The sequence below is a fragment of the Mobula birostris genome, chromosome 7 (assembly GCF_030028105.1).
Source record: "Mobula birostris isolate sMobBir1 chromosome 7, sMobBir1.hap1, whole genome shotgun sequence".
NCBI lineage: Eukaryota > Metazoa > Chordata > Chondrichthyes > Myliobatiformes > Myliobatidae > Mobula > Mobula birostris.
The window spans coordinates 154641913-154786091 of NC_092376.1; the positions used below are offsets into that span (position 1 = coordinate 154641913).

Below are 144179 nucleotides of genomic sequence, written 5' to 3' on the forward strand. Positions count from 1 at the left end.
ATTCAGATCATTTAATTACAATAGTGCATCGATGGAAAATAGCAGAGTGCAAAATAAAGCGTTACAGTTACAGAGAAAGAGCAGTGCAGATAGACAGTAAGAGCAAGTTCACAGCGAGATAGATTGTGAGATCAAGAGTTTATCTTATTTTACCAGCGAACTGTTGAACAGTTTTATAACAGTGGAATAGAAGCGGCTCTTGAGCCTGGTAATAAGTGTTTTAAGGCTTCTGTATCTTCCGCAGGATGGGAGGGGGAAGAAGAGAGAGTGCCTGTGGTGGGTGGGGTCTTTGATGATGTTGAGTGCTTTAGTGGGAAGTGTACTCAATTAATAACTTACTCACTGAAAAGTAATATTTATAAATATCTGGAATGTAAGCTGCATGTCGAATGGAGAGCATTTATAGCAACTCACACAGAATGCTGGAGGAACTCAGCAGGTCAGGCGACTTTGCTTCTCAAGTCTGCTCTGTGAACTAAGCTGTCCTCAGGTTCTGAGGAATATCAGGCTACATAGTCTAAGTCTTGAAACTATGGTGTTTATGGAGAACAAGCTTGAAGTGAGGTTCCATACTAAGTGTGATACAAATACCAAAGAGGCAACAGTGACATGGAGGACACGGCAAAGAAATTGTATCTGCTATGAATCCAGATTAGGATTGCAACAAAGCGGGTCTCTTTTGATAGTTTTATTGGCATTGCTTAAGAGGATAAAGTCATGTGCATTGAGAATTCATTGCCAGAATTGAGGATGACGCAGCTCTCTTAATGGGCCTCCAACTAAGTCATCAAAAAAAAAGTTTGTGAAGCAAACAATTTAATGATGCAACACTAAATAAACATACTCCTCATGGCCTGGTTTTACAACTGTTATAACCAAACAGTGTCAAGTATAATACTTCTTTGCCATACTTTCACAATAGGTCTGTGACATGTGCATCCGTACATTTACGTGAGCTGGACTTTGGCTCTGTAGTGCAGCAGAGAGATAAAACTGGTAACAGGTTCAAATTACCCCAAGCCACAAACTGTAAATTTAAGGGACTCATGCCTGTTTACCAGCTTAATAAGAATCTTATTAACTCTTGAGTGGAAGCTTGCCAGTCTATATATATGGCATATGGTAAAAGTGGAACTGCTCAAAGTTGATATAGCACACAAAGCAATGGAAGCACGTGCATCACATAGATATTGAAGCACGGCACAACAAAAGGCTTATATTTTTAGCTTTTGTGTATACGTACTGCAGAGTGGGGATAGTGAAAAGTAGATAAGAAATGTCAGGACTTACACATGAGTTTGATTAAAGTGGGGGGTGAGTTGTGCAGGATGTCAACCCCACTCTCTCGTCCTGCTCCATCTGGATCCAGTGGCAAGACGAGAGTCAAGACAACTGGAGATAGGTCAGGATGCAGTTGATGACCAGGGTGATCTATATGTCTTGCCGTGCTCTTTGCGCTCCACAATGTGTGCTGCAAAATGCCTTCCTGCCCATTGAACCAGCTAGTTGTTTCTTCCACACAGTCTGCCAAATCCAGACTTCACCTGCTTTAGGTAGACAAGCTCGAATTCACTGAGGATTCAAAAAAACCCTGACGGCTACTCTCACCTGGCCTGTTGAAGCCTTTGCCCGGGGTGTGGCCACTGTCACGTGCTAACAGCTTACTTGGAACCACAGCTGAGAGCTGAGTGCAAGGTGAGGACCAAAGGGGAAGGACCTACCTCGGAAGGTGCAACAAGTCTTCACACCAGAGGTGCTACCCCTCCCTGACACCCCATACACCCCAGATAAGAAATTATATAAATATAATGAAAACTCTGGATTGGAGAGCTTTGGTTTCAGTATGAGTGATTCCACTGTTTAAGTTGACTTGTAATATAATAATGTTTGTTCTGAAAGTAAACTCCAGACTCTAGATTCCATGTCAATTCTTTCAATAGGCAGTGTAAGCAGTTTAACACATGCAGAATGCTGGAGGAACTCAACAGGTCAGGCAGCATCTATAGAAAGGAATAAACAGTTGACATTTAGGGGTGAGACCCTACTTCAGGATATCCTGATCAACCAAAAGACAAATAGTACTGAGGGAGAGGGGGAGGGGGAGGGATAGGGAGAGGAAGAGATGTGTGTTTATTAAATCTGTAAGACCACTTATCTTTTACAAAATGGTATCCCTTTAAGAAGTTCTGTGAACTGTTGGGAAATTCATTGTTTATTCTGTTTTGAAAGTCTATACATGGACTTTGTTTTATTTTACCTTTGCTTTAAGCTTGTGTTCTTTTATTCATTTCCTTTGGAATCAACTTGGGAAAGAGAGAAAGATCTAGATTCCACATTATCCATGTGGAATCCAGGTTGAGGGATAAAAAATGTGACTGTCTCTGTTTTGGGTATGATGTTCTTACTTTTCACAGAGAAGCCATAATTTGGGTAAGCAACACACACTAAAGGCTGGAGGAACTCAGCAGGCCCGGCAGCATCTATGAAAAAGAGTAAACATTAGATGTTTGGTATGAAACCCTTCATCAGAACAATCATCCATCCTGATGAAGGGTCTCAGCATGAAATGTTGACTGTTTACTCTTTTCCATAGCTGCTGCCTGGCCTGCTGTGTTCCTCCAGCATTTCATGTATGCTGCTTTGGATTTCCAGTAGATTTTATTGTATTTGTAATTTGGGGAAGTTGTCATTAATATATATACATACATGTACTTAAATTGGGAATTTGAAAACTGGCATTTTGATAGGAAGATTAAAACAATTGTTGCTTTTCATAACAAGAAAGTTTTTTCCCGAAGATTAAGAGCCTTTTGACACATGGATTTGAAGTTTTAGACTTCTTTTGAAAGAGTTGTTTTTATCTGCTGTAACCACAATGTATCTCATAAAATGCAAATGAGTTCAGTTTAAATCATGGTTTGGCCAATGATAGTATAGTATTTACATATATCATTAGCCTTAATCCTCACACCATCCCAACGGAGTGCACAGTTATGCAGTTTCTTTTGGATACTTGAATTTAAGTGATTTGGTCAGTCAGCCCCATCTCTAGGACACTCATGGTTAGAATATTACCTTGAAAAAGGTTTACTAGAACTAGGGGACATAGCCTCAAGATTTCGGGGAGTAGATTTAGGGTGGAGATGAGGAGGAACTGCTTTTCCCAGAGAGTGGTGAATCTATGGAATTCTCTGCCCAATGAAGCAGTGGAGGCTACCTCAGTAAATATATTTAAGTCAAGGTTAGATAGATTTTTGCGTAATAGGGCAATTAAGGGTTATGGGGAAAAGGCAGGTGGGTGGAGGTGAGTCCATGGCCAGATCAGCCATAATCTTATTGAATGGCGGAGCAGGCTCAATGGGCCGGATGGCCAACTTCTGCTCCTATTTCTTATGTTCTTTTGTTCTTCTGAAATGTATTAAAGTCTTTACCTTCCTCACTGGATTATATTGGAGAAGCACATGAATGTACAGATCAGATAGAGTTAGAGAACTAAAGGTGAGTCCCAGAACAATTTATATATTGCGGTGCTGTTCTATGTCCTGAGAGCACAGTAAACCCAGAGATCAAGAAGTACCTGCATAGGCCAAGTGGATATTATATTTCCAAGACAGGGTGAGTAGTAATCAATGGGAAAGGCTGTAATCCTAGACATGGGAGCATTACACAGGATTGATTCTACAGATGACTGAGTTTGTAGTCCTTATATGAGCTTAGGAAATGGGACCAGACTAAGGAGTCAGTACTTACACAGACAGTCATTTTGATTTAGGGGTAGTACATGTAAATATGCTGGTGGGGATTCACGACTATTAGTGGGGCAGAGGTGAAGAACAGAGATAACATACAATACCTTGGATGGCATGGTAGTGCAGTGGTTAGCACAAGGCTTTACAGTACCAGCGACCCAGGCTCAATTCCCGCCACCGTCTGTAAGGAGTTTGTACTTTCTCCCTGTGGCCATATGGGTTTCCTCAGGATGCTCCAGTTTCCTCTCACAGTCCAAAGACATACCGGCTGGTGGATTGATTGCTCATTGTAAATTTCCCGGTAGTTAGGCTAGGGTTATACTGGGGGTTGCTGAGCAGTGCAGCTCAAAGGCCCAGAATGTCCTACTCCATGCTCAATCAATCAATCAATAAATGAATAAATAATTTGTCCAAGTTAGTAAGACACCCTGGAAAGTGGCTAAACCACATGACAAGAGAAAGAATAAGACAGAGCAGGAGGAAGCACGACCATTGGGGAATAGCTATGCAAATCAGTCTCCAAAGGAGGCAGCTATAGATCTATCATTAATTATTGCAGATACAGAAGTACTAGGAATCTTAGAAGTTCAGGAGATGAATCAGGGTACTAAGGAAGGAATATGGAAAAATTGCACATGGGCTGTGATGACAATTTAAGACATCATCTTCTAAAACTGTATCATTGGATTACCCATATAGGCCAAGACTAAATGTGTTATCTACTAAAGTGACATGGGTTATGGCCAGGTATGGGGGTGAGATGTGGCCAAGTATTGCCAGATATATATATTGCCTATGCAAAGAACACAAAGGTGAATGAGTGTAACATTCTGATTTTTAATACAGACAAGTGTGAGGTGTTGCACTTTGGGAGGATAAATGTGGGTAAGAATTATATAGGGAATGGTAGGGGTCTGGGGTGTGCAGTAGAACAAAGGGGTCTGGAAATGCAGATATATAAATCTGTGGAAGTGGCATCACTGGAAGAAAGGGTCATAAAAAGTTTTTAGCATATTGGCTTTCATATATCATGGCACTCTACAAGAATTGGGATGTTACGTTATAGTTGTATTATACATTTGTGAGGCCAAATCCAGAGTATTGTATGCAGTTCTGGTCACCTGTATATGAGAAAAATATCAATAAATTGAGGACTGAGTTATAGATAGAGGTTGAATAGACAATAGACAATACACAATAGGTGCAGGAGTAGGCCATTCGGCCCTTCGAGCCAGCACCGCCATTCACTGTGATCATGGCTGATCATCCACAATCAGTATCCAGTTCCTGCCTTATCCCCATAACTTTTGATTCCGCTATCTTTAAGAGCTCTATCCATCTCTTTTTTGAAAGCATCCAGACACTTGGCCTCCACTGCCTTCTGTGCCAGATCATTCCACATATCCACCACACTCTGGGTGAAAAAGTTTTTCCTCAACTCCGTTCTAAATGGCCCACCCTTTATTCCTAAACTGTGGCCTCTGGTTCTGGACTCACCCATCAGCGGGAACATGCTTCCTGCCTCCGGTGTGTCCAATCCCTTAATAACCTTATATGTTTCTATCAGATCCCCTCTCATCCTTCTAAATTCCAGTGTATACAAGCCCAGTCGCTCCAATCTTTCAACATATAACAGTTCCGCCATCCCGGGAATTAACATTGTGAACCTACACTGCACTCCCTCAATAGCAAGAATGTCTTTCCTCAAGTTTGGACACCAAAACTGCACACAATACTCCAGGTGTGGTCTCACCAGGGTCCTGTACAGCTACAGAAGGACCTCTTTGCTCCTATACTCAATTCCTCTTGTTATGACGGCCAGCATGCCATTAGCTTTCTTCACTGCCTGCTGCACCTGCATGTTTGCTTTCAGTGACTGATGTACAAGAACACCTAGATCTCGTTGTACTTCCCCTTTTCCTAACTTGACTCCATTTAGGTAATGATCTGCCTTCCTGTTCTTACCACCAAAGTGGATAACCTCACAATTTTCCACAATAAACTGCATCTGCCATGCATCCGCCCACTCCCCCAGCCTGTCCATAACATCCTCCTCATACTTCACTTTGCCACCCAGCTTTGTGTCATCTGCAAATTTGCTAATGTTACTTTTAATCCCTTCATCTAAATCATTAATGTATATTGTAAACAGCTGCAGTCCCAGCACAGCACCCTGCAGTACCCCACTGGTCACCGCCTGTTAGGACTTTATTCACTGGAGTACAGGGGAATGAGGGGAGATCTTGTAGAGGTAAACCAAATTAAGAGGGGTATATATGGAGTGAATGCATGTAGGTTTTTCCCCTGGGTTGGGTGAGACTAGAACTGGAGGTGATAGGCTTTGGGTGAAAGATGAAATATTTAAGGGGAATCTGAAGGGAGGTGCAACTGTGAAATGAGCTGCCAGCTGAAGTGGTATGGGAGTTCAGGTGAAACATTTAACTGAAGTTTGGTTAGGTACATGGATGGGGGGGGGATTTGATGGGCTATGGTCTGGGTGCAGATGGATGGACTAGGCAAAAGACCAGGTCTTTGGCTAAGCATGGTTCTGGAATGTAGACTTCATCAGTTGAATAGCTCCCATTAGTTTCTAAGATTAACTCTACTCTTTCTGGATAGTTTGTCAGATGTGAGATGCAATGTTTTAACAATGATAATTGTAAATTCTGTTAGGACAATGACATAGTGTTGTTTTAACACTGGTCTTCACTGGAAATGAATCTATTGTAGACCTATTAATTCACATCAAGGCTTGTCAACGTTCATGAAGCAATCACAAGATGGAGGTGAATTTCTGCAGCAGCCAGATTTGGCAACAGCATTCCACAATCGTTCTAAATTGATAGAATCAGACACTTTGGAAGAGTATATGTAGTAGTTGATTTTCTTTGGAATTGTTGCACATTATGGATGATGTCCATTTGCTTCTGGATTGATGGAATCCACACTAATTTGGGGAACACACCTTCAGCCACTGGGAGGAGGAATTTGAGGAGAATTCTACCGATGACTTTCCCTAGGGTGGACAGCAGTGTGCCTCCTCGATCTGTAAAGTTTCCCTGGGCTATCCTCTTTTTCCTAGATGTGGATGATCATTAACAACACTGATCCTTAACAACCCTGTTCCTGCCATTACCATTTTTTTGCACTGCATGTGAAGTACCTCCAAGCAAGAGAGACTCAGAGGGAATTGTGGCACTCCAAAACAAAAGCAGATAGAATCTGCTTCTTCTGCATTCAATGGCGATGGGTGTAAAGGATAAACTACAAGAGATATTCATAGTCACAGTCATAGTCATACTTTATTGATCCCAGGGGAAATTGGTTTTCGTTACAGTTGCACCATAAATAATAAATAGTAATAGAACCATAAATAGTTAAATAGTAATATGTAAATTATGCCAGTAAATTATGAAACTCTCTCCACCAGCATGTTAGAGAGGGTGCAGCTTCAACGTGTTACCATGAGAAAAAAAATACAACAAATAACTAAGTTAAAAAGTTTAAAAGTAAGAAACTACAGAGCAACTGTAACCGGCTGCATGCACGACCGGTGCATGCGCAGACAGCAAGTTTTTTAAGATTGTTTTAAGATTGGATATCGGACCACTGGTAGTATTGGGAGACAAGCAAATGGAGTAAGTATTTTTCTCTGTAGAAGACACTAGCAGTCTAGTGTATGTTCCAGCTGACAGGGGTCATGAACTGCATCAAGTTACCATTACTAGAGATAGGGTTCTTGGGAAACTGAAAGGGCTGAAGGTAGATCGCAACTGTACCAAATGACTGAAGAAATTGTGATGTCATTAGTAATGATCTTTCATGAATCACTAGATTCTGGAATGGTTCTAGAAGACTGGAAAATTGCAAATATCACACCACTCTTCAAGAAGAGAGGGAGGCAGAAAAAAGAAATTTATACTCCAGTTAGTCTGACGTCAGTGGTTGGGAAGATGTTGGGAGTTGATTGTTATGGAAATGGTTTCAGGACATTTGGAGGGATATGTTAAAACAGGACAAAGTCTGCGTGGTTTCCTCAAGAGAAAAATCTTGCCTGACAAATCTGTTGTAATTTTTTGAAGAAATAACAAGCAGGATAGACGAAGGAGAATTGGTTGACGTTGTGTACTTGGATTATCAAAAGGCCTTTGACTAGGTTCCACAGATAAGGTTGCTTAACAAGCTGCAAGCCCCTGGTATTACAGGAAAGATTCTAGCATGGATAAAGCAGTGGCTGATTGGCAGGAGGCAAAGAGAAGGAATAAAGGGAACCTTTTTTGTTTGGCTGTCGGTGACTAGTGGTGTTCCACAGGGGTCTGTGTTAGGACTGATTCTTTTTATATTATATGTCAGTGACTTGGATGATGGAATTGATGGCTTTGTTGCAAAATTTTCAGACGATACAAAGACAGGTGGAGGGGCAGGAAGCTTTGAGGAAGTAGAGAGGCTACAGAAGGACTTAGACAGAGTAAGAGAATGGGCAAAGAAGTGGTTGATGGAATACAGTGTCAGCAAGTGTATGGTCGTGCACTTCGGTTGAATTATTTTCAAAATGGAGAGAAAATACAGAAACCTAAGGTGCAAAGGGACTTGGGAGTCTCTAACTTCCGCTAATGCCCCACCTCCCCCTCGTACCCCATCTGTTACTTATTTTTATACACACATTCTTTCTCTCACTCTCCTTTTTCTCCCTCTGTCCTTCTGAATATACCCCTTGCCCATCCTCTGGGTCCCCCCCGCCTCTTGTCTTTCTTCCCGGACCTCCTGTCCCATGATCCTCTCGTATCCCTTTTGCCTATCACCTGTCCAGCTCTTGGCTCCATCCCTCCCCCTCCTGTCTTCTCCTATCATTTTGGATCTCCCCCTCCAACTTTCAAATCCCGTACTCACTCTTCCTTCAGTTAGTCCTGACGAAGGGTCTCGGCCTGAAACGTCGACTGCACCTCTTCCTAGAGATGCTGCCTGGCTTGCTGCGTTCACCAGCAACTTTTATGTGTGTTGTTGGGAGTCCTTGTGCAGGATTCCCTAATAGGTAATTTGCAGTTTGAGATCGTGTTGAGGAAGGCAAATATGATATTAGCATTCATTTCAAGATAACCTGAATATAAAAGCAAGTTAAGATTTTTTAAAGCACAGGTGAGACCTCACTTGGAGTATTGTGAGCAGTTTTGGGCCCCTCGTCTTTTCAAAGGATTTGCTGAAACTAGAGAGGTTTTAAAGGAGGTTCACAAAAATGATTCTAGGATTGAATGGATTGTCTTTTGAAGAGCATTTGATGGCTCTAAGGGTATATTCCCTGGAATTTCGAAGAATGAGGGGTGACTTCAATGAAACCTATTGAATAGTGAAAGGTGTTGATAGTGTGGATGTGGAGAGGATGCTTCCTTTGGTGGGAGAATCTAAGACCAGAGGACAGAACCTCAGAATAGATGGGCATCCTTTCAGAATGGAGATGAGGAGGAATTTCTTTAGCTAGAGAGTGGGAATCTGTGGTATTTGTTGCCATAGGCAACTGTGGAGGCCTGTGCTGGACAAAGTAATCCACACAGGTAGTCTGCAACTGTGGAGACCATGTATTACAGGAATGATACTAGTATGGATAAAGTAGTGGTTGATTGGCAGGAGGAAAAGAGTGGGAATAATGGGAGCCTTTTCTGGTTGGCTGCCGGTGACTAGCAGTGTTCCACAGGGCCTGTGTTGGGACCATTTCTTTTTATGTTATATGTTAATGATTTGGATGATGGAATTGATAACCTTGAGGCCAAGTTTGCAGTCAATATGAAGATAGATGGAGGGGCAGATAGTGTTGGGAAAGCAGAGAGACTATAGAAGGACTTAAACAGATTAGGAGAATGGGCAAAGAATTGGCAAATGAAATATGGTGTCAGGAAGCATATGGTCATACATTTTGCCCGAAGAAATAAAAGCGTAGACTATTTTCTAACTAGAGAGAATATTCAAAATCTGAGTTGCAAAGGGACATGGAAGTCCTTTTGCCAGTTTCCCTATAGGTTAATTTGCAGGTTACGTTAGTGGCGACTGTGGCAAATGTGATGTTAGCATTCATTTTGAGAGGAGAAGGATATAGAAGCAAGGATGTAAAGCTGAGTCTTTATAAAGTACTGGTGAGGCCCCGCTTGGAGTATTGTTAGCAGTTTTGGGCCCCTTATCTAAGAAAGGATGTGCTGATACTGGACTCTCTTCAAAGGAGTTTCATGAAAATGTTTCCAAGATTGAACAGCCTGTTTAATGGCTCTGGGCTTGCACTCACTGGAATTCAAAAGAATGAGGTGTGACCTCATTGAAACCTATCAAATGTTGAATGACCCCCAACAGAGTGGATGTGGAGAGGATGTTTCCTATGGCATTGCAGAGACCTATCTTGGAAAATATGATTGACCCCTGAAGCTGTTTAAATGCAGAGGCAAACAGGGGAAGAGGGTACTGTTTAGGGGCCGATAATCAATGCAGGGATGGAGCTTGCCATCGTTTTTTCTCACAACAATGAAACATGCCCTTGCTGGTGATGTTGACAGATGGATAAAGCCAAGGTCTATGTCTTCTTAATGTACTCTTCCATGGCTATCATTTCTGGATGAGAGGGAAACGAACTGGCCCCGGGGAGGACTAGTACTGGGTAAGAGGTCAATGGCGCAGTCGTACAGCCAGTGTGGAGTCAGGGGGGTGTCCTTTTTTTGACTGAAGACCTCAAGATCACCAAAATTGCCTTAATGCCAGATAGGTCCACATTAGTAGTTGATACAAGGGATTTTGCAGACCAATGCTTGAGCTGGCCCAGACAGGTATGCCGTTCCCACTCTTGGAGTGCTTTAAGGGACCAATCAGTTACGTTGGGTAACCAGGGTAGACCAAGCACCAGTGGCAGTTTAGACAAATCTACCAGATAGAAGAAGAGTTATTCCATATTGTTGCTTTCCAGAACAAATTGAAGGGGTTCCGTGGAAAGATGAATCTGGATGGTACCAGATCATGCAGGGCCTTAACTTTGATCTTTTCTCTCAATTTCCAAGTCAGAACACTCTATTGTTGAACCAGAGAAATGTCCAGGAGAATCCTAACTGCTCCGGATTCGATAAATGCCGAAAGTTCATGGGTCCAAGACCCCACGACAAGGAAGCTGGGATATCACACAGTTAGGGGAAACCAGTTTCAGGGAGAACTCACCCATCAGGAATCTCTTCCCTGCTGAAGGGTATCTTCTTTTACTGGATGCTTGGGCTAAGACACCCGGAAAGATCCTAGTTCACCACAATAGAGACAGAAACTTGTTCTCCTGCGTCAATCTTGTTTCTCCTGAGATGGGCACATGCACCCGACTTGCACAGGCTCTTCTGTGGACTGGGTACTGAGTAATGAGGGAGAGAGTGAAGACAGACAGTGATCCAAAGAATAGGAATCTTGAAGCAGTCTTCCCCTGCACCACTCCGCGCCCTGTCCTCTATTCGAATAGCCAGATTAATCAGGTCATCCAGACGGTTCTGCTCGTCATGGACAGTGATCTCATGCCGGACCTCTGCGTTCAGTCCGTGCTGACGTCAGCTATGAGGGATCTCTCGTTCCATCCTGTCTCTATCACAAGTGCTTGTATCTTAACTGCTAAGTTCCTCACTGACCGTCTACCTTGGCGCAGGTGGAGACATCGGTGGGAGCCTCCTGACCCCGTAAAGAAAGGTCAAAAGCTCTCCTTAAATTAGGATCAAAATGTCGAAACAACTGGTCTGCAGGGGATCTTGCTCCCGTATAGTGTTGAACAGGGTGAGTAGAGACTAGTTAACATGCATCATCACCAAACTGACCAATTTGGGCTTAGAATGTGAGCAATGAAATTCCTGCAGCTGTCAGGGTCATCAGAGTATCTGCCTGGTGGAGGAATACTTGATTCTGGGATGGACACGGGAGTTGGTTCTAGTCTGTCCACGGAGTTGGGGAATTAGTTGCCAAGATTGTTGGAATAGCAGAAAAGGAGGGTATGTGAGAGGCTGGGAGTGGGACTAACGTGATTAAAGGCTGTTGAAATGTGTTTGCAAGAATGCTAATGGATGGCAACTGACACTAGCTGTTGGCTGTAATTTAATGAACTGCAGCTGTTATAGCAGAGATAGCTGCCCCCTGATTCTGATTGTCTGCAGTGAGCAGCTGAACTGTTGTTGTGAGGGATGACTCCAGCTGAGATTGAAATTGTTGAACTGAGATTATCCATTGCATTGGTAAGGACACTTTCCCCAACACACATTCGATCACTTGTAACTTCTGCCCTACCTGGCGAAAGGATCTCAGGGCCAAAGTCATCCGTTATCACTCTGCTGGGTCCATTTTTGTGGTTGAGACTGTACTAATCTTTTTCATTGTAATTGAGAACTCTTATATATTCTGTTTTGCAACCTTGCCAGTTTTGTGGCAGTGGCTAAACCTAGTTCCTAGTTTCAAGTCTTGGTTTTTGAAGAGAAGAATCTAAACTAGTCCTTTGGTAATGCAATAGGGTGTCAAAAGTTGGTGACTAGATTGTTTCCTGTTGGATAAGGTCATTGTTTGGCACCTGTGTGTTGTGTAACTTGTACTGATTCATAATCTGAGCCAAGTCCAGACAGAGAGAGAGAGAGAGAGATATTGAAGTAGGAAACAGTTCACTGACTTAACTAAATTTGCAGAATTTAAAGGAAAAGAAAAACAATAATGCTAGGCCAACATGACTGTTAACTAAAACTCTCAAACTGAAAGTTAAGTGGCAACACTGTGTTTGGAAGTCATGACTAGATACTAAATAAATACCACTCCTTTACAGCATCTGTCAAAATGGTAGTCTTCTTTCCCAGACAAGGACGAGGGTAAGCAGGGAACATAAATGTTGCTGTGCTTTTGGTCAAGTCTTGACAAGACTAGATTGAAAAGAATTGAGTTAAATACTACCATAATGAGACAGTAATCAGCTGGAATGTGCTTACTTACGAGGGCGCTTCCAAAACCTGTTCCACAGACTGCACGTAAACCCTGCAGCAGAGTCTGTGGTTGTGACACAAGGGGAACACTTTAGAGAAAAGTAACAGGTTGCAGTTATGGCTTTGCACTCTTACCTCAGTTTGAAGGAAATGCAATGACAGTTTTTTTTTTGAGGATTGTCCAAACTGCATTCATTGAACTGAAGAATCCAAGTCATCCAAATGAATGAGTACCAACAGAATCTTTTATTTCCATAATCTTGGTTGGGAGTCTCTTACTGCAAAGGGCTTAGATGGGGAAGAATTTGTAAAGTGTATCCAGGAAGAACATCTTGACAAGGACTTGAGTTGCCAAGGCATAGAAGACCAAGGATCTAATGTGGGTAAATGGGATTACTGTAGGTAATCAAAGGGAAGCATAGCTATGTTAGACCAAAGGACCTCTTCCTGTGTTGTTCAACTCTATGGCTCCATGACTTAAATCTATATAAAAGAATTAGAAGATACAAATAGGCAAAAGCTCTTGCATTTTATTATGTCATTTAGGTATTATATGTGGCCTACTTATGAACTATTTAACAGTATTAGCTTCATAGTAAGTCCCTGCAATCTTTCACAAATTCTATTTTAATTGCATGTTATTGATGATGGATTAAGATAATAAATAACTTTTAAAGGTTTGTTCTTACAAAATAATTCACAATTATTGTTATTTAAAGTATTCATCTGTACCTCTTAATTATAGCCTCATGATTACACATAAAAATATTAGTTATTCTACCAAGAAATATTAAACTGAAATACAGAATGAAATGTAGAATTGTTAAAGTTAATAAACCCAAATATTGCCAATAGCTACAGAAATTAAATTAACCAATATCAAATTGTGAGTTTGGATTCATTTCAATTTCCCTCTTCAATGAAATATGAATTCAATGGTCATATTGGATGTCAAGGAAAATAAGTGTTGCAAATTGAATGGAAGCAATTTTCAGAAGCATAACACATGATATTAGATAACACATGAGTTAGATATGGCCCTTGTGGCTACAGGGGTCAGGGGGTATGGAGGGAAGGCTGAGGCGGGGTTCTGAGTTGGATGATCAGCCATGATCATAATAAATGGCGGTGCAGGCTCGAAGGGCTGAATGGCCTACTCCTGCACCTATTTTCTATGTTTCTATGATGCAGCTGCCACTATATTGTTTATTTGAAGTCTTGTAACTGGACAGAATGTGCTAATCTTTTTCATTGTAAATGAGAACTCTTATATCTTCTGTTATGCAACCTTGCCAGTTTCGTGGCAGTGGCTAAACCTAGTTCTTAGTTTCAAGTCTTGGTTTTTGAAGAGAAGAATCTAAACTAGTCCTTTGGTAATGCAATAGGGTGTCAAAGGTTGGTGACTAGATTGTTTCCTGTTGGATAAGGTCATTGTTTGGCACTTGTGTGTTGTGTAACTTGTACTGATTCATAATCTGAGTAGCTGCAAATGGCACTGAAGCTAGAGAAATTATTATTAAGTATCTCCACTTTGAACCATTCTGATGGAATAAGGATCATTCATGAAGCAGTTGAGAATAGTTAAGCCAAGAGCCTGTGTCTGTGATTCTCTTGTAAGCAAATTCTTTTTATTGTACCTGTACTTCACATACTTGTGCATACTATGGGATATTTAGAAGGGAGAAGAGGAAGAATGTCTTTAGCTGGAGGGTAGTGAATCTGTGGAATTCATTCCCATAGATGACTGTGGAGACCATGTCACTGGGTATATTTAAATTGGGGGTTGACAGTTTCTTGATTAGTCAGGACATCAAAGGTTACGGGCAGAAAGCAAGACAATGGATTTGAGAGGGATAATAAATCAGTCATGATTGAATGGCAGAACAGACACAATGGGCTGAATGTCCCAGTTCTGCTCCTATGTCTTATAATGAGTCTTATTGGTCATATACAACATTAGGCTTGATCTGACTGCATTCAGGAAGTATTTCAGTGACTTCCATTAGTCTGACCCGACTGACTGTCAACGAACATAATCAACTTTACTGTGTCACTCTCCTGCCTTACCTTCAAAAACTCTACAACTCATGTTCTCATTATTTTTTTCCATTTGCACATTTGTTGTTAGTACACCTGTATTTGTGTGTAGTTTTTCTTTGATCCCATTGTATTTCTTTGTATCTACTATGAATAACCACAAGAAAATGAATCTTGGTAATATATAGTGACATTTTAGCTCAGTTAAGGTTAAAAAGAAATCACTTAGTAAAACATCGCCACAGTTAAATAATTCTGTTCCTGAACTCAAGAGATGGTGCAGAGTAGCTGAGAGAAAATGAACGAAAACTGGGCTAGATGTCCAGTGTAATATTTTCAAGGAAAAGCTACCCTCCTTTAAAGCTGCTACATGCTCTGTAAGCAGAGCCACTTCTCCAAGACTATTACAGAAAATAGCAGCAATTCAAGAATATTATTTTCAACTATCAACCGACTGTAGAACCCTACCCCAATCTATAATGCCCTCAGTAAAGCAAGTGCCACAAAATATGAGGAATTCACAATATTTTTTATCAATAAAATTACTTCCATTAGGGAGAAAACAGCTGTAGTTACTGGTAACCTGTATAGCCAACCTTGTGAAAAGATGGCAACCATGTCAAAATTTAAATGTATTTCTGATTTGGAAGATTGTAACAAAGAATAAACCAACTATTTGCCATCTCAACACTGCCCCATTTTTTATGAACCCCTTTGTTTTAGGAAAATTATTAACATGCCACTTGAAACTAGAGTTTTTCCAGATGCCTTCAAAACTGTGGCTGTCCAGCCCCTATTTGAAAAGCCGAACTTTGATAGTGAAATACAAGCTAAATAAGACCTATATCAAATCTTCCCTTCCTGGGCAAGATTCTTGAGAAAGTCGTTTTCAACCAACTCAACAACATCCTGAATGGGAACAATATTCCAGTAAAGTTTCAGTCAGGTGTTAAAGCAAACCACAGCATGAAGTCAACCCTTACCCAAATTATCAATGACCTTAGAGTCAGCACTGATACCAGAAGGTCTCAGTTCTAATTCTCCTACATCTAGCTGCTGCCTTTGACACAAATTACCACAACCTTCTCCTAGATTGCCTTGAGAACTGGATTAGCCTGTCTGGTAGTGTCCTTAATTGGTGTTGCTCATATATCTTAGAGAGAAATGCTTTTGTCTGTCTGGAGACCAATTTTCTAAAAGATATGATGCACCTTTTGGTATTGCTCAAGGAAGTTATCTGGATCCCTTACTCTCCTGATACATGCTTCCATTAGGAGACATCAGCAGAGACCATGAACCTAATTTCCACAGTTATGCCAATAACATACAATCATATATATCGGTTGAGCCTGATGATGATAACACCCATCTTCTTTGATTTCTGGAATGGCTGCAATAAACTAGTGGATGAACAAGAATTTCCTAAAAATAAATGAAGATAAAACTGAAGTACTTTTGGTTGGTCCCTAAGCCAAACTAGATAAACTTTTTGATAAACTTGGGAACTTGGCTCTCCTTGTAAAATCAGAAGTAACAAGCCTAGGTGTTATCCTTGATTCAGATTTGAATTTTAAATCCCATATAAAAGAAAAATGACTAAAGCAGCATTTCTACAATTAAATATTGCAAAGGTATGTTTGTTTCTGTCATGTAATGATGCTGACAAACAAATTCATGACTTTATATCGAATAGACTAGATTACTGCAATGCACTATTTACTGGCATTCCAAAGCAATCTATTGACAAACTTAAACTCATTCGGAGCACCACTGCTTAACCAGGATGAGGGAGCACAATACACCCATCCTAAGTACTCTTCATTGGCTTCCCACATCTTTTAGAATTGATTTTAAAGATCACTTACTTGTTTTTCAAGCTCTCAATGGTCTGAGACTGGAGTACATCACAGAATCTCTTTTGTTTTATAATCCTATTTGAGCTCTCTGGTTTTCTTGCACCAGTCTCTTAAACTTAAACATTCTCCCTCAAAAGATAATTGGCAGGACAGCTGTTTTGAATTACACTCCTAAACTCTGGTATTCAATACCTAAAGCTATAAAGGATGCAGACTCATTTGACACATTTAAATGGCAGCTCAAAACCTACTTACTTAATTTTGCTTTTAACTAACATCTTTTGTCTTTTGTTTTCATTTTTACTCTTTATCCCATTATAAAGCACTTTGAACTACATCATTTGCATGAAAAGTGCTCTATAAATAAGTTAATATTATATAGGGTATGTACTTTGATAATAGATTAACTTTAAGTTTTGACGCCAAAGGAATGTTTACCCTTGATGTCCATTGACTTTATTTTTACCAGAGCACTTTTATTTCTTACTCAGTCAAATGTTGGTGATTTTAAGGGTTGGCACTTTTACCTTGCCTCTGTAGTTCAGCTTTTTTTGTCCATGTTTAAGAAGAAAATAAACTTTCCACTCCTGTTAAGGAGTTCAAAATGATACCTTAAAATCAAGCAGTCAGTCATCTGGATACTAATCCAATAAATTAATCAAGATACCACCATACCATTATCGCTCCTTTCAAATCTTAGTTTTAATATTACATCTGTGGAGGAAAGGAATAAAAGAAATAGTTGAAAGCAACAGCTGAAATGAATGCACTGTTTGGATTCTGTAACTTACAGTCATCTATTTAAAAAAAGCTGTTGAGACACAGTCCAGAACGATTGATCATACCCAACATCAAACTCAATATAAGGTTTTGTCTTGATCTATAAAAAAAACAAAATTGGATCCTGTCAAAGGTGAAAATCTATCCCTGGATAAACAGAAGATGATATATTAGAAGGCTAAATTTTAATGTGTTCAAGATCTGCGTAAATAGAGAAAGTTTGCTTTCTAAAATGAATAAATGCAACTTCCTTCTCACTCTAGCTTTTACAATGGTCCCTGAGTACTATAGTTGTATCACTAAACATACTTTGACTTCGATAATGTTGTACACTGTAGCCCCAATAATAAAGATGTGTCCAGTTTCTCAATGTTGTGGAATCCTGGCAAGAGCTAGGTCAAATCTTTTGCTTCATAATGACCATCACATTTTTCAGCGGTTTCATTTTTATCCGAACTGTCTTGATTGGTGCAATGACTTCTACATTTGATGCTGAAGACAAAAGGATGAGAACACCACCATTAGACAGTAAATATTAACAAAAGTTTCCTGACATGTTTCACTGTTACCCCAATAGTTGAAAATCTGTTTGTTCTTATTTAAGAGATTGAAGATCTCTAACCTTAACCCTAAATTTTGTCCGTTCTTTTGTTTAAACTATATTTTAGAAGGTATATAAGAATAAACCAATAGCAACTGCAGGCCAGTCTTCTTGGATCTCAGCAGTGGGAAAATGTTGGAAATAAAAAACATTTCTAGCATTAGCAGTGGTTTAGGGAAGATGATTAGGGAAAGCTATCATAAATTTCCTTAATGTGGATTATATTGAAGTGACAGAGTTTTTGATGAAGTAATGCAAAATATCAACGAAGGAAGCATAGATGATGTAATCCAAATGGACTTCAAAAATGTACTCTATTTAATGAGATGCAACATTAAAGGCTTGTCATCATGACAGAAAAATTAGAGGACTAATGGATAGAAGACTGGTTAAGTAACAGAGAGTGTACTGTTATAGTGAATCTCTATTTATTGCACCAAAGGATATGGTAGAGTGGGCTCAGTACCAGGGCCATATCTTTTTTAATATGTTGGACTTGGGTGTGAAAGGTAGAATTTCCAGAAATACAGATGACACAAAGCATGAATTACAAGAAGGTTAGCAATGGACATTAAGAGGTTCTGAATAGGAATGGGTGGATGAATTTGACAAAAAAAAACGGTAAATGTGAAAAGAACTAGTGGAAGCATTCTGTAGATTATGGATCTGTCTTTGCCCTATCAGAGGCTTTCCCTTTAACCAATGAATTCCATAACCAGCCTCCCTGCACATTAAAAGTAACTTGTTGCCTCACATTTCCAATTTTGGTAAATAGTCTTCAACATAAAATGTTAATCGATTTTCCTTTCCACATGTGCTGCCTGACTTGCTGAGCATTTTCAGCAATTTGATTGTAAGCTTCCAGCATCTGCAGCTTTTACTTTCCATTTAGTTAGAATTCTTCATTCACTGCCACAAAGAAATAGCTTAGTTCCCTTCAAAGGGGAAATATACTAGAGAAAGGAAAATACAAAAATGCCTGAAAGACTAAAATAAATTAGTTGGAAGTTGAAGCAATTCATTAAGTGCATTAACTAGCATGGATTATATTGATGGTATGTCCTGTTTCTGTGCTGTATGTTCCATAGGATTCTTAAATTACATATCTATTGAAGTTTTAATCGCAGAATATGTCCGAAAAAGCCTTCCTTTTTGGCCACATAAAGTATCTTGAGTTACCTTAAAATAATAGGTAAATAGTGGTTCCTAGGGAGAGAAAAACATGAGAATAACTAGAAAATCAATTATGTATTTACCACTTGATAGTCTGCATCTGGTCAATGGTTTCCAGAAGGGGTTTATTGATTGTTTCAGGCAGAAACAAGACTAGAACTGCTGACAGGATTGTTAAACTTCCCATTAACATGAAGGGCAGAAGTTCATTATAAGCACCTGTGAAAATATATGCCAAAAAATTTGTTATTTTGTTAGTAGTACATTTCGACTCACAACTTCATCACCATGAATGATAAAGGGTTCAGGGGTTGGGAACATCACCTACTGCAAGCTTCTCTCCATATCTTTCTGATTTGAAATATATCATCTTGACTCACACTTGCAGGACCTTAAATCTAAACCCTGCAACTCCCCATCAACACTATGAAATTAGCTTTATCAGAAGGACTGCAGTTCAAGACGATAGTACATCATACTTGCTCAAAAGCAATTAGCAGTAGGCATAAATATTGACTTTACTAGAAATGTCCAGAGCTGAAAAAAATGAATAAATTAAAATAAATAATCTCCAAGAAGACCACAATCTTATCATGTTTTGGAGGCTTGCGTGCATCAAAGACCCAGAAAGAGCTAGGCTGGCTGGTGTCAGGGTAACACACACGAAAGATGCTGGTGGAACGCAGCATCTCTAGGAAGAGGTACAGTCGACATTTCGGGCCAAGACCCTTTGTCAGGACTAACTGAAAGAAGAGATAGTAAGAGATTGGAAGTGGGAGGGGGAGGGGGAGATCTAAAATGATAGGAGAAGACAGGAGGGAGAGGGATGGAGCTAAGAGCTGGAAAGTTGATTGACAAAAGGGATATGAGAGGATCATGGGACAGGAAGCCGAGGGAGAAAGAAAGGGGGAGGGGGTCTAGAGGATGGAGTCAGGGCCTTGTGCCTTGACTGTTTGACTTTGACCATGGAATGATTGTTGCTGCCAGATAGGGTAGTTCTAGTATCTCAGAATTGGCTTATTTCCCAGGATTTTCATGCACAACAGTCTCTAGAGTTCAAGGGGAATAGTGCAAAAAACAAAAACGCCCAATGGGTAGCAGTTCTATGGGAGAAAACTCCTTGTTAATGAGAGAAGTCAGAAGAGAATGACCAGACTGGTTCAAGCTAACAGAAAAGTATAGGAGATACCTAATAAAGTCACCACTGCATGTATATGCCATGTTAAAGAATGCCAGCACCAAGTTTATAGACTAAACCTGGAAGTTTCCAAATAAATAGTGAAATTTTAATCCCAGTATCTTACCAAGATAAACAAAGTATGGTGAGATGATACTGCCTGTCCTGGAGGCCATTGTGCTCACTCCAACACCCATATTTCTTACCACAGTTGGGTAGAGCTCGGCAGTATAGACATAAACCATTGAGAAGGAAGAAGTAATAACAAATTTTCCAACCATAACAAGTGTTGTGGTAAGTACTGAAAGGTCTAGAAAAAAACATAGGTAAGGTTAAACTTGTTGGAAAATACATTGATCCACAAGAATTAGCTTCTATAATCAACAGGTATTCATTGTTTTTATCTGAGCAAGCACTGCAGAAAACTATGGGCACAGCTCAGCACATCATGGAAACCAGACTCTCCTCCAGGGACTCTGTCTATACTACTTGTTACCTCAGTAAAGCAGTAAGTATTATCAAAGACCCCACCCATCTGGACATACTGTATTTCTTCTCCACTCTCCCATTGGGCAGAAGATACAGAAGTATTAAAGCATGTACTGCCATGCTCAAAGACAACTTCTACCCACTGTTATAAGACTATTGAATGGTTCGATGAGATTGACCCTTGACCTCACAATCTATCCCATTATGACTTTGCACCTTATTGCTTACCTTCGCTGTACTTTCTCTGTAGCTGTTACACTTCATTCCAGCACTCTGTTATTGTTTTACCTTTTACTGCTGTGTTAGGAATTAATCTATATGAACAGCATGTGAGACGTTGGTACATGTGACAATAATAATCCAATTCCAATTCTAATTATGCTGAGAGTGCATTGTAAAATTACTGACAAAAAGCCTGTTCTTTTGTTTTATTGAACAGAAAATCCCAAGAGCGTATCCTATAATGTCCAATATGACCTCCAAATAAGATTTGCCAGATATTTAACCAGAAAATCACCCTATAGTTACGTCACTACTATAAATGAGTTAAATAAAACACTAAAGAAAAGCATATCATTTACGCTGGTCAGATGACTATCCCCTGTAAAACTTGGTGTGTTCTTATATTCATAGAATTATCTCTTTGTCACACATGGAGGTCCCCACACAGATGCATTGGCACTTGAGCCTTTGGAACAAACAGAATACATAACTCTCATATCATTTCATCTGAAATTCTTATCTCAACATCCCCAGCTTTCCCAAACTATATAGTTTTCCTTCTTTCTCAAATGTGCAGTAATGTAGTTGTGTTGATTTTGCAGGTATGAATTATAAGAACATACAATCATAAGATATAGGAGCAGAATTTGGCCCATTGAGTCTGCTCTGCCATTTCATCATGGCTGATCCAATTTTCCTCTCAGCCCCAATCTCCTGCTTTCTCCCCATATCCCTTCATGCCCTGACCAATCAATAATCTATCAACCTCTGCCTTAAAAATACATAAAGATTTGGTCTGCACAGCTGCCTGTGGCAAAGAATTCCATAGATCCACTATTCTCTGGCTAAAGGAATTCCTCTTCATCTCAGTACTCAAATGATGCCCCTCTATTCTGTGGCTGTGTCCTTTGGTTCTAGACTATACTACCAAAGGAAGTATCCTCTCCATATCCAGTCTATCAAGGCCTTTCACCATTCAATAGGTTTCAAGGAGATCACTCCTCATTCTTCTGAATTCCAGTGAATACAGGACCAGAGCCTTCAGATGCTCTTCATATGTCAAGCCATTTAATCCTAGAATCATTTTTGTGAACCTCCTTTGAACCCTCTCCAGTTTCACCAATCCGTTCGAAGATAAGGGGCCCAAACCTGCTCGCAATACTCCATGAGGTCTCACCAGTGCTTTACAAGGATTTATCTTTCCTTTTATATTCGAGTCCTCTAGAAAGGAATGCTAACATTGTATTTGCCTTCCTCACCACAGACTCCACCTGTAAATTAACCTTTAGTGAATCCTGCACAAGGACTCCCAAGTCCATTTGCATCTCAGAATTTTGTATTTTCTCTCCACTTAGAAAATAGTCAACCCTTTTATTTCCTCTACCAAAGCATATGACCATACATTTCCCAAAACTGTATTCCATCTACCATTTCTTTGCCCATTCTCCTAATTTGTCAAAGTCCTTCTGTGGTCTTTTTACTTCATCAAAACTACCTACCTTCATATAATCTGAAAACTTTGCAACAAAACTATCAATTCCATCATCCAAAACATTAACATATAATGTAAAAAGAATCGGCCCCAACACAGACCCCTGTGGAACACCATAGCCGCCAACAGCCAATCAGAAAAGGCTCCTCTTATTCCCACTCTTTGCCTCCTGACAATCAGCCGCCGCTTTGTTCATTCTAGAATCTTTCCTGTAATACCAAAGGCTTATAGCTTGTTAAACAGCCCCACATGTGGCACCTTTTCAAAGGCATTTTGAAAATCCAAGTATACAACATCCAAGTACACATCAATCAATACTCCTTTGTTCATTCTGCTTATTATTTCCTTAAAGAATTCCAACAGATTCATCAGGCAAGATTTTCCCTTGAGGAAACCATGCTAACTAAAGTCTATCTTATCATATGCCTCCAAGTATCCCGAAACCACATACTTAAAAATCAACTCCAACATCTTCCCAACCACTGAGCTTGGACTAACTGACCTGTAGTTCCTTTCTTCTGATTCTCTCCCTTCTTGAAGCGTGGAGTGACCTTTGTAACTTCCCAGTCTTCCAGAACCATTCCAGAATCTAGTGATTCTTGAAAGATCATTATTAATGCCCCCATGATCTCTTCTGCCACCTCTTTCTGAACTCTAGGGTGTACACAATCTGGTCCAGGTGATTTATCTAACATCAAACCTTCCAGTTTCCCACAAACCTTCTCTCTAGTTATGGTAACTTCACACACTTTGTGTCCCTGACACCTGGAACTTCCACCATGCCGCTAGTATCTTCCACAATGAAGACTGATGCAAACTACTCAATCAGGTTATCCGCTATTTTGTTGTCCCCCATTACTACCTCTCCAGCATAATTTTCCAGCGGTCCAATATCCACTCTCACCTCTCTTTTACAGTTTATGAATCTGAAGAAACTTTAGGTATCCTCTTTAATATTATTGGCTAGCTTACTTTCATATTCCATCTTTTCCTTCTTAATGTCTATTTTAGTTGCCTTCTGTTGGTTTTGAAAAGCTTTGCAATCCTCTAACTTCCCACTAATCTTTGCTCTATTATATGCCCTCACTTTGGCCTTTATGTTCACTTTGACTTCTCTTGTTAGCCATGATTGTGTCATCTTTCCATTAGAATGCTTCTTCCTCTTTGGGATGTATATATATCCTGTGCTTTCCAAATTGTATCCAGAAATTATACATAATGTATATATTAATTTCAGTTTTCATTAACTTAGGCCTGACTTATCTTGTAATATATTGTTCAGCAGCTGCAAAATGTAATTTCTATGCTATTTAACTTCTATGTATATACAATATACCTCTGACAACAATAGATTTGAACTTGAACTCATGCTTCAATCTCTATATTCTAGTTAAAAATCAACTTCACCAAGAATAGAACTAATTAAAGAAATAATCAGTGAATTCTGTGATTGTATTATTAATGTCCCTGACTCAGATTTCCATCTGTTTGATCCCATCATCCCTCCCTAACACTTCCATCCAGTTCCGTAGAAAAATGCCTATGGTATTTTGTCCCCCTCTGTCTAAGTACAGACATTGCATCTCCTATGATGATTTTAATTTTTCTCCCTTCCCCACTTCCATATAAAGAAGTTCTTCCCAAGTATTTGTATGTTGCCATTAGTGATATCATACTAATTTCAGACAAATGCTGATAATGTCTTGAATACCCTTTTGAACAAACGTCTCCCAACCCCTCATCTATTCCCAGCCCTAAAACTGTTTTTCTAATATCCAGTTTGTTATGTTCCATCCAGCGCAGTAATAAAACCACTTAGTCCATTGTTCTTGCCTCTCCCCATTTCCTTGCTTCCGATACTTCCCTTCCCATGGTTCCTATCATATTGAACTAGATAGTTCACAGTCTTGCCCCCCCCTTTTAGTTCAATAGAAAATAAATTAAGTCCATTCCACTTTGATCATCAGCACCACTTTCTTTCACCTTTAATTGCTTACTCTCAGTACGCTAAGCCCTCATGGTATTCCTTATGCTTATCGCTATCATACACTTCCAAGAAGCTTAACTCGTGCCCAATTCTGCTACCGATTTATGCTCGCCGTGTAGTCTTGATGATCCTTGATGGTCAATATTGCTTTCATATTCTCCAATTGTGGGCACGTGGCCAAGTGTTTAAGGCATTGGTTTTGCGATCTGAAGGTCGTGAGTTCGAGCCCCAGCCAAGGCAGCGTGTTTTGTCCTTGAGCAAGGCACTTAACCACACAGTGCTCTGCGACGACACTGGTGCCAAGCTGTATCGGCCCTTGCCCTTCCCTTGGACAACATTGGTGCCATGGAGAGGGGAGACTTGCAGTATGGGCAACTGCCGGTCTTCCATACAACCTTGCCCAGGCCTGCGCCCTGGAGAGCGAAGACTTTCCAGGCGCAGATCCATGGTCTCGCAAGACTAATGGATGCCAAAAAAAAATTCTCCAATATATTATATTTTAAATGATCATAATCATCTTTAAATCTACCTAATCTGATCATCACTCTCACCAGAATTTTTTTTAAAATTTTCAATCCAGCCACATTTACCTTGATGCACCAGCGCTCACACAAACCTTCATCTGCTCAGACCCTATGCTCTTGAATTTCCTCCCAAAGAATCTTGTTTTTCATATTCTCTTTCAAAGTCCCCTCAACAGTTATTTTGATTTTAGTATTAATTTGCTCATTCCTCCACTCTCCCTTTCTTAATATGTGCTCTGTTTTAAACTATAAAATGTCTTGAAGCATTCCTCCATGCTCCTTGCAAATGGAAAACTGTTGTATGGGATGCAGGATGCAGTTCTTACGAGTACAGAAAGCGTAAGGCATTTGTACCACTCTCAGTAAGCTATTTAGTAGATTTGGAGACAACAATTCAAGTGATCCAGACTAATTTTCAGGCAAATCTTGCTTCCAATTCTCACAACCCCCTTCCGTATTCATTATTCTCTCTATGATATATGAAGATATAAATGAACAGAATGTAGAAAACAGTCTTCAAAATTTATGGTTATAAAACCATTACCTTATCACACAGTTGCAAATTTAAACTTACCACAAAATATTACATGAATTCATGTTCATTGAAATGATAAATAGTATTCGAAAAATTTACCTGATGGTACAAGATGGATGAAGAGAAGAACACCGCCTCCAAGAAAAAGTGCGCCTGAAAGGCAGAATCTGCGGGTAAATCTCTGGAGAAGAAGCCAAGTTACTGTGTAGGCTGGAACTTCAATGGCAGCAGAGAAGAAGCAGTTCAAATAGGCATCGCCATTGAGATTTGGTGTGTTCAAAGATAGACCATAGTATTCAATTGATAGGATCATCCTGTAACAAAATGGTACACTCATGTAAAACCTTTTCCAAAACTTATTTCTCCCTCCCCTTTCAATTTTTGAGTTTCTAGAGCATTTCCCTACCTTGCTTGTGCTTCAGTAGACCAGTATACAGACCCAGTCTTAGTGCTCTGTTAATACCAAAGTAGAGACAAGAGGGAACACATATTTTAGGGGGGAAAGACTTGGAAGACAAGACAAACATCATTTAATGCTGCAAGAGTGCAGCAAAGAGTAATAATACAGACAGATGTTGGTTTTTATCCCTAGAAGAATTGGAATATTTATGGACTATTGCTTGGGGTGGTTGGAATATGTGGAGGAAAGGGGGTAGTTGAGTAGATCAAAGGTTAAATGAATTTGATAGGGCAAATTAAACTATTTCTCTGACGGCAAAATGAAGAGCAAGTTGACATAATCGTAGAATGAATGCCATGTCATATAAATGGAAATCAGGAAATATATTTTCCATCGAAAGTGAATAGAACTCTATAATTTCTCCACTAAAAGGCTGGCACTTTGAGCTTTCAAGACTGAGATTGATAAAATTGTTTTATTGGGTAAGTTTTCTCGTAATGTTAATTAAAACAGACATAATGATGAGTTTTCAGTTAAGTGATTGGTGAACAATGCACCCATTCTTATGAGACTCAACCAGTGAGTACCAATTATTTAGAGTAAATGCATAATCAACTTAAAAATAATTGGCTGAAACCCTGACACACGTCTCCATGAATTATTGTTAAAAGAAAGGAATGCACCCGAAGAGATGGAGTTAAAACAAAAGCTTCAAAATTAACAAAATGGTTTGTTTCTTGCTAGAATTCAAAAGGAATTCCTTTAAAGATAGTCAAGCATGCTCTGGAGGATACTGGGATCACCCATCTAAACTCTGGTTTAGAAATTCTATTCATTGCCTGTATTTTTTTTTGGAAAGCTTCCAAACCATCAAGATATGGCCTCACGGCCACTGAGACAGCATTTAACCCACAATTTCTGGATCCTTCATACCACTCCCATGCCATGGGACATCAGAAAAGAAACCAGCAAGAGGCATATTCTTGTGCCCTTGCAAACTACATCACAGTTCTAATAGCTTGGAAAATAGAAAATTGTTGACATCCAACTGAGGATACTTCATCTAATAGTGGAGCATTATGTAAAGCAGCTTTGAACCTTGACAATTTTACTATAGATGTTAGCATCCCTGCCTGAATTAGACATGTACTGACTGTCCCAACTATCTGTTTTGCACTGTGTGTAGAGGCAGAGTAGTTTGTACAACACATATAATGAATACATGACAGAGAGAAGACATCACATCCTTCTCCCACACAGTGAAGCTCATCTTCTTTGTGTTGTATCACAGAACTCTGTGTAAGAATACTGTGTAGAGTGGTTTGCCTTTCTGGAACTCCTTGTCTGTAAAATGCCCAAAATAAGATAGCAGATGAGCTTCCGTGGCAATTATGTGAGCATATTCCCAAGATCAAAAAGTTAACAACTCTAGGTTTAGAGAGCTGTTGTTACGTTCTTCATACAGTCCTAACTCAATCCAAGGTTAGCTTCTTACATTCCTGTTCACTACCTTAATGGCAGGCTCCCCAGTGATTCTAAGGTTAGCAGTTTTATGCCCATTATCCCAGTATGTGTTAATATCTAGAATCTGAAGAGCTAACATGTGATCTTGCCTTGTAGTGCACTGATGCTATCCTATCAAGGTTCCTGTAATAATGAACTTGAAAACTTGAAATGCATACAAGATAATTTTCTAGATAGAGCTATTTAGGGAAGCTTCAGAAAGTTGTCATTGGTAATAGCCTCTGTAGCATCCAAGATGTCTTCAAGGAGCAGTCAATTATTAAGGACCAACTTCACCCTGGACATGCTCTCTTCTCATTACTACCATCAGGAAGGAGATACAGAAGCCTGAAGGCACACACTCAGTGATTCAGAAACAGCTTCTTCCCCTCATCCATCTGATTCCTAAATGGACATTGAACCCTTGAACAGTACTTCACTTTTTTTCCCTGTTTTTGCACTATTTTTAATTTAACTGTTTAATATACATATATATATACTTACTGTAATTGGTTTATCTATATTGTCATTTATTGTATTGTACTGCTGCGGCTAAGTTAACAAATTTCACAACATATGCCAGTGAAATTAAATCTGATTCTGATTTTGTTCTGTGTGATCACACCTTGTGTTTTAGGAATCTTTGTACAAAGGTAACCATAATATGACAGACTTTTACACAGACTATGAAAATGATGTACCTTAGGTCAAAACAAGGATCTTAGATATGAACAATCGTGAAAAATATCCGAGGAGAGTTTGCGACACATATTGAAAGGTATGATGATGTACAGGCAGTAGCCAGCATTTAAATTAATAGTGCATTACTTTCAAAGGAAATATATTCCTTTAAGGCACAAAACCTGTAACAGAAAAGTGATCCATTTATGGCTGACAAGAGAAATTAGAAACCGTGTAAAGTAAGAGACTTTTAAAACTGTGAGAAATAGCAATAGGCCTGAGGATCGGGACACTTTAGAACTCAGGAAGGACAAAAATTGAAAAAGAAAAGCAAGACTGAGTATGATATTAAACTGGCAAGAAACATAAAACAGAAGAGCTTTATTGATGTAAAAAGTAAGAGACCAGTGAGGGCCAATATGGGCAACTTGCAAACAGTGACAAGAGAATTTATCATAGGAAAGAAGGAACTGGCATAGAAATTATATCATAACTTTGCATTGGTCTGCATAGAAGAAGACATGCAGAACTCACCAGATTTATTTCAAAAACAAGGATCTTACAAGAATGTGGAACTAGGCGAACTAACTATTGGTTAAAGCAAAAATACTGGAGAAAGTGGTAAATTTGAGGGTGAATAAATTTCATGGTGTACAAGATGATGAGAGGCATTGATCGTGTGGATAGTCAGAGGCTTTTTCCCAGGGTGGAAATGGCTAGCACGAGAGGGCATAGTTTTAAGGTGCTTGGAAGTAGGTACAGAGGAGATGTCAGGGGTAAGTTTTTTATTCAGAGAGTGGTGAGTGCGTGGAATGCGCTACCAGCGGCGGTGATGGAGGCGGAAACGATAGGGTCTTTTAAGAGACTCCTGGATAGGTACACAGAGCTTAGAAAAATAGAGGGTTATGGGTAAGCCTAGGTAGTTCTAAGGTAAGGATATGTTCGGCACAGCTTTGTGGACTGAAAGACCTGTATTGTGCTGTAGGTTTTCTATGTTCTATGTTTCTATGGACCTGCTCCATACCCTAGAATTTTGAGAAGATACTTGAGACAAAACCAGCATGTAGGATTTAATGATCTCAATTAATGGCATAAAATGTTCAAGGGGCTAGAATATGCACACACATGTCCTTGTGTTCCACATGTTGAGACCATGGCAGGAACTGAAGAGGGTAAATTATGAAGTTTGTTGTGAGTAGTTTTGCTCGTGATGCAGGTGTGAGAAGAATGTAATACAGATAAAAATCTTACCTTAGCCAGTCTTAAGGATTCACTAAGCTTTTTTTTGGTATTGCAAACACAACCTTTGTACCAAGTACTCCCAAGTACTTTCTCCCATTGAAATTTTGTTTGGAGAGCTTTCTGTCACTTGAGGGTAATATGGCCTCAACACTTTAACCACATCTTAGTCACACTCTCTTAAGACATATGTAAATCTCTCTCTCTCTCTCTCTCTCTCTCTCCCCCTCCCCCTCTTCCTCTCCCTTTCTCTCTCTCCCCTTCCCCCTCTCTCTCTTTCCCTGGAATTTACTTACCATTCCAGTTGCATGAGAGAGAAGGGAGGGAGAGGGAAAGCAAAAGGGACAGACTTGTCTTTAAGTGGCAATGGAAACAATTAATTTACTGTCCCACAAACAAGTAAATAGCTAAGTAAAACATGCTTGAATATTCTGAAGAGGTTTCAGGACCAAATTATGCATGGTTCTTGCACATAAAGCAGTACTTTTTAGGATGAACAATCACACTTCAAAAGAATGAACTAAGCTTTAAATGCCACACTTTTCATATATAAGATACTGTAGATGTGTCCCAATTTATTTGATCAAAATTTGGAAATGATTCTTGACTTGAATACTCACCATACAAGAAAGTTTATAATCGTGATGGCTCGGATATTACTTGTTTTCACCAAGTGAATAATTGTATGAGATATCACACTTTTAACCTTCATTTCTTCAAGCTGAAATAAAATGGGATTCAGTCTTAATGTTAATTGTTTTGAGATTGTACCAATCATGAAATGGTAGAAATTGTACTCAGTTTTCCATACATGAGTGACTTGTTCCCATTTCCCAAAACAATAATCATCATTTTTTTTGCAGAATACCATGGATTTCAAAATTTTGCAGGTGGCGTAACTCTCTCATGGCTCATTTATATTCAAAATCTGTTCTGAGTTGTTCCAGATTCTGCCCTCAGCATAAGCCCTGAATTACAAGTGACTTGTACAGTGTGATTTAAACCATTATTACATTCTGTTACCTTTCATGACACTGTGGATTCACTTGCAGCTTAGAATTATTTAGTTGCAGAACACCCAGTTACAGCTAATAATATGATTGCACTTTAAGCATCTATCCTGATCTGAACTAACTTTAATTTGAAGCTTTAAAGTTGTGTAAATAGCCAATTTGTTTATTCATTGATTTGCACACTAAACTTGGATTCCAACAGTGGTTCTCAGAATAAGTGCTGTAAAATTTCCGGTTTATGACAGTGTGCCAGGACATAGTTCAGACTGCTGACACAATCCACAATGAAGATTGTTTTTGAAACCGCATCTCATCTCTCCTAATCCCTATTTAGTTCAGAAAACTGCCATAACAGGTTGGAGGGAGATTAAGCACTTCAAGGTAACAAATTTAATGTAATCATATTCTAAATTCCAAAGTAAATTTATTATCTAAGTACATATATGTTACCATATAAAACCCTTAGATTCATTTTCTTGTGGGCATTCTCAATAAATCCAATTACCATATTAGGATCAATGAAAGTCTAGCTGGGCGTACGACCCATGTGCAGGTGACAATAAACTGCAAATAAAAAAAGAAAGAAGAAATGATAATAATAATAGAGAAGCGATATATATTGAAAACCTGAGGTGAAGAGTGCTTGAAAGTGAGTCCATAGATTGAAACCCCATTTCAGGGATGGGGCAAGTGAAATTGAATGAAATTATCTCTTTTGGTTCAAGACGCTGATGGTTGAAGATTAATAACTGTTCCTGAGCCTGATGGTGTGATTCCTGAGGCTGCTGTACCTTCTTCCTAATGGTAGTGGGGAGAAGAGAACATTACCTGGGTGGTGTCTGTCCCTGACAATGGATGTTGCTTTCCTGTGACAACATTTTGTGCAGATATGCTCAATGATGGAGAGGGCTTTACCTGTGATGGACTGGGCCATATCAACTACATTTTGTAGGACTTTCCATTCAAGGGCATTGGTGTTTCCATACCAGACAGTGATACAGCCAGTCAGTATACTCTCTACCACACATCTATAGAAGTCTGTCAAAGTTTTAGATGTCACGCCGAATCTTCTAAAACTCTTAAGGAAGTAGGGGCAAGATTTCTTTGTAATTGCACGTACGTGCTGGGCCCAGGACAGATCCTCTGAAATGATAACACCGAGGAATTTAAAGTTGCTGACCCTCTCCACCTCTGATTCCCCAATGTGGACTGGCTCATGGATCTCTGGTTTCTTCCTCCTGAAATCAATAACTTGCTCCTTGGTCTTGCTGACATTGAGTAAGTGGTTGTTGTTATGGCACCACTCTGCCAGATTTTCAGTCTCCCTCCTATATGCTGATACATCAGCACCTTTGAATCAGCTGATGACAGTGGTGTCATCAGCAAACTAGAATACAGCACTAGTCCTGTGCTTAGCCACACAGTCGTAAGTGTAAGGTGAGTAGAGCAGGGAGCTAAGCACCCAACCTTGTCGTGCACCTGTGATGATAGAGATTGTGGAGGCAATGCTGCTGCCAATCTGAACTGACTGTGTCCTGCAAGTGAGGAAATCGAATATCTAATTGTACGAGGAGGTATGGGGCCAAGCTCTTGACGCATATTGATTAGTTTTGAGGGATGATTGTATTGACTACCTAGTTCTAGTCATAAAGAGCATCTTTTCTGTCCAGATGCTGCAGGATTGAGCAGATCCAAGTCACTTGATATGTTTCATCACCAACCTCTCAAAACACTTAATCACTGGATAATAGTCATTGAGGCAGGCTACCGCATTCTTCTTAGGCATTGGTATAACTAAAGCCTGCTTGAAGCAGGTGGGTACCTCAGACTGCCAAAGCGAGGGGTTAAAGATGTAAGTGAACACTCCAGCCATTGATCAGCACAGGTGTTTAGTACCTAGCCAGGTACCCCATCTGGGCCAGATACTTTCCGTGGGTTCACCCTCCTGAAAGATGCTCAGCCTCAGAGACTGAGATCACAGAATCATCGGGGATGTTGGGGGATTTGGGAGTTTCTGATGGTTCTTCCATGTTTTGATAGTCAAATCAAGCAAAGAAGACAAATAAAATGAGTTATGCAAGAATTATTAAGAGCTTAGATTTAAAATGCATGCAGTATGTGATCTGAACTATTATACTGGGATCAGGATGATGTCAGTAATGGCCACATAACATGGTGAAATCAGATGTACCTAAGTCACAGCAAAGGACCTGGAGCTGGAATCTCCTGACTTAGAGATTACCACTATGCCCTCTAACATAAGAGGAATAATGACGATGGACAGAGGCAAAGTCCTAGAAAAACCTTTGTGGAATATTTGGGTGAAATATGGATGCAATTCTCACCTGGTTTACAGCTATTCTAGCTGATTCTTGCAGAATGCAATATTGTCATCAAATATAAGCATTATGGTATGGTCTCATTGATATAGAAAATATGTCAGGTAATATTCAAGTTGAGTTCAAATTGAGTTTATTGTCATGTGCACAAGTACATACATGCATTGCTGCCTATCTGCAGCAGTGTCTAGGGTAGTAGCTGTATCGATACAGTATTCACAAGGTAAACATAAATATAAAATATACAAGGTACAATAGAATTAGAACAAAAGAATCTCATTGTAGTGTAAATTTGTCATGCTATAATGAGGCAGTGATTTGGATTGTAAAGGTTGGTTCAAAAAACAAATGGTTGAAGGGAAGTAGCTGTTTTTGAACCTGTTGGTGTGGGACTTCCTGCTTCTGTATCTCCTGCCTGATAGTACCCGTCAGAAAATGGTATGGTGCATTTCCATAACTGATCAAGAACCCTGCTATTAATTATAAACTGCTTCACTATCAACAAGAAACTTGAATTTGGTATCTTCATCAAACTTGTTAATCATGCCATGTTATTTACATAAATAATGAATTACAGAGGTCCGAACACTAACCTCTGGGACACCCCACTTATGGGTCTCTAGGCAGAGGATTGACCTTCAGCCATAACCCTCTGCTTCCTATCACCAAGCCAATTCTGAATCCACCTCGCTGGCTCCCCCTGAATCTGGGTGACTTCTTTGAATTTGCTCAGATAAACTGGTGAACAAAACAACATGATTTTTTTTTTTGGATTATTCCTGGATGCAGAGCATTACCCTCAGGCCAACTGGTGTAGTTGCAGGGTTTGTGAGACACAAAGTATTTCCAAAAGAATAATTTGCATTGGATGGGAGGCTGAGTAAGAAGAGTTAAGAGCCCTGAGTATGTGACAAGTTAAATAAAGACATGAAATGACTGCAGCAGAGAAAAGAGAACTTAATTTTACAGAAGAATTGGAAAGAGAGTGGATGAGGTCATCTCACCTGACTCACAAATGCAAGAAAGAGAGATGAAAAAGGAGTTTAATTACTTAAATAAGTTATATAAAATGGAAGCTGGAACATGGGACTATTGGACAAGTGACCCAATTCCATAACCAAATTTTGATTTGAAGTGTGTATGATTGTGTTTTAAGCTACATTTCCTGTTCCATCTTTGGCAATGTCTTATTTTCTGGTGTGTGTGTGTGTGTGTGTGTGTGTGTTCATAAAAGAGAGATTAACACACTAAAACTGTTGATTTTGATAAATCTGTGGTGGAAAGAAATTTGAAATAATCCTACTTTCTCTTCCTAGACAGGTGTTTGTAAAGTGGGATGTAGTGTCTCTTTAAGAAATTATAAATCTAAGCGGTCATGTTGATTCTGAAAGCTGTTAACACTTTGTTGCAAATGTTATCCTTAGTAAGGGAGTTTGCAAATTACATTCTTTCCTGTTCCGATTCCAATTCTGATTGCAATTTAATGTTATCAGTAAAATAAACAGAGCAACAAATTGTAATTTACTGGTGAAGAAGGAACATCTAGATATTATATAAAAAAATTGAGAAAGATGGTAATATGGCCTACTTAAGTGTCATGCCAATTCGACATGCCAAAGGCTCTCTCTCTCACTCTTTGTCCCTTGTTGGTGAGAGAGAAAGCCTGTGGCATGTCGAATTGTCCGGAGAATAATAGATTTTTGCTTTACCACAGACCATTTGTGGTTTTTGGGGCTTTGATATCCCTTGCTTGGTGGGTGGTGGGCGGTGGATGCTGATGATTCCTGCTGAATAAGTGGGGGAAGGGGAGGGGAAGGGTTAATGCTTTACTGCCACTTGTGTGTGGGAGGGGGAGTGGGGCATTGGGGATCTAACATTTTGCTGTTATTCATTCTTTAGGGTTATCTTCTGTTTTTGTGGTTGTCTATGAAGAACAAGAATTTCAGGTTGTATACTGTATATATTATATAATATTAAATGTAACCACTGAACCAGTATATTAGGAGATGATGGGAGAAAAATCTAATATTGGTGGGGTCTTAAAAGGCACCTAGTAGAAACAGGGTGGTACTTAGATCAGGAACTGGTTTAGATACGGGACAGAGAGAGCAGGAGCGAAGTTATAGAAATGGAAATTGTGAGATAAGACTAATTGCAGGAAAACTGATCGTTAGACAGGCAGAGTTAAAACATCAAAGGTTCTCATCACCCAGGCCATTCTCTTTTCTCGCTGCTGCCATGAGGTAGAAGCGCCATCAGGTACAAGTGCCTCAGGACTCACACCACCAGGTTTAAGAACAGTCACTACCCCACAACTATCCAGGATCTTGATCAGAAGGGAATAGCTGCACTCATTCTATTTCTGTTGTTCCCACAACTGATGGTCTCACTTTAAGGACTCTGTATCTTGTTATTTCATGTTCTCGTTATTTGTCTCTATTTATTTATATTTACATTTGCACAGATTGCTGTTCATAGTTTATAGTTACTGTTCTATAGATCTGCTAAGTATGCCTGCAGGGAAAAGAATCTCAGAGATGTATGTGGAGACAAGTATGTATGCTGATAATAAATTTTACTTCAAAATTTTTTTACTTTTTTGAACAGAAGGACTGCAAGTCAGAGGTCCCATTTGCTTGTGGAATGGGGACAGTTGCTGTCTGCAAAGGAGACAACCCTTGCAGAGATAAAACAAAAATCACATACTAAAATGTGAGGCAGGTTACAGAAGAAATAGTGAAATCCACATGGTACTATTGTAACATCAATACTATAAATTTCTGGAACATTTTAACATCATTGGACTACCTTTGAGGTCTCACTCAAAGTGCTCCCTATGTCTAAGAAAGGATGTGCTGACATTGGAGAGAGTTCAAAGGAGGTTCACAAAAACAATTCTGGGATTGAAAGGCTTGTCATGTGAGGAGCACTTGATGGCTCTGGGCCTCCACTCACTGGAATTCAGAAGAATGAAGGGTGACCTCATTGAATGATGAGTGGATATGGAGAGGATGTTTCCTACGGAGGGGGAGTCTAAGACTAGAGGGCACAACCTCAGAATAGAGAGGTGTCCTTTTAGAACAGAGATGAGAAGGAATTTCATTGGCCAGAGAATAGGGAATCTGTGGGATTTGTTGCTACAGGCTACTGTGAAGGCCACGCCATTGGATATATTTAAGGCACAGGTTTATAGATTCCTGATTAGTCAAGACATGAAGGGATAAGACAGGAGAATGGTGCTGCGAGAAAAAATGATCGGCCATGAAGAAGTGGTGAAACAGACTTGATGGGCCAAATAGCCTAATTCTGCTTCTATATCTTATGGTATAGGGTGTTATGTACACTGTAACGGGCCAGAATAAACTGACTTATTTGAGAAACTCATCAGTGCTGTATGAGGATATTCTTTGTGTGCTGTTCCAATCGGAATCATTATGAGGATGGTCGCTAGGCCCCATGTGAAAGCAAGATCCAAGGTATTGGTTTAACATACAAATTTCTCAAACTGGCATCAATATGATCTCAATGTCATAGTCATGATCCAACACCACATATCCTTGAAATTTCTATCACCTACCACTTCAGTCTTCCACTCCACTCCAACTCTGACCCATCTACTGCACCGTTTAATGAGGCACAACACGAGCTTGAGAAACAGCATATTATCTTCCATCTGGGAGCATTGCAGCTTTTTGCATTTAATATCAAATTCTACAACTTTAGGTAAATTACTTTCTTTCGGTATCCTTTCTGTGATATTGACATAGGGTCAGAAGGTGTTGAATTATTGTGGATAGAAATAAGGAACTGCAAGGGTAAAGACGCTAAAGGGAGTTGTATACAGACCCCCAAAAAGTAGTCGTGATGTGGCCTACAAATTACAATGGGAGATAGAAAATACATGGCAAAAGGTCAATGTTACAATAGTCATGGGGAACTTCAACGTGCATGTAGATTGGGAAAATCAGGTTGGTGCTGGGTTCTAGGAGGGGGAATTTCTAGAGTGCCTGCGAGATGGCGTTTTTGAGCAGCTCATGGTTGAGACCACTAGGGGATAAACTATGCTGGATTGGGTGTTGTGCAATGAACCAGAATTGATTAGAGAGCATAAAGTAAAAGAACCCTCGGAGGCAAGTAATCATAATATGATCGAATTCACCCTGAAATTTGAGAAAGAGAAACTAAAGTCAGATGTATCAGTATTGTAGTGGGGTAAGGGGAATTACAGAGGCATGAGAGAGGAGTTGGCCAGAATTGATTGGAAAAGAACACTGGCAGGGATGACATCAGAGCAGCACTCACAATGTGCTGGAGGAACTCAGCAGGTCAGTCAGCATCAGTTGAAAAGCAAACAACAGGAATTCTGCAGATGCTGGAAATTCAAGCAATGCGCATCAAAGTTGCTGGTGAACGCAGCAGGCCAGGCAGCATCTGTAGGAAGAGGTGCAGTCGACGTTTCAGGCCGAGACCCTTCGTCAGGACTAATAGTTCCTCATAGTTCCACCTCCTTCTACTACTGTGCATTGTTCTCCTGCCAATCACCTCCCTGCTTCCCCTCCCCCACCCCTTTGTCTTTCAAATTACTGTTTTTTTCAACTACCAGCGTTCTTCAAACCCTCCCCAAAGTTCTTCCTTCAGTCCTGACGAAGGGTTTTGGCCCGAAACGTCGACTGATCTTTTCAACTGATGCTGACTGATCTGCTGAGTTCCTCCAGCGCATTGTGAGGGTTCCTTTGACAACAGCATCTGCAGATTATTTTGTGTTTACATCAGAGCAGCAATGGCTGGAATTTATGGAAGCAATTCAGAAAGCACAGAATATATACACCCCAAAGAGGAAGACATATTTTAAAGGAAAGAAGATGCGGAGGGATCGATCCCTACGGAAAGCGGAGAGGGGTAGAGAGGGAAAGATGTGCTTAGTTGTGGGGTCCTGTGGAAGGTGGCGGAAGTTGCGGAGGATAATGTGCTGGATCCAGAGCTGGTGGGGTGGTAGGTGAGGACAAGGGGAACTCTGTCCCTGTTGTGGTGGCGGGAGGATGGGGTGAGGGCGGAAGTGTGGGAAATGGAGGAGATGCGGGTGAGGGCATCATTGATCACCGTAAAGGAAAGATGTCCCACTGTGACTAACAGGGTAAGTCAAATCCAACATAAAGGCCAAAGAGAGGGCATATAATAGAGCACAGATCAGTGGGAACTTAGAGGATTAGGAAGTTGTTAAAATCCAACAGAAGGCAACTAAAGAAGTAATTTAGAAGGTAAAGATGGGATACCAAAGTAAGGCAGCCAATAGTATTAAAGATGATACCAAAAGTTTCTTCAGATACATGAAATGTGAAAGAGGTGAGAGTGGATATTGGACCACTGGAAAATGATGCTGGAGAGGTAGTAATGGGGAAGAATGAAATGGCGGACAAACAGAGTAAGTATTTTGTGTCAGTCTTCACTGTAGAAGTCACTAGCAGTATGGTAGGAGTTCCAGGTGTTAGAGGCCATGAAGTGTGTGAAGTTACCACAGCTAGAGAGAAAATTCTTGGGAAACTGAAAGGTCTGAAGGTAGATAAGTCACCTGTACCAGATGGTGCACACCCCAGGGTTCTAAAAGAGGTGGCTGGAAAGATTGTGACGGCATTAGTATCGATCTTTCAAGAATCTTTCTCCAGTTTCTGGAATGGTTCCAGAAGACTGGAAAACTACAAAGGTTACTCCACTCTTCAAGAAGGGAGACAGGCAGAAGAAAACAAACTATAGGTCAATTAGTCTGACCTCAATGGTTGGGAAGACGCTGCAGTTGATTAATAAAGATGATGTCTCAAGGTATTTGGAGGCACATGATAAAATAGCATGGTTTCTCAAGGGAAAATTTTGCCTAACATATCTGTTGGAATTATTTGAAGAAATAACAAATATGGTAGACAAGGAAGAACTGGTTGAAGGGAGAAGTACTTGGATTTTGAGAAGGCCTTCGACAAGGTGCCACAGATGATGCTGCTTAATAAGGTATTACAGGAAAGATTCTAGTATGGATAAGGCAGTGGCTGATTGGTAGGAGGCAAGGAGTGGGAATAAAGGGAGCCTTTTCTGGTTGGCTGCCGATGATTAGTGACGTTCCATAGTCGTCTGTGTTGGGACCAATTCTGTTTACATTATATGTCAATGATTTGGATGAATGAACTGATGGCTTTGTTGCAAAGTTTGTAGATGATATGAAGATAGATGGAGGGGCAGGTAGTTTTGAGGAAGGAAGAAAGACTACAGGACTTAGACAGATTAGCAGAGTGGGCAAAGAAATGGCAGATGGAAGACAGTGTTGGGAAGTGTATGGTAATGCGCTTTGGTAGGAGATATGAAAGGTTGACTATTTTTTATATGGAGAGAAAATACAAATAACAGAGGGGCAAGTGTACTCGGGCATCCTATTTCAGGATTGGGAAAGCTGTTGGAAAAGATTTTTAGAGATAGGATCTATGGGCATTTAGAGAATCATGGTCTGATCAGGGACAGTCAGCATGGCTTTGTGAAGGGCAGATCATGTCTAACAAGCCTGATAGAGTTCTCTGAGGAGGTGACCAGGCATATAGATGAGGGTAGTGCAGTGGATGTGATCTACGTGGATTTTAGTAAGGCATTTGACAAGGTTCCACACGGTAGGCTTATTCAGAAAGTCAGAAGGCATGGAATCCAGGGAAGTTTGGTCAGGTGGATTCAGAATTGGCTTGTCTGCAGAATGCAGAGGGTCATAGTGGAGGGAGTACATTCAGACTGGAGGGTTGTGATTAGTGGTGTCCCACAAGGATCGGTTCTGGGACCTATAATTTTTGTGATTTTTATTAATGACCTGGATATGGGGGTAGAATGGTGGGTTGGCAAGTTTGCAGATGACACAAAGGTTGGTGGTGTTGTAGATAGTGTACAGGATTGTCGAAGGTTGTAAAGAAACATTGATAGGACGCAGAAGTGGGCTGAGAAGTGGCAGATGGAGTTCAACCCGGAGAAGTGTGAGGTGGTACACTTTGGAAGGACAAACTCCAAGGCAGAGTACAAAGTAAATGGCAGAATACTTGGTAGTGTGGAGGAGCAGAGGGATCTGGGGGTACATGTCCACAGATCCCTGAAAGTTGCCTTACAGGTAGATGGGGTAGTTAAGAAAGCTTATGGAGTGTTGGCTTTCATAAGTCGAGGGATAGAGTTTAATAGTCGAGAGTTAATGATGCAGCTTTATAAAACTCTGGTTAGGCCACACTTGGAGTATTCTGTCCAGTTCTGGTCGTCTCACTATAGGAAGGACGTGGAAACATTGGAAAGGGTACAGAGTAGATATACCAGGATGCTGCCTGGTTTAGAGTGTACGGATTATGATCAGAGATTGAGGGAACTAGGGCTTTACTTTTTGGAGAGAAGGAGAATGAGAGGAGACATGATAGAGGTATACAAGATATTAAGAGGAATAGATAGAGTGGAAAACCAGCGCCTCTTCACCAGGGCACCATTACTCAATACAGGAGGACATGGCTTTAAGGTAAGGGGTGGAAAGTTCAAGGGGGATATCAGAGGAAGGTTTTTTAACTCAGAGAGTGGTTGGTGCGTGGAATGTACTGCCTGAGTCAGTGGTGGAGGCAGATACACTAGTGAAGTTTAAGACACTACGAGACAGGTATATGGAGGAATTTAAAGTGGGGGGTTATATGGGAGGCAGGGTTTGAGGGTTGGCACAACATTGTGGGCCGAAGGGCCTGTACTGTGCTGTACTATTCTATGTTCTATATTCCCTAAAGGTTAATTTGCAGGTTGGCTCTGTGGTGAGGAAGGCAAATGTAATGTTAGTAGACTTTTCAAGGACTTATTTTGAGACTTTGTAAAGCACCGGGGAGGCCTCACTTCGAGAATTATGAGCCCCTTATCTTAGAAAGGATGTGCTGAAACGAGAGGGGATTCAAAGAAGGTTCACAAGAATGATTCCAGGATTGAATGGCTTGACATATGAAGAGCATTTGATGGTTCTAGGCCTGCATTCACAAGAATTCAGAAGAATGAGGCGTGGCCATATAGAAAACTATTGAATGATGGAACGTCTTGATAGCATGCGTGGATGTGGACAGTATATTTCCTCTGATGGGAGAGTCTAAGACCAGAGGACATAGGCTCAGAATAAAGTTGAATCATCTTAGAATGAAGATGAGGAGGAACTTCTTTAGCCAGAGAGTGGTGAATTTGTGTAATTCTTTGCCATTGGCTTCTCTGGAGGCCAAGTCTTCATGTATATTTAAGGCACAGTTCAATAGATTGGTCAGGACATGAAGGGATACTGGGAGAATGCGGGAGATTGGGGCTGAGAGGAAAATTGATCAGCCATGATGAAATGGCGGAGCAGACTTGCTGGGTCAAATGGCCTACTTCTGTTCCTATTTCTTATGATCTTATATTGGCTCAACTTCTATTTTAGTGTTTTTTTTCTTCCTTTTTTTTAATTCCTTTGGAAGTGTAGGATACATCCAGCCTGATTTTCCTGGCAGGTCCTCCTGCTTTGCACTTTGGAACTCCTTCATTTTTTTTACCTAACTGCTCCCACTTGCTCATTAATTTGATAACCTTCCTCTCATTGCCACTTTCGTTCATTCCCCTTTTAACCCTCCCTGCAGTTTAATAGCTTCTTTATCTCCATCTGTCTTTTTCCACTTTCTCCCTTCTCCTATCCATTTTCTACATACTTAATCTAATAACATCAGTTCTGACTGTTCAACACAGACTAAATGCTGAAGGAACTCAGGAAGTCTGGAGCATTAACAGAAAGGAATAAAGAGTCAACATTTTGGACCAAGACTCTTCATCAGCACTGTTTCCAACTTGGTTTCTTGGGCTTTTCCTTGTGTTTACAGAAGTACAAAGTATCACCTCCTCCCTCACTGTGTCAGTTTTGACTTTGATACAGTGTGGAAGCAAGCCTTTGTAAAACTGGACTCCATACAGGTTATTCCACAAGTGTGCAAATGCCCCCTTAATTGATATTTGCAACAAATTCCAAAGACCTGATTCAATCTCTGGTGTTAGTGATGATCAGGGTCTCACTTCTAGTTGGCTTCCTTAAAACATAACTAAATTTTATTAAGAGATTTCTCCCTAAAATTCCTTCAGTTACCAAATAAGTAAGGTACTTTGGTAAGTGCATTTTAATGGACTAAATGACCAAGTAGAAAACACAAGTACCTCAAGGTCACTGAAGACTACAGCTGGTGGAGTTATGCCATTTTTCTTAGCAATGTGTTGGATTATTGCTTCAGCCTCCTGTATCCGTCCTTTGAATAATAGCCAGCGGGGAGATTCAGGCACAAACCTAAAGCAAGATATTTGAAGAAAGTACTTGATAAATCATCATTAACATAGACAATACTTAATGTATATGGGTATCAAACATAGGACAGAACAGTACAACTCAGGAGCAAGCCCTTCAGCCCACAATGTTGTGTTTACCTAATTATACATCTAACTGAACTATATACATCTAACTGAACTAATCCCTTACAAAATACCACATTGCCTGCAAAATGTCCATATGCCTGCATTCGCAGCTCATTTATGTGCCTACCTAAGAACCTTTTCAATGCTTCTTTTGTATTTGCTTCTCTACCAGTGCATTCCTGGCGCCCACTAATCTCTGTGTAAATTTGAACTTGCACTACACACCTAAAATGCATTCCCTCTAGTATTGGACCTTTGAACGTAGGAAAAAGTGGCTGCCTACTTTGTCAATATATCTCAGAATCTTATACACTTCTTTTAGTTCTCCCCTCAGCCCCTGTTGCACCAGGGGAAAAAAAAACAACTTTGTCCAACCTCCCCACAGAGCACATGGCTTCTAATCCAAGCAGCAGCCTGTTGTTTTATCTGTTGCAGCATTAGCTATTATGATTCTACACTCTCATCATATGAATGCTGTACTCGAGATGCAGTCAAATTAGAGTTTTATAAAGCTGCAACTTCTTGACTTATGAACTCAATGCCCCGACTAACAAAGAGAAGCATCTTCTTTACCATCCTGTCACCCAATGCAGCCATTCTCATGGAGCTATGGACGAGGACCTCAAGATTCCTCTGTGCATCAACACTGTTCACGTTCTATCATTGGGTAATATCTCTTTATATTTGGTCTTACAAGTTGCAACACCTCACAACTGGTTGTAATAAACTTCATCTCTCATTGCACTACCCATAACTGCAACTGATCTACATCCTGTGGTACCCTTTGTCAATTTTCTATACTATCCACAATGCCATTAATCTTTGTATCTTCTGAGAACTTGCTAACTCACCACCCAGCAACATTTTCATCCAAGTCATTTATATACAGCAGATTGCAGTTAATTGTGCCATCAGTTAATCAGGACAGCTGCTTACATGGGTGAACTCTCAAAGAGTAACAACCGAAAAAATAGCAGGGATTCCCTTCATTCATTTAGGACAATACGCTATTTAATTGGGGGCGGGCAATTGCTGCCGGACAGTTTCTATCTAACGTGAGTAGTTATTCATCACTTGTGGTGCTGTCAGACACTGCACTATACTTGGAGCGAAGTTTTTAAACACTTCAGTTGCATGTGCTTATGTTCAAAAGGCAGTAATTTTTGTCACCGATAGTTGGTGAGAAATAAACAGTATGACAATTCAGAACTGCTTTGCTCACTTCAGTTTCAAGTATCTGGGCTTGGAATTGCCAGAAGTGGCCAGGACTGAAAGTGAAACAATTTTACTACCTAAACAAGTTAGGAGTTCTGAAGAATCTGAAGGTATGAACAATCATCTTGAATGATATAATGAAAATGAAGATTTGGAAGATGCAATTGTCTATAGCTTTGTATGAAGGCAGTTCATTATCTACACCAGATTTCTGCAATGATTTTGTTCATTTACAGTAAGTCAAAAGATTGCAACAGCACATGTTAAATTCCTCCATCGATAAAACTGGAAAACAAAGTTTTGCTTCCTGAATACTTTTGGGTGTATCTTATCAATTTTGGGTTGCTGATAATGAAAACCATTTTGTTTGTAATCACCTATGTTTGTTATTTCAATTCATAATTCAAATCAGAATAACCAATGTCAAGATTAAGGAAGGCATTTTTATTGGTCTACAAATCAAACAGTTCATCAATGACGGGCAATTCGAATAACTTCTGGTGGGACCAGAAAAATCACATGGAGCCACTCAAGGATGTTGTTGAAAAATTTCTTGGCAATTACAAAGCTATGTGCAGCTGGTTGACAACATGCTTCAAGTATACAAACCATGAAATGCAACATGTCACTAAAGATTTACTCCCTGCATTTCCTTTTATACTTCTTGGCAAATCGTGGCACTATCAGTAATGAAAAGTTTCACCAGGACATTGGGGTCATGTAGAAAGGGTAGCAGGGCAACTGGAATCCATCAACGCTGACTGATTATTGTTGGACACTTAAGCGAGAAGCCTCAGACACTGAGTACAAATTAAGATCATCAGCAAAACATTTTTAGCTTAGTTAAACTATTGCAAAGCATCAGCACTGTTATGCAATTAAATGCATTACATTAAATAAAAGTTATTTTCTTTTTTCTCCCAATTCCTATGTGATAGAAGTAACCTGAAATTATATTTGTGTTCAGCTTCAAGTGGTCTAAAATAAAAAAAAATTCTGAGGAAATAACACTTCTGAAAAAAATTGTTGCCAATGTTTTAGGAACTAATACACAGTTTTACAGTACTGTAGTAGCATTAATAGTGTTCTTATTTGTTCTTTATTTTGGAAGTTTGTCTTTTTTTATACCCTTATAACTATTTCCATGAAACTTCAGCTAATTGGGGCAGCCACTTAATTGGGCCAAAATATATTGGTTCCAATGTGTCCCAATTAATGGGAAACCACTGTACATCAGATTCACAATCAGGTTGATTATTACTATTATTATGTTCTGACATTTGTTATTTTGTGGCAGTAGTGCGGTGCAAGGCAAAAATAATTACTACATTACAATGAACAACTAAATAAAGAGGTAGACAGATAGATAGATACAGTGCCTATGAAAAATATTCACCCCCCCAAAGAAATTTTCATGGGTGCTTTACAACATTGAATCACAGTGGATTTAATTTGATTATTTTTGACATTGATCTACAGAAAAAGACTCCTTCGAGACAAAGCGGAAAACAGATCAATACAAAGTGATCTAACTTAATTACAAATATAAAACACAAAATAATTGATTGCATAAGTGTTCACCCTCTTTAATATGACACACCAAATCATCACTGGTGCAGCCATTTGGTTTTAGAAGTCACATAATTAGTTAAATGCAGATCTGTTTTTTGGAAACCTGTGTGCAGTCGAGGTGTTTCAATTGACTGTACTAAAAATACACCTGTATTTGGAAGGTCCAGCTGCTGGTGAGTCAGTATTCTGGCAAAAACTACACAATGAAGACAAAAGAACACTCCGTGAAAAGGTTATTGAAAAGCAGTGTCCAGATGTGCAAAGCTGATTGAGACCTATCCACACAGACTGAGGGCAAAGGTACTGTGATTCAGTGCTGTAAAACAATAAAATGTGAAAACTTCCACGGAGAGTGAATTCTTTTTATAGACACTGTAGGTAAATAAATACCAGACATGCTGCCTGCTCTCTTTTCCCACTGGGCAGAAGATACAAAAGCCTGAAAGTATACATCACCAGGTTTAAGTATAGCTTGTATCTCAATATCAGAGTCTTTAATGGACCTCTTGTACAATAAGATGGACTCCTGATCTCATAATTTACCACATTACGATCTTGCACTTCATCAGTTATCTGCACTGTATCTTTTCAGAAGCCCTTCCACTTTATTCTGCATTGTTATTGCTTTACCTTATTCTATCTCAGTGTACTGTGTAATGATTTGATCTGTATGAACAGTATGTATGGCAGGCTTTTCACTATATCTTGGTACATGTTACAATAATAAACCAACAGCAAATAAATTTGGGTTCATGGACCATACAGAAAAATGATGGCAGAGGGGAAGAATATGTTCCTAAAACATTGAATGTGGGTCTTTAAACTCTTGGACCTCCTCCCCAAAGATAGTAATGAGAAGAAGGCATGTTCCTGATGGTGAGGGTCATTATACACTAATGACTATATACTATATAACACAAACAGAAAAAACAGGTATGTATGTCCTCCCTCATGCAATACTACATTCGTGAAAAACATAATCAGGTGGTAATAAAAGAACACATGGAAGGTACTACCTAAATTATTTCAGCTACTGTGGTAATTAACTGAAGAATCTAATCTGAACTCTATAATTGAGAATCTTAGCTATAGAACAACAGCGAGAAGGATTGCGGGAGTGGATTTGGAGAAGTCAGTGGCCAGGGTTGTGCTCCACCAATTCTGAACTTCAAGGCTGCCCTAAACATTAGTAACAACCTGTCTGGTCACAAAGGTTCAGTGCTGGTATTATCGTCAGCAGAAACTAAAGTGCATCTGGGGACTGTTCTGATGCCCTTCTGACGTGGTGTCAGAAGGTATAGTCCACAATTTACAAATATGTTTGACAATAGTAGAAATTTAGTAGACGTATTTTCATTAAAAATTAAATAGATCAAAGACATTAAAATTAAAAGGGTGTTATCTCTATTAAAATAATTGAGCTGCTGTTAACCAAGAACATAAATAAACTGTGAAATAAATTGATGTTTCCAAACCCATTCACATCAACAAGGCTATGATAGGTACAAAAGTTATGGCAGACATAAAGCTGAAGGAGCAGACACAAAGTTCAATGAAAAAGGGAAAGATCAGGGTTTAGTTGTACACCAGTCCTCAGTGTGTCCCCAATTCTCATATTGCAAATAGCAGGTGCTTCTCTGTGGCAATGTGCGCCAGCCCAATAGTACTAGATTTTGTCCACTTAAAATAGGTAGAGGTCTTAGAAGCATGAGCACATTGCCATGATCACAAAGAACAGAGATTTAAAACAGAAATTTAGTCTTTGAAGTTCCAAAGCAAAATTGAAGTCTAAAGTGGGCATTTGCTCAAGCGCTCAGATCCCACAGATAGAATACTGACAAAAATGAGGAAGGAAAATAAGATCTCTGATTGAGAAAAGAATCAAGGACATGTTGCACATTCATAAAGAAAACATGAAGGCATTTTAGGGGCATGACTGCTGATAGTAGGAATACCATTATCTATTGTGGTGTAATACTTGTGGCTGATCTGCTCTCACATGACAGGAAAAAGTTACTAGATTGGAAACACTGGATATTTTCTGTAGCCCAGATAACTGAAGGCATATTTCCTGTCTGCTTATTGAATGAGATAAAATCTGTTCACTAAGCGGAAAACAGATTTGAAATTGGAAACAGTAACCTGCAGTGGTTAATGCTTATCATTACATTTCGTGGAACCATATGTCATAATAATGTTTGGAAATCTCTGATTTCTCCTAGTGGGAGTTAATTATAATGTACATAAAGTGCACAAAAAGTGATCTTGTTGGAATCATGCAAACCAGATCTATCATGGGGAGCAGATTTCACAAGGACTGGACCCATATTCTTCTTAAAGCAGTAATTTAGTTGTAAAATAGGTATCTTTCTAGCTTAGTTTTTAATTTATTCATTTTTCATGCTTTAGAAATAGAAGCAAGGCTTTATTGCCTTTCTCTTGAGAAGTTGGTGGTAAACTATCAGGATGAACGTTAACAGTACATTTCAGAACTTGTATCAGAATCTGAATCAAAATCAGAATCAAAATCTGTTTTATTATCACTGACATATGTCATGGAATTAGTTGATTGGGAAGGAGTACACTGAATACATAAACATTATTATAAATTGCAATAACAATATCGAAATAGGGAAGTCAAACAAGAGAAAATCTGCAGATACTGGAAATCTGAACAACACACACAAAGTGCTGGAGGAACTCAACAGGCCAGGCAGCATCCACGGAAAAGAGTACAGTTGACATTTCAGGCTGAAATCCTGCTGAGTTCCTCCAGCATTTTGTGTGTGTTGCTTGGATTTCCAGCATCTGCTGATTTTATCTTTTGGTGGCGGAGCTAGAGATGTTGGTCTAGAGCTAGAGATGTTGGTCTAGAAGTCAGGACCCATTTACAAAAAGAGGAGTTGTGTCATGACAAGGAGAGTTAAACAGCAAACAATAGACATCAACAAATAATGGAATCCTTACTTTCCTTTAGATATAAACATGTTATTTGGGCCTGGAACCTTATTGTTTTCAGTCTTACTTGTTCCATAAAACAATGTGGAACATATTAAGGTCCATGATCAAAATGGTATTCACATTCTAATGGTTTCCTGCATGGCCAATCACCTGAGTAGTCACATTCTCAAGTTCACCGATAACAAGACAGTGGTGGGGCTCATCACCAACAACAATCAGATGGCCTGCAGAGAGGAGGTGGAAGAGCTCGAGCCCTGGTGCCAGGCAAACAACCTCTTCCTCAGTGTCAACAAGACAAAACAGATGGTTATTGACTTCTGGAGAACTCGCACCACTCAAACCCCTTTGCATTGGTGGCATAGCAGTGGAATCTGTGAGCAGTTTCAACCTCCTGAGAGTGCACATCACACACATCCTCTCATGGTCACAAAATAAATGGGAATCCTTGTGCGGGATACCCTAAATGTTAACCTCCAGGTTGAGTCAGTTGTGAAGAAGGCAAATGCAATGTTGGCATTAATTTCTAGAGGTATAGAATATAAGACCGGGGATGTGATATTGAGGCTCTATAAGGCACTCGTGAGACCACACTTGGAGTACTGTGTACAGTTTTGGCTCCTTATTTCTGAAATGATATTCTGACATTGCAGAGGGTTCAGAGAAGATTCACAAGAATGATTCCAGGAATGAAAGGTTTACTGTATGAGAAACATCTGGCAGCTCTTGGGCTGTAATCCCTGGAGTTCAGGAGGATGAGGGGGGATCTCAAAGAAACATTCCGAATGTTAAAAGGCCTCTACAGATTAGATATGGCAAAGTTATTTCCCATGGTAGGGGATTCTTGGACAAGAGGGCACGACTTCAGGATAGAAGCATGTCCATTTAGAACTGAGATGCGGAGAAATTACTTTAGTCAGAGGGTGGTAAATCTGTGGAATTTGTTGCCACAAGCAGCTGTGGAGACCAAGTTGTTGGGCGTATCTAGGGCAGAGATAGATAGGTTCTTGATTAGCCAGGGCATCAAAAGATATGGGGTGAAGGCAGGGGAGTGGGGATGACTGGAATATTTGGATCAGCCCATGATTGAATGGTGGAGCAGGCTTGATGGACCGAATGGCTGACTTCTGCTCCTATATCTTATGGTCATATGGAATTCAGCAGACCAAGCAGCATCTTTGGAACAGAGGACAGTTCACGTTTCAGGCCAAGACCCTTCGGCAGGACTAGCAAAGCATTGTTCATGGTGCACTTTAGAATTTTTTGATGGTGGAGGGAAAGAAGCTGTTCCTAAAACATTGAGTGTGCATCTTCTGAATTGGATGATCAGCCATGATCATACTGAATGGCGGTGCAGGCTCGAAGAGCCAAATGGCCTGCTCCTGCACCTATCTTCTATGTTTCAGCTTCCTTTACCTCTTCATTTAGTAGGATGTATTGTCATAGTGCTGTTGGGAAAGATGTTCCAGGATATAGACTCAATATTCATGAAGGAAAGACGATGTAATGTACAGAAAATTCCAGTTAATTGGGACACATCAGGACCAGTATATTTTGGCCCAATGAAGCAGCTGCCACAATTAGCCAAAGTTTCATGGAAATAGCTAAAAAAGTATAAAAAAGACAAACTACTTAACTGAGTAACAAATTATGTATTTAAATGAAATACAGAACAAATTAGAACACTATCAGTACTAATACAGTACCATAAATCCATGTATTAGTTCCCAATAGTTATTGATGGAGGGATTCATTCAGTATACACTGACATGAATGGGTTATCCAGGGAGGGGTACCACCTCTGGTGAAAGGGCTTGCCTTGCCCATTCTGGGGCAGTACACTCACCTTTGGTCGCCACTGGACACTCAGCTCTCAGCTGTGGCTCCAAGTAACTGTTTGCATGCGACATCGACCACAACCCAGTACATTGATCTGAAAGGCAAGCTAAACCAAATGAGGGTTTCCGGTGGGCCACATACCCCAGTGAAATAAGGACATGCCTGTCCCAGCATGTGAAGTCAGCCCTACTGGACTGGGCAGAGGAGATCGATCAACAGTGAGATCCAATGGGCAAGAAGGCAAGAGCGAAAGATGTGGTAAGGCACAGAAGAAGTCATGATTATCCACCGCAACCAAGAGAGACCCCAGTTTGTGACAACTATTTGTACCATTGGACCAGGAATTCCAAAGTCAACAGTGTGGAATAGTTCCAGTGCAGCAGCTTTTCCATTTTAAAACCACTCCTCCACAGGTTTCTCTTGCCATCATTGGATACAATGAGCAACTAACATGCTGCCTTGTTCTTTTGATTGACTGTAAGTGAACAGAATTAGATTAGACATCTAGTGCAGATAATGAACTGCCTTTGTATAATGCTTTTGACGATCGCATCCTCCAAATTCTCATTTTCGTTGTAACATTCAAGACAATTGTCAATCCCTTCAAATTCTTCATAGTTTTAACTTGTTGAAGTAGTTGTTTCAAGTTCATTCCCAGCCATTTCTAGCATTCCCAAGCCTGAGTGCTTGAAACCGCAGAGAGCAAAACAATTCTGAATTGTTTTACTGCTTTTTTCTTGTCAACCAGCAGTGACAAAATCACTGCTTTTTGAACACAGGTACGCACAGCAAATGCAGTTTTAAAAAAATGTTTGCTCTAAAAAATGATACATTGTCTAAAGGCCACACAAGTCCATGTGACAGGCAGTAGTTAGAAACCATTCAGCAACAGTCTCCTGATCTAAGTGGCATAGGGTCCCAAATAAATGAAGGGGATCCCAGCTATTTTCTTGATCAGTTTTTGTTCTTTATCAGTTGAACCAAATAAGTAACTGCCCTGATTATATGATGGACCAATTGACTGTAATCCACTATATTTGAAAAACAAGAGACCAGACACCAACCCCTGTAGCATACCACTGTTCAGAGGCCTCCCTGTTAGGATGGTATATGACTTGGAGGGTAGTAGTGTGTCTAAAGCTCTCTTGCTTCTTGATGGTTGAGGTTATAGTTTTGAGAAGTGCTGTCGGATAAGTTTAGGTGAATAAATACTTTCTGTTTTATCAGAGAGTAAAACAATTTATTTAAGATTGTAACCTATGGAAGCTTTATATTCCAAAATCCATTTCAAAATTTCCTTAAGTTCTTTACTGGAAATAATAACTGGATATTAACATAAAAGACTCAATCTTGTTAGCCACATGCAGTCTCAAATAGAAGAAATTATTTCAATAAAGACCCACGTCACATTCTATACAATGTTAATCTAATCATCACTTTTCATCTTGTCTGCCCATCCTCCATGTCTCTGCCTTTTGGAGTGAACTTGCCTAGTGCTGTCCCATTTACTGTTGCAATACTGGTTGGTGGCCTCAGTCTTTCAACAGAGACAACTGTTAATGGGCTTGCAGTACAACTTCAATGGATCTTGCTGGGAAGACCTAGCTTCAAATTCCATTATTCTGGCATGGGGAACAATAGCCAGGCTTGACATGTCAATAGGTTACACCAAGAATCAAACACTGGGAGCAGTAAGACCACTGACTGTAGATTAAAATGTTCAAAAGAGGCTGAGAATTTTACTCCAGGGCAATTCTGAGCTTTCTTGAAATTATATCATCCTCACATGATATCATTTTAACCTTCTACAGGCACACAAGTAAGCTACTATGATATGGTGGTACCTTGTCCTGATTGTCTCTTCTTCAAGGATCGTCACCTTGTCATCATGGAGAGGCATGCGAGTTCCTAAGATCCTGACTGCGATACCATCTGGGGTTTAGCCAGCTGGTTGGTTGAGTTTCTCTCCAATCTTGGCAATTCATTTGCAAACATACTGTCACCATACCAGGAGACATCACAGGTGCACTGTTAATTCATGTTTTGTCCTCTGAATGCTTGGCCTTTATAAACGTATCAATCAACTCATCATTATGGGAACTCATTGGTGATCTGGGGAGGGGACTTCATCACTGATTGGTTGCATGGCGAACTTCATACGTTTTGGTCTGGAATTTTGCCCACAAAGGCTCATAAATAGGATTGAGGTCTGCAAGCCTGTTTACAGAACTGTTCTTGGAAAACCATGTTTCTAAGAATTTTCTTGCCTGTCGTACATTTGCTTGTGCCTTGATTTTCACGGATGCCCAGTCAAGTTTGTGCCTCTCTCAATTCTCATGAGTAGAGATTAGGGAGAGTTGGTCATGCCGCTTTACAGCCGGTTAAGTCCATGGATCCTTGTGGAAAGTTTTCTCCCAGTCTGGCTGAAACATATTTGCTGTCCCCATATTGGATCTTGTAGATCACGTTGGTCTTGACCAATAACTTGGTTCATTCTTTTTGTCTGCAGAGTACTCATCTCAATGTGCCTGTTGGCTTCTACACAACAGAAATTCTATGTTCTTGGAGCAGTCGGGCCATTATTTCCAAAACATTTCGAACGTATGGAAGGACAATCCATTTGGTCACTTCTTGGTTGGTCCATTGTCGATTTTGTAGGCATCTTCGTAGGAAGTTACGTGGGTATCTGTTTCATGCGAATACTTTAAAGCTATTGGACAAGCTGATTGATACATATATAAAGGCCAGACTTTCAGAGGACATACCAGAAATTAACAGAGCACAGTTGATTTTTCCGCATATGGTGACGAAACATTTGCAAATGAAGTACCAAGATCGGAGAACAACTTAATCCAACCATCAACAGCACAAGCTATACATTTTCTGAGCTTAGCCATCTGTCCATGCCTCCCCAGGTTACACAAAGTCACACACAGGTGTTCTCCATTAATGGAATCTCCACACTAACATACTAGATTATGTCCTGTGGCGGTCAGCAAGCAGCAAAGAGGGCAGCATTGTGAGGTCTGGTAGACCCTCCGAATATATGGATCTATGATCTGTCTCCAAAGCCACATGAAGACCTACCAATAGACAGCTCTTTATGAGATCATCATACTCAACTTGAGGTGTTGAGTACACAGCTCACACTACCATCTTATTATCTGTCTAATATTGTTATTGTTTTACCTTGTATGGCCCTGATGCACTGTGTAATGATCTGATCTGTAGGAATAGTATTCAAGACAAGCTTTTCACTGTACTTTAGTAAGTGACAATAATAATAAATCAATCAATCCATTCCTTATGTACGAAACAAAACTGCAATATTGGTCATCATAAGGAGAAATTTGTTTAGATGCTCAAGTGTGTGAATGGAGTTGGTCACCATTTTAGATCATGAAGACACGTAGTCCTCTTTTATTGTCATTTAGTAATGCATGCTTTAAGAAATGATACAATATTTCCTCCGATGTGATATCACAAAACACAGGACAGACCAAGACTGAAAAAACTGACAAAACCACATAATTATAACATATAGTTACAACAGTGCAACAATATCATAACTTGATGAAGAAGTCCATGAGCACAGTAAAGTTCAAAGTCTCTCAAATGTCCCACATCTCATGCAGACGGGAGAAGGAAGAAAAACTCCCCCTGCCATGCCGACCACAATCCGACTCTGAGTCATCCGAAAACTTCGAGCTCTGATCAGCTCTCTGACACCGAGTACCGAGCGCCATCTCTGTCCGAACGATTCGACCTCCTTCTCGGTCGCTAAAAGCGGGTAAGACCGGGGATTTTGAGGCCTCCCCTCCAAGAGATTCCCAACCACGCAGTAACGACAGCAGCGAACGAGCGTTTCAGAAATTTCTCCAGATGTTCCTCTGTGGTTTCATGTCCATTCTCCATCAAATCAGAATTGTCCACGGCCCCTATTTAACAGATATGATATCATTTTTCACCGGAGGGCTGCGCACGTGCAGGCACGCCGCCATCTTCTCCTCCCGCCCTTTCCTGCTAAGAAGGCCAAGTAACTAATCCTTTGCAAGTTGATGCTCTTTGACATTGCACATAGACTTTCTGTCAGTGCAGTGAGCATGTTCCTATTCATGGTTATTAGCCTACTTCTCTAAGCTGTCCCATCTAGTCATAGTCATAGTCATAGACATACTTTATTAATCCCGGGGGAAATTGGTTAAACACTAAGTCCACTGTTGCAGAGGGACACATGAACTTATGCTCAGGAAAGTGAATTATAAATCAGTGGCTCTCCAAAGCAACAGAAAATTGCAAATAAGCAAGTGAACTTGAAACATAGGAAGAAAATATTCATTCATTTAGCCTCACTAAATATTACACTTCTTCAAGGTGACTCTTCTACTGACTAAATATTAAATACAAGACAGTAGTTAAAGGTGGAAGTTGAAATGTAGGCCCAACTACTAAGAAGCCAGATAATCACAACAGGGAGAAAGGAACTAAAGCTTTTTGCTGGGGTTGGATAAAGAAATAGGGAATCAAGATCTTTGGGAATATAAACACCCTTCAAGGCCAATATAATCATATTATCTATTTTCTTCCAAACATTCTATCACATTTTATATAATATTTTCCTTATATTCATATAAGCATCATCAATGGAGTTAATATTGTATTTCTATTAGCTGCAAAAGGAGGATATGATTCCATCTTCTCCAACCTTCTACTTCAGCAAAGTGAAAATGTGATGCAGCTACAGATTCATAGAGTACTACAGCACAGAAAAAGACTCTCCAGTCTATGTAGTCTGTGCCGAACTATTAACCTGCATGGTCCCATTGACCTGTTCCCAGACCGTAGCCCTCTATACCCCTCCCATTTATATACCTATCCAAGTTTCTCTTAAATGTTGAAAATGAATCCTCAACCACCACTTCTGCTGGCAGCTCACTCCACACTCTCAACATCCTCTGAGTGAAGGAGTTCCCCCTCATGTTCCCCTTAAACATTTCACCTTTTACCCTTAACCCATGAATTCTAGTTCTAGTTTCACCAAACCTCAGTGGAAAAAGCCTGCTTACATGTACCCTGTCTATAATTTTATTTATTTATTTATTTACTTGGTGATACACCATGCAGTAGGCCATTCTGGATGTTTGAGCCATGCCGCCCCAGCAACCCCACAACCCCAATTAACCCTAAACCATTCATGGGACAATATACAATAACCAATTAAACTACCCACTATGTCTTTGGACTGTGGAAGGAAACCACAGCTCCTGAGGAAAACCCACTCATTCCATGCAGATACAAAGAGATTCCTCACAGGACGGTGCCAGAATTGAACTATGAACTCTGAAATGAGCTGAGCTGTAATAGCCCCAGACTGTCCACTATGCTTTCCTCATTCTCCTACTAAAGTCCCAAGCTATTCAACTTTTCTTCTCTCAGTCTTCAAGTCCTGGCAACGTCCTTGTCAAAAGCCGATCACCAGCTTTTCATCTTGCTACAGAAATTTCTGAAAATATTTATTCGAGAGGAGCATCCAATGCAGACATCCCACCTCCCCCAGAAGTTCCGGAAGTCTCCCGCACATGAATAGTGGCTCCCTGATGCCCGCAAATTATATACAATATCACGGAAATCAATTTTTTGAGAGCGAGCGAGCGAAAGCAAGCAAGAGAGTGCGTGAGCGAGAGAGAGCACGAGAGCAAGCAAGCGAGAGCGCGAGAGCGAAAGCAAGCGAGAGCGTGAGAGAGCACGCGAGCGACCACGAGAGAGAGAGAGAGCGCGAGAGTGCGCCATGGCAGAGTGTTCCAAAAAAAAGAAAATATAAAATGTACGTCACCCCAGACCACACTAAAGTGTACCCCTGCTTAATAGGGGTCAAAAATAATGACCGTGTTGCTCGCTGCACTGTTTGCAACAGTGACTTTTCTATTCCCCATGGTGGATTAAAATGTAAAAGACAAGTTGAGGTGAGTTTAATAAGTGTCATTCGTTCAGTAGCATAGCTAATGTTATTTAAACTAGCTGGCTGGCTGCTAAGGAGCTACTCTATTGCAGACATCCCACCCCTCCCGGGAGTCTCCCGCAAATTGATGGTGCTACCTCCCTGAAATCAGTTTTTGCAGGGTGGGGTGTCTGCCAATGCTATGGAGAAGAAGCAGATATGCATTGTAAGTCACTGAAGCTTCTGGATTTTTTATGTGGAATATTTATCAATTATTTTTCCCTATTGGTCAAGAAATCACATGTTCAGATACCTTTTCAATTTCAGTCTGAATTCTGAACATTGATAGTTTATTTCCTGACTGGCTATCAATACTAGGCTAATTCTTGTCCCTTATTCTCTCTATCCTGTAGGTCCTACACAAAAGTTCCACCACAACTTTAAGTCCTTCTCCAATCCAAGCTACATTCATCACTCTGGATTAAAATTTTAAAAAATAACTCAAAATCTATTTACTCTCCTTCATGCTATTTTCTGTCTTACAATTGATCACCTATCAACACGTGATATTTTCTTTAAAAAATCTACCTATTTCTTACAGGTCATCTGAAATGCATAGATATTTTATTCTCTGACTCTCTGACTTGTCTCCTGGGACTGGAATTTGATGCAGTTGTTCTTATTCTGTTGGTGTTACTATTGCAACTATGTTCTGAAATCATGTTTTTACAACGTTTGTACTTAAAACAAAACTTTCCCCTGCACTTAGAACGAAGTAAAAATACCACCAAGATCTTCCTGAGGAATTTAAAGACCTATGTTAATTTTCTCAAAAAAGATTGCTTTTAAGAAATTCATTCTTACTGCCCTTCATAATTTTATTAAATTGTGATTGTTTTAGTAATTATGTCATTGTTGCCAGTCCTGAATGTGCTCAAATAAGTTTTTTATGAGGAATGGAACAGAGGTGAACTAAGAAACTATAGTCCAGCTAGCCTCACATTATTAAGCTGAACAACATTCCTGAAAGCACTACAAAGCATTATTTGAGTTCATTTGAAGATTTGAGAAGACATAAAAGGCAATTTGAAGCATTAGGTTTCAATTTCTTAATTATAGCCTTCTGAGAGACTCATTATGGTAAAAATGTCAGATGCAATGGAGCTCACACTGAAAGCAAAGCTGTCACAAAATAAAGCAATTTATGATATTAATGTGACCAGCTTAAGTTTGACATTTTCTCAATTTTATTTATTAGATTATAGCAAATTCACAAAGAAACAGTTTGTCTTCCTACCTGTCCTACATTAATAGGTCAGGAACCAACTATAATTATTCTATTTTGTTGAACATAGCTGTAAAATTGTAATTATGAAAGTAATTATATTAAGTTCACTACAATTTATATTCACATATAGTTGTACTACTACTTGTCCAGTTTGCAGTTGTCACTTTACTGATCTTTTAAATGTCTTGCACATTTTTTAAAATCTTGAGCTTGCAAACAGTTGGGTTTTTCACGTCCTAGTTCTTAGGTGAGCTAAAAAGATATTTCTTTGTTACATAAGCAATTTTAGCTATAATGGATTTAGCCCCACCAACTGATCCATCATATCCAACTGATATAACAGGTACCTTCACATTACATAAATCAGTTGGTCATAAAGCTATGGACTACAACAGTTTTTGTTGGCAACATATGTGAGAAAGCTTCTGGTATGTTAATGAGGCAGTTACATGCAGAGTATAACTTGGTTTTAAGCTGGAAAGGAGTTCAGGAGTGTTGCCAGCATTCACCTTTTGTGAGTATAAAGAACAAGAATCTACTCTGTGTATATTAAAGTCATTGCAAGAACTTCAAGTGGGAGACAAAAAGCTGCTTGTAAAAGTAGATGCAAAGACTAGAGCCCAGCTAGATGAATGGAAGGCCAAAGAGAAAGGAGTCCATAGGGCTACAAAACAAAGGATTCATCACATAATGTTGTGGATGAGGAAACCAAGAGCAGAGATCAGATCTAAAGGGAGCAATAGAAGGATTAGTAAGAGAATACTCCATTGAAGTAAATGCATATTCCCAAGTTCAGGATGCACAAACTAGAAGAAGAAAAAGGAAGCAGGAAGGTATCCAGAGCTGTTAGAATCACTACCTGTAGTCGCAGAATCAACTCCACAGAGAAGGCCCCAGAACTTGAGATTGTTTTCACAGCCACAAGCAGAGTGATCCCTCTTGCCAGGAAAGACGATATCCCACAAGAGTAAGAAAGCCTTCAGGAGTGATTAAATCTTTCGGCCTGAATAGGATCATTTAAAATATGCTATGATGCGGATGTCTGCATATAGTATCTGTATATTGTATATATAGTTAAGATGCATTCTCTGTTGAGTTGGAGTTTATAGCTAAGCAAGGAGGAGTGTTGTGCATTTAATATTTCAATAATATTTGAGTAAACTTGTACATATAGATTGATTAAGCATTCTTGCTCATTTAAATAATTCTTTACAGTTATATGTATAAATCTGTGAATTGTATACGTCATATTGTCACGTGTGCACCTTGCTAAAGTAAACATGAAGTTAGACTCACATTTTGGACTCATGTCTTCCATTGAAATAGTTTATTGTTTCAAAGTTACAAAACATAACACACGCACTGAGTAATATGGAATGCCAAGTTATAATAAAATTAGTTGTCTAGTTTCTTAATGTAGATCTGTTATGGTATGAAAAATATTAATATATTCTTCATTCTTCCACATTCATCAAAAAGGAAACACTAATTTTCATGGTTTGAGTTGGATTCTAAGGACAATGTCAAACACATTATTTTTATCCTGTTACTCCAGAGCCCATCAAAAGTGCTGAAGTAAGTTAAGGTTATTTCCTACATACCACCATAGAGGAATGTACAGTAGTCCCGGAAGAGACAAGGTAAACAGTAACATCCGCCAGCTTCGTATGAAGTATGCAATCAAGGGTAGGAACATGTAGCCAATTGCATAAGAAATACAGACTCCTAGTGTAGAGTAAATAACCCGAATAGATTTCCCAAGAACTTCAGATCCTGTAAGGAAAGTAAGCCAGGAAGAGACCAATTATAATTTTGAATGATTCACAAATTTTATTTACAAAAAAGTACTTAAGAGAGGATAAAAAAAGTAATCAGAGCTAGAACAAGGCCCCCTAAAAACCAAAGTAAAGACTGGAGATGGATGAGCTGCTCAATGAACATTTCTCTTCTGTTTTTACCATGGAGAAGACAGAAGACTGAACATGAGGCAATTACTGGGGCTAGAGTACAATAGTGCAAAGGAGGTGCTTGGATTCGTGAAATATTTGAAGGTATATAAATCTCCAGCGACTGATCAGGCTTATCCAAGAACACTGTGGGAAGCTTGAGAAGAAATTGCTGAAGCTCTGGTTAAGATATATACAAATTCACTAGTGATGTTGGTCTGCAGGAAGAAGGAGGGAATCTACTATAGTGCTATTATTTATGGAGTATGGAAAAGAAAAACCTGTGAACTACAGACTTGTAACCCTAAGATCTAGTACATTACTAGAGTAGATTCTAAAGGATAAGATATACATGCATTTGGAAAGACAGGAGTTGATTAGGGATCAATATCATTACCATGGCTCTTTGTGTGGAAGATGATGTCTCATGAATTTGATTGAATCTTTTGAAGAAGCAACCAAGAAGATTGATGAGTGTAGGGCAGTGGATGTGGTCTACATGGACTTCAGAAAAGCCTTTGATAAGGTAGACCGCTATGGAAATTTGGATCATATGGGATCCAGGGTAAGCTAACTAACTAATGGGTGGTGTTATTGACAATAATGATGGTTGTCAGGATTTACAGGGAGATCTTGCTTAGTTGGGTTGATGAATGGCAAATATAGTTTAATCCAGATGAGTCTTCGGTGTTCCATTTTGGGAAGACCAGTGAGGATAGGAATTTCACAAATCTTGTAGAACAGTAAGACTGAGGAGTACAAGTACAAGGTTTTCTAAAAGTGTCATCACAGCTGAACAAGGTGGTGAAGAAGATTTTTTTTTTGCATTCTGGCCTTCAATCAGGACAGTGAGTATAGATGCTGGAATGTTATGTTTCAGTTGTACTAGACAATCACAAGGTCACGTTTGGTTCAGATTTGATCACCTTCCAGAGGAAATATGCCATGAAACTGGAAAGAGTTTGAAGGATGTTGCTGGAACTCGAGGGACTGAGTTCTGGAGAAGGGTTGAGCAGGTTGGGACATCCGTCGCTGTAGAGTAGGAGGATAAAGAATGATCTTACATAGGTGTATAAAATCATGAAGGATGGATAGGGAATGCACTTTGTCTTTTTTCAAGAGCTGAGAATCTATAACTTGAGGACAGGTTTAAGACAAGATGGGATAGACATAATGGGAAGCTGAGAGGCAACCTTTTCACCCAGAGGGTGGTTAGTATACAAAATGAAGCTGCCAGAGGAAATGATTGAAGCAGGTCCATCAACAATATTTTAAATGTAGTTACACTGGTACACAGATAGGAAAAGTTTTGAAGGATATGTCCAAACATGAACAAATGAGGCTAGCTTAGATGGGAATCTTGGTCAGCATGGACCAGCTGGCCTGAAGGATCAGTTTCCAGACTATTACAACTGCTTAATAAAATGAAATTAAAATATAATGTCATACTAAGAAATTAGTTATTAAACATAGCACTGAAGTTGTCTGACAGTAAGGCAGGTACTTACCGATAACAAAGGCAGCTACATAGTTTGAAATCTGTCCAATACCCACAAAAAAATTAAGAAGGCAAAATATTTCCCAGTTTGGAGAGAACACCTGAATCATGGTGAACCCAGTCTGTACAGCCATGGTCCCAAACCAAACAGCCTTCCGCCCAAACCTAAAAATTAGAAAGTAAACTTCAGACCAAAACATTATTTCTGTTAAATCCACTTTTTCTGTTACCACTAATACATTCTCATAAACACAGAGCCGCCATTGCATGTACTTGTACTCAGGCAGTGTGTCAGCACTGAGGGCAACTTATATCCACTCCAGCTTTGTATTGGTTGATGAAGAAGATGTTGGTTTGCAGACTCTGCCATAAGTGCAACAGGAAGTACTGGAAAGGTCCAACAGGATGTAGACTTAGTGAGGTGGGGCACGCTTTCTACTATTTATATCAGTTTCTGTGCTTTTTCTGAACAATCTAAAGGTTCTCACTAGCGTCCTTAATGATTTAACTCTATTTTAAGTTGATCTGGGTCAGGACTGCACAACCATAGAAAGGTCTGCCTGATACCTGCCACAGGGAAGTGTTTAATTACTTTTTCTGAACTATGGACACATCATTGGATCATTTCCTTTGCCCACTGGTAATGCCTTGCCCTGAAAGAGCTCAGAATCCTGAATCAGAATCTGTTTCAGGAGTCTGGTGTTGTAAATGATGTGGCCTGACTGGTAGATCTGATTGAATATAATGAAGTTCTCAGGGCTGAGGATTTTGTCCTAAGATAAAGACATGATATTCATCTGCTTATTCTGCCAATGGATTTGGAAGACTTTACGTAGACAGAGTATTTTCTCTTTTGATTTATGTTACCTGCTAAAAGGAGTCCATAGTTCAAAAATGTACAGAAGTTCAGAGTAGACTAGAGGTCTAGTGCCAGGTTTGAGATATTTATCTTCAATGACTTTCTCATTCTTTCTCTCCCTATTTTTATCTCTCTCTCTTTTGCCAAAAGTGTGCTTGTGTCATGAGGTGATAGGAAATTCATTACTAAAGTTTGCTTTCACTTGAGAAGTGATATCCCAAAGTCTTTCACATACATGTTGTTGTTAAAAGGCAGAGTTATATAGTGGAGGCTCATTTGTAGACAGCATTTCACAGAAACCGACTTTCTCTCTGTTACTCCATCTATGCTTCCCACTGCCTCAGGATGAATATCCCATCTGGCTCATGATGGATGGAATCAGTATTGAGATTTGGGAGCAGCTCTTCATCGGTGAGAGTGCTGAGGCTAACCCTGTTGATGATAGAAGAGAGGCCCTTCTGTATTTATCATAGATGGATTTCTCTCCTTTCTTGGACATTTTGATAGCACATCTGAGGTCTCCTGACAAGCCTCTATCTTCCTAGAGATAGAAAATAATTTTATAAGTTTGTGATGGAAATTCCTCTCGGCCAATGTTCAGAATTTCAGCAGGGATATTGTATGCTCATAGCACATTGTTGTGTTCAGGTGGTGTATGGGCTTTTTAACTTGGATGTATGGTTATGTGTTGATGTATATTTTTAGTAGCTGCATCCATTCATTAATATATTATTGTGTACATATTATAAAATGCGTATATACTTACACCAGAATCCAATATACTCAATTACTCATGGGTGAATCCACACACACACACACACACAATATATTCATATGAAGCTCACCAGTGTATATAAATCCAAACACCCTGACATTTTTTTGTGATTGTTGATTAATTATTTTATTTCTAAATAAAGTTTGTTTTGTAAAATTAGAGATAAGGGAAAGGAAGTAACAGTACGAATCATAGTAACAATAATTGACATTTATTTCAGGTGTTCGAATAGATAAAAATAGTTTGATTCTATTATTACCAATAGAGTGATTTCACTTTATGGAATACTCTAACAATAAAATATAAAATTTTTCACAAGCTTCCAAATGTTGAAAACATCCTCATTTTTTTTAATACACTGAAATCTCTTAAGTCATTATATATATATATATATATATATATATATTTTACAATACAGAAGTTGGAAATCAGTCTGTAATGAGCAAGCAGTTCATCAATTACTTATAATTAAATACCTAGTGCAACTGAGGATAGAATAACTCACCTGTCTGACAACTGGCCAGCGATAAAGGTGCCAACCAGCACTCCCAGGAAGAACACTGACATAGAAAAAGGTCCTTTCCAGTCATTGTTACACACCAAGTCCCACTGAAATGCAAGTACATTTTATTGCATGCTACCTGGGGACAATTGCTAATTTATACAACATCTCTCATCTCCGAAATAAATGACAGGCATGAATTTATTTCTGAAATATAGTCAAATGTTGTTATATACTAACTTGTTATATATCTCTGACAATTTTTGGAATAGTGTTATGGATATTTTTTCATTGACTGAAATGTGGAGGAAGATCCTGACCTGATATCTCATTTAAAAGACCATAAGCTATAGGAGCAGAATTAGACCATTTGGCCCATCGAGTCTGCCCTGCCTTTTTATCGTGGCTGATCCATTTTCCCACTCAGCGCCAGTCTCCTGCATTCTCCCTGTATCCTTCATGCTCTGACTAATCAAGAATCTATCAACCTCTGCCTTAAACATACCTAATGACTTGGCCTCCATGGCCACCTGTGACAATGAATTCCTCAGATTTTCCGCTCTCTGGTACAGAAATTCCTGCTCATCTCGTTTCTAAAGGAGGTATGTCATCTTAATATTAGAGCTTTAGAGTACTGCAACACTGAAGCAGTCTACCTAGTCCATGCCAAACTGCTACTCTGCCTCATCCCAAAACTCACATATGGACCCTCCACACCCCTCCTATCCATGTACTTATCCAGATTTCTCTCAAACGTTGAAATCAAGTCTGCATCAACAACTTCTGTCAGCTCATTCCATGCTCACACCACTCTCTGAATGAAGAAGCTCCCCCTCGGGTTCCCCTTAAACATTTCAACTTTCATTCTTAACCTATGACCTCTAGGGGTTAAAGGTGAAATGTTTCAGGGGAACTTGAAGCTGAAAGAATTAAGGTATTCTTTTAGCCTAAATTATGTGCACAATACACACTCTACAGTTGTCCTTGTCTTCTTAGCATGCTGAGTCAGAAAAGTTTTATTCTACCAATTGATATGACATGGAAATAAATGAACAGTCCACTTATCTCATCAATTTTTAAATCCATAAGCAACATTGCAATGCTTTATGAAAATCTAAAATCTATAGATGTTGGAAATGTGAAAATAAAAAAGGAAAATGTTGGAAACATACTGATTGTAGCACTTTCTGCTTTCATTTTAAATTATTATGAATTTAACACAATATGCTTAATCTATTGACCTTGCCACCTGGCAAAACCTAATAAGATGTGTCCAATTTAAGTTATGTCAAGTATGCATCTTCAAAAATATTTGGGCTTAAGTAGTAATACGTAATGTTATTCAGTGCTTTTTCCAGATTAGCTTGACTTGGTGCAAGGGTAACGTCTGGTCAGGCACTGAGCCATGGAGCAATTGGAAAAACTTGACTCACGATGGAAGCCTGATTTTAAGATGCTGATTTTAAGTTTGTAAGGCAAGGGGTGTACAATGATACCCAGATCTGGAACATCAATTCATATCGGTCATTATTAGACAGAATAGAAAGTTTGGAAGGAAGTTCACGCAGACCCAAGAATGATTTTTTTTCTGTAGACAGTTGTCAAATTTGAATCTGAATTATATTTTGGGTATAAATGCCTACACAGGGTTGGAGCAATAAAGATCACTTTTTTCATTATTTTCCCCTCCTCTTTCTCACCTCTGCTGAAAATTAAGTTCCAACTCCATGTTTCTCTCTGGTAGATTGTTCATCTGTCCATTGAAAGGGAGAAACATTAGAAGCTAACAGAGTTCAGCAATCTGAGTGGGGCTTAGCAATGTACTCCCATCTTCTTAACTGAAGTTATAGGTGGAAAATGAAATAAAGAATGCTGTTTAGCTTTTTCCATCTTATTTACATTTTTAGCATTCAACTTGTAGCAGTTCCTGGCTGGAACTTCCAGTCTCCCTTCTCTGCCAAAGTTTTGGGTATGTCATATAAAATGAGTAGGAGCCATATAGAATCTTTGTTCCTATATTCTCTGCTTTGTATTAAGAGGCACAGAAGGGAATAAAACAAGTACCAGTTAATGATAAAAGCATTTAAGCTTTCTTTGCTATCTAATAAAATCTGTTCCAGATGTCTGCGTGAAAAGCAATTCTTCTCCACTCACCTCACTTGAAACTTGAAGTTTGCTTTGTGGCATTTTAAAGACTTCACATCCCAGATTACTATTGTTTCAACCACTGAAAGCAAGTTCAGCCTCTGAATGTGTGGCTGCTTCATAACATAAAGATTTCATACATCTTAAATAGTATTAAAGATTTACCATATAGCTTACATTGAAAAAGAATAACAAATGCAAGACAATAATTCCCATAAAAGTATTTGATAACTAAATATCAAAACTGAATTACTGTTTTAAAATGTGGCTGGAAAGAGAAGCCACTGCTAAATGAGAAGGAACAGGAAGGCGTTTGGGCAGGCATGCTACAAAGCGAAGTGGAGAACAGTCGTAGCATGATCATGCAAAAACTATGGTTACAAAGTCCATAAGCACTGCAGAGTTATTTCCATTCAGATATAACTGTAAAGCAATTGATTCTTTTGTTGGTGGAATCTATTGCATAATCACTAACAATATAGAAGTCCCACTCAAAGGTTAAGGTGTTAATATATATTTATTAGATATTGTGGAAATTTTCATTTTAAATGAAAGATAATGCTTTTAAGGTAACATATGAGTTTTAAGCTTTGCAGTTACTTTAGGGACAGTTAAAAGAAGTCTTAGGTTGGCACATGGATGATAGAAAAATGGAGGGCTAAGGAAAGAGGGAAGTGTTAGATTGATCTTGGAGTAGGCAAAAAGGTTGGCACAATATCATGGGCTGAAGGTCCTGTACTATGTTGTGATATTCCATGTTCTACATTCTTTTAGAGGGCTAAACATATCACAGAATAAGCTGGGTTCCAAAATTAGCTATTGTCTCCTTTAACAAATATCTGTGCTTGAACAATCAAATGCTTTCTGGTGCAGTTTTGATTATCTTTCACCGTGCATTTACTGAAACACAGTATTGACTTTCAATCTCATTGCATAACATTGTCATGTTACTGAAAGGGCATGCAGACTGGTTCATGGTAGCAGTATAGTGCAGTACAGTTCATGGTGAAAGCAGAAATCCTGCAACAATTCCATTGAAGTATATGGAAATAAAAAATGAGGTGGATTCTAGAAAACTTCCATTTCATAAGGCAGAATAAAGAGGTACCATTGAGTGTTTTGTAGCCAATAAATGTAAATAATTTCAACATGCCCTTTAGTTGGCAGCCTGTTGGAAAGCTACTCTGTGAAAATGATCACTGCACATGTTGTGGTCAGTCAGAACAATTTTTCAAAAGGAACCTTAAAATAGTAATAACTATAATCACTGACAGCCAAGAATGGAGGAACTTTACCAAGGGCAGAGGAGCGTAAAGGGCACATTAAGTGAATTCTCATCTGGAACGATCTGTGAAGTGATTCTGTTTAACTCCATCCACACATCATCCAGTCCCTTCTCACTGCTACACTAGATCAACAAAATAAAAAACCTAAGATCTCTGAAATAGATAATATCACTCTTGAATTTCGATGTTGGCTTCAATTGATGATTTCTCTCTTTCTAGAAAACTTCAGAGATGTCATTTTCATGATTATCTTGAAAGGGAAATAAATCTTTCTGGAATAACTATAAACACAAGAGATTCTGCAGGTACTGGAAATCCAGAGCAACACACAAAGTGCTGGAGGAACTCAGCAGGTCAGGCAGCATCTATGGAGTGGAACAAACAGTCAGTGTTTTAGGCTGACAGCCTTCTTCAGGACTGGAAAGGAAGGGGTAAGTAGTCATAATAGGAAGGTGGGGAGAGGGAAAGCAATACAATCTGGCAGGTGATAGGTAAAGTCAGGTGAGGAGGGAGGGTGAAAGAGTGGGGGAAAGGTGTAATGAGGTGAATGAAGAGGAGTTAGATGTTAGGCTGGTCTAAGTCTGTACTTTGTGCTCTGTGTTTGAAAGGCAATGATGTGGACGTGCGACAAAAGACTTCCATGGATGGATGTCAGGCCAGCAAGTGATGCAGACAAAGACTAGTGAAGAAAATGGCTGGTGCCCCCCCTCCCCCCAGTTCAACGAGTCCCCTCAGGTCAGTTGGTCCCAGGATTAGAGGTTCATTTATACACACCTGAGCCTTCACAATACTCAGATTGACAATTCCAAGGATGCACTGCCCATTAAGTGAAGAAATGTCTTCCAATCTCAGTCCTGAATGGTTGCTGTCCCTTTCAGGAGGAAGGTAAAATTGTGCATTTTTCGTTCAAGGTAACCCAGACAGGGGAAACGTCATCCCACTTCTGGCCTGTCAAACTAGGCAAGAGTTTTATATGCTTCAGTGAGATTGCCTCTCAGTTTTATTAATCTCTCCTCATTTGTTAATCCCCCTAACCAAAGTGACAATCTAGAAAACCTTGGTAACACTCCCTCTATTGTATTCATATCCTTCTATGGCCAGGGAGATCAAATTAATACAGGATATTCCAGATGCAGTCTGATGCGGACCTTACATGACTTCAGTGGGATATCTTTACTTTTGCACTCAAATTCTCCTGCAATCAAGTCTAATATGCCATTATCCTTCTTGGTTAATTTGTTGACTCTGAAAATGGAGATGAGAGCGCATGCAGGAGAGAGGTATACCAACTAATTGAGTGATGTCACAGCAACAATCTTGCACTCAATGTCAGTATGACAAAGAGCTGATTGTGGACTTCAGAAAGGATCGGAAAGGGAACATGAACCAATCCTCATAAAGCAATCAGAAGAAGAAAGAGTGAGCAAATTTCAAGTTTCTGGATGTTAGTATCTCTGAGGATCTAACCTGGTCCCAATATATTAATGTAGCTATAAAGAAAGCAGCTATATTCCATTAGGAGCTTGAGGAGATTTGGTTTGTCATCTAAAACACTGGAAAACTTCCGTAGATGTACCATGGAGAGCACTCTGATAAGTTGCATCGCCATCTTTTTTGGGGGGTGGGACTACTGCTCAAGATCGAAAGAAGCTGAAGGAAGTTGTAAAATTAGTCAGCTCCATCATGGATTTTAGCCTCTGTAGTATTCAAGACATCTTCAAGAAGCGGTGCCCCAGAAAGGTGGCAACCATTATTAAAGACCTCCATTATCCAGGACATGCCCTCTTTTCATTGTTACCATCAGGAAGGAGGTACAGAAGCTAGAAGGTACACACTCTGCAGTTCAAGAACAGCTTCTTCTAAATGGACATTGAACCCATGAACATTACCTCACCTTTTTATTATTTTGGTCTTAGCACTATTTTAATTTACCTATTTAATATACACATATATATACACACCTACTGTAATTCTTTTTTTTCAACATTACATGGACTACTGCTGGTAAGTTAACAAATTTCATGACATCTGTCACTGATATTTAACTTGATTCTGATTCTGATTAAGCTTTAATGACCCAGCCACAAGAATATCCAGGACCTTCTAAATACCAATATCTTCAATCATTCAGTATTTAAAAATTATTCTGATATGTATGACCTCATTAATTTCCACATTCTTCACGTGCCATATGCAATGCCAACTAATTTATTTAGGACGTCTGCATCACCAATAACCCACAGTGCACCTTCTTCATAGCTCATGCTGCATCCAGCTTTGTATTATTAGTGGACGTATATATTATACTTGGTCCCCTCATCTACATAACTGATACAGGTTGTGTGTCCCATCAGTTTCTGTGAAGCTGATTTGTCATACCCTTCCAAGTGATAAGTTATAACTAGTCTTTGTTTTCTTTACTGTTTAACCAATCCTTAAATATGACAGTATGCTCATCTATCCCATATGTTGTAGTTTTGTTAATAACATCTTGTTGGCATTTTATTGAGAGCCAAAGTATCTCGGATTACCTATTCCATTAGATTCGATTAGAGTATCAAAATACCCCAACAAATTATTTAATATTAAAGTTGAGCTATTTTTTCATTTATTTTGCAAGTGCCCTGCCTTAATAATGGATTATATAAGTTTTCCTGCTTGAGATGAATACAGATAAAAACACTTGGCACATCAGATAGCATCTGGTGAGGGAAAAATAACCTAATACATAACACATATTATAATGAAAAGTAAACTAATCTGAACTCCTTACCAACACTAATGAAAAATTAAGAAAAGATGCACACTACTCGATCTGTTAAATCATCTAACGCAAAAGCATTAACACATTCCCACCCTGTTTGCTCCCATTGTGGTAGTTTCTTCCTTCACATTCTAGGACTTAAATGATGTTTTTCTGAATGGTTGGATACAGTTAGAACCATAGAACCATAGAAACTACAGCACAGAAACAGGCCCTTTGGCCCTTCTTGGCTGTGCTGAACCATTTTCTGCCTAGTCCCACTGACCTGCACACGGACCATATCCCTCCATACACCTCCCATCCATGTATCTGTCCAATTTATTCTTAAATGTTAAAAAAGAACCCGCATTTACCACCTTGTCTGGCAGCTCATTCCATACTCCCACCACTCTCTGTGTGAAGAAGCCCCTCCTAATGTTCCCTTTAAACTTTTCCCCCCTCACCCTTAACCCATGTCCTATTTTTTTTCTCCCCTTGCCTCAGTGGAAAAAGCCTGCTTGCATTCACTCTATCTATACCCATCATAATTTTATATACCTCTATCAAATCTCCCCTCATTCTTCTACGCTCCAGGGAATAAAGTCCTAACCTATTCAACCTTTCTCTGTAACTGAGTTTCTCAAGTCCTGGCAACATCCTTGTAAACCTTCTCTGCACTCTTTCAACCTTATTTATATCCTTCCTGTAATTTGGTGACCAAAACTGAACACAATACTCCAGATTCGGCCTCACCAATGCCTTATACAACCTCATCATAACATTCCAGCTCTTATACTCAATACTTCGATTAATAAAGGCCAATGTACCAAAAGCTCTCTTTACGACCCTATCTACCTGTGACGAGACTTTTAGGGAATTTTGTATCTGTATTCCCAGATCCCTCTGTTCCACTGCACTCCTCAGTGCCTTACCATTAACCCTGTATGTTCTACGTTGGTTTGTCCTTCCAACGTGCAATACCTCACACAGTTGCTGAGATAATCATTCTGCAAGATCTTTGCAAAATAATTGCCTATTGTGGGTTTCAAATGTTTCTTACCTGCGATAAAAATATGTAAGAAACAGAATTTTCATAGTCTGGATGGCGCTATTGGAATAGCTGGCAATATGGGCAAGGACATTCAGTACTAGAGATATAAGTGTTTTTCTGTGGAGATCATATAACACATAACAAAAAAGAGAACATAGTGCAGTGGGGTAATGTCAGACATCAAGTCATGGAGTTATAGAGCCATACTGCATGGATACAGGCCCGTCGGCCCAATGAGTTCATACCAACTACAATACCCATCCACAAACACACTGATCATGTCTGGTGTATGTGCACCCAAATCACTGATATAAATAACAAATAATAGATCACCTAACACCAACCCCTGTGACACAGCACTAATCATTGGCCATTCCAACAAACAAACTTCAACCATCACCTGCTGCTTCTTACCTTCAAGCCAATTTTGAATCCACCTGACTACTGTAGCTCTCCTTGGATACCATGGATCCTAACCTGCCAGACCAGCCTACCATGCAGGACCTTTTTGAAGGCCTTGCTGAAGTTCAATAGAAAACGTCCACTCTTCTAGCTTCCTCTCCCTCATATGACTTCCAAAAAGTACCAATTCTTCAGAGATTTTTACATCGTCAAATAGGCAGCTGCCTATGGCTAGTCTTACAACCTCTTGTAACTAAGTTGTCCTTCCACTTGGCATAATCTTCTGCAATCTCAATGTAACTGCCTGAATCACAGTCTGGGGATTTTTTGGACTCAATTAGATATTAAGACTGGAAAGGAACTGCATGTTTTCCTAATCACCCACTTACAATTTAAAATTAACAAATAGGATGAAAAAAATCATGATCTTAACTGTTAATATTTCCACACAAGAATTAATAGATGAATTGTGTTTTTGTAAACAGCAGCCTTTGTTCTAAATTCACTAAGCTTTTCCTGTTTAATCCCCAGATTATCCGAAACTCGGAATGACGCATACCAACATTCCAGTGGAAAATATCAAGCCATTAAGTTCTGAAATTAATTAATTTCTATCATATAACACCTTGGTTATAATTACATTGCAAGAAAGTATTTAAGATCCAGCGAATTAGACCCCTTAGTGTGTACTTAACAAAATTAGAATATTTCAGTTTCTGCACAACATGCAACATCCTTAAAGAACAATAATAGTGCCAGCAGGTGTAACAGAGTTATTTTATTAAATAAAGCTTTTCAGACTATTCATTCCTTATAATTAAGGTTCAAAAAGTACTGTCTGTAATTATACATTGTATTAAAATAAATCGTAGTCATGGTACAGAAAGACTGGCACTTACTGTCCATTTGCCATTCTCTGATGACTCAGCAATAGTTGAGTGTATAAAGGGAGGACAGGAGGATGAATTCAGGGCCCTGGTGGAGGACTTTGTCAAATGGTGCAAGCTGACTCATCAGCAGCTCAACATCAGTATGACGGAACAGATGGTGATGGACCTTGGGAAGACTAAGCCTGCGTTGCTTCCTGTTACTATTGATGGTGAGGACATGGACGTGTGAAGGCCTACAAGTACCTGTGGGTGCACCTGGATGGCAGACTTGAGTGGAGTACCAACAGAGAGGCTGTGTACAAGGGCCAGACTTGCCTCTACTTCCTGATAAGACTGAGGCCCTTTGTAGTATGCAGTCCTCTCCTTTGAGCCAGTAAAACCTCCTACGCGGTAGTGTGCTGAGGCAATGGCATCAACACAGGTGATACCAACAGGCTTAATAAACTGATTGGAAAGGCTGGCTCTGTTATAGGAGTCAAACTGGTCACACTGGACACTGTGGTGGAACAAAGGACCTTATGGAAAATCCTGACAATTCTGGAAAATGTTATTCTGGAATTCTGAATAAAGGCACACTTGAAGTGTTGGACAAGGAGTTCAAGGGAGTAAGGATTAGTAACGCTAAGAAAAAACACTATAAATGTCCCAGATAGAATAGTGTGTCTCTTGCTTTGGAAGAAGCTTTAGAATAGAAAAATAAAAGAGAAGAAGTATAACATAGCAAAGATGAGTGGGAAGCCGGAGGATTGGGAAACTTTTAAAGAGCAACAGAGGGTAACTAAAAAGGCAATATGCGGAGAAAAAATGAGGTACGAAGGTAAACTAGCCAAGAATATAAAGGAGGAAAGTAAAAGCTTCTTTAGGTATGTGAAAAGGGAAAAAAATAGTTAAGACCAAAATTGGGCCCTTGAAGACAGAAGTGGGTGAATTTATTATGGGGAACAAGGAAATGGTAGACGAGTTGAACAGGTAGTATGGATCTGTCTTCACTAGGGAAGACACAAACAATCTCCCAGATATAATAGTGGCCAAAGGACCTAGGGTAATGGATGAACTGAAGGAAATTTATATTAGGCAAGAAATGGTGTTGGATAGGCTGTTGGATCTGAAGGCTGATAAGTCCCCGGGACCCGATGGTCTGCATCCCAGGGTACTCAAGGAGGTGGCTTTAGAAATCGTGGACGCATTGGTAATCATTTTCCAATGTTCTATAGATTCAGGATCAGTTCCTGTGGATTGGAAGGTGGCTAATGTTGTCCCTCTCTTCAAGAAGGGAGGAAGAGAGAAAACAGGGAATTATAGACCGGTTAGCCTGATGTCGGTGATGGGAAAGATGCTGGAGTCAATTATAAAATTACGACACATCTGGATAACAGTAACAGGATCGGTCTGAGTCAACATGGATTTACGAAGGGGAAATCGTGCTTGACTAATCTTCTGGAATTTTTTGAGGATTTAATTATGAAAATGGACAAGGGAGACCCAGTGGATGTAGTGTACCTGGACTTTCAGAAAGCCTTTGATAAAGTCCCACATAGGAGATTAGTGGGCAAAATTAGGGCACATGGTATTGGAGGCAGAGTACTGACATGGATTGAAAATTGGCTGGCTGACAGAAAACAAAGAGTAGCGATTAACGGGTCCCTTTCGGAATGGCAGGCAGTGACTAGTGGGGTACCGTAGGATTCAGTGCTGGGACCGCAGCTGTTTACAATATATATTAATGATTTAGATGAGGGAATTAAAAGTAACATTAGCAAATTTGCCGATGACACAAAGCTGGGTGGCAGTGTGAAATATGAGGAGGATGTTATGAGAATGCAGGGTGACTTGGACAAGCTGAGTGAGTGGGCAGATGCAGTTTAATGTGAATAAATGTGAGGTTATCTATGGTGTTAAGAACAGGAAGGCAGATTATTATCTAAATGGAGTCAAGTTAGGAAAAGGGGAAGTACTAGGAGATCTAGGTGTTTTTGTACATCAGTCACTGAAAGCAAGCATGCAAGTACAGCAGGCAGTGAAGAAAGCTAATGGCATGCTGGCTTTCATAACAAGGGGAATTGAGTATAAGAGCAAAGAGGTCCTTCTGCAGCTGTACAGGGCCCTGGTGAGACCACACTTGGAGTACTGTGTGCAGTTTTGGTCTCCAAATTTGAGGAAGGACATTCTTGCTATTGAGGGAGTGCAGCGTAGGTTCACAAGGCTAATTCCCGGGATGGCGGGACTGTCATATGTCAAAAGATTGGAGCGACTGGGCTTGTATACTCTGGAATTTAGAAGGCTGAGAGGGGATCTTATTGAAACATATAAGATTATTAAGGGATTGGACATGCTGGAGGCAGGAAGCATGTTCCCGCTGATGGGTGAGTCCAGAACCAGAGGTCACAGTTTAAGAATAAGGGGTAGGCCATTTAGAACGGAGTTGAGGGAAAACTTTTTCACCCAGAGAGTGGTGGATATTATGGAATGCTCTGCCCCAGAAGGCTGTGGAGGCCGAGTCTCTGGATGCTTTCAAGAAAGAGATGGATAGAGCTATTAAAATTAGTGGAATCAAAGGTTATGGGGATAAGGCAGGAACTGGATGCTGATTGTGGATGATCAGCCATGATCACAGTGAATGGCGGTGCTGGCTCGAAGGGCCGAATGGCCTACTTCTGCACCTATTGTCTATAGTCTGAGTGAGAAACTAAATGTATTTTGTTCATGTACATGCTGTGGCCACCACATACCTATGCTGGAGAAAATGATTGTTTAAGATGGTTGATCAAGTTATATGCTTTGTCACGGATGATGTTGAGCTTCTTGAGTGTTATAGCAACTCACCCAGGCAGATAGAAAGTGTTCCATCAAGCAACTATCTCTATTTAAATGTTTTAAGGTATTTATTTTTTCTTTAATTTACCTTGTGGTTTATATATAATAGAAAGGCCTTGTGGTATCAAAGGTGAGTAACTTGCTCCAGGACATCCAATTTCAACTTACAGCCACAATATGTGCTGGTCTGTTTGACCTTCTCGTCAATGGTGATCTTCAAGTTGGGAATTCCGTTAATGGTAATTCCATTAAATGGCAAGGGTAGATGACTAGTTTAGGATGGTGGTGAATATTGGTGGCTTGGGTTGAGGCACTTGATGTTGCAGTCTTCACTGAGCTTGGCAATTAGCTTGCGGATGTTTCATCACCAGTCGAGGTGACATCATCGGCGTGCAGTTGTCACTGTTTCTCTCTGGGAGTGCTCATGTTTATATACTGTAGCCTGCCCATTCACTTGCCCCAGTCCTGATTGGCTACCCCTTCAGCTGATTTTTGAATTCTATTGGCTTGGGTTCCTTTGGTTCCTAAGAGACCCTTGTTACAAGGATTACCCTTTGGAATAATGGTCAGGGAGGCACAGAGAGAATCTGTAATTACTGACAACAACCTTTATTGTCTCAACAGAAGAACATGTGAACTTATACAGCTGAATACCTGTTTGAACACTTACTAAGTTTTCCTGCTCTTCCATGAACAGTCAAAGAATAGAAAAGATAATACTAGTTAAAAAGAAGACCTTACTGGCCACAGGTTCCTTTCAGTCCCATTTCAAATCTCCATGTCTGTGGGCACTTCACATCCATGATAGTGAATCTCCTACAGAATCATTGCTGCCAGCACACACAAAACACCCGCTTTTATATGCATTTCTTACCAATTCAAATATTGCATTCCAGTCTCATGTGCCTGACCTTTAACATCTTTTTCACTGGCTCTACTCTAAGCCAGCATCCATTTATTGCCCCCTTCCCAGCAAGTGATGAATGGCAATCTATGGCTCTTTGATCTTAATCAGCAACCAGCCTGAATCACATAGGGTTATTACAGAGCCCAACAGTCACAAACTTACATGTTATATCCAACCAAAAAAAACCTCTCAAATAACTTTTTGTTTGGAAATGATCCCTGGTTCAGCAGATTACCTGGAGCATAATTGTGTCAATCTTAAAACACTGATCAAACCAAGTGACTTTACCTCACAAAATGGAGAACACAGAATAAAATGGCAGCCTCCATCTCCAAGCACATGGCAAGTAAAAGACATTTTTTCTGTCTACTCCCACTGTCCTAGATTCACACAAATTCACTGATTGGTAGACTATAGTTCTTTCTGGCCAACATCCTGCATCATAACTATAACTGTAAGGGGGAAATAGCATAGAGATGAGAGGGAGGAGAGAGATAGGTGATAGGTGGAATCAAATTCGGGGGGGGGGGAGTGAGCAGATTGAGGGGTAGATGATGGTTAGAAAGAAACAGGTGTGGGGTATTGTGTTGTAAAACCAGGACTGATGAGTGATGCACAGATAAGGAGAGACTAAAAAGGGATAAAAAAGAAAAATGGGGAAGCATACCCAGTGGGAGAGTGGAGCATGGGTGACTTACAGTGGACTGAAAAGCTTGAGCATGTAGATATTAAGGAAGAGGATGTGCTGGAGCTTTTGGAAAGCATCAAGTTAGATAAGTCACCGGGACCAAACGAGATGTACTCCAGGCTACTGTGGGAGGTGAGGAAGGAGATTACTGAGCCTCTGGTGATGATATTTGCGTCATCAATAGGGACGGGAGAGGTTCCAGTGGATTGGAGGGTTGCAGATGTTGTTCCTTAATCAAGAAAGGGAGTAGTGATAGCCCAGGAAATTATAGACCAGTGGTTGGTAAGTTGATGGAAAAGATCCTGAGAGACAGGATTTATGGACATTTGGAGAGGCATAACATGATTAGGAATAGCCAGCATGGCTTTGTCAAAGGCAGGTCATGCTTTATGAGCCTGATTGAATTTTTTGAGGATGTGACTAAACACATTGATGAAAGTAGAACAGTAGATATAGAGTATATGGATTTCAGCAAGGCATTTGATAAGGTACACTATGCATGGCTTATTGAGAAAGTAAGGAGGCATGGGATCCAAGGGGACATTGCTTTGTGGATCCAGAGCTGGCTTGCACACAGAAGGCAAAGAATGGTTGTACACGGGTCATATTCTGCATGGAGGTCGGTGACCAATGGTGTGCCTCAGGGATCTGTTCTGGGACCCTTACTCTTCGTGATTTGTATAAATGACCTGAATGAGGAAGTGGAGGGATGGGTTAGTAAATTTGCTGATGACACGAAGGTTGGGGGTGTTGTGGATAGTGTGGAGGGCTGTCAGAGGTTACAGTGAGACATTGATAGGATACAAAACTGGGCTGACAAGTGGCAGATGGAGTTCAACCCAGATAAATGTGAGGTCGTTCATTTTGGTAGGTCAAATATGATGGCAGAATATAGTATTAATGGCAAGATTCTTGGCAATGTAGAGGATCAGAGGGATCTTGGGGTCTGTGTCCATAGGACACTCAAAGCCGCTGCTCAGATTGACTCTGTGGTTAAGAAGGCATATGGTGTACTGGCCTTCGTCAATCGTGGGATTGAGTTTAAGAGCCTGGAGGTAATGTTGCAGCTATATAGGACCCTAGTCAGACCCCACTTGGAGTATTGTGCTCAGTTCTGGTCGTCTCAGTAGAGGAAGGATATGGAAACCATAGAAAAGGTGCAGAGGAGATTTACAAGGATGTTTCCTGGATTGGGGAGCATGCCTTATGAAAATAGGTTGAGTGAACTCGGCCTTTTCTCCTTAGAGCGACAGAGGATGAGGTGACCTGATAGAGGTGTACAAGATGATGAGAGGCATTGATCATGTAGATAGTTGGAGACTTTTTCACAGGGCTGAAATGGCTAACATGAGAGGGCACAGTTTTAAGGTGCGTGGAAGTAGGTACAGGGGAGATGTCAGGGATAAGTGGTGAGTGGGTGGAATGGGCTGCCGGCAATGGTGGTGGAGGCAGATACAATAGGGTCTTTTAAGAGACTCCTTTATAGGTACATGGAAATTAGAAAAATAGAGGGCTATGGGTAATCCTAGTTAATTTCTAAGGTAAGGAGGGCCTGTATTGTGCTGTAGGTTTTCTGTGTTTCTATGAAGAGACAGAGGCTGGAAGGTGACAAGTGGAAACAAGACACTGCAGGTATTTAAGGAAGGTGATAATGGAACAATATGGGGGAAGGGAGGGCAAGAGGGTGGATGGGAACAGATAGAACTAGTTTGGAGGAGGAAATAAAAGATCCAGTAAGTATAGTGTGTGAATGATCGACAGGTGGAACACGATGGGAAAGGGGAACAGAACGGGATGATGAGTGGAGGAGGTGGGGAGCAGCATTGATAGGACGCATCATAGATCAATATGAGAGAGAAAAAGCACAGGGCTGTGGTTTACCTGAAACCAAAAAATTAATTGTTCAAAATTCACAGACTCACCTCCAAACTCCTACACGTAGGACAACAACTTCCCTGTTGGACTGGAACTTTGATTTCCTGATCAACAGCCTACAATTGGGAATAGGCAGCAACACCTCTGCCACAATTATCCTGGCTACTGGTGCACAGCAAGGATACATCCTCAGGCCCCCACTCTGCTCCCTAACGCACACTACTAAATGGATTCTGCTCTAACTCCATCGACAAGTTTACAGATTGCACCATCATAGTGGGCTGAATCTTGAAAATAAAGAGAAACTAGAGAACCTTGTGGCATGATGTCATCACACTAACCTTTCCCTTGATGTAAGTAAAACAAAAGAGGGGATGATACACTTCAGAAGGTGGAACTGTGTGCACAGTCCTATCTGCATCAATAGTGCTGAAGTGGAGATAGATGACAGTTTCTAGTTTCTCAGAGTAAACGTCACTGAGAGCCTGTTCTAGTCTAACCATATAGACACTACGCACAAGAAGGCACACCTGTACCTCTATTTCATCAGGAGATTAAAGAAATTAGGCTTATCCCCATTGATTTTCATCAAGATTTATTGATGTGCCATAAAAAGCATTCTATCTGGATGCATCGCAGTTTGGTATAGTTACTGCTCTGCCAGAGATGGCTAGAAACTACACAGCTTTGGACTCAGCTCAGCATATTACGGAAACCAGCATTTCCTGTATGGACTCGATGTATACATCTCAGTGTCTCAGTAAAGCAGCCAACATAACCAAAGACTCCTCTCATGCTGGACATTCCCCCCCTGCTCCACTGGGCAGAGGGCAGCACAACAGCATAGTGATTAGCACAATGCTTGACAGTACAGGCAACCAGGTTCAATTCCTGCTGCTGCCAGTAAGGTGTTAGTACGTTCTCTCCGTGACCATGTGGGTTTCCTCCGGGTGCTCTATTTTCCTCCCACAGTCCAGCAACGTACTGGTTGTTAGGTCAGTGGTGATTGTAAATTGTCCAGTGATTAGGCTAGGATTAAGTCAGGGGATTGCTGGGGGGTGCAGCTCGAAGAGCCAGCAGGGCCTACTCTGTGCTGTATCTCAATAAGTAAATAAAAAGACACAAAAGACTGAAAGCTTGTACCAGAAGGCTTAAGGGCAGCTGATAGCCCACTGTTATAAGACTACTGAATGGATCTGTTGAATTATAAAATTGACTCTACCTCACAACTTACCTCTTCACGTCTTTGCCCATGATTGTCTACTTGCACTGCACTTCCTCTGTAACTGTAACATTATGCTTTGCTTTCTGTCATTGTTTTCCCTTGTACTACCTCAATACACTGATGCGATGAAATGATCTCTATGGAGGACATACAAAACAAAATTCATATGACAGCAATAAACCAATGTATCCATTTGCCATACCACTAAATCTACCTAGGTGGAACGTGAGGTCCAATTTGCATTTGATCTAACCCTGGCAGTGGAGAATGCCGAGAACAGACGAATTGGTGTGAGAATGAGAAGGGGAGTTGAAATGCCATGTGATGAGGAGGTCAGGATGGCCATAGCAGACAGAGAGCAAGTATTCCACAAAACAGTCCCCTAGCTTGAATAAACTCATCTTGGTGTTCCACCTGAATACAGGTATCAATTATAAGCAAGGTTTCAATGATAAACTCTGCCAAGAAGATGGAAGACTTTGTCATCAAATCATCGGTTATAATCAATACCTGAAATTGGTTGGAAGCCCGAGAAGAGTTTATCTGTCATATATGCCGGGAAAGCACTAGATCCTTTTTCAATCCTCTAGTTCATTATACAACTCTTGTTTGTGTTTTACATGGTGGAGGAAGTGAATTTGGAAGTTCCTCCGGAGAAGTAGTCCATATGTTGCTATAGTGCTGCCAACTGATGTTACACTGGGTAGCCATGGAGGAGAACATGGTTGTTGATGGGAGAGGATAGACACTAATGAAATGGAATGGTTGGTCTTCCAAAGTGTGGCTCCATGAATATTGTCAGAGCAGTAAATATCAGGACAACTTGATCATATTTTATCACTTTTTTCCACTTTGCCTTGCAAATGATAAAGGCTTTGGACTGGGGTGACTATTCGCCATAACATACCCAAACAGATTAAACAATGCCACAAACGTGGGTGCAGAACCTTGTTGCAGGAAACATTCAAGGTCCGAAATTAGAATAGAATAATACTTTCGGGACTGGATGAAATCGAAACAAAATAATTGATAGGGAATACGGATTAAACATTTAAAAGTACCTGTCCGGAGGCCGTATTAACAGGTACAATATTTCAATTAAATTGCATCTGTCCTTTTTATTCATCACAAACCGACACCGTTAAAACTATCTTCACAAACTATTCTCAGGCTAACACTTGCCGGGGACGATACCTCGCTGACGATAGTGGAGATGTACTGCTCCTTACTGTACTCCCATCCATCCAGACACGGTTCCTGTTCGATCTCAGACATGTTGAAGAAGTCTGGGTCGGAAAATGCCTCCGAAAGGTTCATTATCACGTTCAGCCGGTACCGACTGCACTTGCTGCGCTGCCGTTGAGCGCCTTCCAGCAGAGGAATCGTCCTGTCCCTCCACGCATCGCTGAGGTTAAGGTTCCCAGGAACTAAGCAGCGATGCTCAGGTATATCTCCGACGAAAACTATGGAAAGTCCGCAGAAACCGTTCGGTAAAATGCTGACACTCAAAAGGAAGAAGATAAGTCTCTGGTACGGTCCCCATTCTCCCAGGAAAGCAGTTACTTCATCGTAATCCCGCATGTTAATTGCAGTGCCAGAGCCGATGGCGACTTTCTTGCGGAGACTCGGAACATTGACCGATGGTAGGCGGACCCGAAGTTTGCAGTTCTAAAGCCCGATAATTCTGCACGGTTCCAACGTATGTACAGAAACTCAATATTGAAAAATGCAGCAGTCCCACCCCCAGTCCCGAAATCTTACAATAAAAAGCGTGGCTGCAAATCCTCCTGCAAGAATGTGGTCACTAGGGACCCTGTGAAAAGAAGAATTTAGCAGGATTCGACGTGGTGACGTGATGAGAAACATATCAGTTGATGCACTCGGAGAAACGTTCACATTTCATGTCATTTTAATGGATTCATCTGGTAAAACTTAGACAGGGCTGTTGACAAAGAGACTCAAAAATATTCCCCTGTAAGATTCGACCATATGGGCGGCCTTTCGAGTTGATAACCATCCGGACTTGTTCATGAATCTACAATCAAATTCCAAGAACATTGCTAAATACAATGGTGGGGGGGGGGGGTCATTTAAATTATTAGCGTTGTTTTTGCTTGGACAGTTTTAACGAGTTAAAGCAGAAGATTTTAGAATGAAGTCCGGTCACCGTCGTTACAGTGGTTAGGCAAGGCTTCACCATCGTCAGCGACTGCGGTTCATTTCCATCTGCAGGCTGTAAAGAGTTGGGACTTTGTGACCAGAACCATGGACACACTTGCAGGCTGTCCCCAGCACAGTTTTGGATTGTGTTGGTCATTGAGACCAAGAATGCATTTCACTGTAAGTTTTAATGTACATGTGTAAAATAAAACTAATCTTTAGGGGGAAACGGTAGCCTAGCAGTTAGCACTACACTATTATAGTACCAGTAACCTGGGTTCAATTCCCATCTCTGTCCATAAGGAGTTTGTACTTTATCCCTTTGACTGTATATGTTTCCTCTGGATGTTCGATTTCCTCCCACATTTCCAGATGTATGGGGTTAGTAGGGTAATTCATCACCTGGGTGTAATTGAGCATAGTGAGCTCATTGGGCTGGAAGGGCCTGTTAATGGGTTGTGTCTTTAAAACAAAAATAATAAAAGAAAATGGAAAAATGGCTATTTTTTTGACAAAAATATCTTTTACTTAAGAAGGAGTGTGGTCATTGTTGGGAAGACCAGCATTTATCACTCATCCTTGCCCACCTTTAGTATATAGTGGGAAACTACCTACTTAAAATGCTGCAACTGTATTGAATAAGTCTTCGACAATTAGCGGAGATCCTCTAAAATTGTGCTCGCTTTGAGAGATGGGGAGTATATTTGCCACTGGCTACACTGGCATTTATTGTTCATCAATAATATTGCTTACAGTTATTGATGACAAGGCCAGCATTAATTGTGTACTGCTTTTGCCTTGAGAAGATAGTGGCGAGTCATTGCCTTAAATTGTTGCTATGTGTAGGATAAAGGTATTCCCATAGGGCTGTTGGGTATAGAGCAGCAGGACAATGACTTTGGGAGGTGCTGCTGAAGTGGCCTGGTCAAGTAAATGCAGAACACTTTGTAAATGCTATTCACTGCAGTTCTATGTGCTAAGACTGGGGAGAATGAAGGTTTAGACCACCAGATGATAAGAAATAGGAAGAGAATTAAGTCACTCAGCCCTTGAGCCTATTATTCAATAAGATTATAGCTGATACAGCCTTTCCTTAAATTCACTTTCCTGCTCTATCCCTGTGAACTCAATTCCCTTAATGATTAAATATTTTTTGTGATCACCTTTCAGTATATTCAAGGATTGAGCTTTAGTGCTTTCTGGAGCAAGGAATTCCAAATACTCAGAATGAATCAGAATCAGAATCGGAATCAAGTTTATTATCACCAGCACGTGACGTGAAATTTGTTGACTTAACAGCAGCCGTTCAATGCAATACAAAATATAACTGAAAAAAAATTAATACCTATACTTATACTTTATACTTCATTGTCGCCAAACAATTGGTACTAGAACGTACAATCATCACAGCGATATTTGATTCTGCGCTTCCCACTCTCTGGATTTGTGGTTTTGTGATATTGACCCCGGGGAACTGCAAGCTGTTAAAGACGGCGCCGGCAAGATCAAGATCAACAACATCCTGGCGAAGCAACTGACCCAGCTGGAGACCACCACGCCAGAACTGCTTCTTAAACTCCGGACCGCACCTGGACCTGACCAATGAGGCCCACCACGTTCCCGGAGACCCGCGGTCTGCTACCTGCCGGAGCGCTTGGAGACAGGGCCCATTCCGACCAGCACCTCTCCAGAGCAGACGACCATACAGAAGTGACGGCGGAGACCTCAAGGTGCCTCAGACGCTTTCCCGGAGCGACCACCGTAAAGCCCCGTTGGTGGCCATCCACAGCTGCCGGAAGTGAGGCCTCCGCCGCCGACCTCGGAAATCGAGCCCGAGGCTCGGCTGGAGCGGAGGCCTCCGCAACCATGACTCGGTTTAAGGATTTATTTCAGCAAGGAGCTCGGCCATCCGGGATTAAGTGTCGGCTTCAGGGCCCGACCCAATCGACAGCCGAGGCCCCCCGCAGCTGGAAGTGGCAGCGGAACCTCCTCCGTTACTCGGCCCAACCTGGAGCGCACGACGACACAACCCGCTGTTCGATTCCCGCGAGACGCGTCCACCTACATCAAAGAGCTGACAACAACCACACTGCATCGATGGGAAGATGCACTATTTATTATGAAGCGTGGGAAAAGAGCTGGGCTGCTGGTCAGATGGAAGCTGAGGGGCTTCAGGGTCCCTATGCCGACCACCCTACTAGCTAATGTAGCAGCCATAGAGAACAAGGTGGATGATCTTAAAGGGAGACTCACCTACTGCAGGGAGATGCAGAACTGCTGTGTATTCTGTTTCACCGGGACCTGGCTCTCCCCTGCCACCCCTGACTGTGCCACCCGACCGGAGAGATTTTCGATCCATCAGATGGAACGCACGGCATACGTATATTGAACAGATTAAAAATCGTTCAAAAAACAGAAATACTATATATTTGAAAAGTGAGGTAGTGCCCAAGGATTCAATGTCCATTTAGGAATCGGATGGCTGAGGGGGAGAAGTTGTTCCTGAATCGCTGAGTGTGTGCCTTCAGGCTTCTATACCTCTAACCTGATGGTATCAGTGAGAAAAGGGCATGCCTGGGTGCTGGAGGTCTTAATAATGGATGCTGCCTTTCTGAGACTCTGCTCCTTGAAGATGTCCTGGGTACTTTGTAGGCTAGTACCCAAGTTAGATCTGACAAACTTAAAACCCTCTAGAGCTTCTTTCGGTCCTGTGCAGTAGCTCTCCCCCACCCCCAATACCAGACAGTGATGTAGCTTCTCAGAATGCTCTCCACGGTACATCTATAGAAGTTTTTGAGGGTATTTGTTGACATACCAAATCTCTTCAAACTCCTAATAAAGTATAGCTGCTGTCTTTATAACTGCATCAATAGGTTGGGACCAGGTTAGGTCCTCAGAGATCTTGCCATCCAGGAACTTGAAACTGCTCACTCTCTCCATTTCTGATCCCTCTATGAGGATTGGTATGTGTTCCTTCGTCTTACCCTTCCTGAAGTCCACAATCAGGTCTTTGGTCTTACTGACATTGAGTGCCAGGTTGTGGCTGCAACCCCACTACACTAGTTGGCATATTTTGTTCCTGTACTCCCTCTTGTCTCCGTCTGAGATTCTACCAACAATGGTTGTATCATCAGCAAATTTATAGATGGTATTTGAGCTATGCCTAGCCACATAGTCATGTGTATATAGAGAGTAGAGCAGTGGGCTAGGCACACACCCCTGAGGTGCACCAGTGTTAATCGTCAGCAAGAAGGAGATGTTATCACAAATCCACACAGATTGTGGTCTTCCGGTTAGGAAGTCAAGGAGCCAATTGCAGAGGGAGGTACAGAGGCCCAGGTTCTGCAAGCTCTCAATCAGCATTGTGGGAATTATGGTATTAAATGCTGAGCTATAGTCAATGAACAGCATCCTGACATAGGTGTTTGTGTTGACCAGGTGGTCTAAAGCTGTGTGAAGAGCCATTGAGATTGCATCTGCCATTGACCTATTGTGGCAATAGACAAATTGCAATGGGTCCAGGTCCTTGCTGAGGCAGGAGTTCAGTCTGGTCATGACCAACCTCTCAAAGTATTTCATCATTGCAGATGTGAGTGCTACTGGGTGATAGTCATTAAGGCAGCTTACATTATTCTTCTTAGGCACTAGTATAATTGTTGCCTTTTGGAAACAAGTGGGAACTTCCATCCGCAGCAGTGAGAGGTTGAAAATGTCCTTGAATACACAGGTTAGTTGGCACAGGTTTTCAGAGCCTTACCAGGTACTCCATCGGGACCTTCCACCTTACGAGGGTTAACTCTCTTTAACGACAGCCTAACACCAGCCTCCAAGACAGAGATCACAGGGTCATCAGGTGTAGCAGGGATCTTCACAGCTGTAGTTATATTCTCCCTTTCAAAGCAGGCTTAGGAGGTGTTGAGTTCATCTGGTAGTGAAGCATCGCTGCCATTCATGCTATTGGGTTTCGCTTTGTAGGAAGTAATGTCTTGCAAACCCTGCTGGAGTTGTTGTACGTCCGATATCACCTCCAACCTCATTGCCCTTGAAATAGCCCTCTGCAAGTCACACCTGGTTTTCTGGTACAGATCTGGGTCGCCAGCCTTGAATGCCACAGATCTAAATTCCAGCAAATACAGATCCAGAGTTATCAAATGTTCCTCGTATGATGACCCTTTCATTCCTGGAATTATCCTTGTGAACCTCCTCTGAACCATCTCCAACACCAGCATATCTTTTCTTAGATGAGTAGCCCAAAACACTCACAATACTCAAGGTGAGACCTCACCAGTGCCTTATAAAGCCTCAGCATCACATTCCTGCTCTTGTATTCTAGACCTCTTGAAATGAATTCTAACATTGCATTTACCTTCCTCACCACTGACTCAACCTGCAAGTTAACCTTCAGGGTGTTCTGCACAAGGTGCCTTTGCATCCCAGTTTTTTAGATTTTCTTCCTGTTTGGAGAATATTCTGCACATTTATTTCTATTTAAGATGAATAGAGGAAAAACTAGGGGAGATATCAGAGGTCGATCTTTTTTAAACAGACTGGTGGGTGCCTGGAACACTGTGGCAGAATTATTGTGAATAACTGATATGATAGGGACATTTAAAAGACTCTCAGATAGGCACATGGATGTAAGGAATATGGAGGATTGTGTTTTGTAGGAGAAAAGGGTTAAATTGATGGTGAAGTAGGTTTATATTATGCAAATTGTAGCACAGTTACATTTGACATGTATGATGTTGCAAGCATCACTGAATCATAGCTGAAAGAAAATTATAGTTGGGAGCATAATGTCTAAGGATACACATCATATCAAAAGGAAAGGCAGGAAGGCAGAGGGAGTGGTGTAGCTCTGTTGGTAGAAAATGAAATCAAATCATTAGAAAGAGGTGATACAGGGTCAGAAGCTGTTGAATCATTGGACTGCAAGGGTTAAAAGGCCCTGATTTGAGTTGTGTACAGACCCAAACAGTAGTAAGAATGTGGTCTACAAATTACAACAGGAGATAGAAAATGCATGCCAAAGGGCAATATTACAATAGTCAGGGAGATTTCAATATGCAGGTAGATTGGGAAAATCAGGTTGCCGCTGGATCCCAAGGAAGGGAATTTCCAGAATGCCTATGAGATGGCTTTTTGGAGCAACTTGTGATTGAGCACACTGGTGAATCAGCTAATCTAGAGAGTTTAAGTTGAAAGACTCCTTTGGGAGAGTGATCATAATATGATTGAATTCATTTTGAAATTTGAGAAGGAAAAGCTAAAGTCAGATGTATCAGTATTACAGTAGAGTAAAGGGAATTACAGAGGCATGTTAGAGGAGATGACCAGAATTGATTCGAAAAGAACATTGGCAGGGATGATGGCAATGCAGGACTGGCTGGAATTTCTGGAAGCAATTCTGAAAGCACAGGATATATACATCCCAAAGAGGAAGAATTATTCCAAATGCAAGATGACACAATTGTGGCTAGCAAGACAAGTCAAAGCCAACATAAAAGTTAAAGAGAGGGCTTATAATAGAGCAAAAATTAGTTGGAAGTCAGAGGATTGGGAAGCTTTAAAAAACCAACAGAAGGCAACCAGAAAAGTTATTAAGAAGATAACGATGGTATATGAAAAGTAAGCTAGCCGATAATATTAAAGAGGATACCAAAAGTTTCTTTAGATGCATAAAGTGTAAAAGACAAACAAGAGAGGAAATCAGACTGCTGAAAAATGATGCTGGAGAGGTAATAATGGGGGACAAGGAAATGGCACTGAATAAGTTTTTTTGCATAAGTCTTCACTGTGGAAGATACTGACAGTATCTTGGAAGTTCCAGCTGTCAGGAATAATGAAGTATGTGAACTTACCATTAATAAGGTGAAGGTTCTTGGGAAACTGAAAAGTTTGAAGGTAGATAAGTCAACTGGACCAAATGGTGTATTTCCCAAGGTTTTGAAAGAGGTAGCTGAAGAGATCGCGGAGGCATTAGTAATGACCTTTCAAGAATCTCTGGGTTCTGGAATGGTTCCAGAAGACTTGGAAAATTGCAAATATCACTTCAATCCTAAAGAAGGAGAGAGGCAGAAGAAAGGAGTCAATGCGCCAGTCAGTCTGACCTCAGTGGTTTGGAAGATATTGGAGTTGATTTTTAAGTATGTGGTTTTGGGGTACTTGGAGGGACATGATAAAATAGGCCATAGTCAGCATGGTTTCCTTAAGTGAAAATGTTGTTGGTAAATCTGTTGGAATTTGAATAAATAATAAGCATGATATACAAAGGGGAATCGGTTGGTGTTGTACTTGCACTTTCAGAAGGCTTTTGACAAGATGCCACATGTGAAGCTGCTTATCAAGTTTCAAGCTCATGGTATTACAGGAAAGATTCTAGCATTGATACAGCAGTGGATGATTGTCAGGAGGCAAAGAGTGGGAATAAGAGGAGCCTTTCCTGGTTGGCTGCTGGTGACTAGTAGTGTTTCACTGGGATCTGTGGTGGGACCGATACTTCTTAGGTTATATGTCAATGATTTGGATGATGGGAATTGATGGCTTTAGAAACATAGAAACGTAGAAAACAGGTGCAGGAGTAGGCCATTCGGCCCTTCGAACCTGCACCGCCATTCAGTATGATCATGGCTGATCATCCAACTCAGAACCCTGTACCTGCCTTCTCTCCATACCCCCTGATCCCTTTAGCTACAAGGGCCATATCTAACTCCCTTTTAAATATCACCAATGAACTGGCCTCAACTTTGTTGCAGTTGTTGTAGTTTTAAAGAATTAGCGAGGCTACAGAAGTAATCAGGCAGATTAGGAGAATGGGTAAAGAAGTAGCAGATGGAAACTAGTGTTTGGAAATGTATGGTCATGCACTTTGATAGAAGAAGTGAAAGGGTAGACTATTTCTAAATAGGAAGAAAGTATGAAAAGCTGAACATATAGAACATAGAATAGTACAGCACAGTACAGGCCCGTCGGCCCACAATATTGTGCAGACCCTCAAACCCTGCCTCCCATATAAGCCCCCACCTTAAATTCCTCCATGTACCTGTCTAGTAGTCTCTTAAACTTCACTAGTGTATCTGCCTCCACCACTGACTCAGGCAGAGCATTCCACGCACCAACCACTCTCTGAGTAAAAAACCTTCCTCTAATATCCCTCTTGAACTTCCCACCCCTTACCTTAAAGCCATGTCCTCTTGTATTGAGCAGTGGTGCCCTGGGGAAGAGGCGCTGGCTATCCACTCTATCTATTCCTCTCAGTATCTTGTACCCCTCTATCATGTCTCCTCTCATCCTCCTTCTCTCCAAAGAGTAAAGCCCTAGCTCCCTTAATCTCTAGGCGCAAAGGGACTTGACAGCCCCTGTGCATGATTCTCTAAAGGTTTGTTTGTAGGTTGAGTCTGGTGAATAAGGCAAGTGTAATGTTAGCATACATTTCAAGAGGACTAGAATATAATAGCAAGAATATAAAAATATTGTTGTAACATTATAAAGTACTTGGAGTACTGTGAGCAGGTTTGAGCCCCTTAGAAAGGATATTTTGAAACTGGAGAGGGTTCAAAGGAGAGGTTCATGAAAATGATTCCAGGTTTGAATAGCTTGTCAAATGAAGAGGATTTGATGGCTCTGCGCCTGTATTTGCTGGAATCTAGAAGAATGAAGGGTGACCTAACTGAAACGTATCAAATGGAAAAAGGGTCTTGATTGAGTGGATGTGGACAAGAAGTTTCCTATGGTGGGAGAGCTTAAGAGCAGGGAACATAGAGCCTTAAAATAGATAGGCATCCTCTTAGAATGAAGATGAAGAGGAATTACTTAGGCCAGAGAGTGGTGAATCTGTAGAATTCTTTGTCACAGGCAGCTGTGGAGGCCAAGTCTGTATGTATATTTAAGGTAGAGGTTAATAGATTCTTGATTGTTCAGGGAAGGATAAGGCAGGAGATTGGTGTTGAGAGGAAAAATGGATTGGACGTGAGGAAATGGAACAGACACAAAAGGACCAAATGGCCTAATTCTGCTCCTAAATCTTATGGTCTATATTGGTTGGCATAACATCATGGGCCAATGTCCCCATATTGTATTGTACTATTCTATGTTCTATTCTTTAAGGAGCCTGGATTCATTTTGACGTCTCTATTCCATATGATTGCATTTAAAGAAAAACTTTGGAAAGAATCAATTTTCCATAATTTACCCAACGTTTATTTTCACCTCATTTTTCTTTAATCTTTAGTCATGGAAAGATACTGCACAGTACCAAAGCAGGCCCTTTAGCTTAGTGAATCTTTATTGACCATCAACCACCCAGGTACACTAATTTTATATTAATCCCATCTTTAAAAAAAATTCTTCTTATACTCTCAATAACCCTTCTCAGATTCTACCATTTACTTACACCAAATGGTAGTGTGGCCCATTATCCTGCAAGCCTACTTGTCTATGGAAAGTGGGAGGGAATGGAGCCCCTGCAGGAAGCTAACACAGTCACATGGAGAACATGCAAACTCCATGCTGGCTGGACAGGAGGTCAGGATTGCTTTCGAATCTATTGTAATGTGAATTAGCGACTCTACCCGCTACACCTATATCCTAACTATTAAGCATTCAGAATTTATTTGAGAGTAATCACTAAGTTTTGACACCTTGTGTTTTCTCTTTGTACTTAATACTTCTTTAAATTTCTTGGTTAGCCCTCAACCCGACACCTCTTAGAATCTTTTCTTCTGCTTTGAGTTATATTTTTGTTAGAAGCCAGGAAATATATCTAATTCCTTTGAATGTCTGCTATTGCTTACTGATTTTATTGCTTTCTAATCGAGATGCACAGGCTACTTTATCCAACTCCCTCCATTTTCCTTTATAATCCTCCTTATTTACTATCATTGCTGTTGATTCAGACTTAAGCTCTGTTTCTCTGAAACCATTTGTTAAATCTGTCTCATTATATCTTACTAGTTCTTATAAAATCTGTGCTTAGTTGGCCTTAAAATATATTTTTAAAGTAAAGTATATTCTTCCAAGTGTACTCTCTGAATTAATTCACATGGTTGCTATTTCCAACTTAATTAATCTAATTTGCATGTGAATTAAAGTCACCCAGAATTAATGCCCTAGTCTATTTATTATGCTCTGTTATTTCTTAATTAATATATTTTTCTTCAATGTTGCTGTTGCTTGGGGGCATCACACCACTGCTGCCATTATTTTCTCTTAAGTCCTATTTTTATATTTTCATCCAAATGGATTTGTATTTTCTAAGCATAGGTCATCTCACCACATTACTTCTATATGTCATATTTATAGCTACCCACCACCTTTTCTTGCTTCTCTGTCAGTTTTAAAACTGAAATATCACTGAAAATTGAATTTTCTCCTCAGATCTCCTCCCTGCAACTACCATATCAGGCCCCTATATATAGTATGTACTATAGGTTTAATGATTTAATTTTGGTTATTGCATGCAATTAAATAAAGAACTCTTATTTGTGCTTTGACAACTTTCTTTACATCAATCCCATTTGCTGGATTTATTGTGGCTCCTATTTCTTTCTCTGCCTTCCCCTTCGGCTTTCTATTTTGTTATTTCTTGATTCTATCCTTGCTTTGCTTCTCTATAACTTCTTGCCCAGGTTCCTATCCCTCTGCCATACAAGTTTAAGCAGTGCCCCCCTCCCCTCCCGGCAGCACTAGCAATCCCGCAAGGGTACCAGCAATCAGCGCAAGAGGTCCTTCATCGGTGATGCAGTGCGAGGTTTAAAAAGAGCTTGGGTGCTTTTAGCTCATAATGGTAGGAAACAATCAGCACAGAGAAAATAAAAAGGAGAGAAGTATTGTTGGAGTGGTCAGGCTTTGGCTCAACAGACTAGGCAGAGAATAGGTGGAGGTTCCAAGTAAGCTTTTAGTTTAAGTTTTTTTTCTGTTAATATGTATCTAGTTCACTGAGAACAGGTCAGGAAATTCTTTGTGTGAGGTTTGTTGAGAGGCCTCCAGTCTCCCTGACAGCTATAGCTACATGAAGTGCACCGAGCTGCAGCTCCTTAGAAACTGTGTTAAGAAACTAGAGCTGCAGCCAGATGACCTGTAACTCCTGTAGGAAAATGAGGAGGTGATAGACAGGAGATACAGAGAGTAGCCAACATAAGCTGCAGGAGGAAGGTACCTGGGTGACTGTCAGGAGAGGGAAAGGGAATAGGCAGCCAGTGCAGAGCATTCCTCTCAGTAACAAGTAAATTGCTTTGGATACTGTTGGCTGGGATGACCTACTGGGGGCGGGGGGGAGGCAGGGGAGCTACAGAAACCAGGTCTCTGGTATTGTTTAGTTCTGTGACTCAGAAGGGCATGGGGGAGAAGAGGAGTGCAGTGGTGATAGGGGAGCAGAAAGTGAATTCTGCAGACCTGGATAGTATGTTGCCTCCCAGGTGCCAGCGTCAGGGATGTCCTGCATCAGATCCAGGGCATTCTAAGGGGGGAGGGTGAACAGCCAGAAGTCATGGTGCATATTAGTACCAACAACGTAGGTTGGAAAAGAAAGGAGGCCCTGAAGAGAGAATATAGGGAGTTAGGCAGAAAGCTGAAAAGCAGGACATCCAGAGCAATAATCTTTGGATAGTGGTCTGTGCCAAGACCCAGTAAAGCTAAGAATAGGCAACATGGCAGATGAATGCATGGCTAAAGAGTTGCTGCAGGAGGCAGGGCTTCAGATTTCTGGATTATTGTGATCTCTTCTGGGGAATTGATGACCTGTACAAAAAGGACAGATTATACCTGAACCCAAAGAGGACCAAGATCTTTGTAGACAGGCAGGTTTGCTAGAGCTATTGGGCAGGGTGTCAACTAATTTGGCAGGAGCATGGGAATGGAGTGATTGGACTGAGGATGGGGCAGTTGAATACATATAGATGCAGCGTGTAGTGAGACCGTGAGAGTGGACAGGCACATGATAGGGCACAATTGCAGTCAGTGGGATGAGTTAAAATGCAATGGGGGTCATAAACAAAAATGGTGATGAATACAGAACTTTAGGTGTTATATTTGAATGCTTTCCGTATACAGAATAGGTACTGTAGATAATCTTGTAGTGTAGTTACAGATTGGCAAGTACGATGTTGTGGGCATCTCTGAATTGTTGCTGAAAGAAGATCACAGTTGGGGCTTAACATCCAAGGAAACATATTGCATCGAAAGGACAGACAGGTAGGCAGGGAGGGTGGAGTGCCTCTTTTGGTAAATTATGAAATCAAATCCTTAGAAAGAGGTGACATAGGATTGGAAGATGTAGAATCCTTGAGGGTAAAGTTAAGAAACCCCAAGGATAAAAAGACCCTGATGAGAGTTATATACAGGCATCCAAATAGTAGTCAGGATGAGGGCTACAACTTACAATGGGACATAAAAAAGGCAATATTGCAATCATCATTGGGGATAGTATGCAGATAGATTGGAAAAATCAGGTTGTTCCTGAATTCCAAAAGAAGGAATTTGTAGAATGCCTAAAAATGTCATTTTAGAGCACTTGTGGTTGAGCCCACTAGGGGAATGGCAATTCTGGATTGGGCATTATGTAATGACCCAGATTTGATTATGGAGCTTGAGGTAAAGAAGCTTAGGAGTCAGTGATCATAATACGATAGAATTCACCCTGCAGTCTGAGAAAGAGAAGCTAATATTCAATGTATCTGTATTACAGTAGAGTAAAGGGAATTACAGAGGCACAGGAAAGATACATCCGAAAAATGAAGTATTCTAAAGGGAGGATGAGACAACCATGGCTGACAAGGGTAGTTAAAGACAGCGTAAAAGAGTGCATATAATGTAGCAAAAATTAGTGGGAAGTTAGAGGATTGGGAAGCTTTTAACAACCAACAGAAGGCAAATAAAATAAAGCCATAAAGATAGAAAATATGAAATATGATGATAAACTACCCAATAACATAAAAGAAGACACAAAGTTTTCTCAGATATATAAAGAGTAAAAGAGAGATAAAAGTGGATATCGGAAGCTGGAAAATTGCGCCGGAGAGGTAGTAGTGATTCCTAAAGAAATAGCAGATGAAATTAATAAGCATTTTGCGTCAGTCTTCACTGTGAAAGACACCAACAAAATGGTAGGGTGTCAGGGGGAAAAAGTGAGGGTCATGGCTATTAGCAAGGAGAACGTGCTTGGGAAGCTGAAAAGTCTGAAGGTAGATAAGTCACCTGGACTACACCCCAGGGGTCAGTGTTGGGACCGCTTCTTTTCACAATATATATCAATGATTAGAATAGTATTAGTCATACTTTATTGATCCAGAGGGAAATTTGGTTTCTTTGCAGTTGCACCAACCAAGAACAGAGTATAAATACAGCAATATAAAACCATAAATAATTAAATAATAATATGTGAATTATGCCAGGAAATAAGTCCAGGACCAGCCTATTGGCTCAGGGTGTCTGATCCTCCAAGGGAAGAGTTGTAAAGTTTGATGGCCACAGGCAGGAATGACTTCCTATGATGCTCAGTGTTGCATCTTGGTGGAATGAGTCTCTGGCTGAATGTACTCCTGTGCCCAACCAGTACATTATGTAGTGGATGGGAGACATTGTCCAAGATGGCATGCAACTTGGACAGTATCCTTGGACAGAATGAAGAAATCGATGGTTTTGTGGTCAATTTTGCAGATGATACAAATATAGATGGAGGAGCATGTTGTGTTGAGGAAGCAGGGGGTCTGCAAAAGGACTTAGACAGATTGGGGGAATGGGCAAAGAAGTTGCAGATGGAATATAATGCAGGGACATGTATGATCATGCACATTAGTTGAAGGAATAAAGATGTAGACTATTTTCTAAATGAGGAGAAAGTTCAAAATTCAGATGTGCAAAGGGATTTGGAAGTCTTTGTGCAGGATTTCCTAAAGGATAACTTGCAGGTTGAGTCAGTGGAAAGGTAAGCAAATACAATGTTAGCATTCATTTCAAGAGAACTAGAATACAGAAACAAAGATGTAATGCTGTGGTTGGCTTTATAAGGCATTGATCAGACTGCACTTGGAGTTTTGGACCCTTTATCTGAGAAGAGATTGGAGAGGGAGGGAGGAAGTTAATGCGAATGAACCCAGAAATGAAAGGGTTTACATATGAGCAGCAGTTGATGAATTTGGGCCTGTACTCACTGGAGTTTAAAAGACTGAAGGGGGATCTCATTGAAACCTATTGAATATTGAAAGGCCTAGATAGAGTGGATGTTGTGAAGATATTTCCTATTATGGGGAATCTAGGGCCAGAGGACGCAGAATTGAGGAACTTGCATTCAGAACAGGGATGAGGAAAAATTCCTTTGGCTAAAGGGTGGTGAATCTATGGACTTCATTGTGACATATGGCCAAGTCATTGGGTATATTTGAGGTGGAGACTGTTAGGTCTTTGATTAATCAGTGGTTCAAAGATTACAGGGAGAAGGCAGGAGATTGGGGTTGGGAGGTATAATAAATCAGCCATGATGGAGCGAATGGCATAGTTTTGCTCCTTTGTCTTATGCCTCTTATGCCTTATGATATCAGTTTCAGTCTTGCCTGTCTGCATACTATCCAATGTGTACTGATCTTACCTTCCTCGAAACTGGCTCTAGGAATCTAAACCTCACCTTCCTACTCCTTGCCTCAGGAGCAATCCCGAGTGTACTGTGTTGGAGATCCTTTTTCTTAATTTACTCCCTCACTCTGTTTGTTCACCTTAAAGGATATCATTCCTTTCTCAATCTATATTATTAACATTGACATACACAACCATTGGTTGATCACCTCCCCTTTCAGAGCAGGTTCTCTCTGACATCCTTGACCCTAACTTTAAGGAGACAACATACCATCCCGGAGTAATTTTTGTAATTACTTAAACATCTACTACTGGAGGTCCCCCATTCTTTTCCCCCTGCCCTAAGCAGATGAGCAAACTGTGGTGCCATACTTGTGGTATTCTGCTGAGAAGACACGACCCTCAAAAGTATCCAGAATGGTATAACTGTTTGAGAGGGGTATGGTTTTCTACACTACCTGGTGTAGCTGATAAATCATCCCTGGTAATAAAGTTTCTAATGCCGGGAAAGATTTATCAGGACAAAATGCAGAGAAAGTATTCTTGTTGAGTGAGAGGTGAAATCACAGTATCAAAATCTTATCTTCAATGCTTGGGCAGTTCCCAAGCTTACATGGGTTGCTTACAAAGCATATCTGTGATCTTTCATAACTTTAATCTGAGTCATTAATAGTGTTATGTAAATGAATGAGTAAGGTTTTTTTTATATTTTATGCAACAGTTCCCAAGTATGCTAAATTAACACTATTCACCACCCACTTTTAAGTCAGATTTGTAGAATTGTTGATGTATTCATTGGCCTGATAAAATATCATGTAAATTAAGTTAAATTGTTAACATTAAAGATATATACAGTAGCTCAGCTGTTAATCTTCCTTATTAGCATTGTTGAGATGATGAACATTTGTCAGCATATTGTCAACATATAGGAAGCAAGGTTCTATTTCCCTAAAAGAGCCCACACCTTACATTCTTCCTCAAGTATAACTAAACATATCAGGAAGGAAAACCAAAGTTATGCTGTTTCAGCAAAACATTAAGATAATAAGTGATTTGTATTGAAATTCTTGCTCAAAAGTATTTATAATTGTTTTCATCAAATGAAAATTGTTTTAAAATATTATTTTCAAAGGGTGCCAAACAGCCTCCCCCACCCAGTAAAAATAAAGCAATTCTTAAAGAACTCCAATGTGACATAATTACGACTTTCAGTTTTCTGCTGCTATTTTCGTATATGGGGCAAAAGAACTACAGAATATCTTACTTTATAAGTTTCTAGAGAAGAATAGTTTACTTGCCAGCCGTTATAGAATTCTGTCGAATTGGAATCAAATGCACACAAAGAAGGTGTAGAGTCTCTATGGGTTGAGTTCAGAAATGGCAAGGATAAAAGGAGCTTAATGGTGGTTGTATACCGGCCTCCAAACAGCAGCCAGGATGTGGATTACAAATTTCAGCAGGAGATAGAAAAGGCGTGTCAGAAAGGCAATGTTATGATAATCGTTGGGGATTTTAACATGATAGTGGATTGGGAAAACCAGGCCAGTACTATACCTCAAGACAGAGAATTTGTAGAATGTCTAAGGGATGGCTTTTTAGAACAGCTTGCTGTTGACCCCACTAGGGGATTGGCTGTGCTGGATTGGGTGTTGTGCAATGACCTGGTGGTGATATGAGAGCTTAAGGTTAAGGAACACTTAGGGAACAGTGATCACAATATGATCGAGTTCATATTGAAATTTGAGAGCCAAAAAATAAAATCCAATGTGTCGGTATTTCAGTAGAATAAGGAAATTACAATGGCATGAGAGGGAAACTGGCTGAAGTTGACTGGAAAGAGACACTAGCAGGAAGGACAGCAGAACAGTAATGGCTGAAGTTTCTGTGGAAAATGAGGGAAGTGCAGGACATAATATTCCATTTAAGAAGAAATTTTCAAAGGGAAGAAGGACACTACCGTGGCTGACAAGTGAAGTCAGAGCCAAGTAAAAGCAAAAGAGAGGGCATACAAGGAAGCCAGAGCTAGTGACAAGATAGAGGATTGGGAAGCTTTTAAAAACTTGCAGGTTGAGACCCTGCATCAGAATCCAAATTATCCACCTTTCCTCTGCCACCACAGAGCCTGTCTGGCCTCTGAGTTCTCCAGCAGTCTGCTTTTTGCTGCAGGGTATGGTAGAACTTAATATTGGCAATATCTTCTGTGTTTTTGATCTGTGCTATGTGCAATAGTTAACTATATAACATACAAAGATGTCACTTGGTCTGTACTGGGTGCCGAAATCTAACACTATACTGAAGTTACTGTAGCAAAACTTGATTGTAGATTCCAAATTTTTATTTAAGTTTTACGTTGAAATTAGATCAAGTTTGATTCCTGCAATATATTTAAATTTTGTGAAGTATTTCTGCCTGCATTACATAGCATAATTGAAACCAATTCCACAAAGGATGACTTGATGTGCGCTCTTATAGAAAGAAAGTAATTCAGCATGATACAAATCTCATTTCTTAATCAAAAACTATACAGGTGACATGCACATTCAAGAACTTTTAAATGGAAGAAATATTCCTCGTTTATTGACCGATTGACCTAGAGACAATGAAAAGCTTGTCTTGCATACTGTTCATATAAGTTCTATTGTTACACAGCGCATTGAGGCAGAACAGATTAACACAATAGTATCACAGAATAAAGTATAAAAGCTGCATAGAAAGGGCAGTGCAGTTAAATAAAAAAGTACAAGATATAATGAGGTAGACTGTGAGGACAAGAGTCCATCTTATCCATACAAGAGATCCATTCCAGAGCTTGCCAACAGTATGAGCATATATTGGCATATGATGAATACAGGAGAGTGGAGGAATATGGGAGAAAGCTGGAGAAGAAGCTTTGGGAAGAGTAGCACACAGTAAGTGCGGAGTGGCATGAAGAATGTCACTGGCTTCAATCAGCCTATCTGTAGAGCTTCGGAATGCAGACGTGAATGGGCTGATGAGTTAAACTAATTCTTCATTATTTTTGATAGTTGCCCTCCAAGGCACCCAATACTACTGCAGTTGTACAAGGCCTTGGTGAGACCACACCTGGAGTATTGTGTGCAGTTTTGGTCCCCTAATCTGAGGAAAGACATCCATGCCATAGAGGGAGTACAAAGAAGGTTCACCAGATTGATTCCTGGAATGGCAGGACTTTCAAATAATGAAAGACTGGATGAACTAGGCTTATACTCGTTGGAATTTAGAAGATTGAGGGGGGATCTGATTGAAACATATAAAATCCTAAAGGGATTGGACAGGCTAGATGCAGGAAGTTTGTTCCCGATGTTGGGGAAGTCCAGAATGAGGGGTCACAGTCTGAGGATAAAGGGGAAGCCTTTTAGGACTGAGATTAGGAAAAACTTTTTCATACAGAGAGTGGTGAATCTGTGGAATTCTCTGCCACAGAAAGCAGTTGAGGCCAATTCATTGGCTATATTTAAGAGGGAGTTAGATATGGCCCTTGTGGCTAAAGGGATCAGGGGGCATGGAGGGAAGGCTAGTACAGGGTTCTGAGTTGGATGATCAGCCATGATCATACTGAATGGCGGTGCAGGCTCGAAGGGCCGAATGGCCTACTCCTGCACCTATTTTCTATGTTTCTAATACTCCCTCAGCACCAAGACCTCCCTTCCTCCCTCCTCCCTCCTACCTCCTCTAGTTCGACATGTGATTGAACAACACAGGCTACCACTATCTACACCCCTTCCCTCCCCTGTACCTACCATCCACACCTCCACATATCATTGTTCCGATCTTCACCTGCCCCAGTACCCACCTTCCACCAACTCCCAGGACATCATGGACTCACCTTCACTACTGAGCAGATGGGAAGGGCTCTGGGAAAACCCAGACACGGCAAAGCATTGGGACCGGATGGAGTGAACCTCCAAGGTCCTGAAGGACTGTACTGAGCAGCTGTGTGGAGTTCTTCAGCACATTTTCAATCTGAGTCTCAGTGGGAAAGGATCACACCTGTGTGGAAAACATCATGTGTGGGTCCAGTACCCAAGGGCCAACTGAAAGTCTTGAATGACTACTATCCAGTGGCCCAGACCTCACCACATCATGAAGATACTAGAGAGACTGGTCATGGCTCACCTCTGATCCTTGGAAAGATCAGCCCTCCATCCCCTACAGTTAGCCTACCAGGAGCACATTGACATCAGCTACCTGCTGAACAGAGCCTACTCCCATTTGGATAAGCAGGGCAGAACTGTGAGGATCATGTTTTTTTGATTTTTCTGGTACCTTCAATACCATACAGCCCTCATTGCTGGGGGAGAAGCCCCATTCAATGCAGGTTGACACTTCCATTGTATCCTGGATAATGGACTACCTGACTGGCAGATCACATTTTGTGCAATTTCAGAGCTGTGCATCAGACATGGCTATAAGCAGCACTGGGGCCTCACAGGGGACTGCATTGGCTCCCTTCCTGCTTACCTTGTATACCTTGGATTTAGATACAACGCTGAGTCATGTCATCTGCAGAAATTATGTGATGACTCAGCAATAGTTGGGAGCATAAAGGGAGGGCAGGAAGATGAACACAGGGCCCTGTGGATGACTTTGTTGAATGGTGCAACCTGAATCTTTCACAACTCAACATCACTCAGGCAAAATAGCTGGTGATGAACTTTAGGAAGACCAAGGCTGCACAGCTCCATCTTACTATTGATGGTGAGGATCCACAAGTGGGGGCGCACCTGTACGACAGACTTGAGTGGAGTACCAACACAGAGGCTGTGTACAAGAAGGGCCAGGGTTGCCTCTACTTCCTGAGGAAACTGAGGTCCCTTGGAGTACGCAGACCTCTCCTTCACATGTTCTACCAGTCTATTGTTGCTAGTGTAATCTTCTATGTGGTGGTGTGCTAGGGCAATGACATCAATATTGGTGATGCCAACAGGCTGAATAAACTGATTAGAAAGGCTGGCTCTGTTATAGATGTCAGACTGGACACACTGGATGCAGTGGTAAAACAAAGGACCCTCTGGAAAACCCTGGCAATTCTGGACAATGTTTCTCACCCTCTGCATGCCCCCTTGGCTGAACAGAGGAGCACTTTTAGTAATAGACTAAGACAACTGCACTGCTCCAAAGAGCGTTATATGAGGTCATTCTTACTCTCAGCCATTAGGCTCTATAATGAGTCAACCTATAACCAGGAGAGTGATCTTGTAATTTTTGACTTGTAACTCCTGTACATCTTATTTTTAAGGTAACTTATTTTTATTCTTTCTTAATTCTCTTCTGATATATGCACTTGTAATGCTGTTGTGACTGAAACTTCCCTTAGGATCAATAAAATATCTATTTAATATTAGCAAATGTGTTGGCGCATGGCCAAGTGGTTAAGGCATTTGTCTTGTAATCTGAAGGTCGCTAGTTCGAGCCTTGGCTGAGGCAACGTGTTGTGTCCTTGAGCAAGGCACTTAACCACACATTGCTCTGCGACGACGCCAGTGCCAAGCCACATGGGTCCTAATGCCCTTCCTTTGGACAACATCAGTGGCACGGAAAGGGGAGACTTGCAGCATGGACAACTGCTGGTCTTCCATACAACCTTGCCCAGGCCTGCACCCTGGAAACCTTCCAAGGCGCAAATCTATGGTCTCACGAGACTAACGGATGCCTATATAAAAAAAATCAGCAAGTGAGTTCCAGTCCCTTACTATACTTTAGAAAATTCTCTTTATGCCCCATCCAAGTCTTCTGTTAATGTCTTTTTTCCCTTATAGTGATACACATCACAATTAAGTCTCCTCAATTTTCCTCTTTTCCAATATACACTCAGTGACCACTTTATTAGTTACGTCCTGTACCTAATAAACTGGCCACTAAGTGTATGATTGTGGCCTTTTACTGCTGTATCCCATCCACTTCAAGATTTGACATGTGGGGCATCCAGAGATGCACTTCTGCTCACCACTGTTATAACATGAGGTTACTTGAGTTACTGTCACTTTCCACTGGCTTGAATCAGTCTGACTGTTCTCCTCTGACCTCTTTCAGGCATTTTCAGGCACAGAACTGTTAGTAACTGGATATTTTTGGGGGTTTTTTTGCACCTTTCTCTGTAAACACTAGAGACCGTTGTGCATGGAAACCCCAGGAGATCAGTGGCTTCTGAGATACTCCAACCACACTGTCTGACACCAGCAATAATTCCATAGTCAAAGTCACTTAGATCATATTTTACCCCATTCTGATGTTTGTTCTGAACAACAACTAAACCTCTTGATCATGTTGGTATGCTTTTATGTATTTAGTTGCTGCCACATAATTGGCTGATTAGATATTTACATTAATTAGCAGGTGTTTCAGGTGTACCTAATAAAATGCAACTGAGTATACATAAGCAGTCTATTCAGCCTTTCTAATAGCCCTAACATTTTAAAATTAGACTTTTCCTTTTCCTTTTCCAAGGGTATCATATGTCTCCTGTAATGTGATGTCCAAAATTGTGTGTGGTAGTCTAACTGTGTTCTAAATAGTGATTTGCATGGCCACACCATTAACTGTCTAATCTTGCATTCCATACATTGAAATATAATGGAAACTATTACGAATGCTTTCTTATCCATTTAACTTAACAGTCTCGTTACCTCTAGCAATCTATGCCCATCAAGATTCCTGCACTCAGTTTTGTACCTTTGGTGATGAATCATTTGTGGTCCTCCTGTTTTTATCATATACAAACTCAATGTGACTTGTTGGCTGTTGTATTTCACTGTATGAATGTCATTCCCGTAGGAGTTATCTTTTCTCCAGTATAAGTTCTTAGTTGAATATCTACAGATTATTCCTTTGAATACAGCTTAGACCTTTGAAATGCCATTCAATCTAATTTTGTGGATTGACTGAAAACATCTGAGCCAGTGTCCAGTTCTATTTTAATTAATTTGCCATTCACTTCTGGAATAAGGCATACTACTTGTCTATATTTAATTTACACACTGTAAATCTGAAGGCTACAGTCCTGAGTCACTCTAATCATTATTAGATTTTACATCAACAGCCTGCTTAGTGCTCTTTTTGAAACTGCAACTAGACTTTTTATCTTTCTTCCCTCTCAGTGCAGACCATTTATTTTTGTCTACCTGACATGCTCTTTCTATGTGTCCTGCTTTGTTCCATTTTCTACAGATTTTGACTTTAAACCTGCATTGGTCTTGTGTATGCGAGCCCTTGTCACAATGGTAACACAATCTGTTTGGCCAGGCCAGTTTCTGTTCACATGCTGCAATTTTGTTCACCCTCACTTTCATTCCTGATTACAACTCAACAGTCCCTCTGTTTGCTTTAACCCCAATGCACTCAGCAAAATTGGTAATAGTTTCTTACTGGTTATTTAATTTGCTTCAAAATACTGTTCAATTAGTTCACTATACATATTCCAGTTATCTTTTGCATAATCAAATGCTTCAATTTTTCCGAAGTAGCCTGTTTCTTTTTATGATTATTGTCACCCAGTATTCATTCTTTATGAACCCATGACTTCTTCCATTTTCTGACTTCTTTTAATATATGGTTGTGTCTTCCTTGCTGAAAAACATGTATTGCACTACTGTTTTTAAAAACCCAACTGTCTCTGCACATGTTGCACTAAGTCTTTTACTCACCATTCCATGCTGTGCATTTTTTTTTTGTTTGAACGTCTCACTGTGCTTCAACAGCTTGGTAGCTGTCTCGGATTTGATTTAAAAATACTTCATTGACACTGTTATACTTGTAACTTCAAAGCATTAATCTCATTGAAAAGAATCATGGGAATCCAAAATGTGAGTCTAATTTTGTGTTTACTTTAAGAGAAGTTCACACAAATCACGTGGTAGCGTGATGACACAATCAATTCACACACTTACACATTTAACCCGTAATGAATTATTGAAACAAACAAGAATGCTGAATCAAACTATATAAGATTACTGATATGTTACAGGAATATTAAATACACAACAATATGTTCATGGATGGAAATAGTTTAGAGGTGTTGGAATTGGTTGTTGTTTTTATACTTTGTATAAGGTATTAGTTGAATCATGCAATCTAAAATTGTAGTTTCAATCATGGTTTCTTTTTTTCCTGACATAATTTGTATTTTTAACAATTTACATCTTTAACAAACTCATGTATTTTTCACAATTTTTGGTGTTTTGCTTTCACTTACTAGCAGAAGGTGGCATACTAGTTACATAACAGTTTGACACATTTTCATTGGCTAAGTATTAGCACATTACCCATGTGTTATCATTGTGCAGCCTTTTGATTGGTCTCTTGTTATCTCAGGAATTTCTGTTATCTGGATTATAAATGTGATAGACTTTTGCAAAGGCCTCATCTTTAATCTCTGCTTTATCCTTGCTCTTTTGATTCTCTGTTAGCTCCTCATTTAGTTTCAAGTGCTCCGTATTATGTTTAAATTTTAAACAGACAATCATGAAGAATCAAAGTTTCTCACTAATTCTTGAACTCTTAAAAATCCCGTGGATTGAGAATTACTGAGAACTATTAGACGCATATGAGCCAAACACAGGCAAATGGATCTAAATCAGGTGCATGCCATATTTGGACATGTTGAACTAAGAGACTTGTGTCTGTGATGCAGCTGTCTTATATGAGGGGCATATTATGTAATAGAAGATTAAAGCAAAGTCTGTGTACAGTGTTGGATTGAGGTCCATATTGTTGTATTTATTGTTTTTCCTCATAGTTTTAGTGTTCTTTATGCTTGTTTATGTGTTTGTATAATCACCTGCTTGCCTGTAAATGTTTCGCAAATTGTAGTATATTCGATTTGACACTTCTGTCATTTCTTGCCTACAAAGCTGAAATATGACATAGTCAGTACCTGTTCACAAGTTTCCTCATTTAACCAGTTAGGACTGTTTTGCAGTGTAATGTGAGAGCATTCAATCCAGTTTTTGTTAATTAATTTTACTTACCTTGTGTGCTGCCACAGGCTGAGCCTGACTGGACTGTTCTGTCATGAACATCTGATAAAATGCTTGTAACCATAAGATCTGTGCTTCTCTAATGACTTCCAAAGAACCTTTTGGATTACGTCTCATCCAGGTCTAACAAACTGGTGTCGTGAGCAGAATAGTTGTGAGGATTAAAAACAGGAATAATCCTGGATGCTACAGTAAATTGTAGTGTGCGCATTTCCCTCCATTGACCTGTCTGGTCTGCTCAGCTGCTGTTGAGTCCAGCTGCTAGATGATGTTACAAAGACACAGGGTAAGACCCAGAGAATGCCTGAAGTAAAGAAGAAAAGTGCACGGGTGTAAGTAGTCAAATCACAGCTAAGAAAATGGAAATGGGTTCAGTTAAAAAGTTAACGTGATAAAGAAATTGAAAAATCCAGAAAGCAAATATGTGAGAAAACAGAAAGGAGAACTGTGACAGAAAAAACTTAAAAAGAAAATTTCTGTTAACTGAACAAGTGAGTAAACAAAAACAGAAGTGTGATTGAGTCAAAGTAAACTATACAAAGCTCAGAAACTGTGGAGAAGCAGAACGAGGTCTTCAGGGTGTCACTGACCTTCCACCTTGGAATAAATGGGACAATAACCCAAAGTTGCACCTCCATCTGAATTTAGAGAAATTGCAGAAAAGACATGGCATTGCTGCAACAGCGACTTCTAATGATTCAAGAGATGACAACAATGTCGAGGAAAAAGGACGAGTAGCCCTGTCTGGACTAGCTCTATTAAAGTCCCAATGAAGCTGTGTGGGAATGAAGATGGATCCAATGAAAGAAGGCACATTTTTTCCCATAAATCTGCTGAATCTGAAAAGTTTGACAGATAGTCAACAAAGACCCCATATCTTAAAACAGAGGCTCAGACACCTGGGCTGAACATCTGTGTACTAAGAATATACAGGTACAGTATATGATTGGCACATGTATGACAGCATCCAAGTTCTGGCCATGATGTTATAAAAACATAGAAACATAGAAAACCTACAACACGATACAGGCCCTTCAGCCCACAAAGTTGTGCAGAAGATGTCCCTACATTAGAAATTACTAGGCTTAACCATAGCCCTCTGTTTTTCTAAGCTCCATGTACCTATCCAAAAGTCTCTTAAAAGACCCTATTTTACCCGCCTCCACCACCATTGCCAGCAGCCCATTCCACGCACTCACCACTCTCTGAGTATATAACTTATCCCTGACATCTCCTCTATACCTACTCCCCAGCACCTTAAACCTGTGTCTTCTTGTGGCAACCATTTCAGCCCTGGGAAAAAGCCTCTGACTATCCACAGAATCAATGCCTCACATCATCTTATACACCTCTGTCAGGTCACCTCTCATTTTCCATTGCTCCAAGGAGAAAAGGCCAAGTTCACTCAACCTGTTTTCATAAGGCATGCTCCCCAATCCAGGCAACATCCTTGTAAATCTCCTCTGCACCCTTTCTATAGTTTCCACATCCTTCCTGTAGTGAGGTGACCAGAATTGAGCACAGTACTCCAAGTGGGGTCTGACCAGGGTCCTATATAGCTGTAACATTACCTTGTAGCTCCTAAATTCAATTCCATGATTAATGAAGGCCAATACACCGTATACCTTCTCAACCAGAGTCAATCTGCGCAGCAGCTTTGAGCATCCTATGGACTCGGATCCTCCACACTGCCAAGACTCTTACCATTAATACTATATTCTGCCATCATATTTGACCTACCAAAGTGAACCACTTCACACTTATCTGGGTTGAACACCATCTGCCACTTCTCAGCCCAGTTTCGCATCCTATCACCTATCAATGTCCTGCTGTAACCTCTGACAGCCCTCCACACTATCCACAACACCCCAACCTTTGTGTCATCAGCAAACTTACTAACCCATCCCTCCACTTCCTCATCCAGGTCATTTATAAAAATCATGAAGGGTCCCAGAGCCTCTGGCTAGGATCTTTATGTCCTCGTTGTCCACGGGAATGGTACCGGAGGATTGGAGGGAGGCGAATGTTGTCCCCTTGTTCATGAAAGGTAGTAGGGATAGTCTGGGTAATTATAGACCAGTGGGTCTTACGTCTGTGGTGGGAAAACTATTGGAAAAGATTCTTAGAGATAGGATCTATGGGCATTTAGAGAATCATGGTCTGATCAGGGACAGTCAGCATGGCTTTGTGAAGGGCAGATCATCTCTAACAAGCCTGATAGAGTTCTTTGAGGAGGTGACTAGGCATATAGATGAGGGTAGTGCAGTGGATGTGATCTATATGGATTTTAGTAAGGCATTTGACAAGGTTCCACAGGGTAGGCTTATTCAGAAAGTCAGAAGGCATGGGATCCAAGGAAGTTTGGCCAGGTGGACTAGCTTGCCTGCAGAAGGCAGAGGGTGGTGGTGGAGGATTGGAGGATTGGAGGATTGTGACTAGTCATGTCCCACAAGGATCTGTTCTGGGACCTCTACTTTTCGAAATTTTTATTAATGACCTGGATGTGGGAGTAGAAGGGTGGGTTGGCAAGTTTGTGGACAACACAAAAGTTGGTGGTGTTGTAGATAGTGTAGAGGATTGTCAAAGATTGCAGAGAGACATTGATAGGATGCAGAAGTGGGCTGAGAAGTGGCAGATGGAGTTCAACCCAGAGAAGTGTGAGGTGGTACACTTTGGAAGGACAAACTCCAAGGCAGGGTACAAAGTAAATGGCAGGATACTTGGTAGTGTGGAGGAGCAGAGGGATCTGGGGGTACATGTCCACAGATCCCTGAAAGTTGCCTCACAGGTAGATAGGGTAGTTAAGAAAGCTTATGGGGTGTTAGCTTTCATAAGTCGAGGGATAGAGTTTAAGAGTCGCAATGTAATGATGCAGCTCTATAAAACCCTGGTTAGGCCACACTTGGAGTATTGTGTCCAGTTCTGGTCACCTCACTATAGGAAGGATGTGGAAGCATTGGAAAGGGTACAGAGGAGATTTACCAGGATGCTGCCTGGTTTAGAGAGTATGCATTATGATCAGAGATTAAGGGAGCTAGGGCTTTACTCTTTGGAGAGAAGAAGGATGAGAGGAGACATGATAGAGGTGTACAAGATAATAAGAGGAATAGATAGAGTGGATAGCCAGCGCCTCTTCCCCAGGGCACCACTGCTCAATACAAGAGGACATGGCTTTAAGGTAAGGGGTGGGAAGTTCAAGGGGGATATTAGGGGAAGGTTTTTTACTCAGAGAGTGGTTGGTGCGTGGAATGCACTGCCTGAGTCAGTGGTGGAGGCAGGTACACTAGTGAAGTTTAAGGGACTACTAGACAGGTATATGGAGGAATTTAAGGTAGGGGGTTATATGGGAGGCAGGGTTTGAGGGTCGGCACAACATTGTGGGCCAAAGGGCCTGTAATGTGCTGTACTATTCTATGTTCTATGATTCCTAGATAAATAGATGGATACTGAGATTATCCCAAAGGAAATGACAGTGACACAGCAGCATTACAAGTGCACAGATATAACTATTAGAAGACAAGTGGCAGACAGAGGGTGGCAGCAGATGTGGTGTATTCTGCCTGGAGTTCCAAGACTAGTGGTACTCTTCAAGGATCGGTTTGATGACCTCTGCTCTGTGTGATTTTCATAAATGACAGATAGTAAGTTTGCAGATGACCTGAAGGTTGTTGGAGTGGAGGATAGTGTAGAGAAGATTGTCACAAGTTACCATAGGATGTTGACAGGATGCAGAGCTGGGCTGAGAACTGGCAGAGGGAATTCAATCCAGAAAGGTGCGAGGTGATACATTTTAGAAAATCGAACTTGATGGCAAGAGTACAAAGTTAATGACAGGATTCTCAGTAGTGTGGAGGAACAGAGAATCGTGGGGTCCATGTCCATAGTTCCCTCAGAGCTGCCGCGCACATTAATAGGGTGGTTTAGAATGTGTTTGGTGTGTTGACCTTCACTAGTCAGAGGATTAAGTTCAAGAGCAAGGATGTGGAAACTTTGGAGGGAGTGCAGTACAGAGTTATCAAGATACTGCCTGGATTAGGGAATATGTTTTATGAAGAAGGGTTGAGCGAGCTGGGGCTTTTCTCTTTGGAGTTAGGGAGAATGAATCGAGAATTGATAGAGGTGGACAGCCAGCTTCTTCTTCCCAGGGTGGCAATGGCTGATGGGAGAGAACATAACTTTAAGATGATTGGAGGAAAGTATACGGGGGTTGTCAAAGGCAGGCTTTCTTCTGCAGAAAGTGGCAAGAGTGTGGAACATGGCCAGAGGTAGTGGTAGAGCCTCGTTTATTAGGGACATTTAAATGTGTCTTTGATAAGTACATGCAGAAAGAAAAATTGAGGGCTATCTGGGAGGGGAGGGTTAGATTGATGTCGGAATAGATTAAAAGGTCAGTGCAACATCAACAATTGCATTCTGTGAGGGACGCTTAATCACAACAGAGGAAAGCAATGTGTAAGGAGAACGATATCAGCATTGTAAAAGAGACGATGTGTGAGTGGAATGGATTCATTCTTCTATAATAGAGTGGTTCAGGGCCTTGGCTATGGAAAAGCCCATTGCAAAGTCACTTGTGTGGTGTAGTAGTGTACAAAGGGGCTGAATTTGACAGAAGAAGGGGCAAAGATGGGTTACTGGTGCCTTAAAACCAGTCACTTTGGGCAGATGGGTCTCATTAGCTGTGGTTGGAAGCTCATTTAAGAGAAGGAAAACTCTGATCTCAAACCTCCGCTGCCTTGTGGCTATACCCACTCATGGAGAAGCCTTCAAGAGTAAATCCAGAGGAAAAAATCCGGAGCTGGAGTCCCTAAGGCAGTCCTACATTGAGTTCAATGCAGACTGGCAACTCCTGCAACACCACTGATACCAAACTGTATCGGTCTCTGCCGTTCCTTTGGGTTCATCAGATGCGTGGAGAGGGGGAGCTTGCTACATGGGCAACAGCTTGCTCTCCACATTGTACTGTCCAGGCTTGCGTGTCTAGACAGCTAGGATGCAACATCCACGGCCAACTCTGATAGTCAGAGGCCTCAGACACTTTTCCATAACCATAAGACAGAGGAGCAAAATGAGGCTATTTGGCCCATCGAGTCTGCTGCACATTCTATCATGGCTGATTTATTACGCTACTCAACCTCTTCTTCTGCCTTCTCCCTGTAACCTTTGAAAACCCGACTAATCAAGAAACTATCAATATCCACTTTAAATATACACATTGACTTGACCTCCACAGTCCTCTGGGGCAATGGATTCCACAGGTCACCACTCTCTGGATAAAGAAATTTCTCCTCATCTCACCACAGTAGTGTAGAAGTTAGCTCAATACTATGACAGCGCAGGGCATTCTAGAGATTGAAGTTTGTCTTCTTCACCACCTGCTCTACCTGCAAGATAAACGTTAGGGAATCCTGCACTTGCTCTGCACCTCGGATTTTTGAATTTTCCCCCCATTTGGAAAATAGTTTATGTCTTTAGTCCTTCTACCAAAGTGCATGACCATATACTATATTCCTTCTGACACTTATTTGCCCATTCTCCCAATCTTTCTTCAGACTCTCTGCTTCGTAACACTACCTGCCTCTCCACCTAGCTTTGTATTGTCCACAAGTGTGGCCACAACACCATCAATTTTGTCATCCAAATCATTCATATATAATGTGACTGGAAGTGGTCACAACACTGACCCAGCAGTACACTACTAGCCACTGGCAGCCAGCCAGAAAAGGCACCCTTTATTCCCATCTTTGCCTCCTGCCAGTCAGACAATCTTCTATCCATGCTGGTATCTTTTATGTAATACCATGGGCTCTTACCTTGTTAAGCAGCCTCATGAAGGCACCTTGCCAAAGGCCTTCCGAAAATCCAACATTCACTAACTCTCCTCTTTCTATCCGACCTGTTATTTCCTCAGGTAATTCCAACAGATCCATTCTTCACATGTCCCCTCTCAGTGCTGACGCAGGGTCTCAACAGTCCTTTCCATCCACTGAGTTCTCCCATCAAGTTGTTTGTGGCTCCAATTTCCAGCACCTCAACTCTCTTTTGGCAGCAACATCTTACTTGGTTGATACAATACTGCCACCTGGTGTCAGGTCTTGCAAATTGCGATAGTATACAATTAAAATTAGTAAATGGTGGAAACACACAACAGGTCAAGCAGCATCTGTGAAAAGAGAAATGTCTCTCTGCGATCCTTGTATATTACAGTCACAGGAAAAGGACCACTGCAGAACGTTCCCATATAACCAGATTTACCAAGATGTTGCCTGGATTGGAAAACAAATCTTATGAGGCAAGGTTAACAGAGCTGGGACTTTTTGGAGTACTGAAAAGGAGAAATTAAAAATTTGGGGGTTGGGGGAGGGGATGCAGCATAGCTAGAGGTCGATAGGTGAAGACAGGTGGGTGGGAAAGAGGAAAGTTAAAGGCCTGGAGAGGACTGAGGATATTGGGAACAAGGGAAGAAGGAGGGGACCCAGGGGGAGGTGATAGACATGTGATAAGAATTAAAAGGCCATAGTGAGGAGTAGGAGAGGGAAGAGGGGAAGGAAAAATATTTCACCGTAAGGAGAAATTGATGTTCCTGTCATCAGTTTGGAAGCTACTATGATGAAATATGAAGTATTGTTCCTCCACCTCATGTCACAAGAGGAGGTCATGGACTAACATGTTGAAACAGGAATGGGGATAGGAATAAAAATGAATTAATTTTATGGTTTAATAAATCAGGAAATTCTGCTTTTGGCGGATGAGGCAGAGTTGCCCAACAAAGCAATCCCCCAATTAATGAGGAGTGTCACCAATGTAGAGGAGGCCATATTGGGAGCACCGGATACAGTAGCCACCCCCAACAGATTCACAGGTGAGGTGTTGCCTCATCTAGAAGGACTGTTTGGGATGTGAGAGAGGAGGTGGATGGGCAGGTGTAGCACTTTGCCTACCTCAGGGTTAAGTGCCAGAGGAGGAGGGGGGAACTAGTGGGCAGGGACAAATGGACAAGTGTTTCATAGAGGGAGTGACCTCTGCGGAAAGTAAAGACTGGAGGAGGGTGGCAGTTAAAGATGTGTTTGGAGGTAGGATCCCTCTGGTGACGGCGGAAGATGCAGAGGATGATGGCATTTTTGATGAGGTGGCTCATGTGGTGGTAGGTAAAGACGAGGAAATCTTGAGCAACCACAGGAAGAGCAATTTAGGTACAACACCACCATCTGGTGTCAGAACTAGCAAAATGCAATAGCTGATGAAATGTCGTCAAGGCTCTGCAATTTGTAGAAAACGAGGACATTTCAGAGGGAAGTGCAGATTTTTAAAAATGCTGAACATGTCCCACATCTTTGCTAGTAGCAACACACTACACGGTCCAAGAAGCTTGTTCACAGACCTCCTTCCCTGCCACCCTCTCTTCAACTTTATTTCTTTTATTTAAAGATAGAGCACAGTAACAGGGCCTTCTGTTCCAATGTGCCCGTATACAAGAACAGGCTCTTCGTTCCACTGTGACTGAGCTAAATATGGTACCAAGTCAAACTAAGCCCATATGAATTGAATTGTATTGAATTGACTTTATTTCTTACATCCTTCAAATACATGAGGAGTAAAAATCTTTACATCTCCATCTAAATGTGCAATGTGCAATCATAGTAATTTATAATAATTTTTAATAAATAGAACAGTCAATGTAATATAGAGTACACTCAAATCAGCATGAGTTCATCAGTCTGACGGCCTGGTGGAAGAAGTTGTCCCGGAGCCTGTTAGTCCTGGCTTTTATGCTGCAGTACCGCTGCCCGGATGGTAGCAGCTGGAATAGATTGGGGTTGGGATGACTTAGGTCCCCAATGATCCCATGGGCCCTTTAACACACACCTGTCCTTGTAAATGTCCTGAATCATGGGAAGTTCACAACTACAGATGCGCTGGGCTGTCTGCACCACTCTCCGCAGAGTCCTGCTATTAAGGGAGGTACAGTTCCCATACCAGGCAGTGATGCAGCCAGTCAGGATGCTCTCAATTGTGCCCCTGTAGAAAGTTCTTAGGATTTGGGGGCCCATACCAAACTTCCTCAACCGTCTGAGGTGAAAGAAGCGCTGTTGTGTTTTTCACCACACAGCTGGTGTGTTAAGTCCTCGGTGATGTGGATGCCGAGGAACTTGCAGCTGTTTACCCTCTGAACCCCAGATCCATTGATGTCAATAGGGGTTAGCCTATCACCAGTCCTCCTGTGATACACAACCAGCTCCTTTACTTTTGCGACATTGAGGGAGAGGTTGCTTTCTTGACATCACTATGTCAGAGAGATGACTTCACATCTCTCTGCCTGCACGTGGCTGATATTTCTTCATTCCTTGCCTGTCTGAATGCCTCTTAAATGAACTTGGTTGATGAGGTCACATCTGAGGAGGGAGCTGATATTTCCTTTTCAGGGAAAGCTGGCTTAGCAACATAAACGGGAACAGTTTTATAAACGACCATAAGACATAGCCTTCTGAAATTCCAAATCAAAAACATCCACTGATTCTCCTTTGTCTATCCTGCCTGTTATTTTCCTCAAAGAATTCCAAAAGATTTGTCAGGAAAGATTTCCCTGACAGAAATTTATATCCCTTATAATTTTGTATACCTCTATCAAATCTTCTCACAATTTTCTGTTCTAAGGAATAAAGTCCTAACCTATTAATTTTTTCCTTATAACTCAGGTCCTCCAGATCTGGCAACATCTTTGTAAATTTTCTCTGTACTCTTTCAAACTTATTTACATCTTTTCTGTAGGTATGTAACCAAAGCTGCAGACAACACACCAAACTAGGCCTCACCAATATCTTATACCACTTCAACATAGCATCTCATCTCCTGTACTCAGTGCTTCAATTTATGAAAGCTAATATGCCCAAAGCTTTCTTTTCAAGCTATCTACCTGTGATGCCACTTTCAATGAATTATGGTCCTGTATTCCCAGATCTCTTTATTTTACCACATACCTCAGTAATCTACCATTCACAGTGTTTTACACCTACCCTGGTTGGTCCTACCGCAGAGCAACACCTTGCACTTGACTGCATTAATTTTCATCTGCCATTTTTTCTAGCTGATCCAGATCCTTCTGCATGCCATGACAGCCTTCCTCACCGTCCACTTCACCACACTCTTGGTATCATCCACAAACTTGCTGATCCAGGTAACCACATTATGATCGAGATCATTCATATAGATGACAGACAACAACGGGCCCAGCACTGATCCCTGCAGCACTCCACTAGTCACAGACCTCTAGTCAGAGGGGCAACAACTATCTATTACCACTCTCTGGCTTCTCCCACAAGGCCAATGTCTAATCCTACTTACTACCTCATCTTGAATGCCAAGCCACAGAACCTTCTTGACTGACCTCCCATGCAGTATCTGTCAAATGCCTTCCTGAAGTCTATGCAGACAACACCCACTGTCTTGCCTTCATCCACATTCCTGGTGACTTCCTCAAAAGTCTCTATAAGCTTGGTTAGATATGACTTACTACACATGAAGCCATGCTGACTAAACTTAATCAGTCCGTGTCTATCTAAATAGTTCCAGCACTTGGCTGCGTGGTGTGCCGACAACAATCTGGCCCTTAACACCCAGAAGACCAAGGAGATCATTGTGGACTTCAGATATGCCAGGAGTCACATTCACGTCCCCATCTACATCAACGGAACTGTAGTGGAGCGTGTATCAAGCTTCAAGTTCCTTGGTGTCCACATTTCCGAGGATCTCACCTGGTCCCTGAACTCCTCCATCCTGATCAAAAGGCGCAACAGCGCCTTTATTTCCTGCGGAGCATCAAGAAAGCTCACCTCTGTCCCAGGATACTGACGGACTTTTACTGCTGTACCATTGAGAGCATACTCACCAACTGCATCTCAGTGTGGTATGGCAATTGTCCCGTATTGGACCCCAAAGCACTCCAGCGTGTGATGAAAACTGCCGGGGAGATTATAGACACCCAATTGCCCACCATTGAGAACATCTACCATAAACGCTGCCTGGGCAGGGCGTAAAGCATTATCAAGGATGCATCTCATCCTAACCATGGACTTTTTACTCTCCTCCCATCTGGTAGGTGCTACAGGAGCCTCCATTCCCGCACCAGCAGGCACAGGAAGAGCTCCTTCCCTGAGGCTGTGACCCTGCTGAACCTCACACCACAGCACTAAGCAGTATTGCATCCGTATTGTACTGTCTCGGTACTTTTATATTTGTGTGCTGTAGCACTTTTTTTTATTCGCAGTTATTTTGTTAGTAGCACTATTCTTTGCATTTCTGGTCAGATGCTAAATGCATTTCATTGGCTTTGTATCTGTACTCGGCACAATAACAATAAAGTTGAATCTAATCTAATATATCCAGTTCCTTAGTATACCTTCCAATAACTTTCCGATTACTGATGTCAGACTCACTGGCCTATAATTTCCTGGTTATGTTTAGAGCCTTTCTTAAACTGCAGAACAATATTGACTTTCCTCCAATCTTCTGGTACCTCTCCTGTTGCTGAGGATAATTTAAATATCCCTGCTAGAGTTGCTTAGGATTTCCAGCACCTGCGAATCTTTTGTGTATTGGATCTGCAATCCATCACTTTTTACCTTCTTCACTTCCCCCAACTCATGTCCTCTTGAATTTATTATTTTTTTTTCATGTAAAACCCATTTTTACTGGGCATCTCTAGTGATGTAACTCGTTAGCCCCTCGCTTACAGCCAGCAGACTCAGCGGTGAGAAAACCACCTTTCTCAGACTCCATACGTCTAGGGTCAACATGACCCGGGTCCCACCAGAATGGGGAAGTTGGGATGTTTCACCCACACGAACTCCGATCTGTGTGAATACAGTGTAAGTATTGGCCGAATGCAATTGCCCGTCGGCAGGAAATGCCAGACCGTGCACTGCATACAATTATAAAGAAAACATATTTATAAAAGTTAACTTGACCAAACCGTTATTAAAGAAGAAAAAAAGAAAAAAGAACATTCTTCTTCCTCATCACCACTACAGGTGACGCATAGGGTCTCCATGACTCAGTGATAATCCCAGCTTCCTTCAGCTTCAGCAGATGCTGCTGAACAGCTCCACCTCTGCTTGTGCTGATCGCTGAGACCTTTCTCTGAAAGGGGTGTCCTCTGTCACTCGGATAGTCTGGCAAGTACTCTTGGAACAACCCACATCAAGCTCATCAGTAGAAAAGACATCTTCTAACTTTAGCATCTTCTCTGTCAGTCTCTTTTGAATGACTTGGCTGTCAGTTTTCCTGATCCAAAAGATTGTCTCCCTCCTGGTTTTCTCAATGGAAAACTGGACATTACAGTCACTGGAAAAATGGGTGCCATCGGCATTCCCTGCCTGACGGTGACCTCCCTCTCCAAGATATTCCTCGCAATCATTGTCATCCTGTTCACCTGTACTGCCGACAGTCTCTGCAGTTCAGACCTCACTAATAACCAGGCAGGTAAGTGTGACTCCTCTTCTTAGTCTTCTGCAGCTTCCACCAAGAGGGTCTCAGCATCAGGCATTCTGGGAGATTTGGGGTTTCCCATCACTCTAATTACTTCCCCAGGCCGAAACATGATAGGTTTGGACTGAGTGTACCACATAGTTCCTCGTTTATGCTCATCATACAGCGCAGGATGGGCTTGCATTTCCTTAAAAACAGCTCTGAACACTGGGTGAATGGACAACGTTTTCAGAAAGCTGTCTCCAATTCTCTCCTTGCAGGCTCACACTAGTCCTCCTCACCACAGTTGTAACAGACAATACCGGTCACTCCCCTTGTCAAGGGACCCCATTCAGTAGCAGCCCTCTGCTTAATACATCCCACCAGTGGGACAGATCCCTATTGGCTTTGTCATGCTTGATGGCCGCGCCAGCCTATATCAACCGAAATACCTCAGCTCTGAAATCTTTCACAAAATCCTGTAAAACCCCCGCCTGTGTGGCATTAAGGGCTACTTCAGCAAGAGAGGCTACTACCAAGGACTGTGCCCTGCTGACAGAAGCTTCCTGCTCCTCCATCTTGTTTTCCTCCTCTCTTAAATCTCAACAAATGAGGGATGGGGATGCCTCCTATGAGACATTCAGAGGCTTAAAGCAATCAAATCACATGACTATGTGCCCTTTGCCACTTTGCCCATCCTAATTGATTCACCTCAGCCAGTTGGATGGGCCCTTTATGCCACAAGCAAAGCAGCTGTCTCTCGAACGTAGGTGGAAAGTTTCTCCCATTTCTCCTGACCCATGCTTGCATGTGGCCCACAGAAGTAGCCAATGGGTTCTCTGCCTTCAAGGACCTCACCACCTCACCAGATGGACCTTTTAGACTCTCTATCAGTTGCTGTCTTTTCACATCATCAGAGCACCACCACTCATCCAGCATCTGAGATGTTTGCTCTGCCCAAGTCTCATATTTCTCCTCCCCCCGGGGGGTAGGCTTCACTCCCGAGAACATTCTCAGCCAACGATAACTTTGACTCTTTGCCATTGCTCTTTGCCAGTCATCCACCAGGGTTGTAATTGCCAATACCAACTCAGAATTCTCACCCCTCGCTGAAAGACTCATTAGACCCCTCACATCAGACAACTCCTTCCCCTCACGCTGCAGAAACGAGAGCAACCTGACTTTAAAGCCTCCGCCCTCAGCTACAGGAGATTCAACTTCCAATTTGACACCCTCGCCTACACGCCCTCTTCTCTGAAAGTATGGGTGGCCCATGACCCCACCTCTCCGGGAGCCCCAGTCGTAACAGGCAGATCCACTCATTGCTAGTCTGATCTAAAACAACATCTTTGTCCGCCTTTGGTCAAACTGCCATTCCATGATGATCGTAACTATCCCTAATACTTTAACAGTACTTAAAACCCTGATCAACAATTCATCTGGGCAGCAGGTATTCACTCCGCACAGAACGCAAGCCTTAGTTACGAGTAACCTCTGAATCGCACAACCGCTTACTTCCTGCGGCATCCATGATCATGTATCTTAATCACTTTCCCGGACAATAGTTTAATACAGGCTGAAACACACAAACCATTTAACCAATTCTTAGAGCAATTGCACAGTATTCTGCTAATCAAATCCCAGATGATTCCCCAACAATGAAATCCATTTTCAACAGGTGTATCTAGTGAGGCACCTCGTTGGCCCCTTGCTAACAGCCACCGGACTCAGCAGTGAGAAAACCACTTCTATCAGACTCCATACGTCTGGGGTCAATATGACTTGGGTCCCACTAAAACCAGGAAGTTGGGATGTTTCACCCACCCGGACCCTGATCTATGTGAATACTGTGTAAGTATTGGCCCCATACAATTGCCTATTGGCAAGAAATAACAGATCATACGCGGCATACAATTATAAAGAAAGTATATTTATGAATGTTAACATAAGAAAACAAGAGGGCTCATCATAATTAAAACAGTCAAATGTGCACGGGTTGGAGCTCAAGTCCTCCAAATGCTGATGTGTCCGATGCACTCATGATGCCAACTCCTATTCATAGATCACCGGTGGGCTTTCCCCTCTTTGACTCATGACATCACGCATTCCCATTGGATCGAATCTTACGGATGGTTCTCTCAAGCTTCTTCTCTCTCCATTCTCCCGCCGAATAAAGACCTTGACCCACCTCAGTGTCCATCACAAAACCTTTCTGCCCAGTATTCTCTTGAACCTTCTCCCAATTCCACCATCCTGGCTGGATGACATGACATTCCTAAGCATGAACATCACAGCCCCTTATCTTTAATGGTAACCCAAACACTGCCAGCAGAACACACTGCTTCTACAGACTGTTAGAGTGAGTTCTTAGATAGATTATTCATTTACACTTAAATGACTTTGACCACCGGTCTTCTGTTTGTCAAAGTACCATGGATTGAGTTCATAACAATGCATTTCCTAAAAGCTGTGAATACCAGACGCTGCTGACGCCGTAGTTTGACCGGATGCTGTAGTTTTGAAGACAGTTTTATCAATAATTTATAAATATGAATTGTCCTCTATGTTAGCACGTAAAGTACCAAATAAATATATTGTGGATTTAACTTGCATTCCTAAAGGCTGTGAGTACCAAATGTTGGCGTCAGGAGGAAAGGATGAAGTCAGAAGGTGTGATGTTTTGTATGTAGCTTCAAAAGGAAGCATTATCTATAACTTTGTGAGTAGTGATTGCCTTTTGTGTTTAGCATATAAATATCGAGCCCACATTGGGCTAGCAGACCTTTCCACCGAAAGCGTCTCCGTCCGTATGATGCCTGCTTGTTGTGTCGAATGAAGAAGCTGCTTTTTATCTACCAGTGACTCTATCTCTCCAGTGATTTCATCCATGCTACAACAATGACATGCGGAAATTTCCAGAATGGGTATCTCATTTGGAGAAAAAGCATTAACAGAACATTGTATCTCATGGTTTACTGTTGACACTGTGCATACATTTAACACAAATCTTACCAGCGATGAAATATTTGATAGTTTCATCTTTCTAATTTATGGCATTTTAAATGTATGCTATTATTAATGTTCTTTTATAAATTTACAATTTAAATTTTCTTACTGCATACCATTACTATGATTCTGGGCATTTCGCAAGGACTTTGTCAGTAGGAATTTTTGCATTTCTATTGTTATGGAATAAACAAGAAATATGACACTGATCTGGTGAATTAGATTTAGCGGTTAACACTTTCTGTTGGTGAGATTGACACATTGCTGATTTCTTGATGTTCAGATCCTGTTGCTGTCCCATTTGAATTAATGACTATGAGCTTCAATGGAATAATAGCAGAAAATTCTACTTCTGCAGGCAGTGAAGTATAAAAGACTGAAGGAATTAAATGAGTGGAAATAATTGTGCAGATATTTCAAATACATGTCAGATTCTTCTGAATTTGATATTAAATGAGGTAGTAATTATTTACAAAATGTTGAGAGGAATATCAAAAGAAATCATAAAGGGACCTTAAGACAAGTCATCTTTTGACAGAGCACTCTACTTGATTAGAGGTTGCTAACATTTTCAGGTGATAATTCAACATTTATCAAGAACAAAGTGTTATTTTCAACTCAGGTTTCTCTTAGACCTGGGTCAATTCTCACTAATTCAGTAAGTGATGTCATTTTATTGGCCTTACAACTAGTTCCATGAAGTTCATTAGATGGACTGGTGTTGTGATGGATGGTCAAATCAACAGTGACATTCTCAGGATATCTCAAGGTCTGATCACACCATTGGTACATGAAGGATAGTTCTTCACATCCCACCTACATTCCTACACAGGCAATGAAGACTGCGTAAAGAAAAACTGTGATTGTCCATGATGAAATTCACAAAGGCCTACTGTCGGTGTGCTGACTTGATTAATCAAGGTAGGATAGTAATAACAATGTTATTACTGCACAACACTGGGCAGGGGAGAGAAAATTCACTCAATAGTCAACTCCCGTTCACAGGCCAGACATTGTTACCAAAACCAGTGTTGGAGTTTGGAACGAAATAGCTGATTGATTGTAAAGTCCACTCTTGCTAGGAGGAGATGTGATGCTCACACTTTGCTAACACACAGATGTAGCTCATCAGTCGATCCAACAGTCAGTACTTCTGGAGTGAAAGTTAGCGACAGGAGTGAATGACCTCAAATCTGGCACTGGCTTCTGAAAGGTACAAAAATTCCATTGACAATGAATCAGTAATAGACAAAATTCTAATAAAGCACTTACACACACATATTGGCTTATTTTAAATACTGTATATAAATGAAGTTCCATGTGCTTATCTGGCTATAGGACATTAACCCTTGTGTAATGAAAGCCAAAGTTCATTGTCCCACTTTAGAGACTTAAGTTCAAAATCTATCTACTACCCATGAGAGGATATTGGATATTCAATCCTAATGTTTTGACAAGATGTTAAACTGAAACCTTGTTTGCTCCATCAGGGAGATATAACAATCTCATGACACTAAATTGAAAAAGACCAATGGAAGTTCTCAAATGTCTTCAGGATAGTAATTGCTGAACTGATGTTATTGAAAGAGAGTTCACTTTCACTGGAAAATATGCACTCAAGTCATTACATGCTGATAATCCATCACATTGGAGAAAGCTCAATGTCAGATCGCGACAATATATCATAGATCACTTTTGGGTTCAATTTAAGAAGTAGTTGCAAAGCGTACCTGAAGATTCTTGAGTCCTCATTGTCTCTGTTGCAGAGATTTTCCATGTCACTAGTGGTCTGTTGTGTTGCAGTGGGAAAGGTATTCAGTCCAGCCCTTGCATCACAGGTACAGCAACTGAGAAATATAATCTACAACACCAAGAGATACATATACTGCAATGGGTTCTACTGAATATTTTTTCATAAGCGGTTCAATTCAGTTTAAACATTCTCCTTGAGAAGCATTCAATTCTGTTATTTGGCTTTATTTTAAAAGCAAACAATCTAATTAACAGAATAGTTTGACCTTTCCAGTAGTTCACTCAGTAAGTATGCTATATGTTATGGTCCTTTATCATTGAGGAAATTCTCCACTGACTCAACGTCAGTAAGACCAAGGAATTCATTACGGACTTCTGGAAGGGGAATTCGAGGAAGCATGCACCAGTTCTCATTGAGGGAAAAAGTTTGCAGATTCATGTTCCTGAAACCAACATATTGAAGCAGTTACAAAGAGGGCACACCAGTGATTATATTTCATCATGACTTTGAGGAGATATGGTGTGTCACCGAAGGCTGTGACAAATTTCTGTAGAAATGGAGAGCATTCTAACTGGTTGCATCACCATCTGGTATGGAGGGGCCACCGCACAGGATTGGAAAACACTGCTGCAGTGTCCTGGTTAAGATCTCTACTGCTATGCTGTGAGGTAGATTATATTAAAAGTTTCCCGTAAAAGCCGTGTGCCATGCTGGAAAGAGTGGTTTGGCTTTGGCTAAAGAAAAGGAGCTAACTTAGGAGTGTGCATCAGCCAATCAGGATTGTGAAATTTGAGAGAAGGTTCTAGAGAGCTGTGGGGAAGAATTTTCAGAAGGACAATAGTCTGGTTTGGGGTCTTTTGGTGGGAGCTGTAGAGTGGGGCACAAAGGAAGATGCCATGGAATGCTTTTGGAAGGAGAGTCCCCATTGCAACTGAATGTGCAAATCAATGGCTCTGAGGAGGAAGGGCCAATACTCCACAGAGACAGCCAGTTTGTTCAAGAAGGTCTTTGAGGGGAGTACAAGATTCGGTGGGTGCTTTCACACAAACAGTGGGTCCAACGTATGTGTAAAGAGATGCACCCATGACTACTCCAGTATGAGCTCCAATGTTTATGTGCACATTGGACTAGTTTATCTGTAATGGGCCCTTATATTTTTATTTTCCTTTCCAGTAACTGTTCGTTAAAACTGAGAATTTGGTAAATATACTTTCTTTATCATTTGGTGTATGGCATGTCATTTCTGGGCTACCAATGACTGTGTATGGGCAGTATTTACACAGCATTCGCTCAAAGCGAGGTTCCTTTAATCGAAACATCACAACATTCGTCTTTGGTTGAACCCCAAATCATACCAACCCTAGACGTATATTGTTTATGACTGGTGATCTTCTCACTGCTGAGTCACGGGGCCTATTAGCAGACTTAGCTAACGAGCCAAGTCTGTATACGAGCCTGGTGAGAGGGTTACACAGCAGACGGTTATAAACTCAGCCAGCTCCATCTCGGGCACCAACCTCCCCACCATCAAAGACACTTTCAAAAGTTGATGCCTCAAAAAGGACCCCCAGCTCACCTCTCACTACTACCATCAGAGAGGAGATATAGGAATCTGAAGACACGTTCTCAATGTTTTAAAAAAAGCTTCCGCTCCTCTGTCATCAGCTTTATGAACAGACAATGAAGTCACGAACATTACCTCACTAATTTTTGTTCTATGCACTAATTATTTAACTTAAATATTCTATTTAATTTCTTGCCTTATTAATCCAACCTATGTCAGGTCCAAATAACACTTTGAGCAGGACCAGTACAACAAATAGAAACATAGAAACATAGAAAATAAGTGCAGGAGTAGGCCATTCGGCCCTTCGAGCCTGCACCGCCATTCAGTATGATCATGGCTGATCATCCAACTCAGAACCCTGTACCAGCCTTCCCTCCATACCCCTTGATCCCTTTAGCCACAAGGGCCATATCTAACTCCCTCTTAAATATAGCCAATGAACTGGCCTCAACTGTTTCCTGTGGCAGAGAATTCCACAGATTCACCACTCTCTGTGTGAAGAAGTTTTTCCTAATCTCGGTCCTAAAAGGCTTCCCCTTTATCCTCAAACTGTGACCGCTCGTTCTGGACTTCCCCAGCATCAGGAACAATCTTTCTGCATCTAGCCTGTCCAATCCCTTTAGGGTTTTTTATGTTTCAATAAGATCCCCCCTCAATTTTCTAAATTCCAATGAGTATAAGCCTAGTCGATCCAGTCTTTCATCATATGAAAGTCCTGCCATCCCAGGAATCAATCTGGTGAACCTTGTTTGTACTCCCTCTATGGCAAGGATGTCTTTCCTCAGATTAGGGGACCAAAACTGCACACAATACTTCAGGTGTGGTCTCACCAAGGCCTTGTGCAACTGCAGTAGTACCTCCCTGCTCCAGTACTCAAATCCTCTTGCTATGAATGCCAGCATACCATTCACTTTTTTCACCGCCTGCTGTACCTGCATGCCCACTTTCAATGACTGGTGTATAATGACACCCAGGTCTCGTTGCACCTCCCCTTTTCCTAATTGGCCACCATTCAGATAATAATCTGTTTTCCTGTTTTTGCCACCAAAGTGGATAACCTCACATTTATCCACATTAAATTGCATCTGCCATGAATTTGCCCACTCACCTAACCTATCCAAGTCACCCTGTATCCTCTTAGCATCCTCCTCACAGCTAACACTGCCGTCCAGCTTCATGTCATCCGCAAACTTGGAGATGCTGCATTTAATTCCCTCATCTAAGTCATTAATATATATTGTAAACAACTGGGGTCCCAGCACTGAGCCTTGCGGTACCCCACTAGTCACTGCCTGCCATTCTGAAAAGGTCCCATTTATTTCCACTCTTTGCTTCCTGTCTGCCAACCAATTCCCTATCCACATCAATACCTTACCCCCAATACCGTGTGCTTTAAGTTTGCACACTAATCTCCTGTGTGGGACCTTGTCAAAAGCCTTCTGAAAATCCAAATATACCACATCCACTGGTTCTCCCCTATCCACTCTACTAGTTACATCCTCAAAAAATTCTATGAGGTTCGTCAGACATGATTTTCCTTTCACAAATCCATGCTGACTTTGTCCGATGATTTTACCACTTTCCAAATGTGGTTTCCCCACCACCGATGTTAGGCTAACCGGTCTATAATTCCCCGGTTTCCTTTTTAAAAAGTGGGGTTACATTAGCCACCCTCCAATCCTCAGGAACTAGTCCAGAATCTAAAGAGTTTTTAAAAGTTATCACTAATGCATCCACTATTTCTTGGGCTACTTCCTTAAGCACTCTGGGATGCAGACCATCTGGCCCTGGGGATTTATCTGCCTTTAATTCCTTCAATTTACCTAACACCGCTTCCCTACTAACATGTATTTCCCTCAGTTCCTCCATCTCATTGGACCCTCTGTCTCCTACTATTTCCGGAAGATTATTTATGTCCTCCTTAGTGAAGACAGAACCAAAGTAGTTATTCAATTGGTCTGCCATGTCCTTGCTCCCCATAATCAATTCACCTGTTTCTGTCTGTAGGGGGCCTACATTTGTCCTAACCAATCTTTTTCTTTTTCACATATCTATAAAAGCTTTTACAGTCAGTTTTTATGTTCCCTGCCAGTTTTCTCTCATAATCTTTTTTCCCTTTCCTAATTAAGCCCTTTGTCCTCCTCTGCTGGACTCTGAATTTCTCCCAGTCCTCAGGTGAGCCACTTTTTCTGTCTAATTTGTATGCTTCTTCTTTGGAATTGATACTATCCCTAATTTCCCTTGTCAGCCACGGATGGACTACCTTCCCTGATTTATTCTTTTGCCAAACTGAGATGAACAATTGTTGTAGTTCACCCATGCGATCTTTAAATGCTTGCCATTGCATATCCACTGTCAACTCTTTAAGTGTCATTTGCCAGTCTATCTTAGCTAATTCACGTCTCATACTTTCAAAGTTACCCTTCTTTAAATTCAGAACCTTTGTTTCTGAATTAACTATGTCACTCTCCATCTTAATGAAGAATTCCACCATATTATGGTCACTCTTACCCAAGGGGCCTCTCACGACAAGATTGCTAATTAACCCTTCCTCATTGCTCAATACCCAGTCTAGAATAGCCTGCTCCCTAGTTGGTTCCTCGACATGTTGGTTCAAAAAACCATCCCGCATACATTCCAAGAAACCCTCTTCCTCAGCACCCTTACCAATTTGGTTCACCGAATCTATATGTAGATTGAAGTCACCCATTATAACTGCTGTTCCTTTATTGCACGCATTTCTAATTTCCTGTTCTACTGGAAATACTACTGCTCGTTAGGGAAACCTCAGCAACACGACTGTATATGCGGTGAAAGATGGGGCAGCAGAGGAGATATCACACAATTCAATCTGTATGCACTGATGAGTTGCCACTTTTAAGAAGAAATGGATGGAGAGGCAGCAAATTAATACAGTTCAGACAATTGGGTCTATTATCACACACGTGCTACATCTGTCAAATCTTTACACTATTTTTCTTCATCTTTCTTTCTGACAGCAACGAAGACTATTCAGCCCATCAAATACACACTGGCTCTCAGATTAATCCCATCAGTCCCACTCCCCAACTTATTTACCTGTAAGTTATTTTTTCACACTTGGCCACTAATAGCCCCTTGATTCTCCCATCAGCCAAGTACAGTAAACAATCAGCCTAACAACCAGCATATGGTCACGGGTGGGGGGAGGGGACATGCAAACTCCACACAGACAGCACCTGAGATCAAAATTGATTAAAGATTAAAGATTACCTTTATTTGTCACATGTACGTTGGAACATAGAGAGAAATACACTATATTTAATTTGCATTAAAATAAATCAACAAAGACTGTGCTAAAGGCATCCCATAAGTGACACTATAATTACTCAGCATGCATGCCCACAACTCTATTAATCCTAATCATACATCTTCAGAATGTGGGAGGAAACCAGAGCACTCAGAGGAAACCCACACAGTCACAGGGAGAACATCCTTAAGACAGTGGCAGGAATTGAACCCCAATCGGTGATCGCTAGTGCTGTAGGGTGATTGCATTGAATGCTATGCTACCATACTGATCTGGCGCTATGAGACGTAATTGTACTTCCCTATTTCCAACATATTCAGTCAAACTCTCTTCATTGAATAATTCTGACTTGTATTTCACCTGAGACCCTGCATACTTGGGGCAGGAAAATTAAAATTTACTTAATGCAGGGACTATCTTTAACTTACTTGTGCCTGTTGACTTTGAGTTAGTTGGTCCTTGAGCTCCTGGTTTCTCCTCTGAAGCTCCAGTCGATCCCTTTCAAGCTCAGTAATCTTTTCCATCAAACTACAGAGCCTATACAACATTCCTATTCGCATTTGATTGCTGATACCACCGGACATAATCTGAAATAGAAGAATTCTTTCAGTTACTGCCACGTAACTGCTGCAACAACATTTGAACTACATGACATTGATTGCTGATCACCTGAACTGAGTCAAATAAGCCTGAAAGATGACATCATTAGGTGAAAATGGGTCTGAGAAAGGGGCAGATACTATATGATGTGGGAATTCGTGAGGTTATACTCCTTCGTGGGAGAAATGAAAAAGCAGAAACAATGGGCCAAATGCTAGAAGAACCTTTTGGAGCTGCCAAATCATCCCAGAACTCTCAAGTGCAGTTGCAAATCAGATTTATAAGATTAGCTTTATTTGCCACATGTACCAGTGGTGATTAATAAATTTGTGGCCTAAGGTAGAAGCAGTCAATTTTAGAAAACCTAGCACATTTACTTTTCAACATAGTCCCCTCCTACATATACACACTTAGTCCAGCAGTCGTGGAGGATACGGATCCTTCTTTGTAGAAGTGGTCCACAACAGGGGTGATTGATAGGTTTGTGGCCTAAGGTAGAAGGAGATGTTATTAACTTCAAACTTTCTGCATTATCACTCAAAGAGTTGAACTGCACGTGCATGTAATGAGAGCGTCTTGGACCTCCAGGTGGTCCACGGCAGGGGTGATTGATGTTCGTGGCCTAAGTTGGAAGGAGATGAGTTATACAGCTCTCGTTACATGCATGTGCAGTTCAACTCTTTGAGTGAAAATGCAGAAAGTTTTGAAGTTTCTCCTCATCGCCTTCTACTTTAGGCCACGAACTTATCAATCACCCCTGCTGTGGACCACTTCTGGATGTCCAAGATGCCGACTTCTACAAAGAAGGGATCCGTATGCTCCACAACCGCTGGACTAAGTGTGTATATGTAGGAAAAATAAATGTGCTAGGTTTTCTAAAATTGACTCCTTCTACCTTAGGCCACAAACTTATCAATCACCCCTTGTACATTGAAACATACAGAGAAATGGCATTGTTGGTATCAAATCAAATCAGTGATGAAGGTACTGGGGGCAGCCTTCAAGTGTTGCCATGCTTCCAACATCAACACAGCATGCCCACCTAACCCTAACCCTAACCCATATGTCTTTGGAATGTTGGAGGAAACTGGAGCAAACAGGGAAAAGCCATGCAGTCACAGGGAGAACATACAAATTCCTTACAGAGCGTGTCAGGAATTGAACCCCAATCCGTGATCACTGGTAAATCACCTTGTAAAGTGATAGCACGAGCAACCACATTGTCACGGTGCCCTTATCTTTCACTCAGCAAAAGACAATCCCAGAAAACAATCTATTACGTTTACTAACACTAATGATAGAAATATGTCCCCCATTCACCTCACTGTAAGAAATGGCTGCAGACATTGCATCATGCACCATGTCATAAGATGTAGTCTATCCATGACCATGATAGTTCTTGACAAAGTTTTCTACAGAAGTGGCTAGCAATTGCCGCCTTCTGGGCAGAGTCTTTACAAGACCTATAATCAATACTCTTCAGTGATTTTCTGCCTGGCATCAGAGGTTGCATAACCAAGACTTGTGATCTGCACCAGCTGCTCATGTGGCCATCCACCACCTGCTCCCATGGCTTCACTTGACCACGATCAGGGGGCTAAGCAGGTGTTATGCCTTGCGTAAGGGTGACCTGCAGGCTGGGGAGGAAAAGAACATCTTCCACTTCCTTTGGTAGAGACATATCTCCACCCCGCCACCTGAATCAGGACCATTACAATTCCTTTCCTCTCACAGATGCTGATCAACTCACTGAGTTCCTCAGATTCCAGCATCTGCAGTCTCTTGTGTCTCATATATCTTCTGATTTAATTAATATAACTGGCATACACCTGACCATTCTTAAATCTTTAAATGTCTTTATTGTTTTAATTTGCTGACATTCTAATAAATATTTAATAGTATTTTATTGCATTAAATTTTGAGTGTCCTTGAATGGTTATACACACCACAAACATTCAAGTTCAATGAACGCTTTGAAAGCAAATAATCTCAGGCTCATTCCAGGGCCTTCCTTTTGTACTTGGGAGGGCTACTCAAAGCTTCTGCTCCCTAGGGCCAATCTCAAGAAAGTGCAGGCCCAGTCCCAAGAGCAAGCCGCTGAGCTGAGTCACAGCTCATCGGCCACAGGAAGGTTCCTCTCGTTTTCACAAAGAAAGTGTGGCAGTGTTTGTAATACCCAAGTTAACAATGACAGGAACAAGAAAGCAACTATAAACAGGAAAAGCAAAGCTTTCTAAATGAAACAGCATGCCAAAACCACACCTGGGTTAATACGTACTATTCTGGTCTCTCGATCCAGGGAAAGATATTCTTACTTTTGAATCGTTGCACAATGAATTCACCAGGTTGATTTCTGAGGTGAGAATATTGGCACCTCCTCATCAGACCGCAGAGGAAGGAGATGTACAAGGTTCTGAGACAGATTGACAAGATAACCACTAAAAGACCAAATCTTCTAAGTGGAGAGTCTAGAAACAGAGGGTGTTGTCTCTGGATAAGTATTGTCATTTGAGACTGATAGTTGAGAGACTATTTGATTTAAGGGTTGTGAATGTTTCGAATTCTTCATTGCTATGAGCTGTGGATTCTGCAATCACTGAGTTTATTCAGCAGTAAAATTTGTATATTTCAGGACATTTCTAAAAGAATCAATGAATTAGGGCAATAAACAGGTAAGGCAGGAAATGAGCAGTGATCGTGCAGGCTTAAAAGATTTGTTCCCTTTCCTTGTGTTTTTTTGCTTGGCAATAGCCAGTTATAAATGAAAAATATTTGCTGAGATGTTATGCAAGGCACAGTTTTCCTAAAAGATTATTGCATGCTGAGTCGATTGATAATCATGTAAAAAGAAAGTATGCAGGAAGACCATAGCTGATAGACCAATACCAGTCCTGACAGAGTCTTGGCCAAAAAAAAAGGGTCCCGGCCTGAAATGCCAATTGTTTCTTCCCCTCCATAGATGCTGCCTGACCTCCTAAGGTCCCTCAGCATTTTGTGTGTTGGCTAATTACAATTGTCAGTCATGGTGAAGTTGCAATGCCACATCATGTTCAGGAGATCCATGCTCATATTGTTTTTGTTGATTATAAATACAAGAGATGCTGCAGAATCTGGAATTCCTGAGGAACACATATAAGCTGCTGGAGGAACTCAGCAGGTCAGGCAGCATCTGCGGAGGAGAAGAAACAATTGACATTTCAGGCCGTGATCCTCATCAGGAGCGGAAAGGAAGTGGTTAGAAGCCAGAATGAGAAGATGTAGGGAGGGGAAGGAGTGCAAGGTCCGGGTGAAGGGGGGAGGAGTGGGTGGGTTGGGAGGGGGGAATGAAGAAAGAAGCTTGAGGGTGATAGGTGAAAGAGGTAAGGGCTAAAGAAGAAAGAATCCAATAGGACAGGACAGTGGACCATGGGAGAATGGAAAGGAGGAGGGGCACCTGAGGGAGGCGCATGGGCAGGTGAGGAGAACAAAGACACTGAGAGGAGAGCCAGAATGTGGAATGGAGAAAAAGAAGGTGGGGGGGTGGGAGAAGTTAGAGAAATCGATGTCCATGCTATCAAATTGAATGCTACTCAGACAGATATGAATTGTTGTTCCTCCAGTCTGAGTGTGGCTTCATTGTGGCAGTAGAAGAGGTCATGGACCAACATGTCGGAATAGTTATAGGAAATCAAATTGCAATGGGACTCCTCTGGGATTGACTTTGTTGATTTATCTGTTTAACAACAGGCCTCAGGTGGGAGTGAGGACAGAAATTAAACAGGGTTTCTGCTTCGAAATGACCAACAAGTAATTTAAAAAGATATTCTGATATACTGCTGGTGTAAATGAGAAAAATAGTTTACAGGATTTTGCTGAAATTTCATGATGAAAATACAATGCATTAAAATTGAAAAATGTCCAAAGATCTTCAGGTCATTAATCCATAACATTGTGTGTTTGTCCCACTTTAGATCTGCCTGACATGCAGAGTGCTTCCAGAATTATCTGTTTGTTTCAAATTTCCAGCATCAGCAGCTTTTAGAACAATGTTCTACTGTATTTTCTAAAATAAACTGGAAGTAGTTTAGAACATTACTGATAACCCAAGTAGCAAAGTATTTGGACCAAAAACTGAATTATGTAAATCTGGTATTCAATGATGACCCATTCAATACTGAATGTAAAATCAGAAGCTCATAGCAGATTCAATGGACCAAATGGCCTAATTCTGTTCCTATGACTTATGATAACACATAACTTTGCTCTTTCATCCACCTGCCATTCCTACTGCAAATCTTAGCTTTCAGCAAAATAATTGGTTAAATTACCCTCTTTCTCCTTTCCCTTCTGGTCTAAATTTCCATTAGTTAAATTGTCCTTTGTTAAGTAACTATTGTTTGTCAATCAGTTTTCACTTTTTCTTGCCAACTAACATCATGGTAAGCTCTTAGGAATGTATATCTACTCCACAATAGTGCTCATGAATCGATGCTAATTGGTACTTAGTTAATACTTAATTGGCTGTATCACATAACAAGACCCAAGACAATGGATGCTGTTATTAATTGAAGTGTTAGCTGGTGCCAGGTCATCAAGTTACATTGAGCCCATAGGACAGAAGCAGCAACTTTACCCAGCTGATCAATGATGAGGTTTATGCTCCATGAGTCTCAACCTCTTGACCTAATCTTATCAGAATATCCTTCTATTCTTTCTTCACTTATGTGCTATCTAGCTTTCCTTTGAATGCACCTGGGGTATGCGGCCAAACCACACCCTGTGGTAGTATTTCACATTCCTACCACTCATAGCTGAAGAATTTTGCATAAATTCCTTATAGGAATTCTGACGCCAGCCGTCCCAGAAGTGAAACTGCATCTGTCTACCAAAGACCCTTACGGCATTATTCCTCAGAGCTGCTTCTTCTAGACACCAAACATTTTGCTTCTGCAACATTATTTCAATAGGTAATTAATTATATTCCTCTTTCTATTTTAAGACCATAAGAACATTTGACATAGGACCAGATTTAGGCCACTGAGCCCATCGAGTCTGCTTCATTCCATCATGGCTGATTTATTATCCCTCTCAATCCTATGTTTCTGCCTTCTACCCATAACGTTTGATGTTCTTACTAATCAAGAACCTATCAACCTCTGCTTTAAATATACTCCGTGACATGGTCACTGCAGCCGTCTGTGGCAATAAATTCCACAGATTCACCACCCTTTAGCAAAAGAAATTCTTCCTAATCTCTGTCCGAAAGGGATGTCCTTTGTATTTTGAGGTTGTGTTCTCTGGCCGTAGACACACCAACTATAAGAAACATCCTTTCCGATGTCGACTCTTTCTACATATTTCAATATTCGACTGGTTTCAATTATATCCCCCTTCATTTTCAGTCCAGCATATACAGGCCCAGAGCCATCAAATTCTCCTCATTCATTAACCCTTTCATTCCTGGGATCATTCTCGTGCACTCCCTCTGAACCCTCCAAAATGCCAGCATATCCTTTCTTGGATAAAAGGTCCAACTCACAATACTATTTTAAATATTACATACGAAAGTTGCTGGTGAATGCAGCAGGCCAGGCAGCCTCTCTAGGAAGAGGTACAGTCGACGTTTCGGGCCAAGACCCTTCGTCAGGACTAACTGAAAGAAGAGATGGTAAGAGATTTGAAAGTAGGAGGGTAAGGGGGAGATCCGAAATGATAGGAGAAGACAGGAGGGGGAGGGATGGAGCTAAGAACTGGAAAGCTGATTGGCAAAAAGAATACCAGGCTGGAGAAGGGAGAGGATCATGGGACTGGAAGCCTAGGGAGAAAGAAAGGGGGGGAGCCCAGAGAATGGGCAAGGAGTATAGTGACAGGGACAGAGGGAGAAAAAAGAGTGGGGAAAAAGGGAAATAAATAAATCAGGGATAGGGTACAAAGGGGAGGTGGGGCATTAACGGAAGTTAGAGAAGTTAATGTTCATGCCATCAGGTTGGAGGCTACCCAGACGGAATATAAGGTGTTGTTCCTCCAGCCTGAGTGTGGCTTCATCTTGACAGTAGAGGAGGCCATGGATAGACATATCAGAATGGGAATGGGACATGGAATTAAAATGTGTGGCCACTGGGAGATCTTGTTTTCTCTGGCGGACAGAGCATAGGTGTTCAGCGAAACAGTCTCCCAGTCTGCGTCAGGTCTCACCTTTAGTTTGGAGGAAGTGGGAGGAGCTAACGGAGAAATTATTTAGAGTAAGGACTAATTCTGCTAGACGGAGTAGAGTGGTGGCAGAGGGGAGCTGGTTAGGTCTGGAATCCAAAAAGAAGCAGAGAGCTTTGAGATCTTCCTGGTGGGGGATGGAGCTATATAGAGACTGGACGTCCATGGTGAAAATAAGGCGGTGGGGCCAGGGAACTTAAAATCATTGAAAAAAATCCAGAGCGTGAGAAGTGTCATGAACATAAGTGGGAAGGAATTGAACAAGGGGGGATAAAACAGTGTCGCGGTATGCAAAAATGAGTTCGGCGGGGAAGGAGCAAGCTGAGACAATGGGTCTACCTGGACAGGCGGGTTTGTGGATCTTGCGGATCCCACCACCAAGCACATCTTTCCCTCCCCTACCCTTTCTGCTTTCTGCAGGGATCGCTCCCTACGCGACTCCCTTGTCCATTCGCGCCCCTGCCCCATCCCTTCCCACTGATCTCCCTCCCGGCACTTATCCTTGTAAGTGGAACAAGTGCTACACATGCCCTTACACTTCCTCCCTCACCACCATTCAGGGCCCCAGACAGTCCTTCCAGTTGAGGCAACACTTCACCTGTGAGTCGGCTGGGGTGATATACTGCGTCCGGTGCTCCCGGTGCGGCCTTCTATATATTGTTGAGACCCGACGCAGACTGGGAGACCATTTCACTGGACACCTACGCTCTGTCCGCCAGAGAAAGCAGGATTTCCCAGTGGCCACACATTTTAATTCCACGTCCCATTCCCATTCTGATATGTCTATCCATGGTCTCCTCTACTGTAAAGATGAAGCCACACTCAGGTTGGAGGAACAAAACCTTATATTTCATCTGGGTAGCCTCCAACCTGATGGCATGAACATTGACTTCTCTAACTTCCGTTAATGCCCCTCCTCCCATTCTTACCCCATCCCTTATTTATTTATGTATTTATTTATGTATGTATTTATTTATTTATTTGTTGTTTTCCTTCTCTCTCTCTCTCTCTGTCCCTCTCACAATAACTCCTTGCCTGCTCACCATCTTCCTCTGATGCTCCCCTCCCCCTTTCTTTCTCCCTGGGTCTCCCATCCTATGATCCTCTCCCTTCTCCAGCCTTGTATCCCTTTTGCCAATCAACTTTGCAGCTCTTGGCTCCATCCCTCCCCCTCCTATCTTCTCCTATCATTTTCGATCTCCCCCTCCCCCTCCCACTTTCAAATCTCTTACTAACTCTTCCTTCAGTAAATCCTGACAAAGGGTCTCTGCCTGAAACGTTGACTGTACCTCTTCCTATAGATGCTGCCTCGCCTGCTGCGTTCACCAGCAGTTTTTGTGTGTGTTGCTTGAATTTCCAGCATCTGCAGATTTCCTCGTGTTTACTATTTTATATATCTCCTCTTTGATCTGTTCTTTTATTGTCATTGTGATTTCTAGATTCCTTGGTAAATATTACACCAAACTGGCAATCAACTGTAGGCCCTGTCATAAATCTAGGATGTGCTGATAAACAGAACACCAGTACATTTGTTGGTCCACTCCACTCTATCATGGGCGATGTTAGCCATCCCCAGGAGAGTACTGCTGAATTTACTCATCCAAAGCTTTGTTAGCAGGTCTTAGCCAAGAGCAACAACCTTACTGATAGGAATGAAAATTTCTAGCTCTGCCCATTTTCACTTATTTTATTTTAATGTTTAATCTATGAACATTGATTTCTTGAACTTGCCCCTTCACCATTCCCATTCCCATTTCCCTCTCTCACCTCATCTCCTTACCTGTCCATCACCTCCCTCTAATGCTCCTCTCCGTTCCCTTTCTTCCATGGCCTTCTGTTCTCTTCTATCAGATTCCTCTTTCTCCAGCCCTTTATCTCTTTCAGCTATCAGCTTACCAGCTCATAACTTCACCCCTCCTCCTCTCCCAGTTTCACATATCACCTATCACCTTGTTCTTCTTCCTCCCTTCCCCACCCCCCCCCCACCTTCTTTCTCTAACTTCTAATCTTTTCACCAGTCCTGATGAAGGGTATTGGATTGAAATGTTGACTGTTTATTCTTTTCCATAGATGCTGCCTGGCCTGCTGCGTTCCTCCGCCATTTTGTGTGTGTTGCTTGTATAAATAAGGTGGACGTTTTCTTTCAGTTTCCAATTTAACATTACCCAGTTTTCTTTAATCACTCACAAGTTTGTTCTTGAACTCAGTAAAACATACTTCTGAACTACTATGGTAATCACTGTTTAAATTATTTCTCCATTGCTGTTCCCTTGATAATTTTATCTAATTTATCTTCCCATGTTATATTCTTATCCCATCAAATTTTGGTTCTTCCTCCACTCCATTATATTAACTTTGAGAGAGACATTAAAGACAATCAAACTTCCATGTTTTATAATTTTGTAATCATTTCATGGAACTGATTGTCAATACAGTAATGTGACTCTTCATGAATAATACATCCTTGTAGTACCCATAATATGGATTCCATTTCAACCTTCCTGCCACTTGGGTCCCATTTTTCTGCTGCCAACATATTGTGTCAATTTACAGCTACCTTCTATATTTATATACATACCACCAGGCTCAAGGGATAGCAACAGCTATCCCACTGTTGTAAGGCAATTGAATGGTTCCCTAGTACAACAAGATGGACCTTTGACCTCACAGTCTACCTTGTTATGATCTTGCACCTCATTGCCTTCCTGCACTGCATGTTACTCTTTATTTTGCATTCTGTTATTATTTTACCGGGTTCTACCTCAATGCACCAAGTAATGATTTGATCTATATGAACAGTATGCAGGACAAATTGCTTAATGTGTCTTGTAAATGTAACAATAATAAATAATTCAGATTATATTTTCTTTATCTTTTGTGGAAACATTAGGCTGAATCAATTTTAGCTCTGCCCCACAGCCTAAGATGCCCACTTGTTCATATTTGCATGAGGTAAATGTGAGGGTCAATTAGACTGAAGTACCCCAGGACACATGGTGTGGACTCGATAGCGAGCAGGCATGCCCAGGAGAAAACATTAACTTCTGTTAAAACTGTCAAGATGTGAAACACTTTTTAAATGTTTAATATTCAAAGACAAGTTTTAAAAACTTCATGGTTGTGCTAAGTAATTAAAATAGCAATGTAAAAAAGAAATACTTAAAGAACACTCAAACCATTCAGAGGTAATTAGAAACATTGAAATAATTTTTTAAATACTACCTTTTATTCTCCTGAACTCCAGGTGGGAAAGGAACATACTTTGCCAAGTCTAGCTGGCAGAGGATCAAAAACTGAGAACCCCAGCACAATCTGGTTTCACTGCTGGATTGCACATGGAGCCTATTAGCATCTCACACTCAGCATGTGCTAGACTCACAGCTAGTCACCGGCTTACTTACCTGGAAACAGCTGAACATCAGATGTTCATCCAGCGCAAAGCAGGCTATTATTTATACATGCCTGCGCTGTTCTTTACTGAGGGGTGTTTCAATTATCCTTTCTGTATACAACCTATTGCCACGAATTATTACCTCTAGTTCTCCATTTATAGGCAAATTTCAGATTGTGCATATTGCTGTACTGACAATTCAGTTTGAATTTTATTAATTATTCTATACACCTCATTTATAAGTCATTTTTTCTACTTTTTCCTAATTTTATTATTTATGCTACTCTTTATCTATTAGTTTGGACTGACCACTACAATCATCTAAAGATGTACTATAGAAAGTATTCTTTCTGGATGTATTAGAGCTTGGTATGGCAGCTACTCCACCAAGACCACACAAAATTGCAGAATCATGGGCATAGTTCAGTCCATCATAAAAACCAACCTCCCATTCATTATCTCTGCCCATTGACTATTGCCCACTGCCTTGAAAAGCAGCCAACATAACCAAATACCCCTTCCACCGTGGTCATTCTCTCTTCTGCCCCCATCTGCCAGGCAGAAGATAGAAAAGTTTTTAAATGTCAAGGACAGCTTCTACCCCACTCTTGAACAGACCTCTTGTACAATACATATGAACTCTTGATCTCTCACTCTACCTCATCATGGCCCTCGCAACTTATTCGTCTACCTGCACTGCACTTTTTCTCTACCTGTAATGCTATGTTCTGTATCTGTTGCTGCTTTTTCTTTTGTGGCACCTCAAAGTACTTATGTTTTGGAAAGATCTGTATGGATTGCACGCAAAACATAGTTTAATGCCAACAATGAACCAATTACCCCCACGCCGTATCCACCTAACAGACTAGAGCTGGGTTTGTGTTTTCAGTATGTCCTTGCATTCCATGACATCTAAGTTATGGCCCAGAGCATTTCTGAGATCAATCACATACTTGAATTTAGTTTAGATATGGTTACAGCAGGATATATAGCTCATCTTCTGTAACTCCCATTCCCCTCAATGCTATTGGTTCAGGCTTGGGCCATGGCAATTGGATCTTCACCCTCTTTTTTCCCGGGTCCCCTTTCAAATTGATCTGAAGTATCAACTAAACTTATGCTGTCAACACTTTTTCCTAGACTGCACCCATCTATAAAAATTTCTGACTTTCTGGTTATCAAATTCTCTTTGATGACAATCTTTCTATTCCTCTTTCCCTTCATTAGATTGCCTCCTGCTCCACAGTTCCTTGGCTGACAATCTAGCTTTCCTCCTTAACATTTTCATTGACTAGTGTTTGTTGGGTAGGACCTGTGCTGATGGAACTACCTAAACAGAAGAAACTTTGCAGATGATGGAGGTCCAGAGCAACAGAAAAACTGCTGGAGGAACTCAGCTAGTCAGGCAGCATCTATGGAGGGGAGTAAACAGTTAACATTTCAGGCTGAGACCTTTCATCAGGACTGCAAAGGAAAAGGAAGAAAACAGAATGAAAAGGTGAGGGGAAAGGGGCATCGACTTCTCCTACTTCCAGTGATTTCTCCCAATTCACCCTTCTCTCTTTTTCCACTCCCCTCTCACCCTTTCCCTTCTCCTACCTTGCCCATCACATCCCTCTGGTGTCCTTCTCCCTTCCCTTTTTCCTACGGAACACTCTCCTCTTCTATCAGATTCCTTCTTCTTTAGTCCTTCACCTATTTAACTATCACCGCTCAGCTTCTCACTTCCCTCTCCTCCCCCACCCACACACCTTCTCCCTTGCCTGGTTTGACTTAACACCTGCCAGCTTGCACTCCTCCCCACCCACCTTCATATCCTGGCTTCTTCCCTCTTCCTTTTCAGTCCTAATGAAGGCCCTCAGCCTGAAACGTTGACTGTTTATTCCCTTCTGCAGATGCTGCCTGACCTGTGGAATTCTTCCAGCCATTTCTGTATTATTATTGGTCTACTTACTCTATTTCCCTGTTTTACTCTATCTGCCAACATACAGTCGCACCTTCTCCCTTATTGCACGTGATTTCCTCTGAGATAGGACTGTATCTTGGAGGAAGCTATCCTCTTTGCTGAATTGCCCAAGAGTTGCTAATTTACATTTGCAATTAATGAGTTAGACCATACCATAAGAGAGAGAAGCAGATTTAGGCCATTTGGCCCATTGAGCCTGCTCCTTGATGTTAGTTTAGATAAGTGTACAGCAGAAACTATATCTCATCTCTGTAACACCCCTTCCTGCCCCCGCTATTGGTTCAGGCATGGACTATGGCAATTGGATCTTCACTCTCTTGGTGATCCACTAGCCAGTAGAACTGAAGTGACTCAAGGCAGAGTCATTTCCTGTAGGCGTGACGTTTTTGATTTCATACAATGATGTCGATTCATAGATTGTGTTGTTGCCTCCATTCGTTATTGATTCTTTTGAAATGAGGTTCAAGTTTTGAAACATTTGTAAGGACAATACTGAGCAATCTTCCCTTGGCATGAAACAGGAGCACTTGACACTGACAAAAGACACCAAAACTAGAGGAAGTGTTGTATTACAATTATCTCCAAATTCAGACGCTGCAACAAATATGAAGAAAAAAATATTAACAAGATAAATCATTGTAACTTTTTTGACTAACCTTATTTTCCATACTGTTTTCCCTGAGCTGTGTATGGCGCCAGTTGTTAGCGCTTATTTCATGACCATTTTCTTTGTCTTTTTCAGTCACATTCTTGGAAACAGCTGAGACAGTAAGATCAGACTTTGTGAGTTCTGTCAGCTCTTCCAGGTTATATGATACGTTCAGCGTTTGTGTGATATTATTCAGCCCAAATACATTGTCCTCCATTGGTGATTCTATTGCTTTAGCTTCATTCTCTGTGCCTGAGAGAGCAGCAAAGCTGAAAGATCTTGGGAAGAGTCCTGGCCTACTGTCACAGGACAAGTACGAGTAGAGGCTGGAGCTGTTTGATGTGTGTCTGCTGTGGATGGAATTGTTCTCTCGTGTATCAGAGGACACTCTCTTCAGATAAAGACAACTGGAGTTTGATAAATCCAGACCCGAATCTTCTGATCGGCTCTTCCCAAACAATGAAGGTTCTTGTTTAAACTGACTGGAACCACAGCCTAGATCGTCTGGAACCTTATTTTGCTGTTTTTCATTTTTCTGTTTCTTGCCTGAAACAAAATTGTTTGCATAAGATATATGCCGAAAAAAATTAGAGGAGCAGCCTTGATGGACGATTGTGCAAGTGTTTCAGTGAGGTGTGACTATATGAGGACTGTTAACTGGTTTCTCATTCCACACGTGCTAGCTGAATGACTAAATTCATTCAGCATTTTCTGTTTTTCTTTCAGATTTAAGCATCTACAGGTTTCCATGTGACTCTCAGTACTGAGCTAAGTAATTCTAACAATCAGGTTGCCACAAAGCAATCTCTGTAGGTCGAGCAGCGTTTGTGGGGGAGGGGAGAAGGATGGGCCGGGGGAATTATTAAACTTTCAGGTGAAAACCTTGCAGCAAGTGATGAGGGGCGATGGCCAGCAGGTTGTTAAAACCGAACAATTAAGTTGTTACAGTTTTATAACTTTGTTCAAGGAAAGCATAATTTCCTGACCGTCATACCTTGATGAAACATTGCCTTGTGTGTGTGTGTGTGTGTGTGTGTGTGTGTGTGTGTGTGTTGGGGGTTGGTGGGGGGTGGGGGGGGTCAGGTCACTCGCACTCATTGAATAGCTACAAATCTTACTTATATAAATTGTGCTGAAATTCACATGTTTGGGTTCAACTTCCTACATTCTGATTTACAGAGAGAAAGAAAGGTTAAATAGAAAAGATTAAAGATTAGCTTTATTTGTTACAGTGCAATACATCATTTTGCGTCAACGACTAACAGCCTGAGGACATGCAGGGAACAGCCTGTAAGTGTTGCCATGCTTCCAGCGACTAAGTGCCCACAACTTACTAAGCCTAACCCATACGTCTTTTTTGGGATATGCAACAAAACCCCACATGTGTGAAGGAAATGCTTTGTATTACATTTTGATAGAAAGTGTTACAGTCCTCACAGAGCAGACCAGAGACTTTCTGCCCTTTGCTTTCTATGCATCTGCCAATAAACAAAGTTAATGTACAAGAAAACTGTCACTCTCTCCCACCCATATCATGTTTATACTAACTTCCACAATTTCAGAATGTCCCAAGGTAATTCAGTCATTGCCTGACAAAAGATTAATCTAAAATATTAAGTACTTTTTCCTTTCCATATACAGCCTGAGCTTTTTCAAAAGTTTCTCATTTATTTTGGATTTATAATAGTTACTGTAACCTGTCATATATAGATTTGGGGCTCAAGTTTGAAAGGCTTTGAAAGATTTCCTGTACAGTGCACCTGCTATTGAGCATTGATTATTCTGACCATCTTTTACAAACACAGCTGGCTGTTGAATATTTAAGCAGGTTGCAAGTAGGATTCCACACAGGAACAATGTTTTAAATAGTAAGGCAGTAGGTTAGGTTAGCATTCTAAACCATATCATGGTGATCACAACTGCTGAACCGCATTATAGATTGCCCTCCCCACTCACATTGCAGGGGTTTTGCTCGTGAAAGAGTGCTCCTTTAAACTCTGCAAATGAACTAACAATAGCCGAGAAATACTCGAACATATTCAACTAAAAATTAGTATAATGTTACCTTTTCTCCACTTTAGCAGCGAGAAGATTTGCTTCTTTTTCCCAAATGACATTTTAGAAGAGCTTTCTCTTATAAGTCGCAAATCACCTCCTTCTCGTGATGACTTCAGATCGGTTCAGAAGGGGGAAAGATTCAAAGAATTCTTGTCACTCTTTCAGAGGTACCTTTCTCTTGTTCTGAAATGTAAATTTTTAAAGTGTTTTGAGCAGAGGAACATCAAGAAAGCACGTTTAACTGAACTGAGATAAGGAACAGGAACTGGTTTGAATCTGAAGATGCAGCCTATTTATAGCATTGCAAGGTGTAGGTCATGAAATGAGCAGCGAGGATTGCAGAAGAATGCAAAAGGTGCTTGCATTCTCTAAGTGGTCAAGTGACATATTTACACACATGCTTATTAGCTCCTTATTGTGCAAACTTACGTTAGCCTCAAGAGTACCTCAGGGGATCATCATACTTGAAATAGTTCTAATCTACCATTTTGTACTAGTTGAACTCAATGTCTGCATTCATACTCCTACTCCCAGCATTTGTACAATATTCTAGTTATTCATAGTTTCATGATACTATGATAGATCAAAGGAAACAGCCTGTAAACATGCATCACAAAGAACTGCACGTAATCCACAGCACTTTATCCAGCAATTTATACAAACGGCTGTGTGTTTTTTATTTCCCAGTATACTTTATCATACTCCCCCACTTCACTTAGATGGTAACTTCTACAAAGACATGATTTTATTTGCACCACAAGTTCACCTAACTTCCTAATGCTTCATGTATCAGTTTTATAGCATATATCCACTGACTTTTTTCAGTTCAGTAAAAAAAGTCTTTTTGGAAGAGTTCAGAATTTCAGGCTGCTCCTCTAGAAAAATAAGGGAAAATCTAAAGCGTGATGCAGATTTAGTGTACAATAAGACTGTGCAGACAATATACCTGGGCACAAATGAAGATTGGAATACAGTAACCATATTAATTATTATTTAGCGTACCTTTTACCCTGATGCCACTTCACTGAATTGTGGATACATTACAAAAAAAACAGCATGTATCATGAATAAGCAAGCAGGAATAAAAACGCAAAATGCTGAAAAATCTCATCAAGTTGGGAAGATCAAATCAATGTGTTCTCCTGAATTTTATATTTTTATTTCAATTTTATAGCAACTGTTTCTTTTTGCTTTCAGAATAAGCAAAACTGGTCCAAACAGAAAGAAGGTGTGCGCCTTAATGGAGTGCAAGCTAACCTATATTGCTGTGTTAGTTTTACGAACAGCTTGTTCCTCTTCATTATCGGATATATATACAGGTTCTTCTTACTGTCATTTATGGTATTGTACTATACTGTCACTGCAAAACAAAAAAATTCACAAAAAAATGTCATTGATAATAAACCTGATTCTGATTCTGTGGAACGCTCACTACAGAAGACAGCATTTAACTGGCTAAGACTTCTTACATTTTTGAGGGGATGAGAGGATCCTGTGAGTGGTCTAATCATTGGTCTCTGTCAAGGTGTCCTAATCAAGTTTTCTGCCGGTCTCTTAATCAAGTTTCAAAGAAGTGTAATCAAGATTCTTCAAAGGTCGGCATATGGATTAACAAATGAAAATAACTCTCTGGTGGTCCTGGATTAGGTTGATGTAAACCCTCCCCCACTCCCCCCATGCACTTTAACAATGTTTTGGTACTAGGATTCATTTCCTGTCGATTTCCAATTTAAATATAGAAATGCTTCCTGAATAAATGAATCAAATCTGAAGAGAACCAGATACTCTTCAGATTTCCTTCAGCCCATCCTGCTGAGTGTTTTCAGAGTTTTCCATTTCTATTTCTCCAGATCCCGAGTTGCTAGTTTAGCAGCTGTGACAAGGCAAAATCCGCAAAACTATCAAAGGCACATTGTGAGGAGAATGTAGGCTCTGAACTTGATGGGAGACATATGAGATGCATTCTTTACACTAATTCTGATCACACAATGGAAACAATTCTTTAGAAGTGAAATAACCATCATCAATTATGCCCAAGGATTACTAAACATTAGCAATTTAGGACTTCAACAGCAGCTTCTGTTGCTGGCATTACCCTCAGCTTTGAGGGCTCTGGGCTAAACATAATGCCTGATGTAGTTCACAAAGTTCACAGTTTCAGCTTTAGACCCGTGAACAGATAACAGAATACTTCACTCAACCTACTTTTGCAAATTCCTACTGCATGAAAATGTAAATGGAAAATAAAGTTAGTTCCCGATCTCTTTGAAGAATCAACACCAACAACAATAACCTCTATTTAGTTAACACACACAAAATGCTGGAGGAACTCAGGAGTCCGTGCAGCACCTATGGAAAAAAGTAAACCGTTAACAGTTTGGGTCGAGACCCTTCTATTTAGGTAGCATCCACAAACACAGCCAAAAGTTCCCAAGCTCCAGAACTAAGGAGATGTCTTCCTTCTTCAAAGAAAGGGGTTTCCCTTCCTCCACTATCAATGCTGCCCTCAACCACATCTCTTCTATTTCGCACACATCTGCCCTCATTCCATCCTCCCACCACTTCATCGACCACCCCACTAGCCTTTACGTCTAGCACATAATTCTCCATAACTTCTGCCATCTTGAATGGAATCCTGCCACCAAGCACATCTTTTGCTCCCCCCCACCCCGACTTTCTGCTTTCTGCAGGGATCATTCCCTACACGACTCCCTTGTCCATTCCTCCATTCGTCCCTCCCCATTGATCTCCCTCCTGGCTCTTATCCTTGCAAGCAGAACAAGTGCTACACCTGCCCCTATACCTCCTCCAACACTACCACTCAGAGCTCCAAACAGTCCTCCAAAGACAGTTCATCTTTGAACCTCTTGGAGTCATCTACTGTATCCAGTGCTCACGGTATGGCCTATATATTGGTGAGACCTGGAGTAGATTAGGCGACTGCTTCACTGAGCACCTATGCTCCGTCTGCCAGAAAAAGCAGGATCTCTCAATTGCCACCCATTTTAATTCCACTTCCCATTCCCATTCCAACATATCAATCCATAGCCTACTCTACTGCTGCGATGAGACCGCACTCAGGTTGGAGGAGCAACACCTTATATTTTGTCTGGGGAACCACCAACCTGGTGGCATAGATATTGATTTCCCAAACTTCCAGTAATGATCCCCCACACCATCCTTCATTCCCATTTCTCTCTCTCAACTTATCTCCTTATCTGCCCATCACCTCCATCTGGTGCTCCTCCCCCTTCTCTTTCCTCCATGGCTTTCTGTCCTCTCCTATCAGATTCCCCGTTCTCCAGCCACTTACCTCTTTCAGCAATCGATTTCCCAGCTCTTTACTTCACACCTCCCCTAGTTTCACCTATCACCTCTACCCTGTATTTCTTCCTCACCTCCCAACCTCCTCCCCCAATTCTTGCTCTGACTTCTCATCTTTTTTCCCCAGTTCTGGTGAAGGGTCTCAGCTCGAAACATCGACTGTTTACTCTTTTCCATGGGTGGCTGCCTGGCCTGCTGAGTTCCTCCAACATTTTCTTTGTGTTACTTCCCAAAATATACCAATTATTATCCTAAGAGCTACAGCTACATTTCTTTAAAGTTCAAATTTCAAAGTTCATAGTAAATTTTATTATCAGAGTACATATATGTCACCACATACAACCCTGAGATTCATTTTTCTGCGAGCATACTCAGCAAATCTATAGGACTGTAACTATACCAGGAACAATGAAAGATCAACCAGAGTGCCGAAAACAACAAATTGTGCAAATGGAAATATAAATAAATAGCAATAAATAATGAGAACATGAGATAATAAGAAAAAGAGTCCTTGAAAGTAAGATCATTTCTTATGGGAGTATTTCAATGATGGGGCAAGCGAGGTTGAATGTAAGTATCCCCTTTTGTTCAAGAGCCTGATGATTGTGGGGTAATAACTGTTCTTGAACCTGGTGGTGTGAGACTTGAGGCTCTTGTACCTTCTACCCAATGGCAGCAGTGAGCAAAGAGCATGGCCTGGATGGTCAGGATCTCTGATGATGGATGCTGCTTTCCTATGACAGAGTTTCAAATAAGTATGCTCATTGATTATTATAATTCAATGACTCCCTTAAATGTGCACACACGTTACTTTTGTGATAAAGAAAATATTGGGTGCTTATTTGAGAGAGAAATGTAGCCAATCATGACTACATATCCATTAAAAAATAACTGTCAGAAAATATGTGTGCTTGAACATATAATCTACAGCAACGTTAATTTGTATTTTCCTTTTAGAAGAAACAGTTAGTTCACTGAAAACAAATAGGATTGAGATCCACAGAAAGCTAAAACGCAGGATCAATGTGATGGGTTTTAAAGATCAACAGCATAGAACTATCGAAATGGTTAGAGAAAAACGCTGGTTTAAAGGTTTAAATGACAGCATATTCAGTCACGTAGCTATTGGGGTTAGTTTATTATTGTCCATGTACAAGATACAGTGAAAAGCTTGTTTACTGTTCGTACAGATCAAATCATTGCACAGTGCATTGAGCTGGAATAAGGTAAAGCAACAACAATGTGGAATGCAGAATAACAAATGCTGCTAAAAAGCTGCAGTGCAGGTTAAGGATAAAGTGCAAGATCGTAATGAGATAGATTGTGAGTCAGCCTAGTCAAGGTGCAAGCCATTCGAATCTTTGCACTGTAACATGTTACCAAGAAACACCCAATCAGACAGTTCCATGGAGATGAACTCCAGAAGTAGGTATACTGAGGAGGTGGTGGAGACAAAATGTATTTGATAAACAAGACATGACCTATTATTTTGGTGCAAAGAATGTTGAAATAGTAAAACTGACTAACATGATGTGTGGTTGAAGTAAATTATCCTCATTATGGGGGTTAGGTCTAAGGC

At 40.8% G+C, this 144179-nt stretch overlaps 1 protein-coding gene across 1 annotated transcript; it reads right to left on the bottom strand.

Moving 5' to 3' along the window:
* Window positions 1–17771: 17771 nt before the first annotated feature.
* On the bottom strand, window positions 17772–80240 carry LOC140200979 (organic cation/carnitine transporter 2-like). Its single transcript, XM_072264617.1, has 10 exons — window positions 79821–80240; window positions 62604–62707; window positions 60475–60629; window positions 58622–58793; window positions 41959–42085; window positions 30023–30123; window positions 25679–25893; window positions 20458–20640; window positions 19237–19372; window positions 17772–17871 (listed from the first exon to the last, which is right to left on the bottom strand). Exons 1-10 carry the CDS (start codon window positions 80205–80207, stop codon window positions 17772–17774), a joined length of 1680 nt encoding a protein of 559 aa, XP_072120718.1. The 5' UTR covers window positions 80208–80240.
* Window positions 80241–144179: the final 63939 nt, after the last annotated feature.

Coding starts and splice junctions, on each gene's coding strand:
- LOC140200979 (XM_072264617.1), bottom strand. CDS start 80,207: ATGCGGGATTACGATGAAGTAACTGCTTTCCTGGGAGAATGGGGACCG. Junction 62,708..79,820: donor TCTCCACTATCGTCAGCGAG/GTATCGTCCCCG, acceptor CTTGCATTTCAG/TGGGACTTGGTGTGTAACAA. Junction 25,894..30,022: donor ATTATAAACTTTCTTGTATG/GTGAGTATTCAA, acceptor ATTTTGTTACAG/GATGATCCTATCAATTGAAT.